Source organism: Bufo gargarizans, chromosome 4, assembly GCF_014858855.1.
Source record: "Bufo gargarizans isolate SCDJY-AF-19 chromosome 4, ASM1485885v1, whole genome shotgun sequence".
Taxonomy (NCBI): Eukaryota; Metazoa; Chordata; class Amphibia; order Anura; family Bufonidae; genus Bufo; species Bufo gargarizans.
In genome coordinates this window covers 380,628,418-380,750,313 of record NC_058083.1, presented here as the reverse complement: position 1 = coordinate 380,750,313, position 121,896 = coordinate 380,628,418, and the positions used below count along the sequence as shown (strand labels likewise).

The window sequence follows — 121,896 nt, the reverse complement described above, 5'->3', positions numbered from 1 at the left end:
ACAAAACTGACATAAAGTACAAATTTTCTTTATTTTTGGATCCACTCCTGGCCTTGGCTCAAAAGCATGTGTCAGTCCTACAGCCATTTTAAGACGAGCGTATTCGCTGTGTGAAACATGTTCCATGTGGGTGGGTGAATTCCTGTAGTGAACTCTGCTCCTTTTTGAATGAACCGAATGGCATTATAATCATTTATAATGCTGTCAGTACAAATAGTTACAGTGGAGGCTGGGCAGAGACACGCAGCATTATAAATGATTAAAATGCAGCGTCCCCTATGGAAATGAACACTCGTATAATATTTCATATAATTTGTATTGTATGCAATTTTTTTCAACTACTGACCTTGGTATTGATGGTTAGTGCAACTACACTATTGAGGATTGCTTATTGATATCAATAGTATGAATTTTTTTTATTAATGAAAAATATCCATCATTTTTTTTTCTGATACTAGTAACAAGTACCAATAAGTGTTTTTACCTGTGACCTTTTACACATAAGAACATTTTGAAAAATTATTAATTTTACAATTCAAAATGTAATGAATTTGAAATATATATTGTAATTATGTATATGCATAAATATCTTACTGTACTAAATTATTGCCTGTTGATTGTATATTTCAGTAAAGGCTCATGCCCGTGCTGTGGGCTGCAAATAGCGGCAATGCATGTGCACTCTGTGCTCTGGGTGCTGACCCATTGACTTGAATGGATCTACGATCCACAAAATACACAAATTGTGCGTGCATTCTCTTCATACAGCTGATTGGCACCGCCAAGCTGATATTGCTGACCTATCCTGAGGATAGGTCATCAATATTAAAAGCCCGGAAAACCCCTTTAATGTAAAAATGTAGATCGGGCATCATATTGTTCATGGTAATCTCTTTCGAACAAAACCTAGAACCAGCCCTGTACCTCACATGGATCCAGAGATGCTCTGCTAGATTTATTCCAAAATCCAAAATAAAAGGTTGGAGGGCACTCGGATCTCTAGAGTTCATTGGGAGATATAGTGCACTATATTCCTATTAAAATGAATTTATTATTAAAATTGAAATTAAGGGTCAACAGCAAAATGTATAAAATGTGGTACGCACAAATACAATACAATATACTCTTAATTGTATGTATCCCCTTTCAATAGTCCATAGGAAATGTGATGTATCGGCACGCAGTGTGTTCAGACTATAATCACCTATTCCATCTAATATATACACATTGTATCCTGAATTAAAGAGCAAACACCCAGCTTCCTATGGTAATGATGGTCCGCTATTATTGGCTAACTATGCCAAAAAGGTTACTGAATGTTGGCTCACAAATCCACATAAAAAAAAAAAATAATAATAATAATAAAAAGCGATAAAATGAAAACATATAAGTTAATTATCATAAGATCAACCCTTTGAACTTATCGGCAGCAACACTGTAGTCTTTTTTGCAAACAGTTAATCGTATGATTAAACAACAAAGATGTAATAGACTAATAGTCTTTTTTAACAGGCCCAGTATAGCTGAATACAAAGATGAATATGGTGGGCACGATGTAGCTGAATATAAGATGTGGCAGATTCCGTATAGCGGAGTACAAAGTTGGTATAATAAACTCAGTATGGCTGAGTACAAAGTTGATGTGGCAAGCTTAATACAGTACAAAATAGGGTTTGCAATTGTAACAGTTCGGAACACATATAGCAGCACTTGAATATAATGGTATGTACATTACCACTCCTTAGTGGCTCGCTATGTTGCAGGAGTCTCTGCTTCCCAGCGGCTGGGCAGAATCCGCGCACCGATATAGCATCCCACGTGACCAGGAGGGATTCTTAATTCCTAGTACGGAATGTACAGCTTGAATAGGAGCGGTATCTTTAGATTGTTATTCGTGGTTCAGATAGGTCATCATCCAAAAAGTGATATAGATCTGTACTGATTTTTGAGGCTCCCGAATCTTATGCTGCCATTTATAAAATCAAACATGTTTTGGGACTAGCGGTCCCTTCCTCAGTGGTAGGTAGTATACCGATTTGCTCTCCTTTATAAAGTAAAATTTTAATTGCGGGGGTGTGTGGCTTCTGAAAAACATATATATAACATGTGGAGTGGATTTGGGATCGTTTCATTAGAAATGGCATGATCTTTATAATTTCAGAGGCTCCTTTGCGTTTTCCATGCGTCTTTCATGCGGTAGTTGTCCAATGAATAGATAATGGAATAAAAAGTGTTACACTTATCTTTGAATGGTTTACCATATTTTTCATATGTATACAGCATCTATTAAATATATATAAAAAATGTTATTTCTAAAAAAATATTTTTGCTTAAAGGTGATAATAAAAATGGAGTATATTCCTCCATTTTTATTATCACCTTTAAGCAAAAAATTTTTGGGGATCCACAACCACACTGGAAAAATTGAACACATACATTGGCATAGAGAAATTTGTTAGAAAAATCTGCCTTAAGAAATATTTTATGAAAAACCCCATAATAACTACTTGGATGATAATCCAACTAACAAATATAAGCATACAGAAGATGAGTTGCAAGAAGTACCTAAAATAGGAAATCAGTGATGAAATCGCCACCTTTAGGAAAATCTCCAATAATTTAACCAAAAATGAAATTGAGGCAAATTAACAACTGCAAACTGAACAGAACATAATTATCAGACCAGCGGATAAGGGGGGAGAAATTGTCATTCAAGATGTAGAACAATATAACAAGGAATGCATGACACAGCTATCCGATATAACAACGTACAAAAAAATTGAGTAGCGATCCCACCCAAAAATACTAGGGGGAACTCGTCAAGTATTGTAACAAAGGACATAATGAAGGGATCCTACTGGAACGAGAACATAAATACATAATAGGCACCCCAAAACAACTACCCATATTCTATTGCATTCTCAAAATACACAAGAATTACAATAAACCCCCAGGACGCCCTATAACATCAGGGATAGGGTCTATAACTTTTGAACTTGTCCCAACCAGGGCATATCATTTCTGGTGACACAACTACAAACCAACGGACAATTACAGTAAGAACAGATAAATTTTATAGAAGAGGGGGTTATACATCTTAACACACAACTATTTTTCCTATGAATCAGAGTTGATGTCCAAGAAAGGGGCACTGCCATGGGCACCAGGTTCGTCCCCAGTTATGCCAATCTTTTTCTGGCTCAGTGGGAGGCGGAGGTTATCAACCCACTTCTGGGGACGACACCTGGTGCTATGGTGGAGATATATAGATTATATTATTTTCATCTGGAACAACACGGAGGAAAAAACGCTTTCTTTCAACACATGGGTAATAATGACAGGAATCTTTAGTTTTTCAACAAACATTAGTAGATCACATATTGAGTTTTTGGATTTAAACTTTACGATCACAAATAAGAAGTTAGTCTGCAACACTTACTACACTACAAACCAGTGATGAAGAACAGCTACATCTTGTATTCCAGCTGTCACCTACCCAGATGGCTGACCAATATTCCAACCAGTCAGTTTAGGAGACTAAAGATAAATTGTACAACATCCGTTTACCACTAAGAAATATCCAGAGATGTTGTTGGAAACATCACTAAATAAAGTGAGACAGTTTTTTTTTATGACTGTAAAAAAGGTCACTAAACAAGATAATGACCTAAGAATTATACTTCCATTTCATTTAGAATGCAGGCAAATAGAAAGAATCATAAGTAAACACTGGCACCATCTATTGAAAGACAAAACTGTTGGACTATTACTGACCCCCAAACCACTTATAACATACACTAAGGCACCAAATTTGGGTCTATTAGTTGACCCTTCTATTAGAAAGAAAAGAGTACTAGGGACCAATTCAAACTGGCTTTTCTCGAAGGGCTTCCATAGGTGTGGTAATTGTCATAACTGTAGAACAACGAATTTCCCTAAAAAAAACTCTAGAAATTCATTCAACCCAAAATTATTTTCGCCATAAAATTAAGGACAGTTTATCATGGAATACGACTGAAGTGATATATATTTTTGAATGCCCATTTCGTAAGCAGTATATTGGACGTACAAAAAGAACATTGAAAAAACAGCTGAACATATCAATAATATAAAAAAAAGGGTTTGAAAACCACTCGGTCTCACAACACTACAAACTATTCCATAATCAAGAAAAATTACTAAAATTTGCGGCCCTAGTAATAATTAGGAGACCATGGCGAGGAGGAATTTTATCGCAAACATGTCCACAGCAAAGGCCAGAAAGATTTATGAATTTGACACACTAATGCTTGCTGGCCTTAACGCAGAGATAGAATTGTTTGGTTTTCTGTAAGATAACTATAAACGGGGTGGGTACCGCTAGGGGATGGGAATTCGGGACCTGACTGTTTACCAGCTTCCCGACCTCTCCTTCCTCGTCGGCCCCCATCTCCTATTCTACTGTTTATACTTCTATCAACCTCATTTTAAATACATTTTTCTAGCGCAGGGAAAATTCACTCCTATTTTGCACTGAATATCAACTACTAGCTGAAGAACCCGGCTTCACACGGGTATATTTAATCTTTTGCATTTCATGCTTCTGTGTGACATAAAAAGATATCAATAGTATCCCCCATAACAGTGACCTCTACAGTACCTGCTACTTTAACAATGACCTCCACAGTGCCCGCCCTTTTAACAGTGACCTCCACAGTGGCTGTCACGTTTAATAATGGCCCTTGCCCCCATGCATGTAGCAGTGTAGTTGTGCCGTCATACGTCATATGACTGAATATTTAAGGACCTGCGAATTGCTAAAACCTGTGATCAGTTGTTATGGCAACCTGGAGTAGGACCTGCGAGCTTCTATTGGCTAATAAGGGACATGTGACTGTGTAAATGGCAGTTCGGATTTAAGTGAAAGGCTTGCTGGCTTCTATTGGCTAATGCAGGTCATATTTTGGGAAACTGTACGTCCTAAAGAGTTGAGACCCGGTCTAAAACCTTCCCGGACACATGATGTACCTGTGTGCCAAATTTGTTAAAGATCGGTCCAGTCGTTAGGTCGCGCATAAAGAACGTCCAGACAAAAGTAAAGTAAATGGGGTCCCAGGTAACTCATCCCTAGTCTCCTTAGCAACCATGCGTGAAAATCACATTGCATCCGCACTTGCTTGCGATTTTCACGCATCCCTATTAATTTCTATTGGCCCTGTGTTGCGTGAAAAACGCAGAATATAAAACATGCTGCAATTTTTACGCAACACACAAGTGATGCGTAAAAATCACCGCTCATCTGAACAGCCCCATTAAAATGAATGGGTCCGGATTCAGTGCGGGTGCAATGCGGAATTCTCACCTGTTTACACTTTTTATTCCATTATCTATTCATTGGACAATTACCGCATGAAAGACGCATGGAAAACGCAAAGGAGCCTCTGAAATTATACAGATCATGCCATTTCTAATGAAACAATCCCAAATCCACTCCACATGTTATATATATATATGTTTTTCAGAAGCCACTTTTCCCGTAATTAAAGTTTTTTACTTTTATAAAGGAGAGAAAATCAGTATACTACCTACCACTGAGGAAGGGACCGCTAGTCCTGAAACTAGTTTGGTTTTATAAATGGCAGCATAAGATTCGGGGGCCTCAAAAACCTATCTGAACCGCGAATAACAATCTAAAGATACCACTCCTATTCAAGCTGTACATTCCGTACTAGGAATTAAGAATCCGCTCCCGGTCACGTGGGACGTTATATTGGCGCGCGGATTGTGCCCAGCCGCTGGGAAGCAGAGACTCCTGCAACATAGCGAGCTTCCAAGGAGTTGGTAACGTACATACCATTATATTCAAGCGCTGCTATATGTGTTCCGAACTGTTAGGCCTCTTTCACACGAGCTTGTCCGGATTAGGTCTGGATGCGTCCCGGTGCATTGCGGCAAACCCGCGCGAGTAGGTACGCAATTGCAGTCAGTTTTGACTGCGATTTCTTTCCGTTATTCAGTTTTTATTGCGCGGGTGCAATGTGTTTTGCACGGGTGTGATAAAAAACAGACTGTGGTACCCAGACCCGAACTTCTTCACAGAAGTTCAGGTTTGGGTTAGTTGTAGTGTAGATTGTATTATTTCCCCTTATAACATGGTTATAAGGGAAAATAATAGCATTCTGAATACAGAATGCATAGTACAATAGGGCTGGAGGGGTTAAATTTAAAAAAATAAAATAATTTAACTCACCTTAATCCACTTGTTCGTGCAGCCGGCATCTCCTCTGTCTTCATCTGTGAGGAAAAGGACCTTTGATGATGTCACTACACTCATCACATGGTTATTCACATGATCCATCACCATGGTGATGGATCATGTGATGAGCGTAGTGACGTCATCAAAGGTCCTTTTCCTCACAGATGAAGACAGAGGAGATGCCGGCTGCACGAACAAGTGGATTAAGGTGAGTTAAATTATTTTATTTTTTTAAATTTAACCCCTCCAGCCCTATTGTACTATGCATTCTGTATTCAGAATGCTATTATTTTCCCTTATAACCATGTTAAAAGGAAAAATAATAATGATCGGGTCCCCATCCCGATCGTCTCCTAGCAACCGTGAGTGAAAATCGAACCGCATCCGCACATTAACTTCTATGGGGCCTGCGTTACGTGAAAAACGCACAAAGAGGAGCATGCTGCGATTTTCACGCAACGCACAAGTGATGCGTGAAAATCACTGCTCATGTGCACAGCCCCATAGAAATAAATGGTTCCGGATTCAGTGCAGGTGCAATGCATTCACCTCATGCATCGCACCTACGCAGAAATCTCGCCCGTATGAAAGGGGCCTTACAATTGCGAACCCTATTTTGTACTCAGCTATACTGAGTCCACTGTAGTAATTCTATACTCAACTGTATTAAGCTTGCCACATCAACTTTGTACTCAGCCATACTGAGTTTATTATACCAACTTTGTACTCAGCCATACTCAGCTACATCGTGCCCACCATATTCATCTTTGTATTCAGCTATACTGGGCCTGTTGAAAAAGACTATTAGTCTATTACATCTTTGTTGTTTAATCATACGATTAACTATTTGCAAAAAGGACTACAGTGTTGCTGCCGATAAGTTCAAAGGGTTGATTTTATGATAATTAACTTATATGTTTTCATTTTATCGCTGTTTATTCATTTTATTGTTATTTTTATTGATGTGGATTTGTGAGCCAACATACAGTAACCTTTTTTGGCATAATTAGCCAATAATAGCGGACCATCATGGGTGTTTGCTCTTTAATTCAGGATGCTACAATGATACAATGTGTATATATTAGATAGAAAATCCGGATTTACGTTAGTGAGGAATTTGTAACCGTATATCATTGTGTTTCTAGTTTAATAAATTCAGCTTTATTGATATAATTTGGAGTGTCCTGTATGCCTACAGATAGTTGAGTGCTGTGCAATTTACATTATTTACATTTTATCTACAAATTGATAACGGGTGTATCGAGGAGTCTGCGCCTTTTTGTATTTGTTATAACTTTTGTGGAATATACACCCCAATTGAATAGTCTAAGTGGAATAGGTGATTATAGTCTGAACACACTGCATGCCGATACATCACACAGTGTGTACCGTTGTACCGATTTCCTATGGACTATTGAAAGGGGATACATACAATTAGAGTATATTGTATTGTATTTGTGCGTACCACGTTTTATGCATTTTTCTGGATGTTGTTGACCCTTAGTTAAAATTTTAATAATAAATGTATTTTAATAGGAATATAATGTACTATATCTCCCTATGAACTCTAGAGATCTGAGTGTCCGCCAACCTTTTATTTTGAATTTTGTAGCACTAATTTCATAGGGCTTGGGGTGTTGCCCTTGGAGAGAGTACCTTCCAAGATAACACATGCTGGCGAGCCACTGTTATTTTATTCACTCTTCATAGATTTATTCCAAGCAGAAGATCAGGGGTCTATCCTTTCTCAGGAGGCATATGCTTTCTGCTACAGCTCTCTCCCTGTAACTGTCACAGCTTCTAACAGTAGATGTGATTGGCAGCCGTTGAAGGATGGAACTGGGCATGTGTGTCCACCTCAAGGAGGTGGACAGAGAAATAAGGAAAAGAACAAACAGCATGTGGTGCTATACAGATAGTTTATTGAATAATGCAGTGGCTATATTAAGTTTTTTCATTACGTGCAATTACAAAGGTATTTAGATCCAGAAGCTGGTTTGAAAAATATAATACTTTTTATGGGACAACCCCTTTAACTTGGTCTAAGAGCTCATGATGAATTCCTTTCAACTCTGACAGAAAAATAATGTCCCTTATCCCATTGGTGGTCCTGGAGGTATACTGGGTGGAGTCACACACAGGGTTTTGTGGCAAATTTTTCTGCCAAAGCTAGAGGTGAGTTGAAAGGGAATAAAAAATATAAAGGAAGGTATTTCTCCTTCCTGCTGGAACCACTTCTGACACAGTCTTGACCATGGGTACAGCTGTTGCCGCTAGGAGGTGAATACTAAGCACACAGTGTAAGTTACTCCCCTTCAGCAATATCTTTCCTACAGGGTCTAAGCTAAATCAGTTTTAGCTTAGTGTCTGTAGGAGGCAGACCTCCCTGCATTGCAGGTATGCTGTTTTTTTGTCCTTTTTTTTCTAGCGGGGGTTTTAGGCATTCCTTAAAACTGCCTGCATTCCCACTCAGGAGATGGGAGACCAGGGGGTCCCCCAAGCACCCTGCTCCTTCGCGTTCTTCAAAAGAAAAGGAGGACTAGAGGTTACGCCAGCATTTGGATCAGCACAGCCGTCTACTGCAATTGTCCTCTGTCCATCCGTACGGTGTCTGAACTCGCGGCTCTTTCATGTCGGTCAAATTTCCTGATCCTCCATCAGAATAAGGTGGTCCTTCACCCTATTCAGTTCTTCCTGCCAAAGGTGATGTCAGCATTTCATCTAAATGAGATTATTCTCCTTTCATTTTGTCTGGACCCGTATCATTCTTGGGAGCAGTCACTCCATACCCTGGATTTGGTACGAGCCGTTCGAGTCTATCTGTCCCAGACGGCATCTTTTCGGCAGACGGATTCCCTGTTCGTGATTCCAGAGGGGCCGAGACGAGGGCTGGCAGGGCCGAAGACTTCCATTTCTCAATGGATTAATTTGACCATTGTGGAAGTGTACCGCGTTAACATCCGGGCCCCTACCTTCCGGGTGACTGCTCATTCGGCTCGGGCAGTGGGGGCCTCTTGGGCGGTGCATCATGGGGCTTCAGCTCTTCAGGTGTGCAAGGCAGCTACTTGGTCGTCTTTGCACACTTTTTCCAAGTTTTATAGAGTGCACACCTTTGCATCTGCGGACGCTTCTCTGGGGCATAGAGTTTTGCAGACGGCGGTTCTCTGATTGACGGAAGTGTTGCTTGTCATGCCCACCCTTGGGGACTGCTCTGTAATGTCCCATATTCAAGCCAATGATACGGATGAGAAAACTACATTTTTGTACTTGCCGTAAAATCTTGTTTCTCTTCTGTTCACTGGGGGACACAGCTCCCACCCATTCATTTTGTTTAGGTGCCTTTTTGTGCCTGTGTGGTTCTGGGTTTGTACATAGTGTGATTTTTATTTTATTTTTGTGTTGCTTCTCCTACTGCTTTTGCACTAACTGATTTAGCTTAGTCCCTGTAGGAAGGGTATAGCTGAAGTGGAGAAGCTTACACTTAGTGTGCTTACTGTCCACCTCCTAGCGGCAACAGCTATACCAATGGTGAAGCCTGTCTCCCCCCCCCCCAATGAACGGAAGAGAAACAGATTTTACGGTAAGTACAAAAATCTAGTTATACCACACTAAGGGAGAACATCTCCACAGATCTATCCAATGGAGCCTGTATGGCAATGCACTGAGGCTGGGTCTCTACCAAGCAGCAGTATGTCATCCACGACATGCCCTAGGCTTTACTACAAAATAATTTAGACTAGAACCTTCAGAATCACAGGTGCATATCCATGAAGCAAACATAATTACAAAAACCAAGATGGCTGCACACCATTATACATACAAACAATAGAGCTAAGAAATGGGGGTCATTCTAAATAAAAGTGGTACAATACCTACTATAAATGAGTTAATGGAAGCTCTTGGCGCACATAATTGCTCAAACATGTGTAGGGCCCATCTACCAGGCATCAAGGTGGCTTCCGCAGATTGGTCCCTAACACTAAATATACTGCCTCTCTTTGGACTTACTTACTTTGGTAGATGGGCCCGACCCATATTTGAGCCCATTAACTCATTTATAGTCTGTATTGTGCCACTTTTATTTAGAATGACCCCCATTTCTTAGCTCTATTGTTTGTATATATAACGGTGTGCAGCCATTCTGGTTTTTGTAATTATGTTTGCTTCACGGATATGCACCTGTGATTCTGAAGGGTCTAAATTATTTTGTATATATTGAGGATAGCGCCTTTTTTAGACTGAACATGCCCATCTACCTGGGACTTCTGAGCAGAGTACGTATGTAGCTGGTCTCTACACTGCCCTGAATATTGTAGGCTTAAAGGGAACCTGTCACCGGGATTTTGTGTATAGAGCTGAGGACATGGGTTGCTAGATCGCCGCTAGCACATCTGCAATTGTGTAAAAAAACACAATTTGATACATATGCAAATTAACAAATCTTATATAGAATGACCCTTATTTCTTAGCTCTATTGTTTGTATGTATAATGGTGTGCAGCCATCTTGGTTTTTGTAATTATGCACTAGGCTTTGCAATGTGTTTGAGCCCTAGCAATAATAAAAGAGGAAAGAAAGATAAATGAATAATGGAAACCGGTGTATAGACACCAAGCCATTATTGAACCAAAAATAATCAAATCACATTATTTTGACCACTTCCTACTTTTGACATTGGCAGCACGTAGCTCATGAAGGAAGTCACGTGTTGTGAGCTGGCTTGCTGGGTATATAAGGTGTGCGACAGGCTGTCTGACCACATATCCTTCATTGCCGTCATGGGTAAAAGAGATTTATCAGAGTTGCAAAAAGGGATACTTATTGGCTTTCTGGCCAAGGGTGGCAGTATTTCTGACACTGCGCAGTTTGTGAACTGTTCTCGTGCTGCTGTGGTGAAAGTGTATTGTGAGTGGACAGATGGAACCACTGAGAATAAGTGATGTGGAAACTGCAGAGCTCCATGTGTCATTGATGTGTCTGAAGAACAGTTCAGTGAACCCTACTGTGTATAGGAGTCTGAACTAGATGGATAGTCACTGCACCTCCGCCAACAAAGCTGCATTAGTAGAAAAGGATTAAATTTTTCAGTTGAATTGGACCTCCACTGATTGGCAAAGGGTTGCCTTCTCTGATCAAAAGAAATAGTTAGGTGATCACTTGGACCTAAGCGTGACTTTGTAGCCTCTCTGACTAGTATTAAAGGGAACCTGTCACAATAAAAGCACACAGAGCTATGGGGACTGGGTATTGCGGATGTGCTAGCGGCCATCTAGCAACCCATGTCCTCAGCTCTATACCCAAAATCCCGGTGACAGGTTCCCTTTAAAACTCTATCTTTATTTCACTATATTAAAAAACATATAAACTTCTTGGAAACATTTTAAAACTCTCAGGAAATTATTGGTTCAGGGACATGAAACACTTGTACTTGTGTATATGTATTCACATGTCGTACGTTGCCGACCATGAGGGATTTACCACCCTCTAAATCTCCAAATTGTCACAATAAAGGTCCCTGCCTTCCATTCCTGCCTAAAATTTAGAATCCTGTGTCCCTACATGTTTCGCTGAGCGATTCGGCGTCTTCAGGGGATACTATACAGGCTGGTGGTACAATCCAGAATTGGATTTTGATTTTCAACTTTCACTTGAATGCGGTTTTGATGCGATTTTTTGTTGAGTTTTTTTCTATAGATGCGTTTAATCGATCCTTCACACTGCGGTATATAGCTGTATGTCATAAAAACTTGAACCGATCTTTTAACTATCATAAAGTCGATATATCATTAAAAACTTACATTAAAATGAATTTAAAATGCACGTGGATCTAGAACAATATAAAATAATTTACATTCAGTCTCCTCAATACATAAACTTGTGTAGATTCCTTTTGGATTGTGGAATTGGCCGGGATAGGAAGAGGTCCTAGGGCGAGTCCCAGTGCCGATAAACGTCCAGACATGCGACTTGCCATTGGGGATGGGACCTAGACCTTACAAAAACCCAAACAACTCCATATCGGAATTCAATCCAAATGGTAGTAGGGGTCCAAATTCATTTATCTGTCTGGATTCCGCTCTAGACATTTTCTGGATATAGTCACCTCCTCTCCAATGTTGATTTACCTTTTCTAGCCCCATAAATTTTAGGTCCCATGGATTGCTATTGTGTACTTCTTTATAGTGTTTCAATAGCGAATGCTTGTCATAACCTTATTTAATGTTAGAGATATGTTCATTAATTCTTGTTTTGAGGGTTTGTTTAGTCCAGCCTATGTATTGGCGGTTACATGGACATTGAATTAGATATATAACTCCCGATGTATTACAGCAGATGCAATCTTTAATTTCCCATATGTATGTATTTTGGGTTGAACGAACCTCCAAAGTTTTTCGTGGTAGGTTATTCAATTTGCATCATATACATCTTCCACATTTATAAAATCCTTTCATCTTCATAAAAGTGCTTAAAGTGCTATCTTTTTTAATCTTATTTGGGACAGACGGTGCTATCTTTAGACCCAAAATAGGGGCTTTTGTGAAGGAAATTTTCGGTGCATGTGGTAGAAGGTGAATTATTGTCTTGTCACTCAATAGATGTGACCAATGGGACCTAATCATTCTCCGTATTTTCTTATAATTAACATTGAAGGGGAGTATGAGTCTTATATATCCAATAGATCATTCTCTGCTTTCACTTGTCTCTCATTGAAGAATGATTTCCTGTCCAGATTTCTTACAGTGACTAGGGCCTCATCTATCGGCCCTATAGGATAATTCTTGTCAACAAAGCAAGATTTCATTTTGATTACCTCCTCCTCAAATTTACCATCCTCTGTACAGTTACGTCTGATTCTTCAAAACTGTCCAGTAGGAATATTAAATCCACCTTGGAAGGTGACAACTTGAGAAGGGGGTAAAATTATTCGTCGCTGTGGGTTTCTGGAATGTACTACTTATATTTGTCATCCTGTACTTCAATCAGTAGGTTTAAATACTCTGTCTGGTTTTTAATATTCAAAGTAAAAATTAGACCTTTGTCATTGATATTCAATGTTTTCAGGAATTCTTCCATTTATAATATTTAAAAGATCGGATCAAGTTTTTATGACATACAGCTATATACCGCAGTGCGAAGGATCGATTAGACGAAAAAACGAATCTATAGAAAAAACCGCAACAAAATCGCATTAAAACCGCATTCAAGTGAAAGTTGAAAATCAGAATCCAATTCTGGATCGTACCACCATAGTTTATGGAGGACTTCAAAATACTTAAAAAGGAGGAGGTTTGGAGTGCCGGATATGACCACTGAGGAAGGGATGTGGAATCATCCCGAAACGCGTCTGGTATATTGGACACTTCGATAAATACCTCCGCTGGAATAAACTCTATATGCATGGCCATGCAAACTTGAAGGTTCGTATGATCCGAATATTGGATACATTCGAAAACTGAATCGATTTACTGCCAAAGCGATTGCGCTTACTGAACGAAAGTCTCACTCATCACATCGCGATACTTTGTGTGATCATCTGAGAACACGAGGAGTGAGGCGTGGGGGCTTTGTGGCGTCTCCAGCTCACCACCTGGATTACCACACGAACAGTATTTCCGAATAAGACCAACAGGAGGTAAGAGTGATCTCTCCTAATCATTTGAGACTACTGGGAATACATAAAGGAAACTGCTGTGCCGATGATATATACCTCTCATGTAAGCGCACCATCCAACAAGAAGTCATAGACCATTTGCATATCGTACCAGTGTTACATTCGATTCTCAATCGCACTGGATGCACTGTGAGATCGATTATTTGGATGATACACTGATTGGGACGATTTACTATAAGCGGTTATTTCCAATAGACACAGAAGGAAATAAAAACATCTCAGCATTCATCAATGTGCAGCTAACCATCAGGTGTCCTATTTTGACACAATTCCATAATTTTTTTAAGTATTATATTTTTGAAGTGTTATATTCACTAAATGACCAATACACCGCACACAATTTTTTGTTGGACACTTGCCAAAACAAATCTTAAAAGGGACTTTTCTACTGATTGCACTTTTTGCACTATTTTATGTCACCAGTTTGCAGACCACTATTTGAAGGCACTTTGATGATAATTGTCTGCTGCGATTGAAATATTCAATCATCTATTGCTGCTATTGCTATATACTGTGGTTTTTGTATACTTGCCGTCATTCAGGGTCGGCTGACCAATTGCAAGGAATTTTATGTGTTATTTATTTTATGTGACATAGCAAGGGGTTTTCCTCCCAACATGGGCAGAGTCTCTGTTTTGGGATCTGAAGCATGGTGCGGAGCTGGAAGGCTGAGAGCCGCACGCTGGGAAACAGGCCCCCTAAAGCCTACTGTGAACGGCCGGGGATAAAACGTCTAGAAAGGTGACGCGTCTGTTCTATGGACTTTTCATTGTGTGAATTAACGCCAAGACTGTAATAAGTCATTTTTCTTTTGCCATGTGTGAATAAACACTGACATTTTGATTTTATGAACTTGTTTTGCCTCTGTACCGTGTCCGCTTACCATTCCTACCAGAGCAAATCCTCACATTATATTAGTTGGTAGTCACTGAGGTGGTGGAAATTTGCATTTGGCACTAGTATATTATAAATGTAAATTATAAATTAATGAAGCCCTTAGTTGGTAGTCAATTTATAATTTACATTTATATATACTAGTGTCAAATGCCAATTTCCACCCCCACTGCCTTTTTTAACACCTATCAGACCTCAGATCAGACCTTTATTAACCCCTATCATGTGCGCACACTACGTCCTGATGCTGTATGGGTTAAGGACAGTGCAGCGCGGGCCCCATCAAAGAAGACCAGGGAGGCTGAGTATCGGAATCGCTCACTAGTATTCACTTTATATGGATTATCGGTATATCGGCAAGGTTAGATGCAGAAAATGTACAAAATCCTGAATATCGGCTGATAATATCGGTACTTCCAATAATCGGTCGATCCCTAATAACCATTATAAATTATAATAGTCTGTGGAGTACAAGTATTTTTGTGGTGAAACTATAGCTGTGATGGCTAACCTCTGGCACTCCAGCTGAGGTAAAACTATGACTCCCAAGATGTACACTTGCTTGGCTGTTCTCAAACTCCATAGAAATGAATGGAGCATGCTGGGAGTCGTAGTTTCACTACAGCTGCAGTGCCGGAGGTTAGCCATCACGGCCCTGAGGTTATAAGGAATGGTGCGCACCAGATTTATTATGGGGGCTCAGGCTGGATGATAAGTCTGGTGCAAGGATAACACTTTTCTCTGACTCTATAACAATTATTAGTTGGCTTAGGGCTCATGCCCAGCCGTGCCTGTATTGCGGCCTGCAAACAGTGGGTCCGCAATATATGGGCCCTGGCTGTTTGTGCACCACATCACAGATGTAGACCCATTCAATCCGGAGGGTGCGATGCGGAATGGATCCATGGAACCCCGCTGAAGCACACTGTAGTGCCTCCGCACTGCAAAAAAAAATAGAACTTGTTCTATTGTTTTGCGGTGCGAATGGATCATAGACCCATTCAAGAGGAAACCACATGGATGTTGCCCTGCATTCGGGACCGTGGCGCAAAATGTTGCATCTTAGGCCCTGCCCCCTTTCCCACTAAGCTCCACTCCCTTTGTCGAGCAAGTCGGAAAAAAGGGTAGAAACCGTAACTATGCCAATTAGTGCCAATTTTTTGATAGATCCTAGGTGCAAACACATTAGTAAATCTGGACTACTGTGTGCCCTTATCCTAAGCTTCACAGGATTCTGTGGCACATTATTCCTACATGTGGCTCTGCCATGTACATCTGGGCTTAGTTTGTGCTTTACTGAGAACTTTTTCCTCTGCATGTGTACAGGCCATAAAATGGAACCCTAAAATGCATGGATGGACCCAATATGGCACACAGTGCCACTTCCACATGGGTCGTGGCTCAGCTTTCTGAATGCCAATTCTGCTTAGTTGTTTAATAAGGAAGCATGGGCAAAACTAAGCATTTTCTGTTTAAGAGACAGTGTACATAGAATTGTTGTTCTTGCAAGGTCCATAGGGCCTGAAGGAAATTACATCCAATGAGTAAAGGAAAGATCTCGGTTCAGGACTTTATCAGTTAACAGAAAGAAGTAGAGGGCAGAGAGATTGGCTTTATTTGGAAAACCCAACCGACCCAAGATAAATAAATTGATACTGGGCGTCACCAGTTGGGGGCATGACCTTACAGTCTGACATTGTCCAATCCGTGCTGGCAGAGTCAGACTGTAAAGGGACACAGCCCTTTGACAAGGAGAACGGTAACACCCAGTTGTCAACTTTATTAAAAAATATTCAGGAGGAACAACAGAGGAATGGCACAACGTCAGGAGAGGTAAAAGGTCCTTGTTAAAATGGTAGTGGTCAGTCTGAATCTACCAGAAGTTCTCTATGAATGGCTGGGGATACAGTAGGCCTTTATTAGTACGGATCAACTGTCTTGTCCTTCCCCGCAGTTTTGTAAAACAGTACATGAGATATGCAGTACATCTTTAAGAATGTCCAAGTACATGAAGTTCACGGTTTTGCTCCCAATGTAGGTGGTAACCTACTGTAAATTCCCTAGGACCTCCGGGAGGTGCGTTATACAAGTAATGATATAGTGAGGGGTGGGCTTTGGGTTGCATTTGACATCTGAATTTTTATTTAACCAAATAGTTGCCTTTAGTCCAGCATTGAGTCCTCCGAGAATATCGGTATCCAGGTTGTCACCTACCATCACACAGTCCTCTGGTTTCACCTGCACAAGGTCACAGCAATGAAGGAAAATAGAAGGTGCTGGCTTCTCTTCGGCATGTTCTCCTCCCACCACAACTGCATCAAAGTACGGACTGACCTCACAAGCCTGGATCTTCTCTCTCTGCACCTGCCGGTTTCCATTGGTGAGTAGCACCAGGCTGGCTGATTTGCGGAGCTCTCGCAGCATATTCTTGGTACTTTCTGGCAGTGTCATGAGTTGTAGGCGCTTTGTTTTCCAACGATTATAACATTCTCTGGCAAAGTCCTTATGATCTCCGGGTCTTATGTCCTGCATGGAGGTTTCAAAATGTGAAACCCGGAGGTCATCAATAGTCATTTCGGAGGAACCAAGAGTCTCATGGAGAAGTTTTTTTTGGAAGTGATTACATATAATGTGGGCTTCCTCTTCACTGAACTGGTTTTTGTCTACCAGTAATTTTATTACCTGTAAAAATATAGAAAACACATCAGGTTGTAAACAGCAGCAAAGTGAGGCTGGAAGACTAGAGATGATTGAGTCCATAGCGACAAGGATGCTGAAGGAGACATCTTTTCACATCTAGAAATAATTTTCAGAGAATGTTTCTCACACTAATATTAAAAGGGAACCTTAAATTGTTACAATGTATGGTAGAAGAGACCAGACCATTGCATTTTAAAGCTAAAAATAAATGTTTAAAAAATATATTTTTTTTTATAAAAAAGACAAAACAAACATAATTTAAAAAACCATTTAAAAAATATATATATATAAACAATTAAAAAATAAACACAATTTGTATTATCATGTCCCAAAATGTTCGAACTATTAAAATATGTGTGTTCTATCCTGGAGAGTGAACGGCGTAATAGAAAAAAATATATATAAATGGCCAATTGGCAGTTTTTGGTTGCTTAAAGAGTAACTAAACCTTTAATATCATGTCCCTAATAAAACAATTTCTAATATACTTTATTAATCAATTTTGTATTTTTATTATACTTTTTCAAATCGCACTATTCACTGTACGCTTAAAACTCTGTTCTCTGTACACCGCTGACAGCTCAGCAGTGTATGGCGTGTGGGCTGTATACACTTTATCAATAGGGCCGCAGCAGCGCTGTGAGTAGGTGCAGGAGCGCATATCACTGCTACTGCTCGTGCCCCCCCAAAGGATTACTAACTACGCCAGGATTAGCTAAACGGAGCGGGCTCCTGCCTGAGACTGCTAAGCTGAGGCTGGGGTCACACCTGAGCGTTTTACAGCGCGTTCCTACTCGCTGTAAAACGCTCAACAAGGAGAAACCAATGCTTCCCTATCGGCATGGTTCTCACCTGGGCGTTTTACAGCACGTACGATCGCGCTGTAAAATGCCTGACGCCCCAAGAAGTACATGAGCTTCTTTGGGGCGTCTTGTCGCGCGTTCCCGTACATAGACTTTCGAGAACGCGCGAGAATGGGCGTTCGCTTGTCTCTGTATGCACGATTGCAAACGCCGGTACAATCGCGCATTCCTTTCAGAACGCTCAGGTCTGAACCCAGCGTAAGAGCCGACATACAGTTCGCTTAGCTGAGCAAGCAGGAGCAGCTCCGCCCAGCTAATCCTGGAATAGTACATGGGCACAGGGTACCCATGTACTATGTCAAGAGTTAGTAATTGTCCGGGGAGCACAGGCAGGAGCAGTAATATGCGCTCCTGCCCATACTCTCTGCGCTGCTGCTGCCCATTCATAAAATCTGTACTCTGTGCTGCAGTGTACAGAGAACTGAATTTTAAGCGCACAGGGAATGGTGTGCTTTAGGGAAGTAAAAGTATAAAAATACAAAATTGATTAATAAAGTATATTAGAAATTGTTTTATTAGGGACATCATATTAAAACTTCATATAAAGGTTTAGTTACTCCTTAACCTGACAAAGACAAAACTATATATATATATATATATATATATATACACACACACACACACATATTATTTACCTCCTCTATTGCTTTCTTGCTGGCTCCAGATGTGTCAATCAAAGTGTTATCCAAGTCAAAAAACACAGCCTTAATACCGCTGAGCACCATGTTGGTGAAGTAAGTGTGCAGGATCTGAAGGTGAAAAGATTAAAATTTACGAATGACGAGAAATTAAATTAAGAATAAGGATATAATGAGTTTAACGGCTACATGCACAGTCACGAACGTTGTTTGTTTCCGCTCTTTTTGCGGATAGGATGCAGACCCATTCATTTCAATGTCGGTTTTAGGCATTGTTACAATGGATCCTCAAAAAAAACAAAAAGAAAACGATGGCATACGGATGTCATCCTTTTTTTGGGCGCATGCGCAATTTGCGGACTGCAAAACACATACGGTTGTGTGCATGTAGCCTAATCCACACAAAAACAGAGCACAGACAATTCAGGGCACATCATAAGTTACATTTTATACTATGCTTCAGAGCTGCAATCACTATTTGACAAATTACACAGCAGAAATGTGGTAAAACTCCTTTCTTTATCATTTACATTCTGGAAAGACTGGTCCTTATGTCAGACTCTGGACCGTGTTCTCATATAGGAAAAAACACACTTCTACTGCATTATAGAAGCTTAACTAAGCAGCCAGGACTGGTCTGACAACACAGCACGATGTCAGGAAGCGCTCCTTCCTAGCAATCACCTGCTCGCTAGCAGAGGCTATTACATGCAGCGATCACTTTGCCATCGCTCGTCCCCATGCTGTATAGTGGTTTGCCTATTGTTATTAGACACCACGATCTGCCGCCTACGATTATTTTTAACATGTCACAAGATATGGGTTGTCCAATGATCGAGCATTTGCTCGTTCATCGGGTAATCAGGGACAGTATTAGAGCTCATGGACACAAACGTATGTACTTTGCAGTCCGCAAAAAATAGATCAGCAAAAAATACGGACGACGTCAGTGTGCATTCTGTATTTTGCGGAACGGAACAGCTGGCTTCTAATAGAACAGTCCTATCCTTGTCTGTAATGCCGTGAATAATAGTACATGTTCTATTTTTTGCGGAACAGAAATACGGACATATGGAAAGGGAATGCACACTGAGTACCTTAAGTTTTTTTTGCGGACCCGTTGAAATGAAAAAAAAAACAAAAAAAAAAACTGAATGGACAGGGAAAGAAAATATGTTGGTATGCATGAGCCCTTACACTGTAAGATGATTGCTAACGATCAATCATGTGAACGCTTGTTAGCAATCATCTCCCGGAAAATTGGCAAGTGTAATACAGCTTTTATTAACACATCAGTGTTTGTGCAGGCTCCACTCCTGGTTTTTGCTCACAATCACTGATCAGAGATACGATATGAGGGCTAATGCACACGTTCCATTGCAGTTTTTGTTGTCCACAAATTGTGGATCCGCAAAACGCAAATACTGGCCTTATGCGTTTCGCATTTTGGGGAACGGAAAGTCCGGCCCATTATAGAACAGTCCCTTTCTTATTCGTAATGCAGAAAGTAATAGGACATGTTCTATATTTTGGTGGGTGTAACAGAATGGACAAACAGATGTGGACACCACACTATGTGCTGTCCGCATTTTTGGCGGCCCCACTGAAGTGAATAGATCTGCATCCAACCCAGAAAAAATGTGGATCAGATGCGGACAAAAAATATGTTCATGTGCATGAGCCCTAAGGGAAAGATTTGTACCTGTTCTGTGTTTTTGACCCACAGCTGTTTATTGTACCCCTTAGAAACCTGAGGATATTAAAAATGCAATTCTTATTTTGGCCACCAGGTGGCAGGGCAATATAGGAACACAGGAATTGTCAGTAATAAATAAAAAAAAAATTAAATCCATGGATTGTTTACAATAAAAAATTGGATTTTGTACGCTCAAATACGAGCTTCAGAATTATAACAAAAAAGTCAAAAAATTATATATAATAAAATATGAAAGTTTAAATCACCCCCCTTTCCGTATAATAAAAAAAATATATAAACATCATGGGTATCACTGCGACAGAAAACACCCGCACTAATAAAATATAAAAATATTTTTCCAATACGGTGAATCGCATAACGGAAAAAAGGGTCAAAATGGGCAATTTGCCATTTTTTCATTGCTTCTCTTACCCCAAAAATGTATTAAAATGTGTAAAAAAAAAAAAAAGTCACACACACTCCAAAATGGTATCAATAAAAACTACAGATTGGCCCGCAAATAATGAGCCCCCACAGCTCCGTAAATATAATTATAAAAAAAACTTATGGGGGTCAGAATACAGTGATGTTTAAAAAAATGTTTTTCAAAGTTTCAATTATTTTTACACTATTTAGACATAAAAAACCTATACATATGTGGTATCGTTGTAATCATACCGACCCAGAGAATGAAGGACATGAGTGAGTTATGCCACAAACGAAACACCGTGGGGGAAAAAAAAGAAAAAGTTAAACGGTGGAGGAATTACATTTTTTTTTCCAATTCCACCACATTTGGAATTTTTTACCGCTTCCCACTACATTGTATGCCATTATAAATGGAGGCATTAGAAAGTACAACGTGTCCCGCAACAAATAAGCCCTCATACAGCTATGCAAACGGAAATATAAAAAAATATAAAAAAAAAGTTATGGCTCTAGGAAGATAGGAAAGAAAAATGAAAACACAAAAACAACCTCCGGTAGCCTAAGAACTAGTTATGTCATTTTGTAGGAGATTTTGAGTGGCAATTCCTCGCCATCTTGCGGTCAATAAATAAGAACGTTTTGTTATAGTCGCACATGACCTGTACAGAGGTAATACTTTCCAAAGCTGAGAGTTTGCTACAATAGGAACTAGTCTAGGCAATTCTCTGCGAGTCAGGGCCTGTACACAGCAGATTTTTTCCTTTGTCTCATCCCATGAAGCCACGTATCTGTTCCAGCTTAATCTGCTTGTGGCCACCAGTCGTGGGTTTCTGCGCAGAATTAACGCCAAGAAGTGACATGTACTCCCCCCCCCCCCCCCAAATCCAATCCAAAGACCGAATCCCACTAAAAACAACTGCAGACGGATTACAAGCAGGTTTCACATTGACGTCAGTGCAAAATATACACCGCCATTGTGTGAATATGGCGTTGAACAGCCTGGACGCCAAGCTGACTCATTTCATGTACACTGACACACTGTAACAAACCATCAGAAGACAGGTTTCCCCTGTTCATATATTTAGCTTAGAGTACATAGTCCTGAACAATTCAGTGACAGCAAACAGAGGTCTTGAAAATAGTGAGGCACTGAATTACAAGATAAATTACAAGTTTTCTAAACGTTCACCAGTTTGTTAATCAACACCCTACAAACTAATATCGTGCACTTATCTAGAAATAGTCGTTGACAGCAAAGTCTCATGTACTTACGGCACTTCCACCACCTCAGTCCACAAAATGCCAAACTCACTTTGACAGTCGACAAGAAACCAGGTGTAACGTGGAGCAGACCACTCGCTGTCCTGTGCGAGAGGAAAACGATGTGTCATCGAAATCGGTCTCCAACAAAATGGCCGCCCCGTTTATTCAGCTTAGATTGCGGGCTACAGAAAAATGGCCGCTGTTCCAAGACACTGCGCAGAGACCTGGCGGAAGTCACGTGGTGCGCTTGACAGCTAGCGGAAGCGCTTCACACAACACGTGTGTAACTAGCTGCCCGCCCCCCTCTCCCTGCACGTGTGCTGCCTGTAGCCCCAGTGAGAGAGTTCCGGACGGATCCCGGTGCCCTGCGCCTCTCCTGGCCAACTTTCCACAATGGATGCGGCCCAGAAGTGGCACGAGCTGCCCACCCAGCCTAGTCTGAAGAAGCTGACGGATCCCAGCTATGGGAAGCCCGGGAGTAAGCAGCACCCTCCCCTGCAGGACCTGACCAGAGCACACATCGAGTCATTCAATGAGGCCATGACAGAGGGGCTGTACCAGGCAGTTCAGGTGAGGTGTGATCCCAGTATGACCCCTCTGCAGTAACAGTCCATAGAGGTATACCCCTAACCTCCATCACTCCGACTGTTCTGAAACTACAACTCTCAGAATCCAACTTTTACTTCTACGGGAGTCACAAGAACAGCCAAGAAAGTGTGCATGCTGGGAGTTGTAGTAGTACAGCAGCTGGAGAGCTGAAGGCTGCTGATCCCTGGCCTGATCTACTGTTTGGCTTTTGTGAGGATCTTGATTGCTGGGAGCCCGGGGGGGTCTCCCCCACTTTGCCAGGAGCCCCCTGGATGTTCCCGGATAGGCGTTCAGTATGTTTGGGGACTAAGACCCTCCCCGGAAATCTATTATAGCCCCCCCTAATGTAATTCATTATCATGATATCCGTTTCTTCATCCTGATTTATGATACGTTGCAGCCCTTTCACAAAGTCACAAAATGTCATTTTTAATGTTCCTGTTCTCTCTGTAGGCCATGAAGCCGCTAGAATTTACTTTTAAAGGTGACCGTCTGTCATTCGCCATTGTGGACGCAGTCATCAGTCAGCCCATGGTCCCAAAAGGAAGTCTCTGCAGAGAGCCCAAAATTTATCCCGCAGAATGCCGAGGGCGAAGGTGTACGTACCGTGGAAAGTTGACTGTGAGTTTTGATTTCCCATACCTTCTAGATTAGCTCGGTATGTCCACGCTGAACATGCTTTGGTGCAGAAAAAGGGACTGATGCACAGCAAAAATTTGTGTGGATTCTGACTTTATAGTTTGCAGCAAATTTGATGCTCTGTAATGCGAAGGGGGAAATCCTCAGCATAAATTGGCATGCTGCGGATTTGGGCTAAAATCCACAATAGAACGTCTTGTGTTATATATATACACATTGGGGTAAGAAGCCTATTCCCCTGGAGACGTGCACCCTATCTTTACTGGATTGTGTACCAGTGCCGCCATTTTTCCTTGGTATGTATATATATATATCAGGTTTTTCATGGATTTTGCTGTAGATTTGCTTAAGTTTTCACCCGTAAACTGACATGCCTCAGATATGAAATCTGCATTTTATTCTGTCTGCTACATGAGAACATTCCTATTATAGACAACGGGCACGCTGAGACTAGGGTTGTCACGATAACACCATTTTGATTTGATTTCGATACCGTAAAAAAGTATTGCGATTAGGGCTGCAGCTAACGATTATTTGAATAATCGATTAGTTGCCGATTAATTTCTTCGATTAATCTGGAAAAATGACAAAATTACAAAACAAAGCGGTTTATATGATTTTACTTGAAACATTATGTTCAAAAGCCATATTAAAACAAATTGTGGATGGCACTGTTATGGGGGGATCTGTGGACGACACTATTATGGGGAGATCTGTGGGTGGCGCTGTTATGGAGAGGGGGATCTGTGGGTGGCGCTGTTATGGGGATAACAGTGCACAGATCCCTTTCCCCATAACAGTGCTCAGATTTCCCCCTCCCCATAACAGCCCCGGCCCTGCTGCTCACAGCAGACTAATCACTCCCTGTATCTTTATTTTACCTTACAATCGTGACGCTCCAGTAACAGGCAGAGCGCGGGGCGGCGTAATGTCACGCACTGCTCCACCCACTTTATGAATGAAGGAGGCGGAGCAGGCGCGTCACGTGAGTAAGTGACGTTACGCCGCTCTGCCTGTTAGTTGTTACTGGAGCGTTACGATTGTAAGGTAAAATAAAGATGCAGTGACTTAAAGTAAACCGCCCGCCCGCATAGCAACGAATCGGCGATTATTCGATAACTGGATTCGTCGACAACGAATCCAGTTATCGATTACTTGTTGCAGCCCTAATTGCGATACTCGATACCATTACCAAAAAAATAAAACGCCAAATAAAAAGCCGCCTGCATTCTGCATTATAAGGAACATCTGGCCCATAATAGAACAGTGCTATCCTGTTTTTTGGGTGGGGACAAGCTGACTAAAAGATGGCAAATCGCGCAGGTTTTATTTTTTTCCATTAGCGTTCACCGCATAAGAGATATTTTAATAGCTTGGACTTTTTCGGGTGTGGCAATACCTATTATGTTTATTTTTTTGTTTAAAGGGAACCTGTCACCTGGATTTTGTGTATAGAGCTGAGGACATGGGCTGCTGGATGTCTGCTAACACATCCGCAATACCCAGTCCCCATAGCTCTGTGTGCTTTTATTGTGTAAAAAAAAACAAAAAAAAACGATTTGATACATATGCAAATTACCCTGAGATGAGTCCTGTACATGAGATGAGTCAGGGACAGGACTCATCTCAGGTTCATTTGCATATGTATAGAATCGTTGTTTTTTTACATAATAAAAGCACACAGAGCTATGGGGACTGGGTATTGCGGATGCTGCAATCATCCAGCAGCCCATGTCCTCAGCTCTATACACAAAATCCAGATGACAGGTTCCCTTTAAATATTTTATATGTAATTTTGGGAAAGGGGGTGATTTAAACGTTTAATATTTTAGGGATTTTTTTTTGTTATTTATAATTATTATTATTATTATTATATATATTTTTTTAAATAACTATTAGCCCCCCTAACGGCTAGAACCCTTGTCCTGTTCCCCCTGATAGAGCTCTATTAGTCTTTGCTGCCCTGTGCTTTGTGCACATGGCAGCAGGGAACTTACCATGGAAGACTAAAGTAATGTCCTGGCTGCCATGGTAACTGATCGGAGCCCCGCGATTTCACTGCTGGGGTTCTGATCGGAAAGTGCCATCAATGAAGATACTGAGGAGGAGGGGAGGGCACCCTTTGCCACTGCCACCAATAAATATCCCATGGTGCTGCTATCCCCATCTAAAAGTATCAATATTTCGATACCCGGTGCAACTCTAGTTGGGATTGCTGACAAGGTTAACTGTAAAGGGGGTCCGTCACCAGGAAATTCACCATTAACACTGCCTTGTAGGGCTAGCTCAGCTGGAAGGGGTGACACATCACTCGTGATCCATTGTTTCGGTCTGGAGAAAAGGCAATTTTAATCCCCATACAAATGAGCAGTTAAGTGCACCGAGGCTGAGCCCAAGCCACTCTGTGCACCCTTGCTCCTCCTGCTTCCTCTGCTCTCTTTGATTGACAGGGCCAGGTTCCTGCATAGTGATGTAGCCTGGTCCCAATTAAGATGGATAGATGGAGGAGCAAGGGGGCACAGAGTGGCTTGGGCCCGCCCTTGGTGCACTATACTGTTTATCTGCATATAGATTCAAATGAAGTTTTCTCCAGAATGAAGCAGTATGGATCAGTAAGTAAAATTCTGTATATTATTCCATTCCATTGAGCTTGTCCTACAAGACAGACTCCTAATAAGGGTGCGGCCACATGTCGTGTAAATTCAGCAGATATTCCACACATTTCCGCTGCGGAAAAGTCTGCATAGTGTTTTACCGTAAGCGCCAAAGTGAACAAGATTTAAACAAAGCTCATTCATACACTGCGTAAAAAATCTGGCGTGAAAATTGATCCCCGGTGCGTATTTTAAATCCTCAGCATGTCAATTTAGGCTGCAGAGTTCACCCTTAGTAATGAATAGGGTGAAATCCGCCCTGCGGGGCTGTACCCTAAAGGGGTTGTACCAAGACATCAACTTTTCCCCAGTGCATAGCATATTCCTCTGATTGGTGGGGGTCCAACCTCTGGGATCCCTGACAATAACGAGATAAGTATCGAAGAAGATTGGTTGGCACTGCGGTTTGCACGTGGTGCAAATATCCAGGGAAGGCGTCCCTTGTGGCAATTCGAGCATGTGCACTGCCGCTCCATTCATCCTCTATGGGGCTACTGGAGATAGCTGAGTAGAGCACAAGCCAGTCCCATAGAGAGTGAATGGAGCAGAAGCGCACGTGCTTGACCTGCTGATCCATTCATGCAGGACGCCCGTTGTCTTAGCAGTGTCTGTGTCCCCACTGATAAATGTTTATCCTGTGGCACAACCCCTTTAAGTGGGTACTACTGTGCCTGCTGACAGACCCTCTATAAATGCAGTATGTTGAATTGATCAGTAGGTATGTGTACTTACTGTACATCTTGTATTTTCTGTAGGTGGATGTTAGTTGGTCAGTCAACGGCATTCAAAAAGGTGTCATCAAGCAGTTCCTTGGCTACGTCCCCGTCATGGTAAAATCCAAACTCTGTAACTTGTATGGCCTGTCCCCCCGGCAGCTCATTGAGCATCATGAAGAGGAACAGGTGAGAATTTTTCTGCATTGGACAGATGGAAGACTATTGAACGATGTGACGCACGGAAGCATCAGATTTTGCATTCCTCCAGCATCCATTTGTGAACGGATACCTGTGACCCTCTGACGTGTCAGTGGGTCCTTGCCCTGTGACCTCTGTCTAGCATGGTCCTGGAGGGGCTGCAGTGTCTTCGCGGCTTTTCTCAGAAAACTCGGAAGGTAGTGAAGCTACTGTAATCTGATGTCTCAGTGCATGAACCTGTGTGAATTTCCTATGTATTTCTGACATGAGATATCTCCATAGCTGGATTTACTCTTTGAGAAGGAGAAGTTACTAGTCAGCATTGCAGATGGCTATTGTATGCCTACAGTGGGTGCCAGCCCAGGGAGAGTCACTGCGTGTACGGCCACTTACACCTGACAGTATTGTGCATCAGTATTTGTAAGCCAAAGCCAGGGATAGTTCCATTTTATTGGTTTTAAAGCCTCATGCACATGATCTCGAATCTGGAAAATACGGATGCAGTCAGTGTACCATCCACGTATTTTTTTGCATATCTATTGACTTCAATGTGTCCATGGTCCACATTTTACGTGCATATTTGCAGAACAGACATACAAATGCAGAAAGCACACAGGATGATCCGTTTGCTTACGCATCCATATGTCCATTCCGTCAAAAGAAATGTACCCAAAAAATGAGGATGCAGCCGTGTTTTGCGGATCCGCAATTTGTCGACTGAAAAATCCATAGTCGTGTGCATTAGTCGTTATGCTTAGTATACTTTGCTTGATTTTGTCTGCAATGATCATAGCTGTACAACTTGCTGACAGTTTCCAATAGGAAAACCGCATTTTGTTACCGCCAGCTGTTTGGTCAGTGTGTGGTCCACAGAGCAATTGTATTTGCCTGCATTGTCAAAGATAATGTTGATCAAGAGCACCTGTTCCTTCTCCTGCCACGTCTGAAATAACAATTCTGGAGCATCTTTTCTTAGATCATTACGTTGCTCTGTTCCTTTTTCATTCCTCCTAGAAATGTAAGAATCAATTGACAGCTGAGTGTTACTATTCCCATGGTTATCATGGCGTGTCCCTACACCGGCAACACTGTTTGGACAATGTCAACCTGCGTAGTCGCGCACCCCAACTGGTAACACCTAGTAGTCATTTTATTCATAGATTTCTAGAAGGAATAACAGAGGAACAGCACAAAGCAGAATTCTAAGAAAACATGCTACGGAATTCTCGGAAATGGGAAATAAAATTTATCGTAATAGACATGTTTGGAGAGCTGACAGGTGTTTTTTAAAAGCTTCTATTCACATCAGGCAAGGGATTTTTTTTCTTTGTGACGGTGGTGTGTGTGGATAATCTAGATTAGTGATTTAGTGTTGGTTTTCTTTATCCACAGGAAATGGGCGGCTACTTCATAATAAATGGAATCGAAAAAGTCATTAGGATGCTCATTATGCCAAGAAGGAATTTTCCTCTTGTTATGAATCGCCCCAAATGGAAAAACCGAGGCCCAGGCTATACCCAGTATGGTCAGTACTTTTCAGTATTTCCTTCTGCAGTCCTAGAAATGTTATCACATGTTTTAAACCTCCATAAGACATGTGTTGATTTGGTGCCCCCAGGATATGTGATAAATATTTGATCAGTGGGTGTCCGACACCCCGCACTCCCGCTGATCAGCTGTTCCGAGCAGCCCGGCACTAGAACTACAGAGCTCCATCCATTGTGTAGTGCAGGCATGCTCAACCTGCGGCCCTCCAGCTGTTGCAAAACTACAACTCCCATCATTCCCTGACAGCCTACAGAAGGGCATCGTGGTCGTTGTAGTTTTACAACAGCTGGAGGGACGCAGGTTGAGCATCCCTGGTGTAGTCGATACTGTGCTGCCATAACCTGCTCTGTCCACTACACAATGGATGGAGCTTTGTAGTTCTAGCGCCGGGCTGCTCGGAACAGCAGATTGGTGGCGGCGCGGGGTGTCGGACTCCCACTGATCAGATATTGATGGCCTCTTCTGAGGATAGGACCATCAGTATAAAAAGTATGGAAAACCCCTTTTAAAAAGGTTTTCCCTCTTTTAGATATTGATGACCCTATCCTCCGGTGGGTGTCAGACCCCCAGCACCCCCACTGATCAGCCGTTTGCGGCAGCTGCTGGTGCTGGAAACACAGCAGTGGGCAGAAGCAGTTGCTCGTTTAAATGTTTAGAAAAGTTGCTTTTACAGCTAAAACGGACCTGAGAGAAGGGAATGAAAGGTATGTTTTTTTATCAGTGTTAAGAGCCCTACCTGGCCATATTCCTATTAGGGTATGCTGGAACCAGGTGACAGAGCCTCTTTAAATGGGATCTGAGCTGCAGTACCACGGCACTACCACCCAGTGGGTGGCGCCTTCTGCTTCCTTCTCCGTACACTGTTATGTTTCTGCAGCAAACAGCTGATCAGCGGGGACACCCACCTATCTGATATCGATTACCTATCCTGAGGATAGGTCATCAGTATCTACAAAGCTGAAAACCCCTTCAAAAGAGTTGTGCCAAGTTTTTGATAGGGGGATATCGAACTGATCCATGTGGGTGCAACCACATGAATGCACCAGCAGGGGATAACTTTTCAAAACTTGGCCCAACCTTTTTACCCTGATATATATCGATGCATATTCCCCCAGGCAGTTAGGTGGAGAGCTAGCTGTGCATGTGCAGTCTCTCTCCATTAATGTCTATAGGATCTGAGGTCAAAGATGGGAAAGGACCTCTAATTTGAGCTGTTATAATGCAGTGGATTCTGAGAAATAAGAGTGCTGTTAGTGCCTTATGCAAAGACAGCATTTGCAAAAATACTAATAGTTGGAGTGCAGAAAGTGAATGTATTTGCTCCAGGGCCAGCAGAGTACTGTATGCTACTCGGCCTGAGGATGAGCCATACTGTACCTGAGGAGAGGTGCAGATTGACGGAGTTCTCTGGATTTAGGTAAAAGATAAAGTAACAGTCAGTCTACCTTTTTAAATGAACTTTGTTTGAATCTTCTCCCTTAGGCCTCATGCACACGAACGTATTTTGTTTCCGTGTCCGTTCCCTTTTTTTTTTTTTTTTTTTTTTTTGCGGTTAGGATGCAGACCCATTCATTTCAATAGGTCCGCAAAAAATGCGGATAGCACACCGTGTGCTATCCGCATGAGTATGTCCGTTCTGTAGCCCCCGCAAAAAGAAATAGAACATGTCCTATTCTTGTCCGTTTTAGGCATTGTTACAATGGATCCACAAAAAAAAAAAAAACAGATGGCATATGGATTTAATCTCGTTTTCTCGCCCAATTCCTTGGGGGACACAGGAACTCTTGGGTATAGCTTATCTCCATAGGAGGCGTGACACTAAGTAAAAGACTGTTAAGCCCCTCCTCCAGCAGCTATACCCTCAGCCTGGAGAGAGAGACTTCCAGTTTTTTGCTTAGTGTCAAGGAGGCAAGACACTCTCTGCACTGCAGAGTTGTCTTGTGAAGACTTAGAGTTTTTAATTTTTTTATTTTTACTTTTTTTCACTTGGATTTTTCCACAGGGACAACAGAGTCGCAGTAGACTTCTCTGTTTTCCCGGGGTTGAGCTGCACCAGGGCCGGTTATCCGCCCTGCTGCCTCCCCCACAGAAGAAAAGGAGGACCAGGGCAGCTCATGCTCCCCTGTATCCCGCCAGCTCTGGGTCGCCCACCTGCAAGCCCCTCTCCAGCTACTGTCACTCTGTGCCAGTGGCTGAAGGGGCGTCCCAGCTGGATGGACTAGAGGGTGAAGACGTCGCAGGTGAGGTGGCTAGTGCAGCCGTTCCGCTCCCCTCCCCCTCCCCCCCTCCCTCTCTCTCCTCTCCCCTTTACTGATGGCCTTGTTGCAGGCGCGATTCGGCGGCCGGGCGCCCTGCTTTGTCTGGAGCGGCGCGGCGGCAATGATTCATGGGGGAGACTTGTTTGAGGGCGGCCGGGTATGCGACCGCTGTGCCGTTGCATGGCAGGACGCCGGCTCCCGGCCCTCCTCCTTGGGCTCCTACCTTGCTTCCGCTCGGCGGGGGCCATTCGGGGGTCCTGTGATGGTGGAGCGCGGGTTTTGAATCGCGCGCGCGCGCGCGATAATTTTTTTCGGCGGGGGGCGGAGTTTCGGATCTTCATTCAGAGGCCGCACGACTTTCTTCCCGCGCCTCTTTAGTCCCGCCCACTCTCGTGCCGGCGTGCTTCTGGGAGCTCACTGCAGGACGGACCGTTGCTCTGATTGCACACCGCCGCTCTTCTGCTGCTGCAGCTTCCTTCTGTGACCTGGTAGGACTGTTGACCCTTCCTCACTGTAGCCCCCTGGCCTGGACTCGGGTTTTTTTCTTTGCTTCTACCAACATGTCTGACCCCTTAGTGCCAGTGGGACCTTGGTACCATACCTGCACCGCATGTAAGGCGCCCTTTCCTCAAGGGCAGTCTGATCCGCATTGCTCGCTTTGCAAAGACCCATCGCAGGGTCCGCCATCTGTTGTGTCACCCCCTGGCCTCTTGGATCCCCCTGACTGGGCTAGATCCCTCTCCCAGGCTGTGGTTAGTCTCACTAGCGTTGTGGGCCGACTTGCAGATGCGTTGCCCTTGTCGCAGCCGGATGATTCCCCTGCTGGGCCCTCCGGGTCCGCTGTCCTGGCCGACCCGTCTGAGTCTCTCTCTGCAGGCGATTCCTCTAGAGCCCGCCAATCCCAGAAGCGGCCTAGGGTGGATCACCGGTCATCCTCGGATGCCTCGGTATCCCCCCCAAGGGTGCGTTCTCAGTCGGGCCCTTCCTCCTTGCAGGATTTGCCCTCTGAGGGGGAGCTGGTTGATTCCGATTGGGATATGGATTCGGCGCTGCCTTCAAAGCTGGCTTCTGCTGTGGGCCACCTTATAAACAGTATCCGTGATACCTTTAAAATTCGCGATGATCCTCCTGATCCTGAGAAAACCAGTGTTTCCTTCTTTCGCCAGAAACAGGCTTCGGCGGTTTTTCCCCTCCATGCTGACTTTTCGTCAGTGGTTTCTAAGGCCTGGGCCCGTCCTGATGCACGGTTTACCCCGCCAAAAAAGTTGGATGTTTGTTATCCGTTTCCGGCGGATTGCATCACAAACTGGGCGTCTCCTCCCAAGGTCGACCCCCCTGTGGCCCGTTTGTCCAAGAGCACGGCTATTCCCGTCGCAGATGGTTCTTCATTACAATCCACTGAAGACCGCCGTGTAGAGACCCTTACAAAGGGTATCTTTTCGGCCTCCGGATCCGCACTTCGGCCAGTCTTTGCTTCCGCTTGGGCGGGTAAAGCGGTTTCAGAATGGGCATCTCAGCTGGATCTGGAGCTTGAATCTGACGTCCCTATTCAAGACCTCCGTGCCCTGACTCAACTTATAGTTCAGGCTGGAAAATTTGTATGCGAAGCATCCCTGGATGCAGGAGCTCTTATTGCCCGTTCATCTGCTCTGGCCGTGTCGGCTAGGAGAGAGCTTTGGTTAAAGGTTTGGTCGGCGGACGCCGCGTCTAAGCGGTCTCTTACTAGCCTTCCTTTCTCTGGTGCTCGTTTGTTCGGAACCCGTTTGGATGAAATCATTTCGGAAGCCACGGGGGGGAAGAGTACTCATCTTCCCCAATCCAAAGCTAGGAGCTCCACTCGTGGTCGTCCCTCGTTCCCCCGTTTCAGGTCTTCTCGTAGGGCTTCCGCTCCTCGCTCCGCTTCTGGTCCGTCCACTAATCCTGTCCAGGACAGGCGTAAGAAACCCTTTTTTCGGACCCAGCCCTCCTGGCGCAAATCTCAACCTGCTCGCGCTCCCGCGACCAAGCAGCCCCCCGCCTGAAGGTGCGCCCCCACCCACCCGGGTGGGGGGACGTCTCCTCCTGTTCAGGGACTTCTGGCAGGCGCACGTCTCCGACGCCTGGGCTCTCGAGGTTGTGTCTTCCGGATACAAACTCGAGCTTGCGTCCCTTCCCCCAGTTCGGTTCTTTCGCTCTCGGGTTCCCCGGGATTCCCGAGGGGCGGCCGATTTCTTTGCTGCCGTTCAGATTCTTCTAGACAAAGGGGTCATCATCCCGGTTCCCATGGGAGACAGGTTCAAGGGGTTCTATTCGAACCTTTTTGTGGTCCCCAAGAAGGAGGGTTCGGTGCGACCCATTCTGGATCTGAAACGACTGAACCGCTTCCTTCGTCTTCAGCGGTTCCGGATGGAGTCGCTCAGGTCGGTGGTGGCCTCTCTGGAACAGGGGGAGTTCCTGGCCTCCATCGACATCCAGGACGCCTACCTTCACATTCCAATCGCACGGTGTCATCAGTGCTTTCTGCGTTTTGCAGTGGGGTCCGAACACTACCAGTTCGTTGCCCTTCCCTTCGGGCTGGCGACGGCCCCTCGTGTTTTCACGAAGATCCTGGCCCCGGTCCTCGCCTTACTTCGTTCCAGGGGAGTTTTTCTGCTTCCATATCTGGACGATCTCCTGATCAAGGCGCCTTCTCTGTCACTGACTTCAGCCAGCGTGGATCTCTCGCTGCAGACCTTGCGCCAGTTTGGTTGGGTTATCAACCTACCCAAATCCTCTCTGGTTCCCTCCCAGCAATTGGTCTTTCTGGGGATGCTGCTGGATACCGATTCAGCGGTGGTTCGTCTTCCGTTGGAGAAGCGCCTGCTCCTCCATCGGTCGGTTCGGAGCCTTCTGTCCCACCGCCGTCCTTCTTTCCGGTTCAGCATGCGGGTCCTGGGTCAGATGGTGTCCTGCTTCGAGGCGATTCCTTACGCGCAGTACCACTCCCGCACCTTTCAGACGGCCATTCTGTCCGCTTGGGACAAGTCCCAGGAGAGTCTGGATCGGCATTTTCCCCTTTCCCCCCAGGTTCGTTCCTCTCTCCTCTGGTGGCTGCGGACCCCTCTTCAGGGGAAGTCCTTCCTGCCAATGACTTGGCTGGTGATTACCACCGATGCCAGTCTGCGGGGGTGGGGGGGAGTGTTTCCTCCCCGGTCCGTCCAGGGCACTTGGTCTCCGTCGGAGTCCAGACTGCCGATCAATGTTCTGGAGCTGAGAGCCATTCTTTTCTCGCTCCGACACTGGACTTCGTTGCTGCAGGGTCGCCCTGTTCGAGTCCAGTCGGACAATGCCACGGCTGTGGCGTACATAAATCACCAGGGGGGCACTCGCAGCGCGGCGGCGATGAGGGAAGTGTCTCTGATCCTTCGCTGGGCGGAGGTTCATGTTCCGGCCCTTTCGGCCGTATACATTCCGGGGGTGGACAATTGGGCGGCGGATTTCCTCAGTCGGACGACGATCGACCCGGGGGAGTGGTCTCTGCACCCCGACGTCTTCGAGTCTCTTTGTCTCCGTTGGGGTCGTCCGGACGTGGATCTCATGGCCTCCAGATTCAACTACAAACTTCCCATCTACGTGGCCAGGGCCAAAGATCCGGACGCTTACGGCGCGGACGCGCTCGTCCTCCCCTGGACGGAGTTTTCGCTCCTCTACGTGTTTCCGCCCCTGCCTCTTCTTCCGCGGGTCCTTCGGAAGATTGCGGCGGAGGGCACGCCGGCTATCCTGATCGCCCCGGACTGGCCGCGTCGTCCGTGGTACGCCGACCTTATGTTGCTTCTGGCAGACGCTCCCTTGCCTCTGCCTCTCAGAGAGGACCTCCTCTCTCAGGGGCCGATCTTCCACCAGCATTTAGGGTCGCTACGTTTGACGGCGTGGCTATTGAAACCGCGGTCCTGACGCGGCGGGGGTTTTCGGCTGACGTGGTCCGTACCATGATTCGTGCACGAAAACCGGCCTCGGCCAGGATTTATTATCGTACCTGGCGGGCCTATTTGGTTTTCTGTGAGGCCTTGGGGACTCCCCCTCTGAGGTTTTCCCTTCCTACGGTTTTATCCTTTTTGCAGTCTGGTCTGGCTCTGGGCTTGGGTCTCAGTACCCTGAAGGGTCAGATTTCGGCTCTTTCGGTCCTTTTTCAGCGTCCGCTGGCTCCGCTCGGTCCGGTTAAGACCTTTCTTCAGGGGGTTGCTCACTGTGCTCCCCCCTATCGCCCTCCTGTTCCTGCTTGGGATCTCAACATTGTGTTGGCGGCTCTCCAATCTTCCCCTTTCGAGCCTCTGCGCAAGGTTTCCCCTCGCTTGTTGTCTTGCAAGGTTTTCTTTCTCGTCGCTATCACGTCCCTTCGGCGTGTGTCTGAGTTGGCGGCTCTTTCTTGCGTGGAGCCCTTCTTGGTTTTTCACCAGGACAAGGTGGTTCTCCGTCCTGTTCCGGAATTTCTTCCGAAGGTGGTGTCCGCCTTTCACCTGAATGAGGATATTGTCCTTCCTTCTCTGTGTCCGGCCCCGTCGCATCCCCGGGAGCGGGAGCTTCACCGTCTGGATGTTGTTCGGGCTCTCAGGATCTACCTGGATGTGACCAGACCCTTTCGGCGTACGGATTCTCTGTTTGTGGTTCCGGAGGGTCCGCGCAGGGGACTGGCGGCGTCTAAGGTGGTTGTTGCCCGCTTTCTCAAGATGGCTATCATTGAGGCTTACCGTGCTCGGGGCAGGGATCCGCCCCTTGGTGTTACCGCTCATTCTACCAGAGCGGTCGGGGCTTCCTGGGCTCAGCGTAATCGTGCCTCGGCTGAGCAGCTGTGCAAGGCGGCCACCTGGTCTTCTTTGCACACGTTCACCAAGTTTTACAGGGTGAACACTTATGCCTCGGCGGATGCTGCTTTGGGCCGCTTGGTCTTGCAGGCGGCGGTGCCTTGATGTTTACGGTGCCTGGTTCGCGTTTGATTGTGGTCCCTCCCTGTTTGTGGACTGCTTTTGAACGTCCCAAGAGTTCCTGTGTCCCCCAAGGAATTGGGCGAGAAAACGAGATTTTTGTATAACTTACCAGTAAAATCTCTTTCTCGCTCTTCCTTGGGGGACACAGCGCCCGCCCATTGTTTTTTTGTTGGCCTTCGGGTGTTTTTTTCTGGCTTGTTGGTATTGGTTTTGGTTACTCCTTGCCTTTGTCTTGCACTACTTGGGCACATAACTGGAAGTCTCTCTCTCCAGGCTGAGGGTATAGCTGCTGGAGGAGGGGCTTAACAGTCTTTTACTTAGTGTCACGCCTCCTATGGAGATAAGCTATACCCAAGAGTTCCTGTGTCCCCCAAGGAAGAGCGAGAAAGAGATTTTACTGGTAAGTTATACAAAAATCTCGTTTTTTTTGCGGACCGCAAAACACATACGGTCGTGTGCATGTAGTCTTACTGAGGTGGTCCTGTACTAGTCTTCTCTTCTCCAGTCCCATAGTAATGAATGGAGAGCAGCGTGCATGCTCAGCCGCTACTTTCATACAGGGTTGGGGACACAGGAGTCCCGTTCTCATGAACAGTACAGGGTCCCAGCAGTCAGATCCCCATCGACCCTGTGAATACATGATAAGATTAAGTCTTGGGGCAAACCATTTAACCTCTTCATGATCGCATCTCTCATTTTCTGCAGGTATCTCAATGCGTTGTGTCAGAGACGAGCACACCGCTGTGAACATGAATCTACATTACCTGGAAAATGGTTCTGTAATGGTTAATTTCATTTATCACAAGCAGCTCTTCTTCATCCCCCTAGGCTTTGCTTTAAAGGTCAGTTTAAGTCACAAGTGATGTAATGAACCAATTTCACACACGAGGCGAGATATTGCTACACATTGCTGTCACTAGGGCACGGAGACTGGCGCAGGCTTTTTGCAGGGATTACAAAAATTGAATGCACTTCTGTATTTTGTTGTTCCCGTACCTCCTTTCTCATCAAACTAAAGAAAGTGAATTATAGCAGCACTTACGGGAAAAAATGTCCAACTGGTGGTGGTGCCAGCGGTGATGGGTTCAAACCTGTCGAACCGCCGCAATCTAGAATGTAAAGAAAAACCGCAGAACTCTTTAGTCTTCAAAATATCCTTCTGGTTCATTCACCAAATGCATGCCACGTTTAGACCAAGTATGGTCTTTCTCCAGCCTTGCGTCGAAGCGTCGCATACCCTGTGAATAAACCACTAGGATATTTTGAAGACTAAAGAGTGCTGCGGTTTTTCTTTCTCATCCAATGTCACTCATACAGCTGTAGCGATGTCATACATGTGACATTATGACATCCACTTAGAATGATGAGCTTCTATCCTAGTTTGAGTATTTTTCAGGTTTGGTTTGGTCCACACCTGTACTTAGTGGAGGCCATAATAGTGTATCAGTAGCAGTGTATCTTCATACAACCTCTAGATGGCGCTGCTTGTGTTGTGATCTATGATCGTGAGTAATTTATTTTTATTTTTATGAATAGACAGTGTAAACTTCAGATAGTGGTAGTGGTCCATGTTGAATGATAAATTTGGTACTTGTATAACTTTAAACAACCAGTTGGTTGTCAGCAGAAACAACACTATTAGCCTGGCTGACCTAAGGGATGTGCTGATGTCAGCTGAACCTAAGTAGCCTAGTCTAGTTTTAATGCATGCGCCCGTTACTGCTGAAAAATAATTTAGGGGGGGCGGGCGGTGTATTCGCGTTGCTCCTGCTACTAGGGCAGGCATTCCCAAACTGCGTCCCTCCAGCTGTTGTAAAACTACAACTCCCACCGTGCCATGCTTTAGGCTGATACCTGTAGGCTGTTCAGGCATGCTGGGAGTTGTAGTTTTGCAACAGCTGGAGGGCCGCAGTTTGAGGATGTCTGTACTAGAGGCTCCATTCTCCCACATCTGTCCAGTCCCTCCTGGACTTGATTGACAGGGCCAGGCAGCATTTACGTCTTCCTGTCTGGCCCTGAGTGCAGGTGAAATATCATGACTGCGCCGTGCCGTTTAGTATTTGGTGCAGGTGTAGTGAAGAAAGGTCACTTGCCAGCTGCCGAATTCCTTCACTACGCCTGCGCTAAATACTTAACGACCTGCCGCAGGCTTGAGATTTCATCCGCATTAAGGGTCAGGCAGGAGGACGTGAATGCTGCCTGGCCCTGTCAATCAAGTCCAGGAGGGAGTGGACAGAGGAACCGGAGCAACCACCCGACGACCCACACTCCTAGAGGCTAATTTGCATATATACGAATCTCCATATAATAAGCTCCATCTAAACTGAGAAAACAGGCCCCTGTTCTCGTGATAGGCGGGGGTTTAAACACTGGGACCCCCACAAATCAGCCGCTTCTGAATAGAGGATACGTTATTTTATGGGACTACCCCTTTAAATCAGGATTCTGGTGAATATTTAGCTTGGTAAACCACCCCCGATGTTGACGCCGCTCATAGTTTAATTTTTTTATATCTGCATTTTGACTGAACTGATACATTGTAGCAAATGATCAGGAAAGAGACAGCTATGCTGCTGATGTATTTAGCCCACACAGTATTACATAAACTGGAGTATCAGTCTGGGTATGTTTCTGTAGCATAAGTGCTGCACCAGTCTCTCATTGGTCCTTATAGTTTGCTACAATGTGTCAGTGTAGATGAAATGTATCATCTGTGGAGTCTGAGCTTGTAGAGGATTTCCTAGAGTAAATACACAAAAGAACAAACCCTCAGCTGTGTAATTATCTGGTCTATATGGGTTTCAAACAAGTGACTGACAGCAAGCAAAGGTAGTAGCAGAACATCCAGTCGCTTCATGTTACTTACATAAAACCACTTTATGTAGTAACTAGAGTTGAGCGAACACCTGGATGTTCGGGTTCGAGAAGTTCGGCCGAACTTCCCGGAAATGTTCGGGTTCGGGATCCGAACCCGATCCGAACTTCGTCCCGAACCCCATTGAAGTCAATGGGGACCCGAACTTTTCGGCACTAAAACGGCTGTAAAACAGCCCAGGAAAGGGCTAGAGGGCTGCAAAAGGCAGCAACATGTAGGTAAATCCCCTGCAAACAAATGTGGATAGGGAAATGAATAAAAATAAAAATTAAATAAATAAAAATTAACCAAAATCAATTGGAGAGAGGTCCCATAGCAGAGAATCTGGCTTCCCGTCACCCACCACTGGAACAGTCCATTCTCAGATATTTAGGCCCCGGCACCCAGGCAGAGGAGAGAGGTCCCATAACAGACAATCTGGCTTCATGTCAGCAGAGAATCAGTCTTCGTATCATAGCAGAGAATCAGGCTTCACGTCAGCCACCACTGCAGCAGTCCATTGTCAGATATTTAGGCCCAGCACACAGGCAGAGGAGAGAGGTCCCGTAACAGAGAATCTGGCTTAATGTCAGCAGAGAATCAGTCTTCATATCATAGCAGAGAATCAGGCTTCACGTCACCCACCACTGCAACATTCCATTTTCATAAATTTAGGCCCAGCACCCAGGCAGAGGAGAGAGGTCCCGTAACAGAGGATCTGGCTTCATGTCAGCAGAGAATTAGTCTGCATGTCATAGCAGAGAATCAGGCTTCACGTCGGCCACCACTGCAACAGTCCATTGGCATATATTTAGGCCCAGCACCCTTGCAGAGGAGAGAGGTCCCGTAACAGACAATCTGGCTTCATGTCAGCAGAGAATCAGTCTGCATGTCATAGCAGAGAATCAGGCTTCACGTCAGCCACCAATGCAACAGTCCATTGTCAGATATTTAGGCCCAGCACCCAGGCAGAGGAGAGAGGTCCCGTAACAGAGGATCTGGCTTCATGTCAGCAGAGAATTAGTCTGCATGTCATAGCAGAGAATCAGGCTTCACGTCAGCCACCACTGCAACAGTCCATTGGCATATATTTAGGCCCAGCACCCTTGCAGAGGAGAGAGGTCCCGTAACAGAGGATCTGGCTTCATGTCAGCAGAGAATTAGTCTGCATGTCATAGCAGAGAATCAGGCTTCACTTCACCCAACATTGGAACAGTCCATTGGCATATATTTAGGCCCTGGCACCCAGACAGAGGAGAGGTTCGTTCAACTATGGGTAGCCTCGCAATATAATGGTAAAATAAAAATAGGATTGAATGAGGAAGTGCCCTGGAGTCCAATAATATATGGTTAAGGGGAGGTAGTTAATGTCTAATCTGGACAAGGGACGGACAGGTCCTGTGGGATCCATGCCTGGTTCATTTTTATGAACGTCAGCTTGTCCACATTGGCTGTAGACAGGCGGCTGCGTTTGTCTGTAATGACGCCCCCTGCCGTGCTGAATACACGTTCAGACAAAACGCTGGCTGCCGGGCAGGCCAGCACCTCCAAGGCATAAAAGGCTAGCTCTGGCCACGTGGACAATTTAGAGACCCAGAAGTTGAATGGGGCCGAACCATCAGTCAGTACGTGGAGGGGTGTGCACACGTACTGTTCCACCATGTTAGTGAAATGTTGCCTCCTGCTAACACGTTGCATATCAGGTGGTGGTGCAGTTAGCTGTGGCGTGTTGACAAAAGTTTTCCACATCTCTGCCATGCTAACCCTGCCCTCAGAGGAGCTGGCCGTGACACAGCTGCCTTGGCGACTTCTTGTTCCTCCTCTGCCTTGGCCTTGGGCTTCCACTTGTTCCCCTGTGACATTTGGGAATGCTCTCAGTAGAGCGTCTACCAACGTGCACTTGTACTCGCGCATCTTCCTATCACGCTCCAGTGCAGGAAGTAAGGTGGGCACATTGTCTTTGTAGCGTGGATCCAGCAGGGTGGCAACCCAGTAGTCCGCACAGGTTAAAATGTGGGCAACTCTGCTGTCGTTGAGCGACTACATGCTGCAGTGCCTGCGCATGTGTGCCAGGCTGCCCAGGGGTAAGGACAAGCTGTCCTCTGTGGGAGGCGATTCGTCATCGTCCTGCCTTTCCCCCCAGCCATGCACCAGTGATGGACCCGAGCTGCGTTGGGTGCCACCCCGCTGTGACCATGCTTCATCCTCATCCTCCTCCACCTCCTCCTCGTCCTCCAGTAGTGGGCCCTGGCTGGCCACATTTGTACCTGGCCTCTGCTGTTGCCAAAAACCTCCCTCTGAGTCACTTCGAAGAGACTGGCCTGAAAGTGCTAAAAATGACCCCTCCTCCTCCTCCTGGGCCACCTCCTCTTCCATCATCGCCCTAAGTGTTTTCTCAAGGAGACATAGAAGTGGTATTGTAACGCTGATAACGGCGTCATCGCCACTGGCCAGTACTCGAAACAGCGCAACAGGGCACACAGGTCTCGCATGGAGGCCCAGTCATTGGTGGTGAAGTGGTGCTGTTCTGTAGTGCGACTGACCCGTGCATGCTGCAGCTGAAACTCCACTATGGCCTGCTGCTGCTCGCACAGTCTGTCCAGCATGTGCAAGGTGGAGTTCCACCTGGTGGGCACGTCGCATATGAGGCGGTGAGCGGGAAGGCCGAAGTTACGCTGTAGCGCAGACAGGCAAGCAGCAGCAGGATGTGAACGCCGGAAGCGCGAACAGACGGCCCGCACTTTATGCAGCAGCTCTGACATGTCGGGGTAGTTGTGAATGAACTTCTGCACCACCAAATTCAGCACATGCGCCAAGCAAGGGATGTGCGTCAAATTGGCTAGTCCCAGAGCTGCAACGAGATTTCGCCCATTATCACACACCACCAGGCCAGGCTTGAGGCTCACCGGCAGCAACCACTCGTCGGTCTGTTGTTCTATACCCCGCCACAACTCCTGTGCGGTGTGGGGCCTGTCCCCCAAACATATGAGTTTCAGAATGGCCTGCTTACGTTTACCCCGGGCTGTGCTGAAGTTGGTGGTGAAGGTGTGTGGCTGACTGGATGAGCAGGTGGAAGAAGAGGAGGAGGAAGCCGAGAAGGAGGAGGTGGCAACAGGAGGCAAAGAATGTTGCCCTGCGATCCTTGGCGGCGGAAGGACGTGCGCCAAACAGCTCTCCGCCTGGGGCCCAGCTGCCACTACATTTACCCAGTGTGCAGTTAGGGAGATATAGCGTCCCTGGCCGTGCTTACTGGTCCACGTATCTGTGGTTAGGTGGACCTTGCTACAGATGGCGTTGCGCAGTGCACACTTGATTTTATCGGATACTTGGTTGTGCAGGGAAGGCACGGCTCTCTTGGAGAAGTAGTGGCGGCTGGGAACAACATACTGTGGGACAGCAAGCGACATGAGCTGTTTGAAGCTGTCTGTGTCCACCAGCCTAAATGACAGCATTTCATAGGCCAGTAGTTTAGAAATGCTGGCATTCAGGGCCAGGGATCGAGGGTGGCTAGGTGGGAATTTACGCTTTCTCTCAAATGTTTGTGAGATGGAGAGCTGAACGCTGGCGTGTGACATGGTTGAGACGCTTGGTGACGGAGGTGGTGGTGGTGTTGGTGGTACATCCCCTGTTTGCTGGGCGGCAGGTGCCAACGTTTCTCCAGAGGCGGAGGCGGCAGCAGCAGAAGAGGCCGAGGCAGCAGCAGAAGAGGTAGCAGGGGGAGCCTGAGTGACTTCCTTGGTTTTAAGGTGTTTACTCCACTGCAGTTCATGCTTTGCATGCAGGTGCCTGGTCATGCAGGTTGTGCTCAGGTTCAGAACGTTAATGCCTCGCTTCAGGCTCTGATGGCACAGCGTGCAAACCACTCGGGTCTTGTCGTCAGCACATTGTTTGAAGAAGTGCCATGCCAGGGAACTCCTTGAAGCTGCCTTTGGGGTGCTCGGTCCCAGATGGCGGCGGTCAGTAGCAGGCGGAGTCTCTTGGCGGCGGGTGTTCTGCTTTTGCCCACTGCTCCCTCTTTTGCTACGCTGTTGGCTCGGTCTCACCACTGCCTCTTCCTCCGAACTGTGAAAGTCAGTGGCGCGACCTTCATTCCATGTGGGGTCTAGGACCTCATCGTCCCCTGCATCGTCTTCCACCCAGTCTTGATCCCTGACCTCCTGTTCAGTCTGCACACTGCAGAAAGACGCAGCAGTTGGCACCTGTGTTTCGTCATCATCAGAGACATGCTGAGGTGGTGTTCCCATGTCCTCATCATCAGGAAACATAAGTGGTTGTGCGTCAGTGCATTCTATGTCTTTCACCGCTGGGGAAGGGCTAGGTGGATGCCCTTGGGAAACCCTGCCAGCGGAGTCTTCAAACAGCATAAGAGACTGCTGCATAACTTGAGGCTGAGACAGTTTCCCTGGTATGCATGGGGGTGATGTGACAGGCGCCATCTGTGCGCTTTCTGCAGAAGACTGGGTGGGAGATAATGTGAACGTGCTGGATCCACTGTCGGCCACCCAATTGACTGTACAAATGCCTGTACCTGCTCAGGCCTTACCATCCTTAGAACGGCATTGGGCCCCACCATATATCGCTGTAAATTCTGGCGGCTACTGGGACCTGAGGTAGTTGGTACACTAGGACGTGTGGATGTGGCAGAACGGCCACGTCCTCTCCCAGCACCAGAGGGTCCACTCACACCACCACGACCATGTCCACGTCCGCGTCCCTTACTAGATGTTTTTCTCATTGTTATGGTTCACCACAACAACAAATATATTATTTGGCCCAATGTATTGTATTCAAATTCAGCGGGATATAAATTTGAGGCCTAGTATTTAGGCGCTGGGTGACCGGTATGGATTTAGTGACAGAATTAGACTGGGATATGGCCAAAAAATAACCACACTATTGCTGGTTAAATGCACTTGGTGTGACAGCTTGACCAACCACACTACTGAGGGTTAAATGCACTTGGTGACGGGCGCAGCTTGCCCCTGATGTAGTGTATATATATGGCCAAAAAATGAACAGACAATTGCTGGTTAAATGCACTTGGTGTGACAGCTTCACCCTGATGTAGGCTTTAGCCAAAAAACAACCACACCATTGAGGGTTAAATGCACTTGGTGACAGGCGCAGCTTGCCCCTGATGTAGTATATGGCCAAAAAATGAACAGACTATTGCTGGTTAAATGCACTTGGTGACGGGCGCAGCTTGCCCCTGATTTAGTATATGGCCAAAAAATGAACAGACTATTGCTGGTTAAGTGCATTTGGTGTCACAGCTTGACCAACCACACTACTGAGGGTTAAATGCACTTGGTGACGGGCGCAGCTTGCCCCTGATGTAGTATATGGCCAAAAAATGAACAGACTATTGCTGGTTAAATGCACTTGGTGTGACAGCTTCACCCTGATGTAGGCTTTAGCCAAAAAACAACCACACCATTGAGGGTTAAATGCACTTGGTGACGGTGCCCGGCAGAGAAGGCAGGCACAATGTTAGCCGAGTGGTAAATGCAGTCTGTTATGCTAAAAAGAAAAATATGCCTTTAATATTACTAGGGACAGACGCTGAAAAGGCATTCGATAGGGTTGGGTGGCCTTTCATGCGTAGTACTTTACTGGCATTTGGCTTCCCTGATGCATTTGTCAGGGCGATTTTCTCCCTATATTCAGCTCCCACGGCCCGTATTTTAGTTAATGGTACTCTGTCTGATCCCTTCTTTATTAGGAACGGTACCAGACAGGGATGCCCCCTTTCCCCATCTCTGTTTATATTAGTTCTTGAAACGCTCCTATTAAAGTTCAGGCAAGATCCTAGTATTAAGGGAGTCAAATTCAAGGGAGATGCGCAGAAAATGGCAGCATTTGCTGACGACTTGCTATTGTTAGTCACCAACCCTATCGAAGCAATGAAGCAAATATTGGACACTTTTAAAGCCTTTGGGGAGATCTCCAACTTTAAAATGAACTTGGAAAAGTCTGAAGCCATTGGAGTTTCTCTAACCCCTTCACAGTTGAGTAAGATTAGAGGTATGTCCCCCTTTAAGTGGCCCCCCTCTGCGATTAAATATTTGGGTGTTATGATTCCAGCCAATCCTACCCAGCTGTTCCAGCTTAATTACACTCCGTTGTTAACAAAAGTGCAAGCGTTCCTGAATAAATCCTTATTACCTAGGATTTCATGGTTAGGACGGAAAAATGTCTTGACCTCATACATCCTACCCCAAATACTATACATGTGTCGCTCCCTCCCAATAGCTATTCCTAGATCATTCCTGAACAGATTGAGATCAGTTATGGGGAAATTTCTATGGGGGAACAAAAAAGCTAGGTTACCTTACTCTCTTCTTACAAGGAAGAGGAGGCATGGGGGAATCTCTTTGCCAGATATCTCTGCATATGTTCAAGCTATCCACCTAGAGAGATGGTTGACTTTAACTAGATCTGGAGACAACCCCTTGCATGTACGCTTTGAAAGAGAGGTATTGGGGAAAAATAGTGCTCACTTGTTGTGGCATAAACCCCTAACTTTCAATTCTCAGGAAATTATAAGCGTTATAACTAAAAACACTATTAAGGAGTGTCAGAGGTCATCTGCGTTAAATCTGAGCAAGGGAGATCTGTCCCCTATTGCTCCCCTTAATACATTACCCTACGTTCTTTCAGATAGAGTTGTGGAGACTAACCCTGTGTGGGAATCTGTTGCAGAGCTCAAGGTAGGGGACCTTTTGAAATTAACTCGGGTCACTGATATCTACGAATCTCTCAGAGGAGAGCCACCGACGGTAGGGTCAGATATTCAAAAGTGGGACTTTGAAGTAACCTGTAGGAAGTATAAGGTAACTAGCATCCGACCAAAGATAGATCCATCGTGGTTGGAAACCATGGTTCTATTACCAAAATTGCCACCTAAAACTCTTTCCTTAATATATAGACAGATTTTAGAAAAAAGAGGGGACGACAAGCCCACTTACCTTAAGGAATGGGAGAGGGAGTTAGGGATAATTCTGGATGAGCCCAGCAGAACATTTATTTTGTCGCACTCATATGGATTTTCCAGATGTGTCAGGGTGCAGGAGAACTCACTCAAAACCTTAACTAGATGGTACCGTACACCTGAATTCCTCAAAAAAATCCACTTAATCAGCTCTAGTGAGTGTTGGAGATGTCTGGAGGGTGTGGGCAGCATCTCTCATATATGGTGGCATTGTCATAAAATTAGACAGTTTTGGGATTCAGTGGAGGATTCTATGAATAGGATCTGCACAGGAAACTTGTCACTTACTGCCTCTCTAGTTCTACTGTGGAAACCAGAGGGCACTTTCACTCCTAATAAAAATAACCTACAGACACATATGATTACAGCCGCCAAGTTATTGGTCCCAGCATTGTGGAGAACTACAGAGCCGCCCAGTTTAGACATGTGGTATGAGAAAATGACTCACTTATGTAGAATGGAGGAATTGGCAAGCTGGGAGTCTCACAACAGACAGAGGTTTTTGAAGACTTGGCAACCTTGGTTGTCACATATGTCTACCCAGCAGGAACAGAGAGCTTGAGTTACCCCCAGCCAAGAGTATTTGGAGATCAGAGACCTTTCAATTCTGAGGGGAACCAATCTGAGTATATGGATAGGGTTTGTCTGAACGTGTGCTATGGTGATGTGGTGGATGAATGGGGCTAAAACATACACTTGCTGGTGTATAGACTCCAGAACACAGCTGATCAGATCTTAGAGGTGAACCAACTCGACTTTTTGGGTTTTGTCTTAGGATTATGTTCATGATCCATTGTTTTTGGTATGTGTTTTTATTTTATGTTCTTTCCAAGAAGGAAATTTTATGTTTAGATCCTGCTATATCACAATGCATGATAAGTCAGGTCTGTGTACCACTTGCTGTCTTTTTGATTGAGGTAATACTTGTGATATGCTCTAATCTGCTATTTAGACCAGTTGCACTGGTCATGCCTTTTTCCTACATTGTCAAAGTACACGAGATAATGTACTTTATTGATGTCTACGTTAATAAAAAGAGAATGTTTAAAAAAAAATGCACTTGGTGACGGGCGCAGCTTGCCCCTGATGTAGTATATGGCCAAAAAATGAACAGACTATTGCTGGTTAAATGCACTTGGTGACGGGGGCGCAGCTTGCCCCTGATTTAGTATATGGCCAAAAAATGAACAGACTATTGCTGGTTAAATGCACTTGGTGTGATAGCTTGACCAACCACACTACTGAGGGTTAAATGCACTTGGTGACGGGCGCAGCTTGCCCCTGATGTAGTATATGGCCAAAAAATAAACAGACTATTGCTGGTTAAATGCACTTGGTGTGACAGCTTCACCCTGATGTAGGCTTTAGCCAAAAAACAACCACACCATTGAGGGTTAAATGCACTTGGTCGCAGCTTGTGCTGGCGCACCACAAGACACAAAATGGCCGCCGATCACCCCAGAAAAAAGTGACTGACAAACGGTCTGGGCAGCCTAAAAACAGTGAGCAATTGAATTTCAGCAGCTCAATGATGCACAGCTGCAGATCGATCAATTAATCAAGTGCTTTGGAGGAGTTAATCTGCCTAATCTCGCCCTACTGTCGCAGCCGCAACCTCTCCCTACGCTAATCGGAGCAGAGTGACGGGCGGCGCTATGTGACTCCAGCTTAAATAGAGGCTGGGTCACATGGTGCTCTGGCCAATTACAGCCATGCCAATAGTAGGCATGGCTGTGACGGCCTCTTGGGGCAAGTAGTATGATGCTTGTTGATTGGCTGCTTTGCAGCCTTTCAAAAAGCGTCACAAAAGCGCCAAGAAAGCGATGAACACCGAATTCGGACTTTTACGAAAATGTTTGGGTCCGTGTCACGGACACCCCAAAATTCGGTACGAACCCGAACTATACAGTTCGAGTTCGCTCATCCCTAGTAGTAACCACATGGTCAGGATGAACTCGCTGCCAGTGTGTCTATACCAAATGTGAATTATTTTCTCAATGTGTATATATATATATGTGTGTGTGTGTATGTATATGTATGTGTGTGTGTATGTATATATGTGTGTATATATATATATATATATATATATATATATATATATATATATATATATATATATATATATATATATATAAACTAACGAGTATTGATCCTTCTTGTCATCCTCACAGGCATTGGTTAGTTTTTCAGACTTTCAGATTTTCAATGAGCTGATCAAGGGGAAAGAGGACAATTCCTTCTATAGAGACTGCATCACCCAGATGCTACGAGTCGTGATGAATGAGGAGTGTCGGACCCAAAAACAAGTTCTCAAATATCTAGGGGAGCGTTTCCGAGTAAAGTTTTGGCTCCCAGAGTGGTATACAGATGAGCAAGTGGGAGAGTTTCTTCTAGAGTAGGTCATGATGATGAGTATTTTTATGTTTTTTTGCCATTACCGCCACTGTTGAGCGTTTGTGCCAATAAAAAGACAATCATTCGAAAAATCTTACCTTTTTAAACATCTGCAATTTGTAGTCATGCCTTAGGATAGGTCATCAGTATCAGCAATCAGCAGCCCAGGAGTAGCTGCAATGGTGGAAATACAAAGCTTTGTCCATTGTGTAGTGGACCGAGGTGGTTGTTCCATTCACTTCATTGAGACCAGCACTAGGGATCAGTGATGGTCAGCTCGCAGTGTTCGCCAGCGAACACATGTGGGCTGACCTCTTTAGTAAGGTAGACTCACTCGTCCGGCAATGCAGAGGTAAGCCCTTACCTGTGTCGGGAGTTGGTCTGAAATCAAATGCAGTCACCGGGAGCAGGCAGTTCCGAGAACAGCCCGTTGAAGGTCCCCGACGGCTGTTCTCGGACCTGCCTGCTCCCGGTGACTGCATTTGATTTCAGACCGGCTCCCGGCACAGGTAAGGGCTTACCTGTGCATCGCCAGACGGGTGAGTCTACCTTACCAAAGATGGCAGCCCGCATGTGTTCGCTGGCGAATACTGCGATCTGACCATCACTGCTAGGGAAGAGTACATAGATTCAAAACAAATCAATTCATTCAAAAATCAGCCGCCTTCAGTAACGACACTCCCCCTGGCCCTCTCAATCTTGCTTATGTGCCTTAGCGCCCAAGAGCGAAGGATCTGCTGCTGCTGCTACTTGAGCGGCATAGATGCCAACTGTGCATGCTCCACTGACATCTGGGTACACCTGGAAGTGGAGCAACAGCGCAGGCATGAGATTGACTGGGCTGAGGGGAGGTGCTCGTCCCACCCAATCAAGGAGCAGTCTCTTGAGCAGCCGGGCCAGCCCATCGGTGCTCAAGGAGGCAGATTTTTGAACGTATTTGATTTGTTAGAATCGATTTGCTGATCTCTCTCTTCCTCTCTAGCCACTGAGCTACTGAAAAACGGCTGATCAATGGGGTGTCAGACCTCCACCAATCTCATATTGAAGGCCTATCCTAAGGATCGGTTATCTATTGTTAAATAATGGATATCCCCTTTAACTGGGTGTTTCCCTCTTGTAGAGTGATTGCTAGGATAGGCTATTTTTTAAATCGTGGGGGTTCTGACCTTTTGGACCCCATGATCCCGAGAATAAAGTAGGTGCTGTGCTGATTTAGCATTGCATCCTCTTTCCTGTACGTCCATGCTCCTGGCCACCTCCTGCGCAGAGCAACCCATTTCACTTGAACAGAGCTGAATTGCAGATACATGGGAAAATGGTGGAACCAGAGCTGTTGTCTAGTCTTTATTCTCCTGATCGGTGGGGGGTCCCAGAGGACAGACTTCACTGATGACAAAGTCATCGCCACCTTAGTGATATGCCACCACTTAGTAAGTAATGGAAGTCAGTATTAGGGATGAGCTAACTTCATATTTTGAAGTTCGTGTGCGGGTTCGCGTTGTGGTATTTACTGAAGTGCGTTATGGATTCTGTTACCACGGACCATAACGCAATTTCATGACGGACTGCCTTTAGAGGCTTTCGGTTATTCATTCCGTCATAATAGAAGTCTATGGCCTGCGTAACAGATGCGTCCGGTTTACGTTATGTTGGAGTCCTTTCCATGCAGGCCATAGACTTATATTATGACGGAATGAATAGTGGACACAAACTTCAAAATAAGAAATTTGCTCATCCCTAGTCATTCATTCCTTTTCTGAAATATACTGTAAATCTAGTACGGCCTCATGCACACAGCCATACCGTGTTTTGAAAGTTGTGGATCTGCAAAACACGGATACCGGCCATGTGCGTTCCACCTTTTGCAGAACGGAGGGTCTGGCCCTCAATAGACTAATCCTGTCCGTGATGCAGACAAAAATAGGACATTTTCCATGTGTTGTTTTTTTTTTTTTGTTTTTTTTTTTGCGGGGCTGTGGAATGGAGGTACGGATGCGGACTGCACACATTGTGCTGTCCGCATCTTTTGCAGCCCCGTTGAAGTGAATGGGTCCACATCCAAGCCACAAAAAATGCTGACCCAAACAACGTTCATGTGCATGAGGCCTAATAAAAAGTGATTTAAACCGAGGACTGACATTGAGATTTCGTACTATCGCACTCTCATTAACCTCTTTTCATTCATTTGCAGACAGTGCATTTGCATACACCTTAAAACCAACCTGGAGAAATTCTATATGCTCTGCTATGTGACGAGGAAACTTTTTGCCTTCGCCAAAGACGAGTGCATGGAGGAGAATCCTGACAGTCTAATGAATCATGAGGTTCTGACTCCAGGACAGCTGTTCCTTATGTTTTTAAAGGTACGTTTGTAAAAATCCATTTCTTGAGATCAAGTGCAAAATTTGTAACAAGGCCACCACCCACAATGTGCCAGTCATAGAGGGCAGCTGTACCCATGGAAGCTATCAAATCACGCCCGATTCCTGGTAGGGCTACCTCTGCTAATTGGATGCCTACCTCTCTCTCCCTGATCTGTCACCAGAAACACATTTTAATGCTTATGCAAATTAGTTCTTAAAGGTAACAAAGTGCACTTGCGAACCACGGTGTGCACCCTACCTCTTTCCGCTTTCCTATCCTAGCCACTCATTCTTTCACTTAATTGGTATTGCTTCATCTCACCTGGCTCTGTCAATCAAATGTAAAGGGGGAGTGCAGGAGCAAGGGTGCACAGCGGCTCAGGACACTTAAGACTAATTTGCCATAAGTATTAAAAAGTGTTTTTCTCACAATTGCAGCAACAGATTAAGGGTAGAGAGCTAGGCATATAATGGGCAGAGGCAGCCCTACAGGCAGTGTGCCTGGTTTGAGAAGTTTTCTGGTTGACAGATGCCTTTTAATACTTTAAGAGGACACCCTAAGGCGCGCCAAGTCTTGGGAGCCACTGCAATCTGTGTACCCTCTATAGCTGTTTTCTATAGTATAAGTCTACTTAAGGAACACCTATCCTCTGCTGGGGAACCTCCTGAAATAAATGTCAAATAAAAAACATTTCTCATGAATTTACACCATTTTTTTTTATTCTGTTAAAGGAAAAGATGGAGGTCTGGCTGGTAGGGGCCAAACTTACCTTAGAGAAGAAATCACAGAAGTCTGCCTTGTCCCTGAGCACCGAAAACATGATGAGAATTTTCAGTAGCACCACAGATATCACAGCGCCATGTGAATACATGCTAGCTACTGGAAACATGCGGTCCAAAACTGGTGAGTCCAGAGCTTGGTCCAAGGGGGATTGTGTTCCTTCACACCAGTAGGCTTTTTTTATGTTATATACTGCAAGTTTTATTGATTTTTATTTTTTTCTCCTACCCCATGGTTTGTTTTAGGTCTTGGCATCCTGCAGTCTACAGGTCTGTGTGTAGTTGCCGACAAGTTGAATTTTGTCCGTTACCTTTCTCACTTCCGCTGTGTGCACAGAGGGGCTTCCTTTGCCAAGATGAGGACTACTACTGTCCGTCGTCTTCTGCCAGAGTCCTGGGGTTTCCTGTGCCCAGTGCACACTCCCGACGGCGAACCCTGTGGTCTTATGAATCACATGACTGTGATGTGCGAGATTGTGACACAGACTTCCATCAATTCTCATCTGCTGGTTCTGCTTTGCACGCTAGGTACTGTGTGACACCTTCTCCACGTGTTATGGTGTATAGTCAGAATAAATGTGCTGTGCCGTTATCATCATGGTTTTCTTCTCAAGTGCCAATTTCACTTGTAGTGAAAGCAAGGTCACAAAGATCAGCTCTTTACATTAATTACACCTGAGGTAGTCCCTTAGGAGTTTCCCAAATAGATATTCATGGGACTAGAAAACTGCTCCTTTTTAAAGATAATGTATATTGGGGTATATAGATGTCATAGATGGTTGTCCTCGGCTCGGGGGACCCTCCTGTTCTGGTACTTAAACTGACTGTTTATTACTACATTCCCACTGTAGCAGCCATCTGGCTTGGCCGTCAGCAGTTTCCTCCAGCAAAATCGTCTGTTTGCTGGGCTTGCCCAGAGAAGGACTTTGGGGCGATCAGCTGATTGTCATGGTGCCCACATTCTGGAAAGGGTAGTCTTTGATGGCACAACTGCTTTAAAAATAGTCCTCAAGTCTTAGAGTTTTGATATAGCTGTAACCCTTAAAGGGGTTGTTCAAGCTCCGGATATTGATGAGCTATCCTCCCGACTGGTCATTATTCTATCTGTGAGGGTCTAACACCCCACACCCCCACCTATCAGCTGTTTCCTGCAGCCTCTGGCGCTGGAACTATCAATTTCAATGGAACAGGAAGCACAGCTCCGTTCAAAGTATAGTGGCCGTACACTGAAGTGAATGAGACTTGAGCTGCAGTTACCCTGTACGGCCACTACACTATGAACGGAAAGGTCCTTGCTCCATTGAAAGTGCTAGTTCCAGCACCGGAGGCTGCCGAGAACAGCTGATCGTGGGGGTGCAGGGTAATGGACCATCACTGATAGGATATTAATGACCTATCCTGAGAAAAGATCATTAATATAAGTAGCGTGGAGAAACACTGTTTTGTGTAAGAACGAGTGGTGGGGGGTTACTACATCTTCATGGCACTGCTCTGGATCAGTATTTTCATGTTGTAGATGAGCCCAGCAGTTCTGCTTTCACAGAACGTCTTGTCACTCTCAGGTGGTACTGGATGTACTTGCGGAGATCCAGTGTCTCTGGTTTTAGTAATAGTCAGGTTTCAAGATTGTATAATAGGTCATACATTGACTTACAGAATAGCTACCTATAGGTGGCACTATAGGGACAGTTTTCTTCCTTCTTGAGGTGAGCTAATCTGCAGAGAATACTTTGCAAACACCGTTATCTAGTAGGAGCATTCACTGTTGACCAGTTCCAATAAACATTCATTCATCGAAAGATAATTTCTGGATAAAAGATTGTTCTTTAAAGAGTGTTCCCAGACAGATCGCCCTTCTATTTCCCAGTGTACGGCCAGTTTTAACAACTGTAAGGGCCAAAATGGACTAAAATGTGTCTGGCTGTGTCGGGGGAATAATTGAACCTACTTTGCGCATAGCCACCTTTTTAAGATGGAGTCTGGCCATCTGAATTAAGATGGTGTTTTATATTCTTCTTCCAGGTATCACTCCAGTTGATGGAATACCTGGAAAACCTTTTACAGATTGCTACCAGGTCATCTTGGATGGTGCTTTAGTGGGCTGGGTTGAGAAAGATTTGGCTCCAAATCTGGTGAACACGCTCCGGAGCTTTAAGGTAATTATTTTTCTGGTGAACATCTTGACTTTGAAAAAGGTGGAATGATAGCTAAGTGGATCACATGTGACAGGAGCTTAGAAAATATATTTGGAAACCCTCATTTTCCTGCTCATGGCCCCACTTCGCTCAACGAGGCAGAATCTAAACGTCCGCACGGGCGCATCAGGCACAGGCCTGTGCGCACGCGCGAGATCTTTGAAAAGGAGGAGGGGGCACTGAGGAGAGCCGGAGGTGGATTGCATTACATCGAGGTGGCGCTGAAAGGATCATGGGAGGAGCTGGGCACCAACGGCGGCGGCGAAGAGCGGCAGATTCAGACCATCAGAAACGCCCTGGGCACCTTATCCTGAAGATTGACAGGTTAGATAAAAGCGATTTTTATGAAAACTACACGGCGGATTTAACTTATAACAACAGCTTTGTAATGAGAAGGGGACCATGGAGAGAACCATAGTTATAAAAGGGGGTGTTAGAAACTGGTGACAGAGTCCCTTTAAATTTTAGGAGGGTCCTTGCAATAATTAATATGGCCCCGTGCTTATTTAGTGTCAATTTGTGGTCAGCTTTGAGAAGGGTTTCCTCACCTCCACAGTAGATCCAACTGTGTTCTTGGTACTAAATATACGCTCCATGTATTACCGCACCCTGGCCATGTGCATAAGCGGTTATCCTAGTTGTATGTGGACTACAAGTGATCGGTTACACATGACATCTTTGTGTTCTTGTGTTTTACAGGAAACACAGGAAAGGAAGATCCCACCCTGGACAGAGATAGTCCTCATTCCAATTACTGGAAAAGCAAGTCTTTATCCTGGGCTTTATATTTTTACCACCCCCTGCAGGATGGTTCGTCCTGTTAGGAACTTGGCTACAGGGAAAGAAGAGCTGATTGGTCCATTTGAGCAGGTACGCTATTTGAGAAATGTCTTATACTTTCATTGATCTGGATAAAGGCATCATATAGGAAAACATATGGCGGTAGAACACAAAAAAGAAAAAACACCAACTCACCCCCATGCAGGATGCTCTTCAGGGGTCTACCAGCTACTCATTATATAACAGATTTTTGCATATCTTTATTTTAAACCTCTATAAAGCAAGCGATCATAGTCTTCATTTATGTCATGCATACACGGAGCAGAGTCCTTACGGGTCTTTATAGTGCTGGGCCCAACAGGAGTTGCTCAGTGCCCCAGTGTAGAACAATACGATTACACAATACTCACTCTTATGGCTCATGCACACAAACGTATTTTCTTTCTGTGTCCTGTTGTTTTTTTTTGCGGGACAGAAAAAAACGGAAGTTACTGTGTGCATTTCATTTCCGTATTTCCGTTCTGCCAAAAAATAGAACTTGGCCTATTATTGTCCGCATTACGGACAAGGATAGTACTGTTTTATTAGGGTCCAGCTGTTTTTTGCTGATCTGTTTTTTGCGGACCGCAAAAGACATACGTTAGTGTGCATGAGCCCTTAAAGAGGTTTCCCGTTATCTGCTACCCTGCGGATAGGTTGTTGTAAGTGTTGGATTGGCAGGGCACCGACTGCTGGGACCCCCGCTGATGACGAGAACTGGGGCCCATGTTCCCCTGGTTGAATAGGGTGGCGGACATGCTTGTGTGCTTCTGCTCCATTCAGCTCCATGGGTCTACCTGAGACAGCTGTGTACTTGTACTCTACTTTGTCCTTATGCGTGGCTGCAGCTCCATTGAAACAAGGAAGTCAGGCCCCCATTCTCGTGATTGGCGGAGTCTCCGCTATTGAACCCCTGGTGATCAGACACTTATCAGGTGGATCGGGGATAAGTTGTTGTAACTACACAACCTCTTTAACCAGCAATAAACTAAATAGTGATAATACACAATCGGACACATTCTGAAGGCCTCGGCAAAGCATCTGAGTATGTGACACACTATAGAATATTTTACCCACGTGGATTTTTTCCACACCTGTTTGATTTATATCGATCCTTATCTTTGTCTCTATTCCAGGTTTTCCTGAATGTGGCAATATATGAGGGTGACATTGTGCCTGGAGTCACCACACACCAGGAGCTCTTTCCGCACAACTTAATGAGTGTCGTGGCCAACTTCATTCCTTTCTCTGATCACAACCAGAGTCCCAGGAACATGTACCAGTGCCAGATGGGTAGGTACATGCATGATTGTCCACCTTGTACAAAATGTATAACTACCCCCAGAAAGGAGTGTTACCTGTTCATATCATTTTTGGAAAGCCACATGTGATGCTTTGCTCCTCTTTCCAGGTAAACAGACTATGGGATTCCCTCTTCTAACCTTTCAAGATCGCGCTGACAACAAACTTTATCGCCTCCAAACCCCCCAGAGTCCTCTTGTGCGTCCCACCATGTATGATTATTTTGATATGGATAACTATCCAATTGGAACAAATGCTATTGTGGCTGTCATTTCATACACGGGATATGATATGGAGGATGCTATGGTGAGTGATTTGTATGCATTACTGTTACCTTATGTGGAGCATTATACTATTGCATCGGTAGTACATGGTAAACTCTCCCTGGATGTATCTGTTCCAAGGCAACAAGTAGGCATTGAGGCTGTAATAAGGTACAAGGGTAAGAACAACTTGTACAGGGAGAAGGAGATGTCCAGGCAACGCACTTGGCATAGGAATAAAGGGACCGTGAAGTGGCTGTCCTGTACTACCGGACCATCAGGCGGCAAATGTCACGCAATTAAATAGTAAGAACAATGAGCAGGACACTCCCCAGACCGGAGTTATTCCTTTAGTTTAGCAGACAATGGGGAATAGTAGCATGGCTCCTTCTCACTAATTCATTACTGTGCTGGATCTGTTAGAAAAGAGTGCATGGTACATGGCTGAAATGTAAATTGCGCAAATTAAGGTCCTTTCATATTGAGTAAAAAAAAAAAAATGGCCGCTAGTATATAAAAACGGCCATGTCCTATATTTTTATTAATTTTTTTACGTCTTTTTTTTTTTCTTTTTTCTTTTTTTCCATGGGCAGTTAAAATACCAGCATGTGAATCGGCCATCATTATCACATCTGCGAGGGAGCTGCGGTGCTCCCGGCAGCTTTCTAAACACAGCGCAGTACATTTTACAGTGTCTGTGTCTGGTATCGCAGCTCAGCCCCATTGACTTCAATGGGACTGAGTTGCAATTAGGCCATGTGACCGATGTGCGGTGACATCACATGGCCTAGGAAGAGGCTGCAGCTCTCGCGGAGTGCAGATCCAGATATTGATGATATTAATTTCTGGATAACCCCTTTGGATAGTTTTGAAAACCGCCAAGTCGTGTGACTTGTATCATTTACTTTAACAGGTCCAAAGTTGCATGTTGTAATCTACTCCAGTACCTGACTACTCCTACATTTGTCTTTGCAGATTTTGAATAAAGCTTCATGGGAGAGGGGATTTGCTCATGGGAGTGTTTACAAAACTGATTTTGTAGACCTGTCGACTAAAGTTAAAAGCGGAGACGACAGTTTTGTGTTTGGAATCAAAGTGGACGATGAACGGGTAAAGGGAAAACTTGACTATGATGGTCTGCCCCCGGTGGGTGCCGTGCTGCAGTTTGGAGACCCCTACTATTGCTATCTGAATGAGAACACTGGAGAGAACTTTGTTGTGTTTTACAAGTAAGTATGAATTTGGCTCTTATGGCGCTCAGGTCTTTTATTGGTAGCAGTGGTACCAGGATGAACTGGGCACTCTCTTGAAAGGATTGTTCTTCACTCATGTCATTTGTTTTCAGGGATAAAGAGGGCTGTGTCATTGACAACATAAAAGCTTGCAGCAATGACCTGGGTATTGGAAAATTCAAGGCAGTGTGCATCACTATGAGGATCCCACGTAACCCCACCATAGGTGATAAATTTGCTAGTCGACATGGACAGAAAGGCATTCTCAGCAGGCTGTGGCCATCAGAGGATATGCCGTTCACGGAATCCGGGATGGTTCCTGACATCTTGTTTAACCCACATGGTTTCCCATCTAGAATGACCATTGGGATGTTGATTGAGAGCATGGCTGGTAAATCGGCAGCCCTGCATGGTTTGTGCCATGACGCCACGCCATTCACATTCTCTGAAGAAAACTCTGCTCTGGAATATTTTGGTGAAATGCTGAAGGCGGCCGGGTATAACTACTATGGCACAGAGAAATTGTACAGTGGTATTAGTGGGCTCGAGCTTGAGGCGGATATTTTTATCGGTGTGGTCTACTACCAGCGTCTGCGTCACATGGTTTCTGACAAGTTCCAAGTCAGGACAACGGGGGCACGTGACAGAGTGACCAACCAACCTGTGGGTGGCAGGAACATACAAGGAGGTATTCGTTTTGGAGAGATGGAACGGGATGCCCTTCTGGCACATGGAACGTCTTTCCTTCTTCATGACAGACTCTTTAACTGTTCTGATAGATCAGAGGCCCATGTGTGTGTAACCTGCGGCAGCCTTCTATCCCCTTTCCTGGAGAAGCCTCCACCTTCCTGGTCGGCAATGCGGAACCGCAAACACTACTGCTCACTCTGCGGCTGTTCAGATGCAGTTGACGTCATCTCTGTGCCTTATGTCTTCCGGTACTTTGTGGCGGAGTTGGCAGCCATGAACATCAATGTTAAGCTGTCTGTGCGCTAAAGAACAGCCAGCACAAGGAGGATTACTGTCAAGTGCCTTGTAGAAGTCGATATCCATGTTCTCGTCTTGGTGCAGTAACAGCCTGTGAAAAATGTTTGTGAAAACAGCTATTTCCATATCTTCCACTGACTGCAATGAAGAATAAAGCTGGTCGTACACAATGTTGACTAAACCCCCCCCCCCCCCCTCGATTATGACCTTAAACAGCTGACCATCTAATGTGTACATACGTTTCCCAACTGTTCTCCAGCTGCAGATCTCACGGGAAAGTAGAGTCGGGAACGATACGTTCATTCTCAGGGTAGAGAACCCACAGCCAGAGGTGTCTGGTAGCGACGTTCTCCATGTTCAGAACATATGTGTTTGGCTGAGCAGAGGGATAGCTGTCAGCCAGATGAGCCAGCTGTTACCTTAACTGTATGACCAGGTTCCCTGTAGGAAAAGGGGGCCCTGCACCTCACTTCTGCAATCACTTTGAGTCTCTAAGTTTGTACATCTGCGCTGTGAACTCCAGCAGCCTCTTCTGGTGGGGAACAAACTCCTGGAGTTCACTGTATGTGACATAGCCAGATACCAACATGCATTCCTGTAACTCCATTCACTATAATAGTATCCAGCCAAAAGCCATCATGATGCCGACTTTTGGACTCTCAAAAAATGCTGCATGTAGCTTTTTTTTTTTTTTTTTGTCCTGCCAAAAGCCAGCATATGCACATTGACCGTAACAGTGCTGAAGATCATGATGCGGATGGGAACCCAGCCTAATCCAGAATGGCCTCATCTACTAAAGCCATTATATGGACTATTTAGCTTCCAGCTTGTTTCTTGCAGATTATATATGCCCTGTGGTATAAAACTGAATGTAATATGTGACTTAACAATGCCTGGATAAACTTTTTATTTTCTTCTGTCTTGCCTCGATTGTCAGTACTTTTCACTTTCCATTAATATTATCCACTCAGTATTATTTCTTGAACATTTCTAGAGTTTTACTCTTTAGTTACACTGAATACTGCTGGCATCCTGTTACTTGGGTAAGTCCATCGTGGGATCTCAAATGACGTTACAGAGCTATGCTGTTAGGTCAGTGGCTGGGTGGCAATAAACTGTTTCCAAGGTTGAAAGTAGTTATGTATATGAGAGAAACCCACATTGAATAACTAGCTTCAAAACAGATGTCCTCCTTTTAGTGTCCATAGACGTAACAATCAGAGCTCGTTGCCTTCTGCGGTTCTACTGGACCAAAGTTATTTCAGTAGATACTAGTCTGTGACTATCTGCCATGGCTCTCCTAAACTAGTATCACTCAACTTCCTGCAGGTTTTGTGATCTGCCATGCAAAGCAATGAACTTATCTTCACTTTGAGAGCTGAAGGACTCATTCTCCTCATGCCATAAATAATACAACCATTCCATAAACTGCGTTTTCTGTCATACCCTAGTATAGTTCATCATCACCTAGCGTAGTGATTATACATTCCATAGCTCAAATGCCACCTGACATGGCCAAAATGTACACCTTTTGGGGCAAATTATTATTATTATTTTTTTTATATTATTGCATTGTACTCATTTGGACCGCTGCCGCCAATGTGATAATGATGACCTCTGAGGGTAGGACATGATTATCACTTTCTAGATAACCCCCTTTTTAATGATGGACAGACTGCACTAAATTGGAACGGTGTAATACTTCATTTGTCCTGTGGCGGCGCACTGGATTGTCCTGTTGGTTGCTGCGGATCCCCACCTCAGAACACTTTGGGATATGCTTATTGTCAGGAAGCACTTCTAAAGAATAAGGTTTTGTCTAAAGTGGACACACCTTTTAGTAATTTTGGTAGTTCTCAATACTTCATTAGAACCGGGTTACAGAAATTGAGGAAATTAGAAATCTTGAGGGCCTGTACGTACAGTATACGTACATATACCAATGGGTGTCATAGCCAGAGGCCTGCACTCTTCTAGAAGCAATGTTACAATTTTGATGAAATAAAATCAGCACTTCTAGTAATAGGAGAGGTTTTGAGAGAATATTTGTACGTGCATTTGGTTAGTATAATAGTTTTTAAAACTATTCTGAAACCACATACCTTCATAGTAATCTAAGTGCATAGGTGCCAACTGTCCTGGTAAATTTGGGCTGTCTCAGGCAGAAAATGGGTGGGCCTGATACCACCGCCCATAAGTGGGTGGTTCCATGTGGAGTTGGGGCGTTCCCAGGGGACGGGGTTTTTGAATTCCTCCATTTTACCAACCTATGTATGGATATGCACGGGTCTCCTCCTTCAAACTCTTTTTTTCCCTCATCCTGATCAGTGTATTATTCCTGAGAAATTAGAGATTTTGGGGTATGATAATTAGTTGCTTAGTGCAACAAGGGCATCATCGTTATACCAAAAACCACTCTTCCACAGTTTTGAGTGACTGGGCCAGGCAGGGGTGATGTAATCTCGCCTGGCCCTGTCTTCTCACGCATGCGTCGGGCTGCACTGGCCATAGACCCTAGAGGGAAATTTCCAGATGGGCAGATGCCAAGACGACCTCCTTATCCCTCCTGAAGGCCGCCAGCCATGGTACGTAATGATCTGACTCTCCCCTTCTGACTCCTGAATTCAACTGTATTGTCATCCTGAGGCAACTGGATTAGGAGGACAGAACATGACAGCTGGGCCTGGCCACCACAGAGGGGCATTTTTGGGTGATGTAATTTGTGAATACTGCGATATTTTGCTCTGCTGGGGTGGTATTATGTTCCACATTATGGTATTGCAGACCCTGCCACTACAAAATTGGGCCACTTTTTTATTTTTATTTTTTTCCAGGGCCACTCTAAGTTCCCAGTCTGGCCCTGGTGGTTGTCTGGGCTAAGCAGCTCCGGGGTTCTACTGCACGTGTGCCAATTACTGAAGCACCATTACACCATATGCGAGAAGACAGTCTTTACAGATAGCCACACCACTCCAGTCCTAAACACGAGTGCTGATGGAGGGGCACATGATGTGCTCCCATCCATTAGCACCTCCTGCACTTGTTTCCTTCCTGGAAAACCCGGAAAACTAGGTGTAGTGTGTTTCCATGGATGGGGTTGCGTCAAGTACCCCTCCATCAGCTATTTTTAGTACTGGAATGGTGGGGGTATCCAGGGAGAAGACATGGATGGCATGGGGGTGTAGCATCAGAAAGAGAAAAAAAACGGTGCAAATCTTTGGAAGCCTGTATATTAATAAATATATATCCAACCTCATTTGTACTGGTTTATGTACAATGTGGCCAACCCCTTCAATGGTCTCCTTCACAGGCGGTACTCTAGGCCCGTGAAGTATCTGGAATGATTAACTCCTTTTCTCTGATGGGACCCACTTCAGTTTTTGGCAAGAAATACATAAATCTTACACCAACTGCAAAGTGAAGCTGTGAGAATGCAGCCTAAGTAAACACCATTACTCTTCCTGAATAACTAGAGACACCTTTCCGTTCAGCATGGAATGTAAAGTCACATAGTATGGCGGTGTATGAGGATGCCATTGTGTAATATGGTCACTGAGGGCCATCTCCTGAAGACTGAAACCATATCACAGCAGTTTCTGAAGCAGCAGATGCCAAGCATTCAGTAGTAAATATAGACTTGGTGGAGTCACGAAGTATGTGAAGCTGCACTGCTTGCAGTATGGAGGGCGAGCAGGGTGCTAGCATGGGACATTCCTCGCAAGACTTTGCTGAGCAGATCTGAGTTATTTCTACTCCAAGGGCAAGCATTGGTCTGCCAAGGAGTTCTCTTTGTCAGTCGCTTGAAAAAGATCTGGCCATTATACATGTTATCTAATGAAAGGTTATCTTTTATCAAGATTTATACAAAAGGGCGTTGAATGGACATTTTGTTTAATCAGAGATTTCTGGTCAAGGGCCAAAAAATCCACCCATAAATAAAGCACAATAGGGCTGCCTTCACACGGAGTGTAGGAGATTGGCACTTGTTGACGTCCTCTTTGTACTCACATAGTACGGTGGAAAAAAGACATGACTATCGAGGTAATGGGTGCTCACCGCTGAAAACGTGAATGTTGTGGAAAGCCAGTCTATATGCAGTAGTAGTTGGGGTGCAGAGACAGTTGTAGACACTCGGGCTGTGTCTCCATGGAAAACAGGGATGAAGTCCAGCACTTCATTCCTGGACTTCATCCCAAAGGATTGGATAAGGATGAAGGGAAGTGGGAAACTAGAATCCTCTACCTTTACATAAGAATCAATGTTATTTTATTTTGAGATCACGTAAATCTTTCTTGAAACGATCACCTGTTCCTGCTGTGACCACATCTTGATGTAGACCAGTGGTCCTCGACTCCAGTCCTCAGGGCCCACCTACCAGTCAGGTTTTTAGGATTTTCTTAGTATTGGGCAGCTGATATAATTAGTGTCCATACATCAGGATTTACCACAGGTATTCATTCTGTGGGATACTCCTAAATCCCGACCGGCAAGTGGGCCCTGAGGACTGCAGTTGGGGAACCCTGATGTAGACTACTCCACAGATTTGCAGTTCTTACAGCAACGAAGCCTTGTCTCCTCTGGTATTTTTTTCTGGAACAGCTTTTTGCCATATTTTTTTGTATAGGCTATTTACATATAGGTTTAATCGTGTTTCTTCTCAAGACCAAGAAAATAATTTTAATCTTTCCTCCTTCTGATTTTTATTTTTATTTTTTTTATTTATTTATTTATTTATTTGGACATCAATGGAGTATTAACATATCTATCAAGTAATGGCTTATCCCCAGGATATGTCATAGCTACACAATAAGGTCCATTCACACGTCTGCACTTTGGGTCCAGAGCCGTTCCGCAATTATGCGAAACGGGTGCAGATCTATTAATTTTCAATTGGGATGGAAAAGATGCGGACAGCACACTGTGTGCTGTCCGCATTTCCAATCTGCGGCCCTGAACTTTCGGTCCACAGCTCCACAAAAAAATAGAACACGTCCTATTCTTGTCCGCATTACCCGGCATTTCTATTGAGGGGCCGGGCCCGGGGTTTTGTGGACCTGTGCATGGACCCTTACCCCGAGAATGAAGGGTCTGCAGTGACTGGGGCTGGCTGCAATCCCTGGCACATCTAGGAGCTCTGCTGTGCAGGAAAAAGCTTACATGGGTATGAAGTCCTAAACTAATACTGCTGCCTCCTTATTCTCACGATTGGTGGGGATCAGACATTCCCCTAGTTTAAATAGTGATAACTTAATAAATTTGGCGCACACCATGTACTACAACTTTTTAAGTTCGTGACAGGAAAAAAATCGACCCCAGCTGATTAACTGTTATGAGAAGGCACGTTCATGTGTCACATACCCTAGGAGCAGCTAAGCCCCATTCAAGTGACTGGAACTGAGTGCAATACCAAGCACAGCCATTATACAATGTATGGCGCTGTCCTTGGTGATAAGAGATAAGACTGTGGTGCTCAGAGCACCTGTGTCTTCTCAAAACAGGTGATCGGCGGGGGTCCCAGGCACTGGACCCCTCCGATCAGATACTGATGACCTACCCAGAGGATAGGTAATCAGTATAAAAATCCTGGAAAACCATTTTAACAGCATTTCAAAATATGCTTTAAATCGGCCACATGCACCATAGATAACTGAAGTCTACAAATTATACATTGACTTCTATGGGAATGTGTTGTGTGCATGCTCAGTAACCGCTGCATATGAACAGTGCAGAGAACATTTTGCAAGGAGGAGGAGTAGATAAGCTGGGACCTAGTGTCCTATTGTGAATGGTATGATTCTATGCAGAATTGGGCTGAATATGATTTGGTCTAATAGGGCCTTAAGATTGACGTTTCATATGCCAGTCTTAAACCAAAGTCCGTTGAAGTAAGACATGCTACAAGTTTGCACAACACTTAATAAATTTAGCGCATGTCTGCCTTTGTGGAATATCTTCTAGTGTAAATCTATGCCTGCTCATAGCAGGTGAAGGTATCAATTTCTGGTGTGCTATTTTGGCCAAAAATTATAGCAAATCTGCTAAACAGAGGGTGGCCGCACTCCTTCCTAATCGCAAAGACTCACAAATTTTAGCACAAAGATAGTATGCATCAAAACTGGTGATCTGGGGTATACAGTAATCTGATCTAAGGCCTAGATGTTTTTTTACTTAATGTACTAGTCATACTACAGTAGCACATGTGGCACTCTTAGGCACATGGGCGAGTTTTCCACGCGGGTGCAATGCGTCAGGTGAACGCATTTCACCCGCACTGAATCCGGACCCATTTATTTCTATGGGGCTGTGCACATGAGCAGTGATTTTCACGCATCACTTGTGCGTTGCGTGAAAATCGCAGCGTGCTCTATTATGCGTTTTTCACGCAACGCAGGCCCCATAGAAGTGAATGGCGCTGCATGAAAATCGCAAGCATCCGCAAGCAAGTGCGGATGCAGTGCGATTTTCACGCATGGTTTCTAGGTGACGATCGGGATGGGGACCCGATCATTATTATTTTCCCATATAACATGGTTATAAGGGAAAATAATAGCATTCTTAATACAGAATGCTTAGTAAAATAGGGCTGGAGGCGTTAAAAAAAAAAAATAATTATAATTAAATTCTCCTCACCAACTTGTTCGCACAGCCCGGCTCGTCGTCTTTCTTCTTTGATGACCTGGGAGGAAAAGGACCTTTGGTGACGTCACTGCGCTCGTCACATGGTCCATCACAGTGATAATGGACCATGTGATGAGCGCAGTGACGTCACCAAAGGACCTTTTACTCCTAGGTCCTCAAAGAAGAAGAAAGAAGACAAGCCAGGCTGTGTGAACAAGTGGATGAGTTGAGTTAATTATTTATTTTTAACCCCTCCAGCCCTATTGTACCATGCATTCTGTATTCAGAATGCCATTATTTTCCCTTATAACCATGTTATAAGGGAAAGTAATAAAATCTACACAACACCTATTAACTGGTGATTCACAATAGCGTTTACGTACTAGCTCAAAGTGTATCTTTTTACTGCCTAAATAAAGTACGTTAAAATTATTTTTATTAAATTATATATTAAAATTATCTGCAACACGTTAGGCTTGGTAGGGTGAAAAGGGATATCTCAGACTGATGATGCTGATCCCTATAATCATCCCTACCACTAGAGCTCCAAAATATAAGGAGTCAATGATATATGGCGTGTTCCTTTATTTATCTGGGGTGTATAGGTAGCTTCCATACAGAGGCACCTGATTGAAACAGTGGGTGAATGTGACAGGTCTCTAGTAGGAGAGACTCTGCACACCACACAGTGTCAGGTAGCACTACTAGGATAGCCCAAACCCCAATCGATAATAATGTAGGAACAGGCCGTAGGCTTCTACAGTCAGCAAGTCAGTCTGTAGTTGTTGCCACAGAAAATGATTGCTCGACGCGTTTCTCTTGTCCAACCTGTTAGTTGGTTCATCAGGAGCAAATAACTGAAGCCTCTGTTATCACCGCATGTCACCCTCTCACACCGGGTGCATTACAGAGCAGCAAGAGGCCTCAGAGATCATCTGACTAAATGAGGAACTATATGCAGTTGGTGTGATGCATGTAGCCCTATATTACACATAAAGCTCACTGTCACCGTTTTGATATCATTCCCCTTACACTGGGGATAGCGGTTACTAATGAACTAAGTGTTTTCACAGAATGTGCTGGACGCCACTGATGACGTGCGTGCAGCAGAGAGCCTTCGGCAATATGGCCGTGACCCGCGCGTAGCACGGGCTTGTTTAAATGGAGGAGACACCTCCCATCTTTGAGGCCACCTTACCCAATGCCCAATCCGGAGCAGAGCGCGTCATCCGGCCGCGCATTGTTTATCCCGTCGCGACCGGATGACGCGCATCCCATCTCGTCATCAGCAAGGGACTGGGAAAGCTGCCGCTCCACCCACCCCTCCGCGTCATCCATAGGGGGAGGGGAGAAGCCAATGACGGATGTCTTCTCTCTTTGCTGCATTGTTAAAGCAGAAAGGAGGAAATATATTTGTTCTGCAAAGATTGCTAAGGTTTTATAAACATCAGAGGACATTAATAATACAAAGATGCATAGCCAGCAATATGAATCTCTTCAATATTATAATTATTTCAGGAGGATGATCCCATACCTCCCATATTAAATTACAATAGAATGACAGCAATACTGGAAAGGAGATGTATAAAAACCAATACCAGAATTATCCAGTACAGCATATACAGTATATATATCGGACATGAAGGATCCCAAGAAGGCAAGTGTATCACTACTCAACAGATGTTTAAAAGAAAATATGGAGAGTGATATCCGCAACTAGAGGTTATTCAATAAAACCGGCAAAGGAGATTGTGTCATTGAGGCCGTTAGGTTTCACAGTATTTAGAACAAATGTCCACTGTGCCTCTTTTTTAAGCAACAGTGTGTCGATGTCACCTCCCCTCGGTGGTGGCCTAACATGTTCTATACCTTGGAATTTAAAACAGTCCAAATTGCCAGGATGGCAAGTGGCCACATGTTGTGCTATCGGGGTGTCTCCTGAATTTTTGATTTTTAGGAGATGCTCGCCAACACGCCTCCTAAATTCACGTTTCGTTTTGCCTGTATACTGAATACCACAGATACAGGTAGCTAAGTACACCACTCCAACTGTTCTACAATTGATAAAGGACTTGATCGCATATTCGTGTCCTGTGATGGAGCTCCTGAATTTCGTACTTTTTAAGATAGCTCTGCAGGCAACGCAGCTCCCACACTGATAGGTGCCCTTAGGTTTGTTGGTTCCCAGCCATGTGGCATCTCTGGGGCTGGTAAAGGCACTATGAACCAGTTTGTCCCTGATGTTTCCCCCAGTTTTCAGAATGTCCCAATTTTCAGTGAGTAGCCTGCGTATCTCCCTGCTTGCTGTATCAAAAGTACCGATAATTCGTATCTGTGCCTCTTCAGATGTTCTGTTCCTAGGATGCAACAGTTCTTCTCTATTACATGCTGCTGCATGTTGATAAGCTTCCTTCAAAATTAATTTAGGATAACCTTTATCTGTAAACCGTACTTTAAGGTCATCAGCCGAGGCCTTGAAGTCGGACCATTGGGAACAATTACGTCTCATCCTGAGATATTGTCCCTTTGGGATGCCCTTCTTGAGCGGGTGGGGGTGTCCACTCTCCCATCTCAAGAGGGCATTCGTGGCCGTCGGTTTACGGAACACCTTAGTTGCAATGTGACCCGAAGGGTCAATCTCAATCATAAGATCCAGAAAGGTGAGTCGTTTTTCATCAATCTCTGATGTAAAAAACAAACCCAGAGAGTTGCTATTTAGTCTTGAAACAAAATTCACAAACCCCTCCTTCGTGCCTCTCCACAAAATGAAAACATCATCAATGAACCTCATCCATAATAGTATGGATGAGGTCCATTGTTCCATTTCCTCGTTAAAGACAACCTCCCTCTCCCACCAGCCCAGGTAGAGGTTAGCAAATGTAGGAGCACATGGGCTCCCCATTGCCACCCCCCTGAGCTGGCGGTAGAGGGAACGGTCAAACAAGAAAATGTTGTGATGCAAAATGAAATTCAACAAAGTGATCACAAATTCATTGTGTTCACAATATTGTGATCCCCTTTCCAGTAAAAAAGCATTTGCTGCATCACAGCCTTGCTTATGTGGGATGGAGCTGTATAACGCTTCAACATCCAAACTGGCAAGTAGGGTGTCTTTCTCACATCTAATGTCATTCAATCTTCTGAGGACGTCCATCGAATCCCTCACAAAGGACGGTAGACTAGACACAAAGGGTCTCAAAATTTTATCGACATAAATACTTATTTTTTCCGTAAGGCTCCCTATACCCGACACTATCGGCCTCCCTTTTAAAGGGTTAGTCCCCTTATGTATTTACCTAACGGCCTCAATGACACAATCTCCTTTGCCTGTTTTATTGAATAACCTCTAGTTGCGGATATCACTCTCCATATTTTCTTTTAAACATCTGTTGAGTAGTGATACACTTGCCTTCTTGGGATCCTTCATGTCCGATATATATACTGTATATGCTGTACTGGATAATTCTGGTATTGGTTTTTATACATCTCCTTTCCAGTATTGCTGTCATTCTATTGTAATTTAATATGGGAGGTATGGGATCATCCTCCTGAAATAATTATAATATTGAAGAGATTCATATTGCTGGCTATGCATCTTTGTATTATTAATGTCCTCTGATGTTTATAAAACCTTAGCAATCTTTGCAGAACAAATATATTTCCTCCTTTCTGCTTTAACAATGCAGCAAAGAGAGAAGACATCCGTCATTGGCTTCTCCCCTCCCCTATGGATGACGCGGAGGGGTGGGTGGAGCGGCAGCTTTCCCAGTCCCTTGCTGATGACGAGATGGGATGCGCGTCATCCGGTCGCGACGGGATAAACAATGCGCGGCCGGATGACGCGCTCTGCTCCGGATTGGGCATTGGGTAAGGTGGCCTCAAAGATGGGAGGTGTCTCCTCCATTTAAACAAGCCCGTGCTACGCGCGGGTCACGGCCATATTGCCGAAGGCTCTCTGCTGCACGCACGTCATCAGTGGCGTCCAGCACATTCTGTGAAAACACTTAGTTCATTAGTAACCGCTATCCCCAGTGTAAGGGGAATGATATCAAAACGGTGACAGTGAGCTTTATGTGTAATATAGGGCTACATGCATCACACCAACTGCATATAGTTCCTCATTTAGTCAGATGATCTCTGAGGCCTCTTGCTGCTCTGTAATGCACCCGGTGTGAGAGGGTGACATGCGGTGATAACAGAGGCTTCAGTTATTTGCTCCTGATGAACCAACTAACAGGTTGGACAAGAGAAACGCGTTGAGCAATCATTTTCTGTGGCAACAACTACAGACTGACTTGCTGACTGTAGAAGCCTACGGCCTGTTCCTACATTATTATCGATTGGGGTTTGGGCTATCCTAGTAGTGCTACCTGACACTGTGTGGTGTGCAGAGTCTCTCCTACTAGAGACCTGTCACATTCACCCACTGTTTCAATCAGGTGCCTATGTATGGAAGCTACCTATACACCCCAGATAAATAAAGGAACACGCCATATATCATTGACTCCTTATATTTTGGAGCTCTAGTGGTAGGGATGATTATAGGGATCAGCATCATCAGTCTGAGATATCCCTTTTCACCCTACCAAGCCTAACGTGTTGCAGATAATTTTAATATATAATTTAATAAAAATAATTTTAACATACTTTATTTAGGCTACACAACACCTAACCCAAACCCGAACTTCTGTGAAGAAGTCCAGGTTCCGGTCTGGGTACCAAACATGGCGATTTTTCTCACGCGCGTGCAAAACGCATTAAAACGCTTTGCACTCAAGTGGAAAAAACGCGCATTTTCCCACGACTCACCCGCATCCTATCCGGCCCGTGTGAAAGAAGCCCTATGTTTTCTTTGAAAATTAGGACATAAGATTTGACTGACTTATTGAGCATTTTCTCAATAAAGTTGAAGGGATTATCTAGGAATTTGATATTGGCCTATCTTCAGGACTGGTCATCAATATCACATGAGTAAGGGGCTGAATCATGGCACTTAGGCCTCTTTCGAGGACAGTGATGTCACCGTCCATCGGTCATGTGGCTTTGTGAAAGGGGCTGTTATGCATTACCAAGCACAGCCACTATACAATGTACAGCGCTGAGAGGAGGCCGCAACGCTCACTGGAGATCCGGTGACCGCAGCGGCCTCTTCGAACTGCTGCTTGGTAGTTGCGCTAGGAATCGGACCCCCATTGATCTGATATTGTTGCCGTATCTTTAGTATAGGTCATCACGATGAAATTCCTGGAGATCCCATTTTAATAAAATTTAAAAAAAAAGGTAAAAAAAAAAAAATCTGAGGCCTCTCACTTATGATGACAAGTACAGAGTACAGACGTCTAAGTAGCTGCCAGCAAGGTCTAACACCATGGTCAACAGAGGAGATATTTTACATAGATTTGTGAATGCTCCATGGCTCGTTTTCATATTGAATTGACTTGTATGCAAACGTTAACATTCCAGCTCAGCCACAGAGCGTATGACTGTTCACATGATACCTCCATGCTTCCTGGCTGCTCACAGTCTCTAGATACATTTATGTGTATGTTATTACTACCGTCATGAAATTCATACTTCATATTGAGGATTGTTAAAGGGGTATTCCACCATTGTCTGATAGGTGCTGGTCCCACCACGAGAACGCAGAGGGCAACATGGTGGAGGGCGCACTGTGCATGCACAGCTGCCCGCCATTAATTTCGAGCCAGCCAAACGCTGGCTGGCTCGCCTATTTCTATCGGCCCCATAGAAATGAATGGGAGCTGTGGCCGCGCAAGTGCGGTGTGCTCTCATTCGTTTGTATGGGGAGAGCGGTGGGACCAGCACCATCTCGAGAATGGAGCCCCGCAAGTGAAGGAGGGTGCATGCTGAGCCGCCGTCCATTAATTTTTTTACAGGGCCGGCGAAAATAGCTGAGTGCTGGCTCTGCTATTGCCGTCGGCCCCATAGAAATGAATGGGAGTGGGGGCTGCGCATGCACGGTACGCTCCCATTCACGTCTATAGGGAGCCGGCTTGGTGGTGGCCAGACTGGTGTCCTCCAGCCACCACCTTGCGGAGCTCTGTTCTCTTTATATAGTTGCGGGTCCCAGCGGTGGCACCCGCACCTATAAGACAATGGGGGCATATTTTATATATATATATATATATATATATATATATTTATTGGGGCCCATAAATATGGCTGCAATGTAGAATTATTGTAATAATTATGGATCCTCTGTAGAACAATAATAATACACCGGGGGACAATATAATAATAAAGAGGGGCCATTAAGTACTGGCATTTTAATAATACAGAGAGCATAATACATATGGGCACTACGGGGGGAGGGGAGGTCTTTTATCTAGTGGCACTACAGAGGGTCATTGTGTACTACATGGAGCACTGCAGCGGATCTTTATAAGTACTTGGACCACTATAGGAGGTATAACTACTGCAGACAGTATAGGGGACTTTATTACTACTGCATGCTCTTATAGGGGTATCTTATAGAGGGGCCTTGTTACTGCTGGGGTCATTGTTATTGAGCACATATTAATGGGAATGCTATTGGAGGTAATGTAGGGCAGTGTTCCTCAACTCCAGTCCCCAAGGTCCACCAACCAGTCATGATTTGAGAATATCCCACAGAATGAATACCTGTGGTTAGTCCTGATGCACTGACACTAATTGCATCATCTGCTCAATACTAAAGAATTCCTTAAAACATGACCCACAGGTGAGCCCTGAGGACTGGAGTTGAGGAAACCTGCTGTAGGGAACGCTATTACCATGGAGGAGAGTTTGGGAGCATGTTATTATGGGAGGGACTATCTGCATGGTACCGGCTCAGTGTTGGGGGTAGCAGCAGGATGACAGTGTTGAGGCACTAGGAGGGGAGGATGATATTAAAGTGAGGAATCTTAAAAAAAAATAAAAAGTCTGTGAAACTCTGCGAATTAAGACCTTGAGGAAAGTCTATGTCACTGGATGTAAGAGGTATGTGCTGCTGTGTTCTACGGTATGTTTCGTAGCAATGTATGTAATGTCCATCCAAATATCTGTTTCACAGTAGAGTTTGGGGGGTGGTGGATATAGAATTTGGCCTACCCTGCCACAGCTTATATAGTTTACAAAGTAATTCTCTTAAAGAGGACCTTTCATGGGTCGGGACACTATCCTATAACTAGCGGGTTGTGAGTAGGGCATAGTAAAGTCATATTACAGCGCTTACTAGTTTCTCAATAAGCTCCTCCATTCTCCCTGGCTGTGATGCTCTCCACTGCAATTGGGCAGCTCACAGCCAAGGAAAAGGAGACGCCCCTTGAGAAACACGGCTGTCTTCTTCCTGTACCGATGGTATGGATCTACAAACAGGACGGGAAACCAGCATGCGAACGGAGAGGTGCATAGAGAAACTAGTAAGCGCTGCAATATAACTTCACTATGCCCTACACAGCTAGCTAATTACAGGTGAAACTCGAAAAATTAGAATATCAAAGTTCATTTATTTCAGTAATGCAACTTAAAAGGTGAAACTTAACCTCTTAAGGACACATGACGTACCGGTACGTCATGATGTCCTGGTACTTAAGGACACATGACGTACCGGTACGTCATGAATGGTTCCGATCACCGCCGCTCGGCGGGCGGTGATCGGAACCCGGTGCCTGCTCAAATCATTGAGCAGGCACCTGGGGCAAATGCGCCGGGGGGTCCTGTGACCCTCCCATGTCGGCGATCGCAGAAAACCGCAGGTCAATTCAGACCTGCGGTTTTCTGCGTTTCCGGGTTATTCGGGTCTCTGAAGACCCGATAACCCGGAACAGGATGGTGATGGTGGTGTGATTTCACTCCACCAATCACCATCCAGCGATCCTGAGTGGTGATGGTGACATCACCACTCAGGATCGCTTTCTGATTGGTCAGTGGGCGGTCCGGCGGCAGATTCAAAAGAGGCAGGCGCTCCTCTCCTCCTCCTTTTGTGTTCCGGAGCCGGAGGAGAGAGGAGCTGCCTGCACGTGTCTGCTGCCGCTGCCTGCACCCGATCTGTGCCCCCAGGACCCGATCTCTGCCACCAGCACCCCCCATCAGGTACATAGGGACAGCTAGGGAAAGTTTGGGTTAGGCAGGGAAAAAAAGGGAAAGTTAGTTTTTTTCACTTTTCATTGCATCACCCTAGTTAGGGTGTCTGGGGTCCACAGCACAGCTGTGTGACCCTAGACCCCCCCAGGGGTGCTGCCACTTGCCCCCCCCCTGCCCCCTCCCCCCCCCCCCCCCCACTTTTTTGGGGTGCAGGATTTTTTTTTTTTTTTTTTTTTTTATTTTTTGTGTACGCTGACTGTGGCTGGCACTCTTAGTGTCCGGCCACTGTTAGCGCATCGCACACCCCACCGCTGATCAACTTCGGACGGTTGATCAGCGGTTTTGAATTTTTTTTTCCACATTTTTTGGCCTTTTTTTTAGTCAGTTTATTTTTTTAGTTTTAGGGTGAGTTCGTGAACACCCGTGCCCCCACACACACGCACACAAAATAAAGAGTTACACACACGCACATATACATGCAGACACACACTCCCCTATGGCCCGCCGGACGTTCTCGGCCGCGGAGGCATACGCCCAGCTTGCCTCCGAATCCGAGAGTCCCAGTGAGGATGAGGATGACCCCACATTCCTGTTGTCATCCGCATCCTCCTCATCATCTAGCGATGATGATGAGCCCCCAAGGCGGCGGAGACGCCGCCAGGCGGAGCAAGGGGACCGCCATGTTAGGGACCCTGTGGCCCAGCCTAGTACGAGCAGCTCTGGGGCTCGTACTGGTTTCCCGGCCCACCAGTTAAATCCACCGGAGCACCCTGCCGGTGAATTTGTCTGGTGTAGCCCAGAGCGATACGAGCCCGTGATTCCTGATTTTGTAGGCCAATCAGGAATCCAGATTTCCACAGTGGGCTACACTGAATATGACTTTTTTCGTCATTTTTTCAGTGACCCACTGGTAAATCTGATGGTGGAGCAGACGAATCTGTACGCCCAACAGTTCGTCGCTCAACACCCGGGCTCCTTTTTGGCCAGGCCCGGTGGCTGGACGCCGGTCAGTGCAGCCGAAATGAGGACATTTTGGGGCCTCGTGCTGCATATGGGCCTGGTCAAGAAACCCAGTGTCAGGCTGTACTGGAGTGGGGACGTCCTATACCAGACCCCACTTTACAGTACAGCCATGACACGCTCCCGGTTTGAGGCCATTCGGAAATGTCTGCATTATTCCGATAATGCAGCATGTCCCCCCCGAGGTGATCCTGCCCATGACCGTCTGTACAAGATACGGCCGGTCATCGATCACTTTGGGGCCAAATTCATGGAGGCCTATGTACCTGGAAGAGAGGTCGCGGTTGATGAGTCTCTCATTGCGTTCAAGGGGAGACTCATTTTCCGCCAGTATGTGCCCACCAAGCGAGCGAGGTATGGCGTGAAGCTATACAAAATTTGTGAGAGTACCTCAGGGTACACTTACAAATTTCGTATATACGAGGGGCGAGATTCCCGGATTCAACCCCCAGAATGTCCCCCCACTCTGGGTGTTACCGGGAAACTTGTGTGGGACCTTATGTTCCCACTGCTGGATAAGGGTTACCACCTTTACGTGGATAACTTTTATACCAGTATCCCCTTGTTCCAGTCCCTTGCCGCCAGATCCACGTTCGCTTGTGGGACCGTGCGGAAAAATCAACGCGGCCTCCCTGCCCTCCCCCTCCAGGTACCTATCCCCAGGGGTGAGACCCGTGCCCTTACCACTGGAAACCTGTTGCTGGTCAGGTATAAGGACAAGAGGGATGTCCTTATGCTGTCCACAATTCATGGTAACGGCATCACCCCTGTCCCTGTGCGAGGTACCGCGGCAACGGTCCTCAAGCCCGATTGTATCGTCGCCTACAATCGGTATATGGGAGGAGTTGATCTTTCTGATCAAGTCCTCAAGCCATATAACGCCATGCGCAAAACCCGGGCATGGTACAAAAAAGTTGCGGTCTACTTGGTGCAGGTTGCCATGTACAACTCTTTTGTACTATCCCGAAGCGCTGGCAGCACAGGGACATTCCTCCAGTTCTATGAGGCAGTCCTCAAGGCCCTGATCTTTTCGGACCGGGAAAGAGCAGGCCGGAGTACCTCGGGAACTGTAGGCGCCCGGATCGTCCCTGGCCAACACTTTCCAGGTGTGGTCCCCCATACTGGAAAGAAGGGACGAACCCAAAAAAGGTGCAGAGTGTGTCACAGGAGGGGGATACGGAAGGACACCACAACTCAATGTGACACGTGCCCCGATCATCCGGGCCTCTGCATTATTGGTTGCTTCAGGGAGTATCACACTTCCATGGAGTACTAAATTTATATCCCAATTTAGGACTGACATGGGATAAAAAAAAAAAATGGTTCTCAGACTTGAGACACCCAAAAAAACTATAATTTATTAAAAGTAGACATATTAGGTATCGCCGCGTCTGTAATAATCTCCTCTATAAAAATACCCCATGATCCAACCCCCCCAGATTAACACGGTCCAAAAAAAAAAAAAAAGTGCAAAAAAAGATTTTTTTTTGTCACCAAACATAACAAAAAATGTAATAGCAAGCGATCAAAAAGTCATATAGCCCCCAAAATAGTGCCAGAAAAACCGTCCGCTCGTCCCGCAAAAAATGAGCCCCCACATAAGATAATCAGATAAAAAATAAATAAAAAAAATGACACCTAGACTTTAGAGATACCAAAAAAATTTTTGGGTATCAAAAAGGATAATATAGTCAAAAACCTAAATAATTATAAAAAAAAAGTAGACTTATTAGGTATCGCCGCGTCCGTAAGAATCTCCTCTATAAAAATATCCCATGACCCAACCCCCCAGATTAACACGGTTAAAAAAAAAATATGAAAACGGTGCCAAAAACTCAATTTTTGCCACTTTTTCATTTCAATCCGTTTTTTTCGGTAACAAAACAAGGGTTAACAACCAAACAAAAGTTAATATTTATTACCCTGATACTGCAGTTTACAGAAATGCCATATTTGTGGTCGTAAACTGCTGTATCAGTAAAAGGGAGGCCGCAAAAGGAAAGGACCGACATGGTTTCTGGAAGGCCGATTTTGATGGCCTTTTTTATTGACACCATGTCCCTTTTGAAGCCCCCCTGATGCCCCCCTAGAGTAAAAACTCCCTAAAAGTGACCCCATCTAAGAAACTACACTCCTCAAGGTATTCAAAACTGATTATACAAACTTTATTAACCCTTTAGGTGTTCCTCAACAGTTAATGGCAAATGGAGATGAAATTTCAGAATCTCAATTTTTGGTAACCTTGCCTCACAAAAATGTAATATAGAGCAACCAAAAATCATATGTACCCTAAAAATAGTCCCCCAAATAATGCCACCTTATCCCATAGTTTCCAAAATGGGGTCACTTTTAGGGAGTTTCTACTCCAGGGGTGCATCAGGGGGGTTGAAACAGGACACGGTGTAAATAAACCGGTCCATAAAAATCAGCCCTCCAAAAACCAAACGGCGCACCTTTCCCTCTACGCCCCGCTGTGTGGCCGTACAGTAGTGTACGGCCACATATTGGGTGTTTCTGTAAACGGCAGAGTCAGGGCAATAAAGATACAGTCTTGTTTGGCTGTTAACCCTTGCTTTGTTAGTGGAAAAAATGGGTTAAAATGGAAAATTAGACAAAAAAAATCTAATTCTCAAACTTCATCCCCATTTGTCAATAACTCTTGCGCAACACCTAAAGGGTTAACGACGTATATAAAATCAGTTTTGAATACCTTGAGGGGTGTACTTTCTTAGATGGGGTCACTTTTAGGGAGTTTCTACTCCAGGGGTGCATCAGGGGGGTTGAAACAGGACACGGTGTAAATAAACCGGTCCATAAAAATCAGCCCTCCAAAAACCAAACGGCGCACCTTTCACTCTACGCCCCGCTGTGTGGCCGTACAGTAGTTTACGGCCACATATTGGGTGTTTCTGTAAACGGCAGAGTCAGGGCAATAAAGATACAGTCTTGTTTGGCTGTTAACCCTTGCTTTGTTAGTGGAAAAAATGGGTTAAAATGGAAAATTAGACAAAAAAATCTAATTCTCAAATTTCATCCCCATTTGTCAATAACTCTTGCGCAACGCCTAAAGGTTTAACGACGTATGTAAAATCAGTTTTGAATACCTTGAGGGGTGTACTTTCTTAGATGGGGTCACTTTTAGGGAGTTTCTGCTCTAGGGGTGCATCAGGGGGCTTCAAATGGGACATGGTGTAAATAAACCAGTCCATAGAAATCAGCCTTCCAAAAACCATACGGCGCACCTTTCACTCTACGCCCCGCTGTGTGGCCGTACAGTAGTTTACGGCCACATATTGGGTGTTTCTGTAAACGGCAGAGTCAGGGCAATAAAGATACAGTCTTGTTTGGCTGTTAACCCTTGCTTTGTTAGTGGAAAAAATGGGTTAAAATGGAAAATTAGACAAAAAAATGAAATTCTCAAATTTCTTCCCCATTTGCCAATAACTCTTGTGCAACACCTAAAGGGTTAACGACGTATGTAAAATCAGTTTTGAATACCTTGAGGGGTGTAGTTTCTTAGATGGGGTCATTTTTGGGAGGTTTCTATTATCTAAGCCTCACAATATGACTTCAAACCTGAACTGGTCCATAAAAAGTGGGATTTTGAAGATTTCTGAAAAATTGCAAAATTTGCTTCTAAACTTCTAAGCCTTGTAACATCCCCAAAAAATAAAATATCATTCCCAAAATGCTACAAACATGAAGTAGACATATGGGGAATGTAAAGTCATCACAATTTTTGGGGGTATTACTATGTATTACAGAAGTAGAGAAACTGAAACTTTGAAATTTGCTAATTTTTGCAATTTTGGGGTAAATTAGGTATTATTTTGTGCAAAAAAAATAATTTTTTTGACTTAATTTTACCACTGTCATGAAGTACAATATGTGACGAAAAAACAATCTCAGAACGGCCTGGATAAGTCAAAGCGTTTTAAAGTTATGTGCACTTAAAGTGACACTGGTCAGATTTGCAAAAAATGGCCTGGTCCTTAAGGTGAAATAAGGCTGTGTCCCTATGGGGTTAAATATGAGATAGACTCATTACATGCAAAACGAGATATTTCAGGCCTTTATTTGCTATAATTTGGATGATTATGGCTCACAGCTTATGAGTCACAATCTCGGGTACCCTTTGCTCAGGGGGTATGGATTACTTAGCTGACTAGAGTGTGACACTTTGAGCCTAGAATATTGAACCTTTTCACAAAATTCTAATTTTAAGCTGCATTAATACAACTTTTAATTTGCATTACTGAAATAAATGGACTTTTGCACGATAATCCAATTTTTGGAGTTTCACCTGTATATGATAATGTCCCGACCTGTAAAAGGTCTTCTTTAACACAATCACTACTATATTTTGTCATGACTAGCTAGTAGGGATAAGCGGACCCGTGGATGTTCGGGTTAAAGTTCGGGTTCGGAACCCTATTGAAGTCAATGGGGGACCTGAATTTTGATGCACTAAAATGGTTGTAAAGTAGTCGTAGTAAGGGATAGAGGCTGCAAAGGGAAGCAAAATGGGGGTAAGAGCAGGACAATTGCCCTGCAAACAAATGTGGACAGGGAAATGATTTAAAGTAACATAGAAAATAAAAAATAATAATCTTGAACTAGGAGGCAGAAGTCATAGTGGAGTAGGAGGTTGAGGAGGCAGTGGACGTGACGGTGTAGGTCATGGATGTCAAACTCATGGCCCTCCAGATGTTGCAAAACTACAACTCCCATCATTCCCTGATAGCTGTAGTATGCCCAGGCATGATGGGAGTTGCAACAGCTGGAGGGCCACGAGTTTGACATCCCTGGTGTAGGTGGAGGATGAGGAGGTAGCCAACACTATTTTTGTTGTTTTTGTATTTTTATTTCCTTTATTTTTTTTATTTATAAATTTGGGAAGACCCCAAAACATTGGGAAATAGAAAAGAGAATGCAAAGAGAAAGTGAGTTGTAGGGGTGGGCGATATGTGATATAAATTTGTGCCACAATATGGATTTTGTGCATATCGCCGGACTGCGATATGACCACGGAGTGGCAGTTCTGATCGGAGTCCCAGCAGTATAATGCTGGGGCTCCGATTGGTTATGTCAGTGAGCAGCATTATACTCGCGTGCGCTGTGGCCGCCGGGCGCTCCTCCTGTGCGGCGCATTGCTAATGCTTATAGCACACGTGCGCCGTGGCCGCCGGGCGCTCCTTCTTCTCAACGGCGCACGTGTGCCATAAGCATTAGCAATGCGCCGCACAGACAAAAGAAGGAGCGCCCAGCGGCTACGGCGCACATGAGTATAATGCTGCTCACTGACATACCATGGTAGCCAGGACTTCAGTAGCGTCCTGGCTGCCATGGTAACCGATCGCAGCCCCAGCATTACACTGCTGGGACTCCGATCGGAACTGCTGCTGCCACCAATGATTAATACTGGAGAGGGAGGGGGTGGGTTTGAGTTACCAGAGGGGGCTGATAAGAGGGAGAGGCTGGGGGGCACATGAGAGGCTGGCTGCCATGGTCAACTCCCTTCATTTTAGTGAACGTGAGCTTGTACACATTGGCTGAAATGCTGCCTCCTGCTAAGATGTTCCATATAAGCTGGTGTTGCTGGTTGTTGTGGCGTGCTGACAAAGCTTTTCCACATGCTAACCCTGCCTTCTGAGTTGCTGGTGGTGCCCCAGCTGCGTTGGCGACTTCTTCCTCCTCCTCTGCCTTCTGCTTCCACTGAGCCCCCTCTGACAGGTGGGAATGCCATCAGCAGCGCATCTACCAGCGTGCACCTGTACTCGCACATCTTCCAATCACGCTCCAATGACAGAATTAAGGATAGCACGTTGTCCTTGTAGCAGGGATCCAGCAGGGTGGCCACCCAATAATCATCACTGGTTAGAACATGGGCAACTCGGAGGTCGTTGTGCAGACACTGGAGCATGTAGTCGCTCATGTGTGCAAGGCTGCCCAGAGGCAACGACCAGCTGTCCTCTGTGGGAGGTGTATCGTCTGTGTCCTCTGTATGCCCCCAGCCACGCTCCATGGATGCCCATAAGCTGCTTTGGGTCCCACCCTGCTGTGAACACTGTTCTTCCTCCTCATCCTCCAGAACTGTGCCCTGGCTGGAAAGTTGTGTACCTGGCCTCTGTTGGTGCAGGAACCCACACTCTGAGCCACTTGTGAATGACTGGCCTGATAACCGTGGAAATGATCCCTTTTCCTCCTTCCTTTCTTTTTTGGAATAAATAGGTCAAAAATTAGAATTTTTCATCCACCCACCCCAATAGTGGTTGGAGCATTAGTAGTATCCATATTCAAACACCGACACAGTGTCACAATAGTTTTTGGATTTTCTTTGCCGGAGTAAATAATTTGTACTAAAATGAAATAATATATAATATCTCATATGCAGTATCATCTACACATGTAGAATGTTTCAGGCTCTTGATTGACCATTTATTGGTTCTGGATTGGCAAGATGCGGGCGCCATTTACCCATAAACAATCACTGCATCAACTGATGGATATTAATAACAATGATCAGTGAGTGCATGTATCGTTAGTCCGGAGATTCCCCCCCCCCCCTTTCCCTCCCTCTCTCCCCCCCCCCCCCCTTTTTCCTGTCTGTTCTGTTTCACAATACAGCAATATTTTAAGGAATAATCGATTTTGATGAATAGGGTTTACCAATTCTTCCCACTATAAGTATGGCTCATTGGTCCTTCCTAGTAGCCGCCATTGCATCTATTATCAAATTGAACTTTTTCCATAATGACAGTCATTCACCCCCCCCCCCCCCCCCCCCTTTTTTCCTTTCCCCAGTTAGGAGGGAGATCATACCTTTCTCTCTTCTGGGATGTCCGGTGCCACTTGCATGGATCAGAGTCGGTGCGCAGCCACTCACGGCGCAGCGCATGCGCAATGAGGTGTCCTGCCAGAGGGCCGTTTTTCGAGTATTAGCGCATGCGCGCTGCGAATGTATGGCGAGGCGATGATGTCAATCGGGGTCGCGACGGGGAGGGCTGGCATGGAGTGATGATGTCAGCCTCCTCTGTCGCGGTAATTGGTTGGGGGAAAGTTCCGCCTCCGTTGTGGATAGGGCGCCTCTTGTTGTCAATCATTAGAACACTACATCTACTTCCGGCACTGTATGTAATCTATTGCTGCCCGTTACCCCTGAGGAAGCCAGTGTAACTGGCGAAACATGTCGGGGGGCAGATTTAAGTTTTAAATAGCAGTCATGTCTCCCACTGTTGGAGAGTGTCAGTAGGCTGATCATTGCACTGTAACCTGTCTGGCACCACCAGCAGGCTGTCCACTTAGTGGGAGAGTAGTGTCACCAGTCCCGTTAGTACCATAGGTACGTGCCTGGTATTTCAAACAGGCTGTACCATTTAAGAGGAAAATACTAATGTTAACCCTGAATGTACCACCATTCTAGGTGGTTAATAGTGAAGCCACTGTCTGTATTCAAGTACTGGTGCCAAATAGTACTTCCAGTTGAGTAGTGGGGTGATGAAACAAATCCCCCCCCCCCCCCTTCCCTTACAAATAAAGGGCAACAATTTGGATAGTCAGACAGGTCACCAGCACCTGCGGACGTGGCAAACACACCCTGGCATTAATAAACAGGGGTGGGTTTAATATATTTTTCTTGATCCACATAGTGGGATTGAGGCATCACTCTCCCACTATGGTTTTTGGACCGACAGTCCAGTAGAATCTAACTGGTACAATATATGCGGGACGTGGTGGCACTGCATCCTCCTCTGCTCTTCACGCATATTGGAGCAAGCGATTATATGCATCGCCTCTTACCGGCCACATCCACCGTCTCTCACAGTGGGTTGTGTGACTGTGTTTTTAACACTTTAGTAGGCTATTCTGTTTGTGTGTCTGTGTCCCATCACATGTGAATCACATATATCAGTGACACTTTTTAATGAATTAAACAATAAAAGTGAAGTATTAAATTTGTACTTGGGCCAAGATAGGTTGTTATTGCCCGTGCAGGCATTTGTAAATAAAAAAAAAAAAACTTTTCCTCCTGTGCCACATCCTCTTCCATCATCGTCCGAAGTGTTTTTTCAAGGTGACATAGAAGTGGGATAGTAACGCTGAGGACTGCATCATCGGCACTGGCCATGTTGGTGGAGTACTCAAAACGGCACACACGTCCCGCATGGAGTCCCACTCTGTGGTGGTGAAGTGGTGCTGTGCTGCAGCTGAAACTCCACTATCGCCTGCTGCTGCTCACCGTCTCTCCAGCATGTGTAAGGTGGAGTTCCACCTTGTGGGTACGTCGCATGTGAGCGGGAAGGCCGAAGTTATGCTTAATTTCCCTGTCACATGTACAGGTGCAGTACGTCACACCAAAAATGGGAATATGTCACCCACTGAACTAACAGACAGGTTAACTATATTAATTTCCCTGTCACATATGCAGTGCACGTGTATCTCACATCAAAAATGGGTATATGTCACCAACCGAACTAACAGATTAACTATATTAATTTCCCTGTGACATATGCAGTGCATGTGTGTCTCACACCCAAAATGGGTATATGTATATGCAGGTGCCAACTCTGCGGTTTCAGCAGGGGACTTGATGGGAGACAATGTGAAGGAACTGGGGGCACTGTCAGCCATCCAATGTACTACCGCCTCTACTTGTTCTGGCCTCACCATTCGTACACTAGTATTCGGGCCTGAACGTTCTGTCAACTACGTGCACCTGAGGAAGGTGTTTCATTTGGGCACGTAGCTGGCACAGCTCGAGCCCTTCCTCTCCCTCCAACAGGAGCTCCACCAGCACCGCGACCAGGGCCGCGTCCCTTATTTGATGCTCTCCTCATTCTTTGAGGTCACCCACCGAACTAACAGTCAGATTAACTATATTAATTTCCCTGTCACGGATGCAGTGCAGGTGTACCTCACACCAAAAATGGGTATATGTCACCCACCGAACTAACAGATGGATTAACTATATTAATTTCCCTGTCACGTATGCAGTGCACGTGTATCTCACACCAAAATTGGGTATATGTCACCGGCCGAACTAACAGTCAGATTAAGGGTACTTTTACACTAGCGTTAGAGGAATCCGGCAGGCAGTTCAGGCTGGCAGATCAGGAAATCTGTGTGCAAACGGATGGCATTTGTTTTCGGGTCCGGATCTGTCTGACAAATGCATTGAAATACAAGATCCGGCTCTCTGGTGTCATCCGGAAAAACTGATCCGGTATTTATACTTTTAAAGGTCTGCGCATGAGCAGACCGGAAACACGGATCTGGTTTTCCGGAACACTTGGTACCGGATCCGGCATTAAAGGGGTTATCCCATCTTTGACAATGGGGGCATATCGCAAGGATGTGCCCCCATTGTCTGATAGGTGCGGGTCCCACCGATGGGACCCGCACCTACAAGGAGAACTGAGCAGAGAAAGTGGAGGAGGGCGCACTGCGCATGCGCAGCCGCCCTCCGTTCATTTCTATGGAGCAGCCGAAAATAGCCGAGCACTGGCTCGGCTATTTCCGTCGGCCCCATAGAAATGAATGGGAGCGTTGGTCGCGCATGTGCGGTGCGCTCCCATTCACTTCAATAGGAGAGGCGGGGAGCTGTGCCTGGTGGTGGTCGGACCCTGGGAAACCCGGGGTCCTCCAGCCACAACTCTCCCCGGCTCCGTTCTCGTTGTAGGTGCGGGTCCCAGAGGTGGGACCCGCACCTATCAGACAATGGGGGCATATCCTTGCGATATGCCCCCATTGTCTAAGATGGGATAACCCCTTTAATACATTTCAATGGAAATTAATGCCGGATCCGGCAATCATGCTGCGGTATTTTCTCCGGCCAAATACCATAAAAGTGACTGAACTGAAGACATCCTGATACATACTGAACGGATTGCTTTGCATTCAGAATGCACTGGGATAAAACTGATCAGTTTTTTTCCAGTATTGAGCCCCTAGGACGGAACTCAGTACCGGAAAACTTTAACGCTAGTGTGAAAGTACCCTAACTATATAAATTTACCTGTCGCGTATAAAGTACACGTGTATCTCACACCAAAAATGGGTATACAGGTGAAACTCGAAAAATTTGAATATGGTGCAAAGTTCATTTATTTCAGTAATGCAACTTAAAAGGTGAAACTAATATATGAGATAGACTCATAACATGCAAAGTGAGATATTTCAAGCCTTTATTTGTTATAATTTGGATGATTATGGCTTCCAGCTTATGAAACCCAAAGTCACAATCTCGGGTACCCTTTGCTCAGGGGGTATGGATTAATTAGCTGACTAGAATGTGACACTTTGAGCCTAGAATAGTGAACCTTTTCACAATATTCTAATTTTAAGTTGCATTAATGCAATTCCTTGTAATTTGCATTACTGAAATAAATGAACTTTTGCACAATATTCTAATTTTTCGAGTTTCACCTGTATACCCATTTTTGGTGTGAGATACACGTGTACTTTATACGCGACAGGTAAATTTATATAGTTAGGGTAGACGGATTAACTATTATATTTTTGTGTCAGGGTACAAAAATGGTGAATTGCACCCACAAAAAATCACTATAGGTCACCCACAGAATTAACAGCCAGATTAATTATTATATTTCTGTGTCAGGGGTGCAAAGCTGGTGTATTGCTCCAGCAAAAAAATCATTATAGGTCACCCACAAAACATAGCCAGATTCCTAACACTCTCCCTCCCTTCAGCTGCCTGCTCCCTGCAATACTCAGAGCTGATATAGAGGCTGGGTCACATGATGCACCAGCCAATCATAGCCATGCCACTACTAGGCATGGCTGTGATGGCTTCTAAGTACCCACAGCTTAAAAGATTGTTGATTGGCTTCCCTGCAGCCTTTCAAAAGCTTTATTAAATGCCCGAACACCAAAATCAAACTTTTCCGGCAAAGTTCGGTATGGACCCGAACTTTATAGTTCGGGTTTACTCAACACTACTAGCTACCAAATACATGCTGGCAAGATGTAGGAGATAGTTGGGATTATGACTTCAGGATCCGTCTACACAAAGCTTGCACTCTGTTACTGCTAAACCCAAAATGGCAGAATATTTTTTTTTAGCAGACTATTTGTAAAATTGGTTCATTTTTCATTATATAGGTGCTGCTGCAATAAAATAGAGCTAAAAATCAAAGATATGTGGCACACTATGCACATGCACTGCTCAAAATTGTTAAACGTCAGGGTTTGTTCACATATAACTCTATTTAGACATTCCTAATGTCTCCTCAAAGTCTGCAGCTGACTCAGAGGAGGTCTGGCTGTGAGAGACAACTGGACTCCTCATAGAGAAGGCAGGGACTGTTTATTACCATCTCTTCCTTGGTGCTTGATGGATACACATCACTGTCTGGCAATGCCTCTTACTGAATCTATCCCAGGAATCAAGTGACATAATTGTTGGGAACCAGGTAGCTACTGAGTCTTACCTGACCCAAATCATCTTAGTATGGTAACAGAGGTAGTATTTTCACTCCAACATGAGTGTTTCTCTTAAAGGAACATAAAACTTCTGGGCCCAAACTCAAAATTTGTAACAGGGACACCACCTACCATGTTCCATTTATAATACTAGCTTTTATGTGGTAGAGGGACTTTTGGGCAACTGTTACCTCTGTTCCTTCTATAGCTAGGTCCTTGATGACAATGGTCTCTTATGATTGCACGGGGAGGCAACATGTGCTGTAAAAGATGTCGAACACAAAAACGTCACCACTAGCCTAAAGACCCACATACTAATTAGTGTATTGTCAGCTGAACCTGGCGAGAACGGCTGTTCAGCTGACAATCTAATGTGTATGGGGAGCTCCCGACTCTACCCTACAGATGATGTCGGGGGAGAGAAGGATTAGACAAACTTCATTTTTTACCTGATCCTTTTGTTCTCCCAGGAGATAAGCCACCGGCAGAGGCATCTGGCAGCAGATCTCTGCTCTCTCGCAACTGACACTTGGCTGAACTGAAAATGGACTGTATGTGTATGGGGGTGTCGTTAGAGAGAGTTTACAGGGGAAATGAACAAGCTATTGAATGTATACAAATATAAAAAGATTTACATATACTGAGGGCACCTGCAGGATTTGACTGTAGTCGTGTGACTGTAGCCTAAGTTGCCTGAGTTTAGAGCATCTTAGTCCTTTTGACATCAGTGTCCTTCACAGGTTTCAAAATAATCTATATCTTGACAGGAATAGTTTCTGGAGTTGTTCCAAGATGTCTATTAACAGGGCCATTTCTGTACAGTTCCGAAAAGCTATTTTACATCTTACAATAATTATCCTAAAGGGCACAGCAGTACTGGTAAAGGAGACATATTGGATATGTTCCCAGCTGCCAACAATGAGGTCTTCCTGTGTCTGCACCACAATGTTTGTATAAGGTGGCGGCATTGAAGATAAGGTTATAGATAAATGTTAGGACCAGTGATACCATCAAAGAAACATTGCTTTATTCCTGGTGTAAAGAACGATGATCCTTGGGGTAGATATCCTCTGCCTCAAAGGAGATCTTCAATATGACCCTCCAATATACGTGAGGGAACTAGATAATAATCCTGGAGTAATGTATATCCCATCATTAGGGTCCTTTTACACAGGCCAAGGATTGGAGCAATTATGGGAAGGAATGTTCCTACAATCATTAGCTCCTGGCCCATGTAAAGCTGACCACCCAACAAACAAGCAAATGTTTGGTGATCGCATCGTTCATGTGGCACCCAAAATCATTGCTTTTTGGCAGCACATTGCCAGATATGCTCCTGACTCACATGGAAACTATATGGGGACAAATGTTTGTAATAACGGTCATTCATCCCCTACAGCAGCGATCATTGCTGCATGCAAGTGGACTGTGGTAGTTGCAGTATGCCCATGGGCTTTACACTGGTCCAGAGTAGCAAGAACAACAGCTGCTATGGGGCCCAACAACTAAGGGGGCCCATTTCCACCCAGATATAAATTGCAGTTCGTGATAAAACGTACCATTGAAGTTTACTTTTGTTTGCAATATCCCTTCTGTGATGCATTTTTTTATTGTTGCAGATTTTCTTGTGCTGTGACATCACAATATTATCTCTGTACTGTGACATCATATGTGCATTATTCTTGCATGTGACATCACTGTTTGTATAATTCCAGTGTTGCAGCATCACTGAGTAGATTATTCCTGTACTGTGACATCATTGTCTTTATTATATCTATACCAGTGGCGTGCACACAATCCATGGGGCCCCCTCCCCGCCGTTCACCCAACATGCCTACCAACAGTACCAGTATCTCCCAGACTGTGGTTGGCACTATACCCCACACTGTTATACAGGGCACTGACTGTGGCTGGCACTATACCTCACACTGTTATACAGGGCACTGACTGTGACTGGCACTATACCTCTCACTGTTATACAGGGCACTGACAGTGGCTGACACTATACCTATCACTGTTATACAGGGCACTGACTGTGGCTGGCACTATACCCCACATTGTTATACAGGGCACTGACTGTGGCTGGCACTATACCCCACATTGTTATACAGGGCACTGACTGTGGCTGGCACTATACCTCTCACTGTTATACAGGGCACTGACAGTGGCTGGCACTATACCCCACATTGTTATACAGGGCACTGACTGTGGTTGGCACTATACCTCACACTGTTATACAGGGCACTGACTGTGGCTGGCACTATACCTTTCACTGTTATACAGGGCACTGACTGTGGCTGGCACTATACCTATCACTGTTATACAGGGCACTGACAGTGGCTGACACTATACCTATCACTGTTATACAGGGCACTGACTGTGGCTGGCACTATACCCCACATTGTTATACAGGGCACTGACTGTGGCTGGCACTATACCTCTCACTGTTATACAGGGCACTGACAGTGGCTGGCACTATACCTCTCACTGTTATACAGGGCAATGACTGTGGCTGGCACTATACATCTCACTGTTATACAGGGCACTGACTGTGGCTGGCACTATACTTCTATGATATGGGGCACTGACTGTGGCTGGCACTATACTTCTATGATATGGGGCACTGACTGTGGCTGGCACTATACTTCTATGATATGGGGCACTGACTGTGGCTGGCACTATACTTCTATTATATGGGGCACTGACTGTGGCTGGCACTATTCTTCTATTATATGGGGCACTGACTGTGGCTGGCACTATACTTCTATTATATGGGGCACTGACTGTGGCTGGCACTATACCTGTTATGTGGGGCAGTGATTGTGGCTCTATTCTGTGGGGCACTGACTGTGGTATGAGACAATGTGGCTGGAACTTGAGCTCTCAGTGTTATGTTGGACACTGCAGCTGGCACTTTACCCCTTCAGTGTAATGGGGCACTGTCTGTGGCTGGCACTTCACTGGGCACCACGACATTTCCCAGCCGCCACCCCCTCCCCACCTGGAGATGTCACTAGTGCTCCTCTCACCAGTCATCCTCATGTACAGGAGCTGCTCATCCCGGAAATCCTGCAGTCCGGGCCCAGTGCAGTTCCTCTGGTCACACGCTGAGACACATTCCCGGTACACAGGCTCCCGGTCACCCGAGAAGCAAGTGCCACCTCGGCCAGCAGCAATACAAGCAACGGGGCCATGAACGGGAAACCGGCTCTTCCGCCTCTGAAGCTGCTTTCCTAGTGCGTTCGCTCATCAACATTGTCCTCCTGGAAACAGAGACATTGTCCTCCCGGGGGGGGACACCGAACCCTGCCGCCTCCACTAAGGGGTTAAATGGAGCCATCTGGAAACAATGACACTAGCTATGATTATTGCCCAACTCTCAGCCCCCACTACTGCAGGGCGGGGCCAGGGGTCCACAGGCGGCCGGGCCCCCTTGAGTGCCGGGCCCGGTCTCAACTGCGACCCCTGTATGTACGCCCCTGATCTATACTGTTACTTCACTGTGTGCATTATGCCAATAATGTAACATCAATATGTGCAATATCCCCATACTGTGACCTAACTGTGCACATTCCACTATTTTAGCCATGTAGATTAGGGACACTAATCATAAGCTTTTCTGGACATGTTAAAAGTGGTCATGATAGAATAAGGCCCCATGGTTACTGGTAAAGCCTGATATAAAACAATAAAGAGACTGCAGCACTCACCCAAGCATCATGACCACTTCAGATACACAGTTGAGTCACATTATTATGACCCCAGCTAAAATGCAGAGTAACCGCCATGCGCAGCATGGATAGCAGCTAGACAGGCTGAGAGTGACTCAATAAGGTCCTGGTAGGTTGTCATAGGTATCTGAAGCCATGCTAACTGCAGTGCATCTCACAACTGCTGGAGGGTGTGTGGGGGGAGAATTCATAGAGGGTACACAAAGATAAAAGTGGTCAAGTTGGGTTCAAGTCTGAGGAATTAGGAAGTCAGGGTAGTATTTGAAATTCTCGGTGATGCTCTTTCAACTAATGTCAGACATTTCTAGCAGTGTGACCTGTTGGATTGTCTTGCTGTAAGATCCCATCTGGTAAAGACAATCAGTATGTATGGGTGTATGTGATCTGCAAAGATGGATTCATACCCAGATTGGTTGAGTGTACCTTCCACATGGAGTCAAGAGCCCATAGAATGCCACAAAAACATTCCCTTGACCATAACATTGCCGCCACCAGATTGTGTTCTTCCAGCAATGGGTGCAGTGTTTGTTCTCTGATGTTTCTCACCTGGCACACCAACATTGAACCAGTGGATGAAGCAGTAAACGTGACTCATTGGAGAAGGCAACCCTTTGCCAATCAGTGGAGGTCCAATACAGATACTGCCCCGAAAACTGAAGCTTTTTCTGCCACTGCAGCTTCATTAGCAGAGGTGCAGTGACCATCCATTTGCTTCGGAGCCCCATACACAGTAGGTTTTGCTGAACTGTTGTTTTAGAGACATGTCTGATGGCCCCCTGGTTCATTTTGGAGGTGACCTTCTCCACTTTAGAGTGTTGGTCCACCCTCATGCACCTTCGTAGCCGACATTCATCTCTCACATCAGTGGCACATGGTGCTTTGCTGTTTCCACGTCACAATAGTGCCATTTATCCACTCATTATACACTTTCACCACAGCAGCATACAAACAGTTTGCAAACTGCGCAGGTTCAGAAACACTGCCACCCTTCACCCAAAAGTCAATGGTTGAGGTGCTGTACATTGAATATATGTATGTAGTGCGGTAAGTCTACTGTGTTATGTGTCACTTGTGAAGGGGCTGGGAGACTAGGGGCGCACTTTGCTCAGGGGCCAACCGGGGGACGGTCAGACAGACACACACACAGGGACAGACACACAGGGGCAGACAGACACACAGGGGCAGACAGACACACATACATACACACAGAGGCAGACACACATACACACAGGGACAGGCAGACACACATACACACAGGGACAGGCAGACACACATACACACAGGGACAGACAGACACACATACATACACACAGAGGCAGACACACACACACGGGCAGGCACACACAGGGGCAGACACACACAGGGACAGACACACACACGCACACACAGGGGCAGACACACACATGGGCAGACACACACACACAGGGGCAGACACACACACACAGGGGCAGATGCACACACAGGGGCAGATGCACACACATGGGCAGACACACACACAGGGGCAGACACACACACAGGGACAGACACACACAGGGACAGACACACACGGGGGCAGACACACACACAGGGGCAGACACACACACACGCACACACAGGGGCAGATACACAGGCACACACAGGGGCAAACACACACACAGCTAGGCCTCACCACACTCCAGCCTTGCTTTTCTCTGTACAGGAACACAGCTCTCTGCTCCTCCGGCTCCTCCCCCACTGGTCACATGGGCGGATGACATCAGGAAGGTCCTTTTAGCCCGGTAGGAAACTCCTCTACCCTGTTCTGAGTCCTGGGGCCGCCCACCCCAGCAGTGCACTTGTCTGCATTGCTGGGGTAAGCTGCCCTAGAACAGGCAGTTTAATGAAGACCAGGACACAGCTGCAGGAGTGAGCGGGCACAGTTGCCCCCCCCCCCCTCCCAGGAGCAGTGTGCCCCGGGTGTGCCGGGTGCTGACGCCTGCCCTTGGATGCACTACTAATAGACTAGGACAAGTCCATATTCATTTTGAAAAGGCAGAGCTGCAGTGTAAGGGCTCATACACATAACCGTTGGACGTTTTGCGGTCCACAAATTGTAGATCCGCAAAACATGGATACCGGCCGTGTGCATTCCACATTTTGCAGAATGGAATGGCCATCCCCTAATAGAACAGTCCTTTCCTTGTCCATAATGTGGACAATAATAGGACATGTTCCATTTATTTTCAGAACAGCCATGCTGACATATGGACAAGGAATGCACACAGAGTCATTGCTAGGATATGCCTTGAATGTCAGATAGGTGTGGGTCCCACCTTGGCTATTTACAAAACTCCCAGAGCAGTGAACGGAGGGTCGCTGCATTTGCTCGGTTTTCTCTTCTTCACTTTGGGGGGTCCGGTTCTGTAGATAGGAGCGGGTCCCAGAGGTGGCACCCACACCTGCCATTGATAGCATATCATAGCAGTATGCCATTAATGTCTTGAGGAGAATACCCCTTTAAATATACTTGAAATATACGTCTCTGTATTTGGATTTTGGATCAACAGAATTATGGTATTCAAAGGGTAGATTAGACAAAAGATTATTTACTTCCAGAGGCTGAAAGGGTACGACCCCACACTGCGGTTGGCAGCATGCAGCCAAGCCCCCGATTCGCAGCTGCTGCAAAATCTGGCTGTCATTGATTGGCACAGGTGGGGGTGGCTTGGTGGCATGAGGCCAATCGCACTGTATGGTCATACCCTAATAGTTTGTCCTGGTCATGTGATGACCATACTGGAGCACTAATGGCTAAGGCTAAAAATCTGCCGTCGAAAAATTTGCACTGAGTCTGTGACAAAATTCACATCCATTATAAATGCTGCTGGTTTTATTTTTGGGATTTCCACTGTCGTTACCCTATCCCCTTGATATTAGCCCTGAATTAAGTGTCCCGAACTATGCAGCCTCTCATCTCTGTTTGCTTAGTGCAGAATTTCCATTACATAAGGTCCCTGATAACAGGCAAATAACATTTGATACTAAGCTTACCTGCTGAATAAACCTGGGCCTGAAGGCCAGATCTTACCATTATGTCATCTTAATGTCCTGCAGCAATCGCAGTCAGAAAATGATGTATATTCATACATTCAATCAATATCTAGTATTTGGTTGTATCCAGGCTGTTTGCATTTCATAGTGTTAGGTGGGATCAATATTTGATGCAGTGCGGACACAACCTGGTCAGTCATTACTTTGTGATTCTGTTTTCATCTTAAAATTCGTTAGAATATATACGGTATATATTTGCTTACCTCATGTGAACCATCCACAGAGGTTCAGTGCGGGTTTGGAATACAATATAGCAATTATTGTCTTTGCAGTTCATTAAATAATAATGACTAGAGTTACTTAAGGCAAATGGAAGTCATAGAAGGGGATCCCCTGCTTTGGTGGACTTGGTGTTACTATGTATTATATGGCTGAGAAGCTTTGTAATACAGATAGGCTATTCTTGATATACAGTCAGGTCCATAAATATTGGGACATCAACACAATTCTTACATTTTTGGCTCTACACACCACCACAATAGATTTGAAATGAAACAAACAAGATGTGCTTTACCTGCAGACTGTCAGCTTTAATTTGAGGGTATTTACATCCAAATCAGGTGAACGGTGCAGGAATTACAACAGTTGCATATGTGCCTCCCACTTGTTAAGTAATAGAACCAAAAGTAATAGGACAATTGGCTTCTCAGCTGTTCCATGGCCAGGTGCAGGGTGGATAAAAATCAATGATTTAAAAAAAAAAAAATTAAATCAGATTTTTTTGATTGAAATCTGATTTTTTTGATTGAAATCTGATTTTTTTAATATAAAATGCTTTTTGAGGAAAATATATTACCATTTCAAGGTTATTTTATTATAAAATAAAGATTACTTCTTTAATTATGTAGAATAAGGCTGTATATGTTTAATTTTTTGTTAAATTCCATTAATCCATTCACAATGTCATGCTCTTCCAGAGGTTTTTGTAAGATTACTGGGTAGTTCCTCTGCCTACAAGATATTATCACAGATGCTTGGTTTAATTTTGGAGTTCTCAAAACTGAATTTATAACATGAAAAGAGTTGAGAAAAAGATCTTAATCCTAACTTCTACAAACCTATAAATACAGAATCAACCCCTTCAGTGCTAAGTTTAAAGTTCAGTGAATAGAATATAAACAATATTTTTCTGATTGTTTGGAGTGGAATAGATCTGCACAAGAAGTAAGTGTAAGGAGGAAAGGGCAAGCAGACAAGGAGTACTACAAAATGAAAGTGAAACTTTCTGAGCACAGTACTGCACAGCCACAGACAGACAAGTCTTTGGATCTTTTTGTGTGTATGACCTGAGGTTTATCACATTCTTTCCTTGGAGGAAAAAAACTATGGCAGCAGGCCGTAAAAGAGACCCAGTTTGGCAATATTTTAATGAAGTTCCTTTACCCATCGGTAAGGCAGGCATGTGTGCAAAATTCAAACACTGCAACAAACATGGATGTTTAAGCAAATAACATGCTGGAATGTTATTGTTTCAGTTGAATAAATCCTATTTAAATTGTTATTATTAAGGTAATGATTATTTTTCTCCTTCCTAAGTACAACAGAAAAATTATCCAAATATGAATCTTTATGTAAAAAAAATATGATTTAAATCAAGCCTTACTGACTAGTGATTTAAATCGTGATTTAAATCGGTTTGATTTAAATCAAATCCACCCTCGCCAGGTGTGTGTTAATCCCTCATTATCCCAATTACAATGAGCAGATACAAGGTCCAGAGTTGATTCCAAGTGTGCTATTTGCATTTGGAATCTGTTGCTGTCAACTCTCAAGATGAGATCCAAAGAGCTGTAACTATCAGTGAAGCAAGCCATCATTAGGCTGAAAAAACACAACAATCCCATTTTAACATTCTTAAAAAGAAGGAACGCACCGGTGAGCTCAGCAACACCAAAAGACCCGGAAGACCTCGCAAAACAACTGTGGTGGATGACCGAAGAATTATTTCCCTGGTGAAGAAAACAACCTTCACAACAGTTGGCCAGATCAAGAACACTCTCCAGGAGGTAGGTGTATGTGTGTCAAAGTCAACAATCAAGAGAAGACTTCACCAGAGTGACTACAGAGGGTTCACCACAAGATGTAAACCATTGGTGAGTCTCAAAAACAGGAAGGCCAGATTAGAGTTTGTCAAACGACATCTAAAAAAGCCTTCACAGTTCTGGAACAACATTCTATGGACAGATGAGACCAAGATCAACTTGTACCAGAGTGATGGGAAGAAAAGAGTATGGAGAAGGAAAGGAACTGCTCATGATCCTAAGCATACCACCTCATCAGTGAAGCATGGCGGTGGTAGTGTCATGGCGTGGGCATGTATGGCTGCCAATGGAACTGGTTCTCTTGTATTTATTGATAATGTGACTGCTGACAAAAGCAGCAGGATGAATTCTGAAGTGTTTCAGGCAATATTATTTGCTCATATTCAGCCAACTGCTTCAGAACTCATTGGACGGTGCTTCACAGTGCAGATGGACAATGACCCAAAGCATACTGCAAAAGCAACCAAAGAGTTTTTAAGGGAAAGAAGTGCAATGTTATGCAATGGCCAAGTCAATCACCTGACCTGAATCCGGTCGAGCATGCATTTCACTTGCCGAAGACAAAACTGAAGGGAAAATGCCCCAAGAACAAGCAGGAACTGAAGACAGTTGCAGTAGAGGCCTGGCAGAGCATCACCAGGGATGAAACCCGCATGATGGCAGGGAATTAAAATATTAAGTATATTCGAAACAACGTAGGCACACCACTGGGCCAGAGCAAAGTGAATGTTGAAGGACCGACTTCTACCACAGTCATTCAGTCATTCCTCTGTCATTCAGTTCTATTGATTATCTGCAGTACATCCCTGATTACACACACAAGGAGATGTGCAGCCGATAATCGTCCATCTTTCTCCTTGAGCGTTTAAGCGTTCATCAGCTGACTGGCTTCATGATTCTACAAGCCAATTATTGGTAACAAGGGTTCCTATGAAAGCTTGTTCCCGATAATTAGTCCGAATATTGTTTGGTCTAATAGGGCCTCTGCAGGATTTTTCAGCCGCTGGACACAGATCTTCTCATCATTCAGACTCCATTAGCCACACCACTCCATGGAAACCAGAAGAAAGCCAGGACATGGAAGAGAAGGACAGAAAGGATTCCTGGATAGGATTGATATTAGAATAAAATACCCCGATTTATTCCATAAATATTATAAGACATCACCGTGTTCCATTGCACATCTGTAAAACAACCCTGTAAAACGTCTGACCAGGTTTTGCCTTTCCAACTTCATTAGGGACTGATCTCCAAGGTATTCCCATTCATTAAATCCATTTTGGATCAAGCAGTTTGGTTATATATAAAACATGGACACCCACATCTTGATGCTTTTGGAGGGACAATTCCTACTTTGACCCAACGCCCTCTTTGCTCCTTAAATATCCCTCTTTTTGATCTGAAGTATAGATTTGCATTATTACATTTACAATATAGATCCAGAAAGTGTTTGTCCACTTCCTATCTGTATACTAGAACCCACCTTACATTATTTGATGAAATTTGGATTTTAAAAATTTCTACATTCACATAATTTTTTAGCTACTATTGAAGTGTATAGATATGCAGGAAAAATTGACCTTACACACCATAAGTGCCCCCCTCTTTGTACAAAATGTTGGGAGGTACGGTATGTCCAAACAAGTCTCTATGGGACAGTGCTTGTACTCAGAAGCGCATGTTGATTATCTATAAAACCATCTAAAAAGTCCATCGAAAGATGAACTTTATGTTCTGCTCCATGTTGATGGATCTTTCAACCACATTTCACACGCACAAGCATCCCTGATGACTAATTGTGCCTATAACCTTCACGAGCACTGAGCTGTTTAATTTCCTGAAATAGTCAATAGTCAGGTCAAATAATTAGCTGTAAAAAGCTAAAATGCTAGGAAGTGGTCTTCTGCTGTCAGGATATAATGAAGATATACAAGAGAAGTGCTAGTTTATTAATGGCCTATCAACCACTCTTACTTGGGAAGCTGAAGCCTAATATTCATTAGGAAAATCAGTGGATAATACACCTTTCTGTCCATTACTGTAGGAAGAAACAGGACTGTATACTTAGTGGCTATTGTCTAATAGAAGGGTACCAACAATTTTGTTTTACATGTGTATTAATGCATCTCTGCTCCATTTACCTTTATTTTTTAGGGTTCTTAGAAACAACCCCCAACACCTGAATTGACCACAGTGCACCTACATGCTCCTGCGGAGATCAGCACAGTCGTTATTTGACTGCTGTGGCACCAGGGGTGCTCCACCAATGAGGCCAGGTGAGGTGATCGCCTCAGGCAGCACCAGGTAGGGGCAAAAGGAAGCAGCGAAAGGGCCATGGGCAATGAGCGTTTTCATTGTGGCAAAGGGGTTAGGTTAAGAAATTGGCAATGGGGGGGGGGGGCTTTCAGTTTTCGCCTCTGGCAGCAGAAAGGCTAGGTGCACCCCTGGACACGGCCACACATCTTGTCTGGCCATGCAAATCTCGCGCCTTCTCCTTTACTCCGAGTAGCGGCGCAAGTGCAGAGGTTCTGCTGCTACTGCCTGAGCAGCGCAAATGAGATTGTGCATGCACCGCTACGCTTTCGGGTGTACAATCACATGTGTGCTGCTCAGGCAGCAGCAGCAGAACCTCTACGCTTGCACCACTGGCGCTGGCACGAGATTGGCGGGGCCAAGCAAGTCTTTTGGCCCTGTCATTAAAGGGGAAGGAGGGAGTTTTTTGAGCAGGGGTGCCAAACAATTTTTTAACAAATTTAATTAGTACAATTCGATTTCATTCAATATCCAATAATATTTTACCCAGGTAGAGCCATGCTGTAAACCCCAATCACACTAATGAACAGTGATGGCCAGTTCGCCGTGTTCACCCACGAACACAGGCGGGCTGCCATCTTAACTCACAAGTCCGGCGATGCACAGGTAAGTCCTTACCTGTGCCTGCGCCGCAAGACGGTCTGGAACAAATGCGGTCACCGGGAGCAGGCAGTTCTGAGAACAGCCCGATGAAGGCCCCCGGCGCCTGTTCTCGGAACTGCCTGCTCCTGGTGACCGCATTTTTTTCAGACCGGCTCGCGCACAGGTAAGTTAAGATGGCAGCCCGCATGTGTTCGCGGGCGAACACGGCGAACTGGCCATCACTGCTAATGAATATCTTTTAGGGTATGCTAAGCTTTCCAATTAAAAAATGAAATCCTTGTTTATTTTTGCCCTTTAAAAAATCAGCAAACAGCAGAAAATAGATGTATACATGCTTTTCACAATACAATACAACATTTTTCCTTGCTTCCTTTAGTTACCGCCTCATGTCATTACCCAGTACAAAGAAATGTGAAATATCTGACAACATTTTCTTTAGACATTTCCATGTGCACAATGTCACCCCGTCGGTTCTGCCAGAAGTGCAGTTTCTTTTCATTAGAGCATGGGAACAATGAGAGCGTGCGGCAGGAACTGCATGCAGTGATCGGGCCTTTTCGAACATGGCATGAACTGTGACTTGTATTGCAGCACAGCGTGCCATAGAGCTTGTCACATTGCTCTGTAAGCCTCGCTAGCATCTCATAATCACTTCCATATGACAAAAAAAAAAGCCTTTCTTATAGGTTCTGACACAGAATAAGTCACGCCTGAATGAAAACCTGCAGAGCTGTGAACTGAGTCATTTCCATTCCTTATTATTAAGAAAAACGGACACAAGAAACAAATACTTACATACAGCCTACAAAATCAGTCCATAACTGTACGCGTATAATACAGAAATGAGCCCTTGTCATCTAGACTGTCGTTTCAGTCCCTTTCATAATAATTTTTTGAAGGCCCCTTTACATCACATGTCTTTTCCAATCACTGAGGATCTCTCTGCCCATATTGCTTCAGTAAAGAACAGTGGACTTGTTACTCCAAAACTGGTCTCATCTTTGCCTTACATCACCTACCTGGACTGACACACCATTGTCCCCTTTTTACCAGTACCTCCCTTCCTTGCACCACAAAATTCTGTGCCAAGAGCATCCTACCTACCATCAGGCAGGAAACCCCAAACTATGGTGTGCCCCAAGGGGAAGAAAGAGTGTGTCCTTCCCTTCACTGCAGGGCCCAGGGAGCGCCAGAGTGAGGACTGCTACTGTGACTACTACCATCATCATTCAGTCATTGCCACTTCCACCATTCTTGTCACCTCCATCCATGGGCTCACTACAGTGGGTGAGTTACATCAAGATCATATGATAGATCAATGATAATAGTTTTATTGTGTATCTCTTCTCATACTGTATGCACAACCTAATCAAAAGAAATATGCTACCTTAAAAATAAGTCTTCCCTACTGTCTATTAGATTGTATGTAAAGGTATACATTATGTATGTAGACTTTCCCTGTACATTAGAGGAACCAAATAAATCCTAAGCATTTATATGGTTTTCATGCTGCTGAGGGGGTTATGCACCTGCAACATGTTTGTAGGCCCCTATGTACCCAGCATGTAAATTAGGACTGCTGTTCATTGTATCTCACCTCAATTTCAGTACTGCAAGGGTTAACTGCCCTTTTATTTTGTAGGTAGTTGCTCGACTAATGAGCTTATCAGCTCTCCTATATTTTCTGAGCCGAATGTGCCTTAGCAAGAGGTCTCAATAGATTTTGCTATATGTATCTAACTTGCTAGAGCCTTTAAAAGAACTGTAATCCATTTGTCTGCCTGTGTACCTACCTCTGCCTGATTCCTGGATTTTGAACCTCTGCCGTCTGATCTGACCCGTGCCTGTTCACCATACTGATCCTGTGCCGTCTGCCCTAACCTTTGGATTATTGTTTAAGAGATTTGCACGAGCTCTACCTGCCCAGACCTCTGCATGTTTCCTGTCAACCAGTATTGCCTGATCCCTTGGTGCTTTCAACAGTGATGCTGCAGAAGACAAAATGTCCTGCTTTTTCTAACAAGATGGGGCAACATGCTGTACCTCCCAGAACTCACTGGCATGTGTTCATGAACTGTTTACAGACCAGTGTTCCCCAGACTTGTCCAGATGTGATTTTTATCTGTGGGGAAATTTAAAACAGTAAGAGTGCACTAGCAATCTACATCCCCTGGATGAACTCAAGGAAAACATCACAAACTCTATCCGTGGCATCACTTTTGAATAGCTAAAAGCTGTATCAGCCAACATAATCCGATGTGCCCAAAGATGCATAGATGTGAACAGGGACCACTTTCTGCATCTTTCGTGACTTGTTAATTTAAAAAAACAATCTGCTTGCTCATTCATCTTGCCATACTACCACTGGAGGTGGGCTACTTTTTCGTGGGCCACCCTGTATGAACATCATTTTCCTGAGCAATGTGGATACATATGAACATGGGACCAACGCAGATGCCTTCAGCTACCAAGCGCACATGCAACAGGTCAGCCAGTTTCATAGGTACTGACAGATGCCCTCTAAAGGGGTTTTCCAGGAGTTCAATATTAATGGCCTAACAGGCTAGGTCATCAATATATTATTGGTGAGGATTCATTGGTCACATGGCCTATGATCAGTTCAGTCCTATTCAAGTTAACACCAATCACAGCCCCTATACAATGTACAGTGCCATGCTTGGTAGGCTTTAAGGAGGCCACAGTGCTCACTTAAAACAGCTCATCCGCAGGGGTGTCAGGTGTCTTACCCCCACCAATCAGATATTAAGGACTTGTTCTGAGGACATGAATATTGAACTCCTGGAAAAGCCCTTTAAGTAAACTCTTCCATTTGCCTAATAAAGATGTCTTCTGATCAGAAGGAACTGTGGGGTGGCATGTTCACCTGGAAACCCAAGACACTGGACCTGCAGCCACCAGCTCAGTCATCTGTGTCCAGAAATGCCATTGTCCACCCTGCATCTGCCTCTCATACACCTTCCTACTTCATAATAGAGTAGAATTTAGCACTGGATTCATCTGAACCATCTGATCTTGCACTGTTCACAGTAAAACTTAAATTAAATACTTAACTATTGGCCAGTCTGAAATATTTCGTTTGGAGATGTAATGCAGCGCTTACCGTATTTGATACCCTAAAACTATTATGCCCAGATTTGCTCTTATTAGGAAAGAAATGTGTGCAGCAAGGCAGGGAGGATAAGCCAGACTTTCCATTACATTCCCAGGATTAGTTGTACAGTAGTAAGATTAAAACCTGAGAATCAAACAGTGCTTTTTTCTGTAAGTGGCTGCTGAATAATGAACAGCTCTAATGTCCCCAAGCGTTAAGTTATTTTCAGCTAGTAGTTTATAATATGTATGCTTGGAGAATTCTGTGTTACCACATTTTCTTTTATCATGGTGACATAGACAGCGCTATGCTGTGATATAATACGTAGCCAGGGCCGGACTGGCCATAGACCCTTCAGGGAAATTTCCCCGTGGGCCAATGCCTAGGGGGGATCCCCAGCCCTCCTCATGGCCGCTGGCATGGTACATGACACGGAAGCTCTCAGCATTAATTAATGCTAGGAGAATCGGGTACTTATGCAGCCGCAGGTGCCTTCCTGAATTCCACCGCATCACCATCCTCATGTTGATAGGGCAGTATTTTATGCTGTACTGTGTTATTTGGTTTTGCTAAGGCAGTATTTTGTGCTGCAGCATGGTATTGCTGGCCCCGCCTACTTCTGTTGTCCCCGCCTACTTGTGGCTTGTGTTTTCCCCGCCTACTTGTGGCTTGTGTTTTCCCCACCTATTTGTGGCTTGTGTTGGCCCTGCCTACTTGTGTTGCCCCTGCTTTCTGTCAATTTGGACTGGCCTACAACATGGGGCCACTTTTATTTTCTTTTTTTTCCAGGGCCACTTTAAGTTCTTTCAGTCTGCCCCTGTACATAGCCAATTTACACAATTTTCTATGGGAGTGATCCGACTTGCTCTGCTCAATTATAAAGTTATAGGGGTTATTCATTTTATTGAATAGCTCACTAGTTATACTAAATTACATGTAATTATAAATGTATTCAGATCAAAGTTGCTGGTTTGAAAAATGTAGAATATGTTTTATGATACAATCCCTTTAAATGGGTTGTCCAGCGTTTTTTTAAAGCTGATCATCTGCCACTCCGCACCCTCGCTGATCAGCTGTTCTGTGTAGCTTCGTCACCATAAGTCAGCACCAGAACTGCACTGCACCATCAACTTTGATCCAATTGACTTCAATGGGAGCAGTGCCGCAGTGACGAGTGCTGTCTACTACAATATTGACAGTGCCGAAGCTTCAGAGAACAGCTCATTGGCGAGGGTGTGGGGTGCCGATCAGCTAGTGATGGCCTATCCTGAGGATAGGCCATAACTTCAAAAAGGCTGGACAACCCTTTTAATTTACAATAATTTATCCCAGCAATAGTTTTCAGATGAATCCTTGTTCAGTCAACAATCCATCCCGATTCCCCCATACACATACACAGCCAGGCCACCGACAGTGCACATGTTTTCAATAAGGAGAGAGGAGAAAGCTGCTACAAGATACCTCTAGTGGTGACTTTTCTCCCAGGAGAACAAAAAGGATTGGGCATTGGAATTTAATCTGCCGGATCCTTCTTTCCCCAATACATTTGTCATGGAGCTTCCCATACACATTATTTTGCAGGCTGATATGAAAATGGCAGGTTTCGCCTACAATAGTCTAATGTGTCTACAGGCCTCTGCACTTAGATTCCTGTTAAGATGTTATTATGGGCTATTAGAGGACATTACAGGGAGAGAGGTATAAGAAGAGGGAATTACAACTCCCAGCATGACCAGACTGTGTTTATAGGGCATCAGTAGGCATTATGGGGAGAGGGGTAAAGGAGGTGAGAACTACAATTTACAGCATGACCAGACTGTTATTATGGGCTATCAGAGGACATTACAGGGAGTGAGTAGAAGGAAAGAAGTACAACTAGTATTTGACAACTTGAAGAGAAACCAGTAACTTCACCTCCATGCATAGCTCAGGAAGTCTGTCCCCCCACATGGTGGCATCTCACAGGTCCTTCACCACTTCTCTAAACGTGAGCTCTGTCTCTTACTGCACTGGTCACATGATGATATCACTCAGGTCCTTCACCATCACTTATTGCTCTCCTGTGCTGAGCTATGTTGCCAATATAATTGCACTCCTGCCCCTTCCCTGTGTGCAGCTCTGGACACAGGACAGAGCCTGTCTACTGTACAAGTGCCACTGTAGGGTATATGTGCCAGGGCCCCTGCTGCGGGTGGTGGACCCTGAAAGTAAATAACTTTTCCTCCTGATCCTGCCGTCTGGGCCCCCTGCTAGTGCAGGGCCGCTAGTTATACCTCTGAGGCCAAGTATTGTATCAGGTAACATTTATAATACTGATATTCCCTTATGTGGCTTGTCCCGGTACGGGAGAAGTATGTCGCTCTCTCTGGCAGTTGTCCCTGCTTCCATGCCTGTAATGATGAAGCAAGTCCATCCATCAACTCCCTGCTCCAGCCAAGAGATATAACCCCAACTGGAGACCCCTTAATATCAGTGGCTTTTTTTCCCATCACTGATCGAGGAAAGCAGCCGCCTGACAAGCATCTCCTTCTACGGTTACAACCACACTACAGAGTAGGGGTCCTTACAGTAGGCAGGGCTGTCTTTAATATTGATTGGACCCTGGGCAGGAATTTACTTGGGTCCCCTGGATCCCGCCTTCCCACACCCTAGCAGGCAATCACGCCCTCCACCACTACACACACACACAAAAAATTCACACACCTCGTAGAGTAGTAAACTTTAATAATGATGAGTGGCCACTAGGGGTGTTCCTTGGCAGTAATGTAAATACTGCTTTTTTCTGAAAAGGCAGTGTTTAGCAGAGACATGCTATAGACACCAGAACTACTACGTTTAGCTGTTGTGGTTCTGGTGACTATAGTGTCCCTTAATATAGAGGGGAAAAAAGAATCTGCACAAAAGTATCAAATAAAATGGCTGTATCATTATTCTAAAAATTAAAAAAGCACAACTTTTGACACAAATATATAGTATTTTGCTTACTTTTTTTTTTTTTTTCAATGGGCGGATAGTACTGTACTACTAACCCCTCCATCCACGCCTACATACAGGGTAATACAGCACCGCATACCTCTTACATCCAGTGATGTCTCTTTGATGTAGATGTTCTCTTTCCTCATCTTCACCTTTCAGACCAGAGCACCATTTTTCAGCCCTTTCTCTTCTCTGCAAAATCTTAGTTTACTACTTTTCCACCATCCTCCCATCTTCTGGACAAATCATACTACCACCCCCAATACTGTCCCGCTGTGCTCCCCAATACTATACTGCAGAAATAGATAAACCCCCTGATAATAGTAGTACCATGCAGATAGTGCCCTTCAATAATTATTGGCACAGAGTGCCCTAAAATAACTGCACCCAGCCCCTGACACTAATAGTGTAAACATAACGTCCCCCAAAAATAATTATGGTAAGCTGATACTGTGCCAAGGTGCCCCCACAGTAATAGTGCTCCCAAAAGTTCCACCAATAGGAATAATTATCTGCTAGAGCACACATGGTAGTAATAGTGCTCCTACAGTGTCCCCAACATGTCCCCAACATGTCCCCACTGTGCCCCAGAAGTAATAATGCTCCCATAGTGCCCATACTAGTAATTATGTTCCACATAGACCCTCAGTAGTAATAAAGCCCATCATAATGCCCCCCGGTAGTAATAATTCTCCTTATAATGTGCCAGTGCAAAAAATACCCCCCTTTTAATGCCCCCAGTTGAGCTAATGTCCCCATAGTGCCCCCATAATGTGCCAGTATAAAATACCCCTATATAGTGCCCCCATTAAATGCCCCCATAGTGTTCCTCTCCCCCTTCTTCCTAGTGCCCCCATAATGTACTAGTATGAAATGCCCCTATATATAGTGCCCCAGTAGATTCCCTCAGTGTCCCCCATAATTTGCAAATATAAAACATCCCTTCTTAGTGCCCCCCATAGATGAGCCCATAGTACTCCTCTCCCCCCTTCCCCATAGTACCCACCATAATGTGCCCCAGTATAAAATGCCCCTATACAGAGCCCCCCATATAAAATACCCCATCTTTGTGGCCTCAGTAGAAGCCCCCATAGTGTTCCTGTCCCCCTTCCCCCATATAAAATACCCCTTCTTTGTGGCCTCAGTAGATGCCCCCATAGTGCCACCCAATAATGTGCCAGTAAAAAGTGTCACCAATAATGTGCCAGTAAGAAGTGCCCCCATAGATTCCCCCACCGTGCCCCCCAATAATGTGCTAATAACATGTGCCCCCATAGATGCCTCCCAATCATCATGTGCCAGTAACAAGTGCCCCCATAGATGCCCCCCAATCATATGTCAGTAAGTAGTACTATATAAAAAAAAATAAACACTTATACTTACCTCCATCAGGCTGGCAGCGATGCTATGCAGGCCTCTTCTGGCCTGTGTCCCGCGCTGTACAGGACAGGCAGCGCGATGATGTTATCGCGCTGCCTGCACTGGCCTCTGATAGGCTGCAGGCCTAGTGCCTATTAGAGGAACGGGGAAGGGAGTCGCCTCTCCCTCCCCTGCCCTGCCGCCGCAGCCTATCTATCCATATCGCTGTCCTGAGGACGGCGATACAGAGGACTATGGAGATGAGCGCTTCCACAATGGGAGCGCTCATCTCCCTGTGCCCTGCCGCTGCCCCCCACTTGTCACCAGGGGCCCCCCTGGGGCCATTGCCTCACTTTGCCTATTTGGCGGTGCGGCCCTGCCAGCTGCCCCTTTTGCCCTGCGTTAAAGACGGCCCTAACAGTAGGCACTGTGTTCCCCATTGCTTCATCCCTGACATATACCATTTTTGAAAGCACTACTGTTTCATAAGTAGTTCATGAACTTTCACAAACCGTTGAGAACCCTGAGTGATTAATAATAATCCTCCTGGGAGTGGTATTTAAATCTGTGCTTATTTACCAAGTACACAGTATTGTATGACATCTGTGCCTCAGGTCACCTGTCATAGAGTTTCTCAACTTCTCTATTCAACTCCTTATGTGAACACATTTCCGGGGGGTTAATGTCATGATCAGTCATGATTGTTCGCCTAACAACCAGAAGCAAAATGTTAAGCTCCTGAGCCCCAATTCAAAGTCTGTAACAGAACCCCACCTACCGTCCCATGTTCCGTTTACAGACCTTCCAAGTGTCTCTCTTTTGGAACGACAGTCCCTATTTATGACCCAGGTCCCTTTGTCCCTCTTTGCTCCATAAAAGTCCTTCTTTTTGATCTGAGGTATAGATATTTATTATTGCAGTTACAATATTGATCCAGAAAGTGTTTGTTTGGTTCCTATGTGTATATTAGAGCCCTCCTTATAATTTTTGTCCTATTTTAGAAAATAAAAATATTGAAGTGTATAGATGTGCAGGTAAAATGAACCATAAGTGTCTTTGAATTTCCCAAAAGTTAGGAGGCATGCGTTTATAATACTGCTATTAGGTGGCTGAGGGGCTGAGGGAACCTTTTGGCATTAGGGCCCTGGTGCACCTGCTACGTCTTCACCCCTTATAGCTACATATATTCGATGACATCACAGAATATGGCAGATTTCCTGATAAAAGAGCCAGTTTCCACACCCACAGGAGTATATGACAGAACCAGTCCCAGTATCTCTATAACAGTTCCCCATTCACAGAGCCATGAGCCAATTATAATGTGACGATTGCATAAAACTGTTAGGGTCCATTCACATGTCCACAACGTTTTTTGTGTATCCGCAAAATACGGACAGCGGCAATGTGCGTTCCGCATTTTGCGGACCGCACATTGCCGGCACTATAGAATATGCCTATTCTTGTCCGCAATTGCGGACAAGAATAGGACATGTTTTGTTTTTTTCAGGAAAGGAATTGCGGACCCGGAAGTGCGGGTCCACAATTTCGTGCCCCATAGGAATGAATGGGTCCGCAATTCCGTTTCGCAAAATGCGGAACGAAATTGTGGACGTGTGAATGGAGCCTTAAGCTGGAGTTGTAGCTTCAGAAAAGCTGGAGTGCCGTAGGTTGCTGACCACTGTATGTACCATGGGTGTCGGGCAGTGGTGGGATTCAAATTTTTAACAACAGGTTCCCTACTCAACAGCGGACACGCAGCGTCACAACACATTTACATATACATGCATAATATATATGCAACACACATATACATAAATATGTACACCATATGCATGGTACATATACATAAATACACCATCAGGGCCGTCTTTAACGTGGGGCAAAAGGGGCCCGGCAGCTGCCCCGGACCCAGTTGCTCCTGGGGGGCCCAGGGCAGCTGCCTCTTGAGCCCCGCTTGCCAGTGGTGTAGCGTGGGGAAGGGGGCCGGGGGGCTGTTGCCCTGGGCGCAAAATTCCAGGGGGCGCAAGCAGGGCCACACCACTAATCGAGCAAAGTGAGGCGATGGCACCAGGTGGCGCAGCCCTGGTGACAAGTGCGGGTGGCGGCAGGGCACAGGGAGATGAGCGCTTCCATTGTGGAAGCGCTCATCTCCATAGTCATCTGTATTGCCGTCCTCAGGACAGGGCACTTGCTACTGGCACATGATTAGGGGGCATCTATGGGGGCACCTGTTAATGGCACATGATTGGGGGAAATCTATGGGGGCACTTGTTACTGGCATATGATTGGGGGCCATCTATGGGGGCTCTTGTTACTGCCACATAATTGGGGGGCATCTATGGGGGCACTTGTTACTGGCACATGATTTGGGGGCATCTATGGGGGCACTTGTTACTGGCACATAATTGGGGGGCATCTAGGGGGCACTTGTTATTGGCACATGATTGGGGGCATCTATGGGGCACTTGTTACTGGCACATGATTGGGGGCATCTATGGGGGCACTTGTTACTGGCACATAATTGGGGGGCATCTATGGGGGCACTTGTTACTGGCACATGATTGGGGGGCACTGTGGGGGCATCTATTGGGGCATCTATGGGTGCACTTCTTACTGGCACATTATTGGGGGCACTATGGGGGCATCTACTGAGGCCACAAAGAAGGGGTATTTTATATGGGGGGCTCTGTATAGGGGGATTTTATACTGGGGCACATTATGGTGGGTACTATGGGGAAGGGGAGAGAGGAGTACTATGGGCTCATCTATGGGGGGCACTAATAAGGGGTATTTTATACTTGCAAATTATGGGGGACACTGAGGGCATCTACTGGGGCACTATAGATGGGGCATTTTATACTGGTACATTATGGGGGGCACTAGGAAGAAGGGTGGAGAGGAGCACTATTGGGGCAGGGGGTAGCTAAAGGCTCATGGACCCTGGTGCAATAGTTCAGCTTGGGCCCCTTCCCTCAGTGCTTTGTAACCAGGGGCAGGGGAGCACATAGCCTTCCTGCTGCCTGAGGCAAAAATGGAAATGCCCCTCCCCCCATGCCAAATTCTTGACCTAAGTCCTTCACTCCAGACAGAGGTGTAACCTGCATGCACTTTATATAATACTGGTGTCTTCTTATGTGGCCTCACGAGGGTGACAGATTAGGTCCGGATGTGTTCAGGGTTCGTTCTGTGAAACTTGCACCATTTTGCAAGCAAGTTCAGTCAGTTTTGTCTGTAATTGCGTTCAGTTGTTCCAATTTGTTCAGAGTGCAATGCGTTTTGATGCATTTTTCACGCTCGTGATAAAAACTGAATGTTTACAAACAACATCTATTATGCAACCATCAATGAAAAACGCACTTGCTTCCAGATGCAATTTCTTTTTCAGTGAAGCCCCATTCACTTCTATGGGGCCAGGGCTGCGCGAAAAACGCAGAATATAGAACATGCTGCGTTATTCACGCAACGCAGAACTGATGCGTGAAAAGAAACGCTCATGTACACAGACCTATTGAAATGAATGGGTCAGGATTCCGCGTGGGTGCTATGCGTTCAGGTCATGCATTGCACTTGCGTGGAAAACTCGCTTGTGTGAAAGGGGCCTTACAGTTCTGTGAATGCACTTTAACGTACATTGGTGCAGTGTTCAGTAGTCTGACCCCACTTCTTATTTCATAGTGTTGAGTCGACTTTCTAGTGGCGGTATAGAAAATAATTGGTGGTCCAGCATACTACTGATGTCCACACACTAATTTTCTTGAGACCCAGCAGCAAGTGTTAACAGAGAAATCCACATTTTTGACATTGTTATACATATAATAGACATTGTATGATACTATGGTATATTCTAATATCCTGTAATAGAGTCCATTTCAAAAAGTTAATATAAAGAACGGTCAGGACAATTCTTTTTGTCTGCGGTGCAGTTTTTTACATCACAAGCGGAATAAAAGTGCTGTATGGTTTAACATGTGGATTGATTTCAATGGAGAAGCTCTTCATGCATTTTTGGCATGGATTTTTGGTGTGGAATCCACACCTAAAACACTATGTGTGAAGCTAGCCTTTAAAGGGAGTCTGTCACCTACTTTAGACATATTAAATTGTTATCACGGCCATGTAGGTGAGAGAAACAGTTAACAGATCATAGCTTTGTCTCTCATTTCTGTGTATTTGGGGTTTAAAAAGCAAAGTTTGAAGATATAGGCAGGTATAGACAATTATTGTCAGAATACCATAAGGCCTTTCCACTTAAGATTAAAGGGGTTCTCAGGGCTTTTAATATTGAAGACCTAGCCTCAGGATAGGTTATCAATATCAGATCGGTGGGGTTTTAACACCCGACACCCCCGCGGATCAGCTGTATGAGGAGACGGCGCGTGCCGTCTCCTGTCTCTCTGACAGCACATGCACACTACGCGCACGGACTCCTCATACAGCTGATCGGTGGGTGTGTCGGGTGTCGGACCCCCATGGATCTGATATTGATGACTTATTGATAATATCAATATTAAAAGCCCCGAGAACCCCCTTTAATCTTAAAGGATATGGACACCTTTGTTAAAAAAACAAACAAAAAAAAAAGGTTTACACTAATTTATTATTTTGTGGAGAAAATTATTTCTCCAATTGATTGTTTTTTTTCTTTGGTATTTTTTCCCCCTTCTACAGCCTGCTTCCTATGCACAGCAGGCTTCTCTCAGTGGATTGACAGAGAATCTTATAAAACCAACAGCAGGGGGCACACCTATAAATGTGATGGGGGAGTGCTGGTCTTGGTATCAAAAAACGAACATCAACTAAACCAGGTAAAGAAATACCACAACTAGACCGCACCTCCAAAAATAAAACATGATTTATTGAAACATACTCATTAAAAACATCGATATATGGAGCAAACCCCACTGATGGGTAAAATCATGTGCAAAATTTCATCAAAAGCCACCATAGAAACTGTCAATATATATACAATCATCAAAGAAGATAGCAAAAAAATGCCTACAATCTCTTGGATAATACAGGTCCTTCTAAAAAAATTAGCATATTGTGATAAAGTTCATTATTTTCTGTAATGTACTGATAAACATTAGACTTTCATATATTTTAGATTCATTACACACAACTGAAGTAGTTCAAGCCTTTTATTGTTTTAATATTGATGATTTTGGCATACAGCTCATGAAAACCCCAAATTCCTATCTCAAAAAATTAGCATATCATGAAAAGGTTTTCTAAACGAGCTATTAACCTAATCATCTGAATCAACTAATTAACTCTAAACACCTGCAAAAGATTCCTGAGGCTTTTAAAAACTCCCAGCCTGGTTCATTACTCAAAACCGCAATCATGGGTAAGACTGCTGACCTGACTGCTGTCCAGAAGGCCATCATTGACACCCTCAAGCAAGAGGGTAAGACACAGAAAGACATTTCTGAACGAATAGGCTGTTCCCAGAGTGCTGTATCAAGGCACCTCAGTGGGAAGTCTGTGGGAAGGAAAAAGTGTGGCAGAAAACGCTGCACAACGAGAAGAGGTGACCGGACCCTGAGGAAGATTGTGGAGAAGGACCGATTCCAGACCTTGGGGGACCTGCGGAAGCAGTGGACTGAGTCTGGAGTAGAAACATCCAGAGCCACCGTGTACAGGCGTGTGCAGGAAATGGGCTACAGGTGCCGCATTCCCCAGGTCAAGCCACTTTTGACCCAGAAACAGCGGCAGAAGCGCCTGACCTGGGCTACAGAGAAGCAGCACTGGACTGTTGCATGTCATTCGGAAATCAAGGTGCCAGAGTCTGGAGGAAGACTGGGGAGAGGGAAATGCCAAAATGCCTGAAGTCCAGTGTCAAGTACCCACAGTCAGTGATGGTCTGGGGTGCCATGTCAGCTGCTGGTGTTGGTCCACTGTGTTTTATCAAGGGCAGGGTCAATGCAGCTAGCTATCAGGAGATTTTGGAGCACTTTATGCTTCCATCTGCTGAAAAGCTTTATGGAGATGAAGATTTCATTTTTCAGCACGACCTGGCACCTGCTCACAGTGCCCAAAACACTGGTAAATGGTTTACTGACCATGGTATTACTGTGCTCAATTGGCCTGCCAACTCTCCTGACCTGAACCCCATAGAGAATCTGTGGGATATTGGGAAGAGAAAGTTGAGAGACGCGAGACCCAACACTCTGGATGAGCTTAAGGCCGCTATCGAAGCATCCTGGGCCTCCATAACACCTCAGCAGTGCCACAGGCTGATTGCCTTCATGCCACGCCGCATTGAAGCAGTCATTTCTGCAACAGGATTCCCGACCAAGTATTGAGTGAATAACTGAACATAATTATTTGAAGGTTGACTTTTTTTGTATTAAAAACACTTTTCTTTTATTGGTCGGATTAAATATGCTAATTTTTTTAGATAGTAAATTTGGGTTTTCATGAGCTTTATGCCAAAATCATCAATATTAAAACAATAAAAGGCTTGAACTACTTCAGTTGGTGTGTAATGAATCTAAAATATATGAAAGTCTAATGTTTATCAGTACATTAGCATAGCATAGAACCCTCACGCGTATCGCTAGTGCATGGACTAGCTTCCTCAGAGGTCCATGTAAGTATGCATTGGTGTTTCAAGGTTATTATAGTCTTCATAATTAATCAATAATTAAGTATAGCTGTGGTCAGACAAATAGAATGGTGAGGGAAGAAGGAATCAGAGGAAGGCGCAAGTGGGCGTTACCTGAATACTCCCCGGTGCATGGTCCGAGTGCAAATGCGGGCGCCAGTCAAACCGGCGTGTTGGATGAGCAAGCACGCATGCGCAAGATGGCGCCCAAGCGGAAGTCGACGCTGCGATGCGCTCCAAAGAGCGGAAACGCATCACGGCCTCGACGTCACTGCAGAGCGCCAAACCACGCAGATACATCCTCCAATGGATCGCCAAAACAGAGGCGGGCACTACCAGTTCCGGTGTGCAGACAGGGCACAACAACCCACAACAGATATCAATCAACAAGCCAATTAGTGAAACTGAGATAGTGTCCAAACATGATTCAATATTTTATACCGTTTAAAGAGTAACTCCATGATCATGTGTCAAATACATTATTAAATAAACAGAATGTACATATCATAGACAATAATGAAACATGATCAGAGAATATATTATACATATATACGTGATAAACAGTGCATAATCAAGAAAAATAAACAAAATAATCATAAACATTATATAATGATGATAATAAATTCAAAACACCTATCCCTCTAACATAATTCACAGACAAAACAGGTCATGAATAATTACATAATTACATAAATAAATAAAACATGTCGTGCATTTCATTATTACCTATTGGTTTAGTTTATATTATTATTCACCTCATTGTACCCTGAGCACACCATACCTATATTCTTATACCCTAAATATTAAGTTGTCCTTATAAAATAGTAAATAAAGTAAATAAATAAAACTATGTCCTTTTTATATACTCAATAAAGAATACAAATAATCAATCCAGACTCATATCGACACTCATATCCTCTGTCTCAAAACTTCGGTGAGCCTAGGGGATAAAGGACCATGCACCGGGGAGGAGGGGGCCAGAAAAGCAAGCGCAAAATAGGAAGAGGACAGTTCAATACAGGTATGAACATCATATAAATAGTCAATAAATGATGCAAAAGGGAAATACATGTTATATGTATATACTCCATCATAATAATGTATAAAAATATGCAATTCCATAAAATGTCAAGAATACCAGAAATACCCAAGTAGGGAAGGATGACCATACAGTTGTATGTGCTCCAGTAACCGATAGTTATTAAAGTGCTAAGTGCCATTCTATATGCATTTACATATAAACAAACAGTGAACAATCATATATATATATATATATATATATATATATAAAGGAAACAGAAAGAGGAGGTCCTGCATTCCTGTGTCATCAAGCCTTTAAACCTAAAAAGTGAAAAACAAACAAGAATAAGAAGTGCAAAGTAATAAATAAATAATACATGGGCCTATTCAAACTGAAAAAAGCCTATGTATAAAAACCAGTGACGGTGAGTTCCTCATTTAGGCCCCATGGGACCTGTGAACCAAGGTTAAATATCCACCTTGATTCAGAACGGAGCAATCTCTTAGAGATATGCGTGCCCCTAATATTTAATAACTATCGGTTACTGGAGCACATACAACTTTATGGTCGTCCTTCCCTACTTAAGGAGACGCCCAGGAGAACAAGAGCAGGCTGCTCCCGATTGAGCTGAAAATCTGAAGATACCGGAGCCTATACTGGGAGAACGGAGTGGCGACCAGGGATAACAGTAAGTGCAGGGAGATCTCTGGGCGCCGCTCTCCATGTCTGTATACTTAGTTTAGATTTTTTATTGTAATGAAAGGTCCTCTTTAACCCAATTTTAGTAGTTTCTGCAATCTCCTTAAATGTTTTCTCTGCTTGATGCATGCCAATGATTTGACCCTTCTCAAACAGACTAACATCTTTTCCACGACCACAAAATGTGTCTTTCGACATGTTTTTTTAAGAAATGAGAAGCAACTCATTGCACCATTTGGGGTTAAATAACTTATTGCGGGCTGAAAGATAATCGCCCATGCAGCAATTATCCAATAGGAGGCTCATAACTATTTGCTTAGTTAAATCCGGGTGGCGACTTTTGTTTTGGACTGGCAGTGTATATATATATATATATATATATATATTCATACATACACACACACACACACACACACACACAATGCACAACTACCTCTAGCAAAAGATTTATATACTGCAGGAATAACCTTAATATACAGTACAGACCAAAAGTTTGGACACACCTTCTCATTCAAATAGTTTTCTTTTTTCTCATGACTATAAAAATTGTAGATTCACACTGAAGGCATCAAAACTATAAATTAACACATGTGGAATTATATACATAACAAAAATGTGTGAAACAACTGAAAATATGTCATATTCTAGGTTCTTCAAAGTAGCCACCTTTTGCTTTGATTACTGCTTTGCACACTCTTGGCATTCTCTTGAGGAGCTTCAAGAGGTAGTCACCTGAAATGCTCTTCCAACAGTCTTGAAGCAGTTCCCAGAGATGCTTAGCACTTGTTGGCCCTTTTGCCTTCACTCTGCGGTCCAGCTCACCCCAAACCATCTCGATTGGGTTCAGGTCCGGTGACTATGGAGGCCAGGTCATCTGGCGCAGCACCCCATCACTCTCCTTCATGGTCAAATAGCCCTTACACAGCCTGGAGGTGTGTTTGGGGTCATTGTCCTGTTGAAAAATAAATGATGGTCCAACTAAACGCAAACCGGATGGAATAGCATGCCGCTGCAAGATGCTGTGGTAGCCATGCTGGTTCAGTATGACTTAAATTTTGAATAAATCCCCAACAGTATCACCAGTAAAGCACCCCCACACCATCACACCCCCTCCTCCATGCTTCACGGTGGGAACCAGGCATTTAGAGTCCATCCGTTCACCTTTTCTGCGTCGCACAAAGACACAGTGGTTGGAACCAAAGATCTCAAATTTGGACTCATCAGACCAAAGCACAGATTTCCACTGGTCTAATGTCCATTCCTTGTGTTCTTTAGCCCAAACAAGTCTCTTCTGCTTGTTGCCTGTCCTTAGGAGTGGTTTCCTAGCAGATATTCTACCATGAAGGCCTGATTCACACAGTCTCCTCTTAACAGTTGTTCTAGAGATGTGTCTGCTGCTATAACTCTGTGTGGCATTGACCTGGTCTCTAAGCTGAGCTGCTGTTAACCTGCGATTTCTGAGGCTGTTGAGATGAACTTATCCTCTGCAGCAGAGGAGACTCTTAGTCTTCCTTTCCTGGGGCGGTCCGCATGTGAGCCAGTTTCTTTATAGTGCTTGATGGTTTTTGTGACTGCACTTGGGGACACTTTCATAGTTTTCCCAATTTTTCCGACTGACTGACCTTCATTTCTTAAAGTAATGATGGCCACTCGTTTTTCTTTACTTAGCTGCTTTTTTCTTGCCATAATACAAATTCTAACAGTCTATTCAGTAGGACTGTCAGCTGTGTATCCACCTGACTTCTCCACAATGCAACTGATGGTCCCAACCCCATTTATAAGGCAAGAAATCCCACTTATTAAACCTGACAGGGCACACCTGTGAAGTGAAAACCATTTCAGGTGACTACCTCTTGAAGCTCATCAAGAGAATGCCAAGAGTGTGCAAAGCAGTAATCAAAGCAAAAGGTGGCTACTTTGAAGAACCTAGAATATGACATATTTTCAGTTGTTTCACACTTTTTTGTTATGTATATAATTCCACATGTGTCAATTCATAGTTTTGATGCCTTCAGTGTGAATCTACAATTTTCATAGTCATGAAAACAAAGAAAACTCTTGGAATGAGAAGGCGTGTCCAAACTTTTGGTCTGTACTGTATATTGTGGGGATTCACTCTGGTAGGCAGGGTAAGCGGACACAAAACAGAGGCAAAAAAACTGTCTGTAAAACAAAACTTAAAGGGGTTGTCTGAGTTATGAAAAAAAAAAATATAGCACTAAAAATCTGAAGGGCAGCAATATATAACTAAGCTAAGCAAGTTTTATGCAAAAAAAATATATATTTCCTCATTTCCCTGGTTCTTTTCTGGCCCTTTGTTTACATGCAATAAAAACAATATCTGCCCCTCCCCCTGCTCTGCTAAGGGAGTTGCTACAAGTGCTGCCCTAAATGACATGTCTGCCTGCTGGGAGACTCAGTAGCATGTTGTATGTGTAGGACTACAAGTCCCAGCTGTATAATGACACTGCTAAGGGAGTGGATACAAGAGCTGTCCTGAGTGCTGGGAGAATCCTGATAATACACACAGGATCTTCCCCCTACCTTCTTGTGCAATGCTCTCTGTAGTCTGTCAGGTCCTGTGCCCAGAATTGTCACTGCTGCAACTACCCAGTACCCAGTCTGTGCAGCTGAAGGGGTTAAGAATCCTAGGATAGAGCAAACAGCAGTGAAGGGGGGCGTGGCCAGCACATCTGGTTTACAGGCTTGTAAACAAACTTTATCAAAACAGGGAGAGAAGCTGACATCACAGGTCATGTGACCCTCAGTGAAATCTGAGAAACCAGGCATTGCAGATAAAGTGAATTAGTTAATTAAAGTTATTTTAAAAGCTGTTACATTTGTCCAAGTTAGGAACATAGAAAGAACAAAAAAATAACTCGGACAACCCCTTTAAGTGTTTATTTACACACAAGGCAAAAACAAAGCAACATTTTCAGTCTTAGTGTTAGTTCACACAATGGAAAGTCCACAGAACAACAAACTCACCTTGTTGGCAGTACAATTTCCAGCGATCCAGAACAGGCTTTAGGAGGCCTGTTTCCCCCAGTGTGCGGCTCTGAGCCCTCTAGCACGGCACCATGCCTCAGATCCCATAACAGAGACACTTGCTGCTGAGCCCAGCTGTCTTTTAGGGACAGCTAAGTGTTGTCAAAACCCGGACCGGCACTTAAAATCCAGTCCGGTGTTTGACCCCACCTGGCTGCAAATCAGCCCAGCAGCATACACTGGGAGGAAAATACCTGTCCTCCCAGACCATACCCTTCACTGTGTCACATACACCCCCCCCCCCCCCCCTTGTTCAACCGTGAGGTGGTGAACACTTGCTAGACAATGTACTCGGGACAGGACATCCGCTTTTCCCTGTAACCTGCCCTGTGTTCCACTGTAAATTTAAAGTTCTGTAGGGAAAGTAACCATCGGGTGACCCGAACATTTCTGTCTTTGGCCTGGCTAATCCACTTGAGAGGGGAGTGGTCGGTCACCAAGCGTAATTTTCTCCCCAACAAATAATAGCGGAGAGACTCGAGTGCCCACTTGATAGCCAGGCACTCTCTCTCCACCATACTGTACCTAGTATCGGCTGGGGTGAGCTTACGGCTAAGGGAGACGGGATGCTCCTCCCCGTTGACTTACTGGGACAGTACAGCACGAGGCCTACTTCGGAGGCATCTGTCTTTACTATAAATTCCCACTTAAAGTCGGGCGCAACCAAAACTGGGGACCCACACAGGAAAAAGCCTCTTCCACCTGGCCATTCCAGCGGACCATCATGGACTTCCGTCCCTTCAAGAGTCCTGTCAACGGAGCAGCTAAAGTGGAAAAATAGGGAACAAACCTCATATTATAGCCCACCATTCCCAGGAACGACTTTACTTTCCTACTGGTGACAGCTCAGGGCCAATTCCGAATCGCCTCTATTTTATTCACTTGGAGTTTGATAACTCGACGTCCAATGACATACCCCAGGTACTTAGTATCCTCTAACCCTATTGCGCATTTCTTTTGGTTAGTGGCCCGTCCAGTCCTTCCTAAGGGAGTCCACTACAGCCTGCACTTTGGGTAGGTGACTTTCCCAATCGGTACTGTGGATGACAATATCGTCCTGGTAAGCCGACGCATACCGACGATGTGGACGAAGTACAATGTCCATGAGTCGTTGGAACGTGGCAGGGGCACCATGTAGACCAAAGGGTAACACTTTATACCGATTCAGCCCCTCAGGAGTGACAAAGACAGTTTTCTCTTTGGCAGCCTCTGTGAGGTCCAAAAAGAAAAATATCAGGCTTGTCCTAACCTCTCGATAAGCTCATCTACCCGGGGGATGGGATACGCATCAAACTTGGAGATTTCGCTTAGTTTGCTAAAGTCGTTACACAATCATAACGTCCCATCTGGCTTGGGTATTAAGACTATTGGACTGGCCTGAACCTCTTCTCCTAGTGTCACAACTGAGAGTGGGGAAAACCCTCAGCTGTGCGATGTTAAACGTATAGGAAGCTGCTTGGCCAGGACAATAGAATTAGGGAGCAGGTCACCTCCTACAGCGTCCCTAACTCTTTTTATCATCTGTGTTTTTATTGTTTTGAATAGTTGCAGAAGTTATCCATCAATGCCATGACAAGATAAAAACACACCCCGTTCGGGGCTATGATTAACAATGAATAACATGAGATGTTAAAGATACAGTACATGACTAGTATTACAGCATACTGAGGCACATATCATAATACACATATAATGAGAAAAGAAAAGAAAAAAAAGGAAAAAGGGGGGGGGTAGTAAAATATATTTCAGGAGGTACAACCCTTTCGGCATTAGGAGGGAGGATTTGTTCGTGTCTCATCACAGTATGATGATTTCAGCCACGCGTCCCAAATTTTAAGAAACTTATGATGAGTGCGACATGACCTACTGGACATCTCCTCAAACCTACATAATTGATGTACTTTTTCGAGCCAATCGTTGGTGGAGGGGGGAATAGTGTTCAACCATTTCAAGGGGATTAAAGTTTTTGCAGCTGCTAAAAAATTATTTATCAGGGCTAGTGAATGTTTGCCCGCAACCGGCTGAGACGACCCAAGTAAAACCAGGGCCGGAGTAAGCTTTAGTTGAGCACCCAAAATTTCATTCATTATGCGTTCAATTTCAGACCAAAAGGGACTTATAATCATACAATCTCACCATATATGAGTATGTGTACAGCGTCCCTAACTCTGACCCTGACTCCTAGCTGTATGAGTCAACCCAGATGGTAGGAGGGCTCATACTCAGGAACCTCGGGTCCCTACTATCCCTCAGCAGATCCATGAGCTGGGTAAGACAACCTGTTCCTCCTAGACACGGAAGAACAGGAGTCTAAACTGGCCAAACTGCAAGGAAGGGGAAACATAAACAGCCTATGGATATGGCAGGTGAGCGAAACCACTTTCACACCTACCTGCCACAGACACACTGACTGGATCCTGTGCTCACATGCTGAATGTCCATACCAAACATAAAAGGACACAGCACACACACATAAACACACATGAACCCAGATCCATGGCTGTAGTAAGATAAGACATCACAAAAACATAAAATAAACATCACGCATGACTTTTATGACCACAAGGGTGGCCCTCACTGGCAGATGGTAAAAGAGACCAGAAGGATGACTCCAGCTTACAACAAGGCCGGAGTACCCCTCAGCTTCAGGTCTCAGCAGAAGCTAAATAGCCAGTAGCCACACACACACAGACACACACTGGAAAAGGAATTAACCCTTCCAATGCCAGACAAGGTAGTGAAGCCACTTAAAGGGGAAGTGCACACACACATAAACCCCGTGCACACAAAACAGGGAAAGTGCACACATACCTAGACAGGTTGCCAGGTGCAACCGCATGCACTTGACAGCAAGCTGCCTAGCAAAAGCATAGGCTGCCATACTGCCAATACAATCATGTTGCCAGCGGCAACCACACGTGAGGCAAGATACTAACAGACCTCACCTGAGGTTGACAACAAACCTAACCACTGGCAACTGCATGCGGCTCAAAGAGTCACAACCATGACCATGGTCGTGACACCTAGAAAACCTATTTTTCCATAGTTTTAGTAAATTCACATGGTACGGGGGGCATGGCCAACAGCCGGCATGTGAGCACACGTTTGAGAGCAGCTCCGTTTACCCTCAACAATCCTGCACCATCCTGACAAACTGACAACTCCAGGCACAGAGTGGACGGTGTGTTGACGCATGAGGAGACCCTGCACACCGACTATGGGGCCCAACAAAGCACAGACAGCTGCCGAGAGGCTGAAAGAGTTCGCCAGATCTGAGGCCCAAAATGGCACCGCGATCGCAACTCCAACGCGCACGGCCATCACCCGCGGGCAGGCCGCCCAGCAGGCAGAAGCTGAAGACAGCACTGTGACGCTTTGCGATCCACAGCGATACTAGGAAATCACAAATGCGCCATATTTCTCAATCACAAAGACAAAAGAGCCTTCACTAAGAATCTTCTCTTTCACTAAAGGAGTAACTCACAGATCAGAGGTACAATTAGCACCTTCTTGCCAAAGAATCTTCCTGCCCCATGCCAGGTTTAAGTACCCATCAATCTGGTATTCTCTTGACAGAACCTCATAAACCTGGTCTCTCTGCAGCCATAGTGTCTCCAATACCAGCAGGGGTCTCACACCTTTAGCCTGGGCAGCGAGCTTCAGAAGAAAAGGACAGATCCTTATCACACAGCTGGCTGGTACAGGAGGGAAGATGACCTGAAAGTCACCTCCAATCCATAAACTTCATATTCTTCCCATATTTTCCTAATATTTCATGGGTTATGGAAATGGGAAAGGAACCATCTTTTCAGAGATGGTTTTGGTTCTCCTAACCCACCTTCTAGGAAACCCGCGGACAAATCAGAGATTCCCGCTCTGAGATATAAAGGTTCTCGGGCACCCTGTATTATCTTCTAGTCGTATTTGTTATCAGATGATGCGTAAAATTGTACTGATTATCAATATCTACTATATTTCTTGATTGGACTTACGGGATATGGAGAAATGGGCAAAGCAAAGATGCTGCCAGGTTTTCTCCCTATGGGGCAAAGGACTGCCCCTGTTCCAATTACCCAAGGCTGGACCTGAACGTGTCATAACCACTCCCCGCTTCAGAGTAGGTAAAAACAGTGACACACTCAGGTCCTGGGTCCTTCATCTACCATCTGACGTCGTCTAACACCTCGACCGCCCGCAGGGACACGGGCACCCCACCATCTTGGATTATTATTTCAAAGACTTTGCCTATTACTGGACACTACCACGGTAATTCTGAACTTACAGACATTCTATTCCCTTCCACCTCTTACCTATTTCTATCCAAACCAATCTGTTCACCTGGCAGGTATATTTATCTGTCAGCTTTAATATATATATTTTTGTGTAGTTTTAGAATAAAAACTAACGATTTCATCGTTCCAGTTTTGCCCTTGTTACTTGATGACCTGATCTATGCTAAGAGCTCTGTCCTCAGAAGACATACTACCAAATTGTTTTATTTTTATAAATTGTTAATGTACTAGCTAGGTTGCAAATAACCGTTTCGTCCCTTTAGGATTAGCTAGCCGGGGTCTCTTCGCCCCGATTCAATACGAAGAGTGGTGGCAGCAAATTAATTTGATTTCCAGCGTGAAATCAGTCATTTTATTTTTACCGATTGTACATACAATCGTGATTGCATCCTTTCTGGGCCCACCAACCAATCTTACACGTCTTCTGTGCTCACAGTGGATTCGCCTCCAGGAGTCTCTAGTTGACGAGACCTGTATGGCAACTGTGGCATAGTACGACGGGATTGGCGGGTGGTCGTCACATTGTTGGCAGCTAGTGGGATAGCAGAACCCAAAACCAGGCAGAAGTCAGCTTTTGGGAGATCAGAGCACAAAGAACTGACAAGTGCAGCTTTTTGCGCAATCATAACAATAGGACAGTGGTTACTTAGTATCCTGTCCTGCGGAACTTGAGTTCCGGGTGCAAAACGGTACACATTGATAGGAATAGATTGGTTTACATTTTCCACCTTTTCCTTGCTATATCCTATTCTTTTTCTCTTCTTTTCTGAATGTCTGATTCAGTTCCAAATTACCTAAGTTGGTCTGTCGCCGACTTACAAGCCGTGTGTGAGTCGCAAGGCATTGCCATTCTGAACAAAAATCGATCACAGCTGATCAAAGCTTTGACGGAGAGAGACGGCCAAGCGATGGAGGATTCCAATCCCGTGCGGGAGGCTTCGCTGCCCCTTCGTTCAACGTCACCCAGCATCGCCAGCTATGGGAGTGCTGATGTTGCTACTTTAGCTCCGGGTGATGTGGATACCCTGGATTACGCTATGTCCACAGCTCCTGCTAACCCTCAGCAAGGAACAAGCAGCTCTGGACTGAACTTCACTGCCTTGGGCCCTATGAGCCAGCAGTTGATGCCAGGCCTGACTGGCGCGGATTTACGTTTTTACCTGGAGATACAGCAACAGCAGCAAAGAGAGGAGCGGCAGTTCCAGCTTCAGAGAGAAGTGCTGCAGCACCAGCGTGCACTAGAACTGGCCCAAGTGAGACAGGCCGAGCGGTCTGCCTCTCCTAACACTCCTGCTGCAGGAGGCATTCCTCTACCCGGGGTCCCCAAAGCAAGGTTTCCAGTTATGGAGAAAAACGGGGACATTGATTTATATTTACGCTCGTTTGAGAGAGCGTGCCGCCAGTTCTGCATCCCTGAGGATCAGTGGGCTCTACACCTGACGCCTCAGCTGACTGGTAAAGCGCTGGATGCTTTTGCGGAACTACCCACAGACCAAGATTGCGATTATCAGACTATCAAGGATGCCATAATTGCTAAGTTCCAGTTAACCCCTGAGGTTTACCGGAGAAAGTTCCGTGCCATCCTGAAAGGATCCACAGACTCTTACGCGGATGTGGCTAGCCGCTTATGCACCACATTCCGCCAATGGACTAGAATTCTTAAAGAAAAGACTTATGCTACCCTTGAGGATTTGATGATCCATGACCAACTCCTTGCGATATGCCCTACAGATGTGAGACAGTTTGTGCTGGAGCGCAAGCCCC

The 121,896-nt window shown here is 44.9% G+C and overlaps 2 protein-coding genes across 3 annotated transcripts; one reads left to right on the top strand and one right to left on the bottom strand.

Moving 5' to 3' along the window:
* Positions 1-16,565: 16,565 nt before the first annotated feature.
* LOC122935279 (N-acetylneuraminic acid phosphatase) lies at positions 16,566-22,526 on the bottom strand. 2 transcript variants are annotated; one of them, XM_044291040.1, is made up of 3 exons: positions 22,399-22,526; positions 18,999-19,112; positions 16,566-17,482 (listed from the first exon to the last, which is right to left on the bottom strand). In XM_044291040.1, the coding sequence occupies exons 2-3, from the start codon at positions 19,086-19,088 to the stop codon at positions 16,847-16,849; spliced, it is 726 nt and encodes a 241-aa protein (XP_044146975.1). In that variant the 5' UTR covers positions 19,089-19,112; positions 22,399-22,526; the 3' UTR covers positions 16,566-16,846. The 2 variants fall into 2 exon arrangements, with proteins under 2 accessions (XP_044146975.1, XP_044146976.1); XM_044291041.1 differs by having other exon boundaries at positions 22,439-22,526.
* A 130-nt stretch (positions 22,527-22,656) lies between these two features.
* POLR1B (RNA polymerase I subunit B) lies at positions 22,657-59,030 on the top strand. The gene is made up of 15 exons (XM_044289564.1): positions 22,657-22,959; positions 23,431-23,598; positions 27,026-27,172; positions 28,577-28,709; positions 36,639-36,775; positions 47,950-48,173; positions 50,364-50,535; positions 51,268-51,439; positions 51,562-51,843; positions 53,338-53,471; positions 54,210-54,380; positions 55,466-55,622; positions 55,741-55,937; positions 56,870-57,123; positions 57,240-59,030. Exons 1-15 carry the CDS (start codon positions 22,783-22,785, stop codon positions 58,120-58,122), a joined length of 3,408 nt encoding a protein of 1,135 aa, XP_044145499.1. The 5' UTR covers positions 22,657-22,782; the 3' UTR covers positions 58,123-59,030.
* Positions 59,031-121,896: the final 62,866 nt, after the last annotated feature.

Bases quoted from the DNA above. Each gene is read 5' to 3' on its own strand.
- LOC122935279 (XM_044291040.1), bottom strand. From the start codon at position 19,088: ATGGTGCTCAGCGGTATTAAGGCTGTGTTTTTTGACTTGGATAACACT. The intron at 17,483-18,998 runs GTAAATAATATG...ATATTTTTACAG, and splicing joins GCAAGAAAGCAATAGAGGAG to GTAATAAAATTACTGGTAGA.
- POLR1B (XM_044289564.1), top strand. From the start codon at position 22,783: ATGGATGCGGCCCAGAAGTGGCACGAGCTGCCCACCCAGCCTAGTCTG. The intron at 48,174-50,363 runs GTAGGTCATGAT...ATTCATTTGCAG, and splicing joins GTGGGAGAGTTTCTTCTAGA to ACAGTGCATTTGCATACACC. The intron at 55,623-55,740 runs GTAGGTACATGC...TCCTCTTTCCAG, and splicing joins CATGTACCAGTGCCAGATGG to GTAAACAGACTATGGGATTC.